The sequence below is a fragment of the Chiloscyllium punctatum genome, chromosome 14 (assembly GCF_047496795.1).
Source record: "Chiloscyllium punctatum isolate Juve2018m chromosome 14, sChiPun1.3, whole genome shotgun sequence".
Lineage (NCBI taxonomy): Eukaryota > Metazoa > Chordata > Chondrichthyes > Orectolobiformes > Hemiscylliidae > Chiloscyllium > Chiloscyllium punctatum.
In genome coordinates this window covers 66,965,764-67,109,942 of record NC_092752.1, presented here as the reverse complement: position 1 = coordinate 67,109,942, position 144,179 = coordinate 66,965,764, and the positions used below count along the sequence as shown (strand labels likewise).

Below are 144,179 nucleotides of genomic sequence, written 5' to 3'. Positions count from 1 at the left end.
TACAGATAAAACACTAATTGCCTCCACACTCTTCTCATGGTACTATCACTGCGGGGATTACTCTGGTAAAACTCCTTTACTCTGTCTCTCTGTAGCAAGGAAATCATTCATTATAAAGGAGAGAAAATCTGTTCACAGTGTCCCACATACTCTACAAATGCAAGAAGGTGGCTTCACTCTTACACTTTAATAATTTTGCAATGAACTTACTGTCAGTGAGTCATGACCAAGGACATTCAGCTCATTTTCCCCAGTAGCACTTCCCAATATCTCACCTTCTCATAAATACAAAGTGAAAAATGATGGTATGTTTTGCCAAATCATTTCTTTGCCTTATGAAGCAAAGCCGCTCCAACAGCATCATCAATATTGACATTGGAGATGGTTGGAGATGCTGAAGAGGCAATAGCCTCGCTGTATGATCTCTGGAATATTAATTCAGCGACCCAGGTAATGAACCAGACCCCGGATTGGAATTCTACCTCAGCAAATATTGGAACTTGAATTCAATAAAATATCAGGAATAAAGAATCAAATAAAACAAAGAAACCATTGTCGATTGCCCTACCTGGCACCCCCATGCCCTTCAGGGAATGAAATCCAACATCTTCACCTGATCGAGCTTACGTGTGACACCAGACCCACATTAATGTGGTTAACGCTCAGTTGCTGTTTGAAATAGCCAAGCCAACCATTCAGTTATATCAGTCACTATAAAGTCTCAAAGAAATGAAACCGGAAAGAATTAAGCACTGACTACCTACTGCCCACGGACTGCACTGGTCAGCAAGGCAGCTCACAAACACCTTCGCAAAGACAATGGAGAAAGGGAATTAAATATTGGCTCATCATCCCATTAATGAATAAAACAATATGTTTACACGCAGGGAAGAGAGACAAAGCGACATACCTCACTTTAAACAGTGGGTTGATGCATACCTTACATAGTCACAGTTTTCAGTAATATGGTAACAGGAGAAAAATAAATAAGGTTAATCTCGTTTGTTTTCCATCCCAACTAATCATCAAAAATCCATTTGTTTGCTTCTTTCCCTCTATCTTTCCCTTTCTCTATCTATTCTACTCAGTCCTCCCCTTTACAACAGACGTTCTTGTCATCAACATCAATCACACTATTTCCCAGCGACGTTCAGTTCTGATGTCTAGTCATTGGACTCAAAATGCCAATTCTTTTTTTTCTCTCGATCTGAAGCTGCCAACTCTGCTCAGTTTCTCTGGCACTTTTTCTTCTTTTTTGATTCTGATCTCTTGCATCATTCTTTGATTTATTTAACCTTTACTGTTGTTATTATATGGGATGCCTGCATCGCTGACAGGGGCAGTATTTGTTGACCCTTTACTGTGAGCTCATTCCCGAAGGTAGTACAGAGCCAAGCACATTACTGTGCGTCTGATGTCAGTCGTAAGACAGATCAGGTAATAATGGTAGATTTATTTTCCAAATGACATCAGTGAAATAGATAAACATATAGACTAAATGCTGGTGATGCCATAGTTATAATTATTGAAACTTAATTTTATTTCCAATTCCTGTCATTTGAATTTATGTTCTGACATAATTTGCGGTAGGATGTGAAACAGTGCCTTTATCTGTAATAACATGTGCCTCTGAATTACATTTCTTGCAACAGTATTACACTGACACAGCGTCCCTATCATAAGATTACTTTAGAGACCAGAACAAGGTAGTGATCGAAATATTTGCATCTGAAATCATGCTTCAATGAGACATGTAACAATAAAGGCATGAATAATGGTTTATTAAGCGTCAGCATTGATGCCAAGATGGTGACTAGGAATATTATCGAGCTGATCGTGGATAGGTTTGATGATGGACAGAATACCGAGACATAAATGAATTCCGGGTAAAAATGTTCTTCGGGATTGTGAACAAACTTGCTCTCAGGTGTTTGTGAGGGCGCAAGTGTGGACGGTTCTGAAATTTGTGGGTAATGAATGGAATTTGCATTTGAAACTGAAGCCATTTGCCATCTTTGCCAAATACCACTGTCGATTGTAACAGAAATAGCAAGGAAGTTCACCATGGTTTATGGGATTCGCAAATGGATAGAGATGGAGACACTTACCAGGAACACCAACAATAGCGAGCATGGGATAGTAACCTGTCTGAATAATAATCAGTACACCGTATATCCGATCTGATAATGTCGACCGATCCCAGGAAAGATAGGAAAGACCCACGGACAAACCCCTGTCCATTGTTTCAGCGTTCCAGTCTAATGTTAGCAGATTCTGAATCATTAATGGAAAATTCCAGACTGTTCTCAGATGTAGACCTCTCCTCTTCCTGTCTCTGTAGCTGCTAATCCCTGTTAGTGGCGGAGGTGATGGATCTGTTGATACAATGGCACAAGCATTGCAAGAAACCCCTTATTAATAGGAGAGGGAAACCGTCCAGTGACATCATTAAGATCCATGGAGACTGACATCAATCATAGTCACTGAACAAACAGGCGTTGTTCATTTGCAATACTGTTACCGCCTGAACCTCCACCACCACCCCTCTCAAAAACCACAATCCAGATGTTGTTACCGTGCTGGTCGCTCCTCGATTAGAACAGGCACTAGCCAATATATTTACAGTGGCAACATTGACACTCCTTTACTTAGGAAATGTGGATTTGACTGGGCATTTTTTTCATTGACCTAATGAGGCAATTTTGTATCTTCAGCACTCAATATGTTCCAGCACCTTTTTTTTAAAATAAACTCACAAACACCTTCACACACTTTATTGGCTTCAAAGCAGAAAGACTTAAAGTATTCAGTCCAAAACCAGATGTGGCAAATGTTGTCACAAAACCGGTCCTTCTACAAAGTTATATAATCCTTGAATTATCTTCTTCAGTGAGGTTCCAAATGACCCAAGAATCCAATATGTCTGAGTTTTGAAAGGTTCATTTGGGTCCTTTTGTTTATACCTAACTGGTGATGCCTCAGGCAGAACGTGTTCAAGGCTTTAAATAAAAACTTGTATAATCAAGAAGACGTGGCCAGCTCTCTAGCTGGGCAGATCGGTTCAGTTTGGGGGTTAGCTGAGTTTGGGTCACTGTTGAAATTGGACACTCTCCCCCTCCTTCTCTTCCGACCTCATCACCTGTAAGCTTTTTGTATCAGATTTACTTTTTGTGATAAAGCATTGTGATAAAGTCTCGTTTCTCGTGTGTGGATTTGGTGGGTAAACAGAGCTTCAGAAAATAGTAGCTCTTGCAGTCACAAAGGGTGTTTTGGAGATGGGAGAATCGACCTTGGGAGTTTTACAAAATGCACATAAATCCAAGCTGCGGGAATTAGTAGCTAAGCTGGAGTTGAAGCTACCTCCTAATGTGAGGAAAGATGAGATGATTGCAGCAGTAGCTCAGCATTCCAATTTGCTAGAAACTCCACTGGCGTCTGTAGAAGTAGCTAAACTTCAATCGCAAATAAAGCAGCTTGATAGCGAAGCAGAAATGAAGCAGTTTGTGTTACGACTAAAATTAAAAGAGAAACAAAGAAACTGAATTGGTTTTTTCCAGAAAAGAGAAAAAAAAAGAATGGTTTTAGCAGGAGAGAAACAAAAAGAGAGAGCGTTTGAGCTTCAGAGATGGGCACTGAGAGTGGAAAGTCAGCTGAAAATGATGGTGCTGAAGGCTGAAGGTCAGCTTAGTTTGCAACAGCGTGAGGATGAGCAAACCCATGGTAGTCAAAAGCCTGGTGAGATACTTTTTAAGTATATTCACACCTTGCCAAAATTTGGATGAGTAGGATATGGAAATCTTTTTCATTTCATTTGGAAAAGTGGCTAAACAATTGCAGTGGCCAGTGGCCATGTGGGTTTTGTTGATCCAAATGCAACTTGTAGGTAGAGCTAGTGAGGTATCTGCAACAATATCAGAGGAAGGATCTGGGGAGTATGAGGAGGTGAAGAAAGTGCATATGAGCTTGTGCCAGAAGCCGATAGACAACATTTTTGAAATCTTAGGAGTGACCCTGGTCAAACCTATATTGAGTTTGAAAGGGTCAAAGAAAGTAATTTTGATAAATGGGTAAGAACTTTAAAAATCGAACAAATCTATGATGCACTTAGAGAGATAATTATTTTGGAGGAATTCAAAGATTCATTACCTGAAGTAGTGCAAACTCTTGTGGAAGAGCAGAGAGTTAAAACAGCAAGGTTAACAGCTGAAGAGCATGATGATTATGAATTGTTTCATAAAACACATTTTTGGTTTCCAGAATCAATTTCAGTCCACGAGGGATAGGAATTGGGGAAAAGAGATATCCTCATGTGGAAAGGATATGTAGATCTCAGTGAAGATCAGAAGGATAACTTACCACAGGGTAAAAAGGAAACCCTTGAAGGGGACAAAGAAGCAAAACAGATCCGATGTTTTCGTTGCAATAAATTAGGTCACAGGAAATCACTGTGTTGGTGGGCTATGCAAAAAAACACAGATGTCGGAAAACAGAATAAGCCTGCGAGTTTTATTGGAGCGGTAACAGAAAGCACAGTGGAGGCTAGAAAGCTGCATCAGAGAGTACAAGCTAATCGGAGGTTGGTTAAGGAGGAAGTGCCGGATCTGCGTATAAAACATACCTGCAAAGGGAAAGTGTATTCACAAAGGTCAGGAGTAGCAGATAAACAGCAAGCAATATTAATGGACACAGGATGCTCAGTCTGTGATGCTGAAAGATGAGAAGGCGTGTACTCCTGAAGGACTATTTCCAGAAAAGATACTGCTGAAGTGAATTCATGTGAGACAAAAATCGCACAATTATGTAAAGCGGGAATGGAATGTCCTGTAAAGTGTGGATATGTTGTGGTAGGAGTATTGGACAAACTTTCAGCTCCAGGAATACAATTTGTCCTTGAAAAGTATGTAGCTGATTCACCGGTAGGAGTGCTGCCTGGTCTGGTTGAAAAGCCAGTGGAATCACAAGCAACTGAAGCAATGCAGGAGTCTTATCCTGGAATCTTTCCTGATTATGGGGCAACAAGGTCACAATGTCACAAACTGAAACAGGAGAGATCAAAAATGTAAAAATAAGGAAGCAGAAGTGGCATTGTCAGAGACATTGTTCCATCAGATAGTTGAGACAAAACAGGAGTAAATTGATGATAATGGAAATATGTTTAGTTCAGCTAATCTAATTGAGTTACAACATAAAAATGAACATTTAAAGCAGTTTGTTCCCATGGAATCCAGGGAAAGTTGTCTTGAAGGTAACAGATTATTTTCCAGACTTGAGTCCTGTGGCCAGTGATGCGCTGAAAGAATCAGTTTTGAGCTCGCTGCTTTTCATCATGCACAGTGAGGAAGATTACCTTAGAATACAAGAGCAACCATGAAAGCGAATATAATCACACATTTAAAATATATCTGGATAGGTACATTAAAAAGAATGGTTCAGAGGAATATTGGCAAAATGCTGGCAAATGAGACTAGATCAGATTAGGATGTCTGGTCAACGCAGATAATTTGGACAAAATTGTCTGTTTCCGTGCTGTTTCACCCTCTGATTCTATCAGAGGAATGAGGAAAAGTTCCAAAAGGCCTTTAGAGTGGAGATTCTCTTCCCCAAATGCTTGTGGTGCTTCTTTGTTTACATTTATTCAAAGATGTTAACTCGTTAAATATTTGACAGTGAAGTGAATGGGATAATGGGATAAGGACAGGACAGTGGGACTGAGACCCCAACCTGATCAGCCACAATTTTAGTGCATGGTGAATAAGGCTCACAGTATCCAATGACCCATTCCTGCTCCTCAGTCCCATGTTTCTGTGTTCCACTCAGCCTCTCAAACCTGATAGACAGTAGCATTTGGAGGCCACTTACTGCTATCACCTCGTGCAAAGAAACAGAGGAGACCATTCTGTCCTTCAATACTTTCCCACACGGTTTGGGTGATTTGCAAAATGTAATTGGAAAACCCAGGCTGGGTATGAAAGAAGCGGCCCGTCTCTCTTTCCAGAGCTTCCACATTTTGCAAAATATGTTCCACTTGTTGGTCACGTTATCGACAATTTTCACTGTGAACACAGCTCGGGTGCCTAACCCAGAGATGGCTCAGAAAACCCTCTGGACTCACTGACTATAACATTCAATATCAGAACTTCCAGGAAAATAACACCCACTAACTTTCCAATAATAGAATGTGAGAACATAGAAACAGAAGCAAGTCATTCACTCCCTACCCCCACCCCTCAAGATTGACTTTCCCTTCAGTAAGATCATGGCTGATCTTCTCTCGGTCTCAAGTCCTCTTTCATGCCTAATTCTTCTTAGTACTTCTTCCAATACAAACTAATCCCATCTGCTTGCATTTGGCCCAAACACCTCAAAACGGTTCCCATTGATTTGTTTGTCCAAATGTCTTTTAAATGTTGGAGCTGTACTTCAATCTGCCAGTCTTCCTCTGGCAGCTCATTCCATAAACACGTCACCCTGTGTGTAAACGAAGCTCCTTCTTGCTCCCTTTCAAATCTTCCCTCTTACACCATAAACCTATATTCTCTATGGTTTCATTTTCTTATCCTGTGGAAAAGACCTTGGCTTTTCACCCTATCCATGCCTCCCATGATTTTATAAATTTCTATAATGTCACCCTCAACCTCCTACATTCCGTCTGATGCTAACTTCAAGAACAAGCTTTTAAAAATAGGCACTACAAATTTGAAACAATATTAAAAGCGACTAATAAACAGCACTCAGCCCAAACTTCATACTGTCATTTGTTTTCTCCATGATACAAAACTAGGGCAGCATGAAAATCTTACTAGTGACAATAAAAGGTCAATCACCTGAATTCCTTTGTCTGACGGTGGTGATGATCTGTACAGTGAAAATGTATCTCTGGCCAGATCTGTATAATACCACATGGTCAACATTCTCCCTCCTGGCCTCCCTATGACCTTGTGTGGCTGTGTCTTCTTTATCTTCCACTCAATAGAGAGAACTTATTTCCCCCATTCACATCTTAACTTAAACTCATTTGTATCATCTTCTCATTCACCACTGCTAAAAGCCTGTTAATCTGTTGTCATGGCCTCTTTTCCCTATCACCTAACCTCCCCACCCTGCCAAGGACTAAAATGTCCACTTTCCAATCCATTTCAGTTCTCAAGAAGTGTCACACTGGACTTGAAACGCTAAGACTGTTTTTATATATCTTCAGATACTGCCAGACCTGCTGAGTTTCTACAGAAATAAATAGGCACAGAATAAATTTTCAATTAAACAAATAACTGGATACTGGAAATAAAAATGCAAGAATTGCTGGAGAAACTGGGAAGGGTCACTGCACCTGAAAGATTACCTTTACTTTCACGCCACAAAATGCAGCCAGACCTGCTTAGCTTCTTTAGCAATTTCTATTTTTGAACAAGTTCCAAAGAAGTGTGTCAAATCTGCTCAAACGCCCTGTCCAGCACATAGCGTGGGACATCGGGAAGGGAACAGTAACGCAAAGTGCACAAGATCACTGGCTCTGAAACAACATAAGGCTGGCATCGCTGACACGACAGAGGTCTTAATCATGGTCAGGGAGAAAAACAGAGGAAAAAACATTCACTTCAAACAAAGAAGATGGTATTTCGGGAAAGAAAATGATTCAGATTAATATGTTAAAGCATCAGAGTAATGTAACCTATTGGAGGCGTGACATCAGGGAGAGACCCTCAGCAGAATGAGAATATGAAACAGGAAGGTTAGGTCACTGAGTACGGGGTTGATGGATGAATCGGTCTCCATGTGAACTAGGGGAAAGTCAGTAGAATTGGTTTCTGGATTAATGATGCTGCAAGAGCACAGCAGTTCAGGCAGCATCCGAGGAGCAGTAAAATCGACGTTTCGGGCAAAAGCCCTTAATCAGGAATAAAGGCAGAGAGCCTGAAGCGTGGAGAGATAAGCAAGAGGAGGGTGGGGGTGGGGAGAAAGTAGCATAGAGTACAATAGGTGAGTGGGGGAGGGGATGAAGGTGATAGATCGGGGGCGGGGGGAGGGTTGAGTGGATAGGTGGAAAAGAAGATAGGCAGGTAAGACAAGTCAGGACAAGTCATGGGGACAGTGCTGAGCTGGAAGTTTGGGACTCGGGTGAGGGGTGTAAGGGGAAATGAGTAAACACCTTTGAAGTCCACATTGATGCCCTGGGGTTGAAGTATTGCGAGGCGGAAGAAGAGGCATTCTTCCTCCAGGCATCTGGTGGTGAGGGACTGGCGGTGAAGGAGGCCCAGGACCTCCATGTCCTCGGCAGATTGGAAGGGGGAGTTGAAATGTTGGGCCATGGGGCAGTGTGGTTGATTGGTGCGGGTGTCACGGAGATGTTCCCTAAAACGCTCTGCGTATGGTCTCCCCAATGTAGAGGCGACCGCATCAGGAGCAACAGATACAATAAATGATATTAGTGGATGTGCAGGTAAAACTTTGATGGATGTGGAAAGCTCCTTTAGGGCCTTGGATAGAGGTGAGGGAGGAGGTGTGGGCACAGGTTTTACAGTTCCTGCGGTGGCAGGGGAAAGTACTAGGATGGGAGGGTGGGTTGTAGGGGGGCGTGGACCTAACCAGGTAGTCACGGAGGGAACGGTCTTTGTGGAAGGCGGAAAGGGGTGGGGAAGGAAATATATCCCTGGTGGTGGGATCTTTTTGGAGGTGGCTGAAATGTCGGCGGATGATTTGGTTTATGCGAAGGTTGGTAGGGTGGAAGGTGCGCACCAGAGGCATGCTGTCCTTATTACGGTTGGAGGGGTGCGGTCTGAGTGCGGAGGTGTGGGTTTTAGATGAGATGCGTTGGAAGACATCTTTAACCACATGGGAAGGGAAATTGCAGTCTCTAAAGAAGGAGGCCATCTGGTATGTTCTGTGGTGGAACTGGTCCTCCTGGGAGTAGGTACGGCGGTGGCGGAGGAATTGGGAATAGGGGTTGGCATTTTTGCAAGAGGTAGGGTGGTGATGTAATCCAGGTAGCTGTGGGAGTCAGTGGGTTTGCAAAATATGTCAGTGTCAAGTCGGTCGTCATTAATGGAGATGGAGAGGTCCAGGAAGGGGAGGGAGGTGTCAGAGATGGTCCAGGTAAATTTAAGGTCACGGTGGAATGTGTTGGTGAAGTTGATGAATTGTTCAACCTCCTCGCGGGAGCACGACGTGGCCCCAATGCAGTCATCAATGTAGCAGAGGAAGAGGTGGGGAGTGGTACCTGTGTAATTACGGAAGATCGACTGTTCTACGTAACCAAGAAAGAGACAGGCGTAGCTGGGGCTCATACGTGTGCCCATGGCTACCCCTTTGGTTAGATTAGATTAGATTACTTACAGTGTGGAAACAGACGCTTCGGCACAACAAGTCCACACTGACCCGCCGAAGCGCAACCCACCCATACCCCTAACCTAACACTAAGGGCAATTTAGCATGGCCAATTCACCTGACCTGCACATCTTTGCACTGTGGTAGGAAACCGGAGCACCCGGAGGAAACCCACGCAGACAGGGGGAGAATATCTGGAGGAAGTGGGAGTATTCGTAGGAGAAATTGTTAAGAGTGAGGACCAGTTCGGTCAAACGAATGAGAGTGTCGGTGGAAGGGTACTGTTGGGGATATTGGGAGAAGAAATAAATGGAGGGCTTTTAGGCCCTAGTCATGGCGGATGGAGGTGTAGAGGGATTGGATATCCATGGTGCAGATGAGGCATTGGGGGCCAGGGAAACGGAAGTCTTGGAGGAGGTGGAGGGCGTGGGTGGTGTCTCGAACGTTTGTGGGACATTCCTGTACAATGGGGATAGGACAGTGTCGAGGTAGGTAGAGATGAGTTCTGTGGGGCAAGAGAATGCTGAGACAATGGGTCAGCCAGGGTGGTCAGAATTGTGGATCTTGGAAAGGAGGTAGAACCGGGCAGTGCAGGTTTCCCGGACTATGAGGTTGGAAGCTGTGGGTAGGAGATCTCCTGAGGTTATGAGGTTCTCTATGGTCTCGGAGATGATGGTTTGGTGATGGGAGTGGGGTAATGGTCGAGGTGGCGGTAGGAAGAGGTGTCCTCGAGTTGGCATTTGTCTTCAGCGGTGTAGAGATCAATGCGCCAGACTACCTCTGCGCCCCCTTTATCTGCTGGCTTGATGGTGAGGTTCGGATTGGAGAAGAGGGATTGGAGCGCTGCGCGTTGTGAGGGTGAGAGTTTGGAGTGGGGGAGGGGGGACGACAGGTTGAGGCAGTTAATGTCCCGGCGGCAGTTGGAAATGAAGAGGTCGAGGGCAGGTAATAGGCCAGCGCAGGGTGTCCAGGGGATGCAGTGTGTTGGAAGTGGATGAAGGGGTCCTCGGAATGTGGGCGAGAGTCCTGATAGTGAAAGTAAGCTCGGAGGCGGAGGTGGCAGAGGTTTGCAGATATTGCAGCTCACACTGAGCAATCATGTGATGCTGTAGATCTAAGCAGCAGTCGCAGTACAACTGCATTCAATCACAATCCATAACTTATCCCCAGGATAATCCATCAGTCTATCATTACCATCAAGCCGAGTGATTGTTCATTAACGAGTTTGGGTGAACATGTCAGCAGCAGAACCATGTGTCTCTAAACCTAATGGCAACCCATTAAAGCTACTGCAGTTGACTGGTTACATTCCAAACAGCAGAATTACCATCTGATGGAGAGGGCGAAATCAGCCCAAGACTAACAGATAAGATCGAAGCTCTGCATTCTACCCTCATTCAGTCATCAATGTCGATAGACTACTAAACAACTTACTGGAGGAGAGGACTCCACAAATATCCCCATCATAAATAACGGAACAGCCCTGAGCATCAAGTAAATGACAATGATGTGGTATCTGCACCATCCTCAGCCAGAAGTGTTGAGATGATAATCCACCTCAACTACGTCATGATGCCCACAGAATCACAGATGCCAGTCTTCAACCGATTCGATTCACTGCACGTGACATGAAGAAATAGCTGAACACAGCAGATACGACAAAGGCAATGGGCCCTGACGCCATTCCTGTAATGGGACTGAAGACTTGTGCTACACAACAAGCCGTGTCTCTGGGGAAGCTGTTTCATTCCAGCTCCAACTTTGACATCTCCCTGGCAATGTAGAAAATTACTCAACTATATCCATTGAGTCATAGAGTCATAGAGGCGTACAGCATGGAAACAGATGCTTCTGTCAAACCCGTTCATGCCGACCAGATAGCCCAACCCAATCTCGTCCCACCTGCCAGCACCTGGTCCATATCCCTCCAAATCCTTCCTATTCATAATCCCATCCAAATGCCTCTTAAACGTTGCAACTGTACCAGCCTCCACGACATCCTCTGGCAGCTCATTCCATACACCTACCATCCTCTGCTTGAAAAAAGTTGCCCCTTAGGTCTCTTTTATATCTTTGCCCTCTCACCCTAAACCAATGCCCTCTAATTCTGGACTCCCAGACCCTAGGGAAAGGACTTTGTCGATTTATCCTATCCATGCCCCTCATGAGTTTATAAACTTCTATAAGGTCATCCCTTAGCATCCGATGCTCCAGGGAAAACAGCCCCAGCCTGTTCAACCTCTCTCTATAGCTCAAATCCTCCAACCCTGGCAATATCCTTGTAAATCTTTTCTGAACCCTTTCAAGTTTGACAACATCTTTCCGATAGGAAGGAGACCAGAATTGCATGCAATATTTCAACAGTGGCCTTACCAATGTCCTGTACAGACACATACTCAGTCCCATAACAAGGGAATATCTACAGTCTGACCATTTACTACGCCTCAGTCTGATCGCGATAGTCACATTGGTGAGAGTTCTTTTTGACAGAGCTGTCAAGCAGCACAGAAATAACCAGCTCAGTGTGGTTTCAGATAGATCCCCATTTGGAGATAGTGTTGTGGAAATGTCACCGGATTACTAATCCAGACCAGGCTAATGCTCTGGCAGCTGGCGGAAGTTAATAACAATTAATGAAATATCAAGATGTAAAATCTGGCGTCAGTAACAGTGACCTTGAAGCCAATGTCGATTTTAAAGACCAATTTGCTTCCCCAATGTACTTTCAAGAAGTGAATCGCCTGTGCTTCCCTGGTCTGGACTAAAAGTGACTCCAGACACACAGACATGTGATAAACTCTTCAATGGTCTTGGAAACAGCCAATCAAGACCCTCTATTGTATCAAACTGCTCCGATGTCTTAAAGGATAAACCCGGACAGAACAACCAGCTTCAGTCTCGGCGTTGGAAAAGGGAATTGGAAACACAGTCCTACCACCCTGCAGAGATCTCCTTCCTAACATCTGACAGCTTGTGACTACATTTAAAGAGCTTTCCCACCTGCTGCACAGAAAGGTCGGGAAAGGAGAACGTCTTCCCACACATTGAGCCTTCTCCATTCTAGTTCGTGGAGAAAATCTTCTCAATGCAGTTTTCCCCACACAAGGTTCATATCCCTTAGTACGTTTAAATATCCGGACATATAAAATAAAAATGAGTGTAGTCTTTACGGCTTATCAATTTTACTCCTCCGTTCCATATACAGGCAGTTCTCCAATAAGGTGTGCTTATTAAACACGATTTGGCTGCAACACAATTCAAGAATTTTGCACCTTTCTTTATAATGCAAGCTCCCGTTCACTTGAACGTGATTCCACCCTGGCACCAACTGAACAGCCAAACCCAGCCTCAGGGTCCTCAGTTTGCAAAATGCACCCTCAATGTGTTCAGCTAAAACAGGAATGTTATCCACTCTGTTGAACATCTTGAAACTGAGCCTGAAACTTGGAAGTCTTAGCAAGGTTTGAGAAGATTTGTAGCTCAGGTTGAGGTTATAGATGGATGAACCTTCTAGCTCAGCGAGCAAACCTACATCCAGAACTGGGAATTGTAGTCGACATTAAGAAGGAACCTTATTTCAATCCAGGGTAAGAATCTTGGGGAGAAATCTTGGGAAGGCAGAGTGGCTCAGCGGTTAGGACCAGGGACCCGGGTTCAATTTCTGCATTGGGTTAATTTCTGTTTGCATCTTTGCCATGTGTCTGCATGAGTTTCCTCCAGTGCTCCAGTTTCCTCGCACAGTCCGAAGATGTGCTGGTCAGGTGAATTGGCCATGCTAAACTGGCCATAGTGTTAGGTGTGTTAGTCAGGGATAAATATAGGTTGGGGAATGGGTCTGGGTGGGTTACTTTTCGGAGGGTGGTGTGGAGTTGTTGGGTTGAAGGGCTTGTTTCCTTAATGTCGGGAATGTACTGTAACTGGAATCCCGCGGTAGCGTCATGTGGTCAGTCCGTTCGCGTGCTTCCTGGTGAACAGCTTGGTGAAAGGTACAGTGCTGTATTCAGTAACTGTAGTGTGAAAGTGGTACATTTACAGCACTATTACATTACAATATATGGTTTAAAGATTTACATAGACTGTGCTGTTGTTAGTATTAGGCTGACTAATTTTTATGTTTTGATTTTTGCTGACATTATTGGGTCTTCGCCCTTACCCTCTTTTTCCCTTAAGCTCCATTACTTATATTGCACCTCTTTCTGTAATACTGTTCCACAGGAACACAGCTACCGCGTTATCAGAGAACAACTTGTAATGAGTGCTGATTCTCTATCTCCACACCATATTCCTGCTCTCTTCCTATCCCCTTTGTGTCTTATAATCATTATTTATATTCAGTGCCTTGTCTTCCACAGCCTTTTGTGGGAGAGAATTCCGCAGGTTCACCGGTCTCTGAGTGCAGACATTTATTCTCATCTGAATGCAGAGTGGCCTGCCTGTACCTAGTACTGTGGGGAGAAAGTGAGGACTGCAGATGCTGGAGATCAGAGCTGAAAATGTGTTGCTGGACAAGCGCAGCAGGTCAGGCAGCATCCAAAGAGCAGGAGAATCGACGTTTCGGGCCTGAAGAAGGGCTTCATTCCTGAAGAAGGGCTCATGCCCGAAACGTCGATTCTCCTGCTCTTTGGATGCTGCCTGACCTGCTGCGCTTTTCCAGCAACACAATTTCAGCCCGAATACTGTGGGCCCTTGTTTTCGACGTCCCAGACTGGGGAATCATCATCCCTGCATCCATACTGTTTCCCCCGTCAGAGTTTTATATATTTCACTCGTTTTCCTACAGCTCATGGAATACATGTCCAGTCACCCCAAACTCTGCTCCCACAACATGCCTGTCAACCCAGAGATCAGTCTGGTCATCCTTCACTGCTCTCCCTCAATGTTAGATTTGTCCTTTATTAGGTAAGGACATTAACACTGCACACAATACTGCACAATGTTCAGGATGGGATCTCACCAAGGCCCTGCACAGCTGCAGTAATACACCCTTACTCCTGTACTCAAATCCCCCTGCAATGATGGTCAACGCACGACTTATCTTCTTAACTGCTTTCTACTGTCCATAACCAAACAATCACAGAAGCATATATTCTGTACTGTCAGAAAAGCAGTATGATCTACTTTGGTCCCAATTTCTTACATGAGATCTGTAGCCATAAATGTTATGATACTTCAACTACGTTTTAATGGTTGTGAGATTACCCATCACAACTCTCCTCTCAGGAAACTTAATCCTGACTCCAATGCCCTCTGGGTGAAAAACAATCCTTGTATCTTCTCTAAACCTCAACCCCTTCACTTTAAAAGTGTTATCCCTAGTTCTTGTCCCTTTGACTAAAAGGAGCAGCGGCTGCATAGCCACCCTGTCCATTCCCCTCGTAATCTTATCCTTCTGAATCAAGTCCCCCTCAACCTTCTCTGCTCCAGTGTAAACAATCCGAGCTTATTCAGCCTCTCTCCATAGCTGATATGCTCCATCTCAGGGAACATCATGTTGAATCTCCTCTGCAACCCCTTCAGTGAAATCACATCCTTCCATAGTGTGATTCCCAGAACTCCACACAGTATTCCATCTGTGGCCGAATCAAAATTTTGGATAACTCTTTGAATCTATGTGACAATGATTAAAGGCTATGCCGACAGTCGCATGTTACTTCTGAACTAACCTATTACCCTGCCTAGTGACATTCAGGGATGTGTGGAGAAACACCCTCTGAGATTCCTCAGTAGCTTTCATTCATTGAGTTTTCCCCTGTCTGGTTCCTTCTTCCAAATTGAATCACCTCATATTTATCAGGGTTACATTCCATCTGCCGTTGCTCTGCCCATCTGATCATTCCATCTGTATCTTCCTGTAACATAAAACCTTTCTCCTCACTGCCAACCACCCGGACAATCTTTGTGCTCTGGCAGGAGACAGAGAGTACTGGTAGAAATCTGTTTATGTGATTGGAAACCAGTATCCCCTGGCGTATCACAGGGACCAGTGCTGTGTCCCTTATCATTTGTGGTATTTAGAAATGATGTCGATGCGAATGTGGAGGGAGGGTGGGGTGGTGAGAATGTGCTACAGAAGCTGGAATCTGTACTGCAACCAACACATGCTGGACATCACAGTGATCACAGAGATCACAGTGACTCAGACATCATCCATGGAGAGAGCACAGAGCCCTTCATTGCCTATATTCTGATTCCTTTAAGTAAAGGCAAACGTAACTTTACCTTCCCTCATTTGCATATGTTCCTCCCAATACAATTTGCTTTATTGTTGTAGGGCTAACTTACCGTATGGATCCTTTAAAAATCCTCCTGATATCCAACTATCCAACTATACACTTGTTCTCCATTGTTTATATCGGCAAGGTGCATCTTCAAGCAAAAGGTTTGCAAGTGTTGCCTTCTCTTTCAGAAATATAGCATCATTCTCTAGACGTTTACTATACCTTTCCAAGTGTCCAATATCGCATTCTTTATAATAAATTACGACAGATTCCCCATTGAGAACAATAAGTTAACTGGTCTGTAGTTCACCATTCTCCCTCTTCTACACTTTGTAAATTTTTAGAATGCATTTATAACCTTCCAAATTGAATATGGAAAAATACAATGATTCCCTATGCAATTATAATGTCTATTTCTGCTTTCTCTGAAATTCTGGTATGAAGTACATTTGGTCTGTCAGAATTATCAATGCTCAATCCAGTTATGTTTTCAAATGTTACCTGGTCACTGATATGAATGACTTTAGTCTTTCGTTACCCAAGTCCCATGGTCGCTTGGTATTTCTGGGAGATTTTCTGGACCTTTTTCCGTGAAGACAGATATAAAGTAACTGTTTAATTTCTCTATCATTTTTCTGTTCTGCACAATAAATTATCCTGTCCATTCATTCACTCTTCCACCTTTGAACTTACTTTTATTTTCCATTCAAATATTAATAGAGGTTTGAGGTCAGTCCTTTTGTTTCTGCTTAGTTTGCATTGCTGTTCTCTTTTACAATTTACTTATCAGTTTATCAGTACCCTTTTGTTGCGTCCACAATTTCAATGAACCCACAATATATGACCCTTCTCTAACGCACTTTCTTCAATCGAATGCAATTCTTAACTTGTTTTGTTCACCATCGTTGATTCACCTTTCACTTTTGCGATTTATGCCGTGGAACAATATATGTATATTGTAGACCTTACAGTGTTTCTGTAAATAACAGACAATGCCTGTCTTTCATTAAGTCACCTTAATGTACTTTTCAAATACACTAAAGTCAAGATTATTCTCGTATCTTAATGGCTTGCACGACTCAGGTATATGCCCGTAATATAAAAGAAAACTGCTTGTATTCAGACGTTAAGAAAAATTCAATATATTAAGATCACTATTCCCCATAGCTCCTCTACAGCAAAGTCTTCAATTTGCTCTTCTGATCACACAACACCAATTCCAAAGTATCCTGATCAACAGCTCGGTGCTCAACATACTACTAAAGCAACCCGGCTCGTACACACTCAACATTAACATTCACTTGGGTAAACACTGGTTAGATGTAACTTGAAGCTGTCCATTATTATTGCAGTACTCACAAACCTGTATGTCTAATTTCCTATTTTATAACGTACCCAGCCTTTGTGTTGCAGCTTTCACTTTGATACACAACTCTCATGAATGTCTGCTTCTCTTTGCTGTTTCTAAGATTCACCTTACCAGATTCTGTGGACTCTGAGTGATGAGGACTCTGGCGACATTAATGGCAGATTCAGGCATGATGATTGGCGAGGCATATCTCAACATGGTTATTATTTCACCACATCTTCCCCGTTCTTCGCAAGCGTCATTGTGAGATTTTCTCCAAATCTCCCAATATGTTGGTGGAGTACAGAAGGACGATGAACTTACACCAATTCTGTGTATTCCCCAGACAGCTGAGACTGCTCTAACCTGGGTGGGAACCTTACAACAGACTGGTAAAGCATTGCTGCTGCTGTACAGCATTTTAGTAAGCTCACATCTGGAGTAGTGCACAGAGATTTAATCTCCTCACTGCGGAAATTATGTTGGAATGAACTCAAAGATTGTTCCTTCAGCTTAATTCTGCAATGAACGTGTTAATCATTTATCCCTGCAGTGTGGAAGCAGGCCTTTTGACCCATCGACTCCACAATGATCCTCCGAAGACCGTCCCATCTAATCCCAGCACCGACCCCACCCAATCTTTATAACCTTGCATTTTCCATGACTGATGCACCTGGCATCCACATCCCCGGATATTATGGGTAACTTAGCGTGTCCAATCCATCTAACATGCACATCTAGGGACAGTGGGAGGAAACTGGAGATTGAAATTGAACTAGGATCTCTGGTGCAGTGAGGCAGCAGTGCTAACCACTGAGCTACCCAGTATGAGCAACACCACTGCCAGCACAGTTCAGCTCTTGAAAAGTGACATTTCAGCAGGGAGATTCCATAAGTCCCCAAATCATTGAGATCTTGAGCGGCTTGGTCAGGAACAGGAGCAGGACATGCAAGTCCATTGAGACTACAGTGTAGGAATACCAGGAGGACATTCAGCCCAGCGAGGGTGTAAAACAGGAACAGAATGAGTCCAATCAGCCACTCATGCCTCTTACACGGCAATTGGAGCAGATCTTTTACAGCCTTGTGCCTGTTACATAGGAATTGTGAAAGGCAACATAGAGGTTATAGAAAGGGAAGGACTTTGAATGACCAGCTTCACTGGGGAATGAAAAGTAATGAGAAAAGTATTTGGACTGAAGACAATTATTAGAATCCGTTATGAAGGAATTAATAACAGGAGATTTCCACAGTCAAGCCACAATCCAGCACAGTCAACAAAGTTTTATGAATGATAAATCATATTTGAATAATTTGACTAACTTTCTTTAAATAAAATGTAACAAGCGAAGTGGATAATGGGGATCCTATAGATGTATTATATCTGCACTTCCAGACATCGTTGCATAGCGTGCATCACAAAAGATTAACATGCAAGACAAGAACACATGGGGTTAGGATATGGAGCCGCTGGTTTTGGACTGGGTTGGACAAGATCAAAAATCAAATGACACCAGGTTAGAGTCCAGTGGGGTTATTTGTAAACACAGAGTTTCATTGTGCTGCTCCTTCATCAGGTGTAAGAGTGAGGAAGACCTTAAACACAGAAGTTATAAGAAAAGATCAAAGGGTTGTACAATTTCTGCGCATGAATTTTACACACCTATGATGGTTCTTATATACTTAATCAGTTAGAATGGAGGTGCAAGTTTGATTGATTATTATGCAAATCGCAGAATTTATTTCAAGTCAGTACCTGGAGATACCTTCAGGTAAATGAAGTAACACTTGCGGTCAGACAATATATTCGAAGCGTGAGACCTTGTTCAGACGCTGTCTGTGTCTTCACCTGGAATCAGACTAGTTTTATTTACAAAGTAGGAGTTTGTAAAATATCACATTGACTGACTGTCTACAATTTGTTTGTATTTGGAACAAAATAAAATGCATCTGCAAATACAAATTGGCAATTGCAAATTCACCCCACAGATTTATATGTGCATACATGAGTGTGTACGTATGTTTATGCGTGAGAGAGGAGACAAGTCTGTGTGAAAGGGAGATACAGACACTGTGTATGTGAGAGAGAGTGAGGTGGAGTGTGTGTGTGAGAGCGGGAGGGAGAGGGAGATGCTCTGTGTGCATGCGTGCATGTGATAGAGTGGAGTGCGTGTGTGGAATGTGAGAGAGGGAGAGTGTGATTGTGTATATGGAGCAGATTGGGAGTGTGTGCCTTAGTGTATGCAACGGGGAGAGTGAGAGTATGTGCTTGTCCAGACGAAAACACAGATACAGCAGATCCCTTTCCCCACACACACTCCGTGGTTTCAGAGCTTCCTGTCTCTGCAGCCTCTGCTCCATTAGTTATCCATGCTACAGTCCCAGATGCAATGGAGTGCATGTGGGAAAATTAACAAATAGTGAAATTCACAACAAATCTTGGAGGAACTGTTTGGCGAAGTTCACAGCACAGAATCAGAATAGTTAGTTGTTGTTTTAAGTCTATCCAAGAGAAAGGCTGCAGTAGTGGGTACAGTGGATTCTTTCTTGATTGTATGTTTTTGGAGAAAAGTCTCTTCATTAAACTAAAAATATAAGTCATAGCTATTAATTTAACTTGGGGCAGTGTTTGTGGAGGAATAAGACAATGTTATTTTCTGGGTCTGTAAATTGGGAAGGAGCAAAAATGGCCTTTGCAGTGATATGTACTTCTTGTCAGATGTGGGAGTTTAAAGAGAGTTTAAGGTTTACTGCGGATTATATCTGCCATAAATGCTGTTGGATATGAGTCATATCAGATCGAGTGGATTGTTTGGAGAGACAGATAGAAGCGAAGAGGAATTTGCAACAGCAACAGTATGTAATGGATGACAATTATAGGAAGCGGGGGGGAAGTCTCAGATACAGTCACATACATGGGTTAACACCAGGAAGGGTGAGAGAGGTTGGAAGGGTGAGAGAGGTTGGTACCTAGGGCAGGAGTCTTTTCGAGATATAACTATTTCAAACAGGTATGCTGTTTTGGGAAATGTAGGGGGTGATAGATTCTCAGGGAAACGTAGCACGAACAGCCAATTTTCTGGTATTGAGACTGGCTCGAATGCAACGAGGGGAATATCGGCTTCTAAGAGATCAATTGTGTTAGGGGATTCTGTAGTCAGAGGTACAGACAGACGTTTCTGTGGCCAGCAGAGAAAAAGCAGAATGGTGTGTTGTTTCCCTGGTGCTAGGATCAAGGTTATCTCAGAGAGGGTGCAGAATGTTCTCACGGCGGAGATGGGCCAGCAGGAGGTCATTGTCCACATTGGAACCAACGACATTGGAAGGTAAAAGGTTGAGAATCTGAAGGGAGATTAAGAGAGTTAGGCAGAAATTTAAAAGGGTGTCCTCAAGGGTGGTAATATTTGGATTGCTCCCTGTGCTACGAGCTAGTGAGGGCAGGAAAAGGAGGACAGAGCAGATGAATGCATGGCTGAGGAGCTGGTGTATGGGAGAAGGGTTCACTTTTTTGGATCATTGGAGTGAAAGTGACCTGTACAAGAAGGACGGATTGCACCTAAATTGGAGGGGGACTAAGATATTGGCAGGAAAAATTGCTAGAACTGCTTTCGAGGATTGAAACTAGTAATGTGGTGGGGGGGGGGGGGGGGGGGGGAAGGGAGATAGTGAGGAAAGAGATCAATCTGAGACGGGCACAGCAGAGAATAGAAGTGCAACAAACAATAAGGGCAGGCAGGGACAATGTAGGACTAATAAATTAACCTGCATTTATTTCAATGCAGGGGCCTAACAGGGAAGGCAGAGCCTGGTTAGAAACATGGGACTGGAATATCATAGCAATTACGGACACATGGCTCAGGGATGGGCAGAACTGGCAGCTTAATGTTCCAGGATACAGATGCTACAGGAAGGATAGAAAGGGACGCAAGAGTGGCATTTTTGATAAGGGATACCATTTCAGCTGTGCTGAGGGATGATATTCCCGGAAATGCATCTAGGGAAGTTATTTGGATGGAACTTAAAAATAAGAAAGTGATGATCACTTTATTGGGATTGTATTCTATGCCCCCCAATAGTCATAGGGAAATTGAGAAATAAACTTGTAAGGAGATCTCAGCTACCTGTAAGAATAATAGGGTGGTTATGGTAGGGGATTTTAATGTTCCAAACATCGACTGGGACTACCATAGTGTTAAGGGTTTAGATGGAGAGGAATTTGTGAAATGTGTACAAGACAATTTTCTGATTCAGTATTTAATGTACCTAATGGGGAAGGTACAAAACTTGACCGACTCTTGGGAAATAAGGCAGGGCAGGAGACTGAGGTGTCAGTGGGGGAGTACTTTGGGGCCAGCAACCATAATTCTATTCGTTTTAAAGTAGTGATGGAAAAGGACAGACCAGATCTAAAAGTTGAAGTTGTAAATTGGAGAAAGGCCAATTTTAACTGTATTAGGTAAGAACTTTCGAAAGCTGATTAGGTAAAGGGACGGCTGGAAAATGGGAAGCCTTCAGAAATTAGATGACAAGAGTCCAGAGAAAGTATATTCCTGTCAGGGTGAAAGGGAAGGCTGGTAGGTATAGGGAATACAAGATGACTAAAGAAATTGAGGTTTGATTAAAAAAAGGAAGGAAGCATATGTCAAGTATAGACAGGATAGATCGAGTGAATCCTTAGAAATGTACAAAGAAAGTAGGAGTGTACTTAAGAGGGAAATCAGGAGGGCAAAACGGGAACATGAGATAGCTTTGTCAAATAGAATTAAGGAGAATCTAAAGGGTGTTTACTAATATATTAAGGACAAAAGGGTAACTAAGCAGAGAATATTGCTCCTCAAAGATCAGCAAGGCGGCCTTTGTGTGGAGCCACGGAAAATGGGGGAGATACTAAATGAATGTTTTGCATCAGTATTTACTGTGGAAAAGGATATGGAAGATACAGACTGTAGGGAAATCAATGGTAACATATTGCAAAATGCCCAGATTACAGAGGAGGAAGTGCTGGATGTCTTGAAACGGTTAATAGTGGATAAATCCCCAGGACCTAATCAGGTGTACCCGAGAACTCTGTGGGAAGCTAGAGAAGTGATTGCTGGGCCTCTTGCTGAGATATTTGTATAATTGATAGTCACAGGTGAGATGCCGGAAGACTGGAGGTTGGCAGACGTGGTGCCACTGTTTAAGAAGGGTGGTAAAGACATGCCAGGGAACTATAGACCGGTCAGCCTGACCTCGGAGGTGGGCAAGATTCTGGAGGGAATCCTGAGTGACAGGATGTGCAGGTATTTGGAAAGGCAAAGACTGACTTGGGATAGACAGTATGGCTTTGTGCGTGGGAAATCATGTCTCACAAACTTGACTGAGATTTTTGAAGACGTAACAAAGAAGATTGATGAGGGCAGAGCAGCAGAGGTGATCTATACGGACTTCAGTAAGGCGTTCGACAAAGTTCCCCATTGGAGACTGATTAGCAAGGTTAGGCCTCATGGAATACAGGGAGAACGAGCCATTTGGATACAGCACTGGCTCAAAGGTTGAAGACAGAGGGTGGTGGTGATGGATTGATTTTCAGACTGGAGGCCTTAGACCAGTGGAGTGCCACAAGGATCGGTGCCGAGTCCTCTACTTTTTCTTATTTACATAAATGATTTGGATGCGAGCATAAGAAGTGCAGTTAGTATGTTTGCATATGACACCAAAATTGGAGGTGTAGTGAACAGCGAAGAGGGTTACCTCAGATTACAAGATCTGGAACAAATGGGCCAATGGGCTGAGAAGTGGCAGATGGAGTTTAATTCAGATAAATGTGAGGTTATGCATTTTGGAAAAGCAAATCTTAGCAGGACTTATACACATAATGGTAAGGTCCTAGGGAGTGTTGCCGAACAAAGAAACCTTGTAGTGCAGATTCATGGCTCTTTGAAAGTGGAGTCGCAGATAGATAGGATAGTGAAGAAGGCGTTTTGTATGATTTCTTTTATTGGTCAGAGTATTGAGCACAGGAGTTGGAAGATCATGTTACGGCTGTACAGGACATTGGTTAGACCACTGTTGGAATATTGCATGCAATTCTGGCCTCCTTCCTATCGGAAAGATGTTGTGAAACGTGAAAGTGTTCAGAACCGATTTACAAGGATGTTGCCAGGATTGGAGGATTTGAGCTATAGAGAGAGGCTGAAGAGGCTGGGGCTGTTTTCCCTGGAGCATCGGAGGCTGAGGGGTTTAAAAAATTATGAGGGGCATGGATGGGATAAATAAGCAAAGTCTTTTCGCTGGGGTCGGGGAGTCGAGGACTAGAGGGCATAGGTTTAGGTTGAGAAGGGAATGATATAAAAGAGACTTAAGGGACAACCTTTTCACGCAGAGGGTGTGGAGCTGCCAGAGGATGTGGTGGAGACTGGTACAATTGCAACAGTTAAGAGGCATTTGGATTGGCTTATGAATAGGAAGGGTTTGGAGGGATATGGGCCAGGTGCTGGCAGGTGGGACTAGATTGCGTTGGGATATCTGGTCGGGTTGGACCGATGGGTCTGTTTCCATGCTGTACATCTCTATGACTCTATGACTCGATAACTACAGTCCCTATGCTCCATCCAGTGTTGGGTCATCAAATCCTCAGGTCTCCCTGAATGTCTGAGGCAGCTCACAGCACAACCTCCAGCGAACCATCTCCAGCAGTTCCACGAACCTTTCAATAACTGGAGTCAGTCAGAAACCCCTCAGCTACAAGTTAGATGCCTGGCCCTTCACAATTATACTCCAGGATTTTCCTCGTGTTACTGACCGCTCAATCAACTGAGAGAGACAAACAGAGGCGTTCCACGGGCAGGCGCATACCATGTTTCAACCACGTGAGTCAAAGCTCCTGGAACACCCCTGTCCATGGAGCACCACATGGGACATATCGGGAAGTGAACAATAGCCGGACACACACCATTTCATTGTTTCTGAGATTCACAATGCCTGCACTCGATGCACGAGGGAGTCAAAACCTAACGCCAGGGAAAGATACTGAAAAGAAAACAAATAATTTATTAATTGAAAATTTGCCGAAAATAAGAATAAGGAGATGGGGTAATTGGATAAGGGAGACAATAGTGGGTCCAATCCCAAGGAAGCAAACATTGAATAGAGACATTGCCAAGTCCGCTAGAATGGCCCATTGCCTCAAATTCTGAATCTGCTTCACAGAACCTGCCCAGACACCATAACGTGGGGTAAGGTAATGGCTAAGATGGAGAGCTGTGCTGGCCATGCTAGTGGACTACTCCATAAACTGGACTATCTGCACAACATGGGGAGCATTGCAAGCCTTTGCCAGGATATTGCAACCTCTACCACCACCCTCTGTCTCCGACCTTTGAGCCAGTTTTGTATTCAAATGGCTCTTTCTCCATGTATTTCATATGAACCAACCTTGTTAAACAGATGACCATGTACAATGTTGTTCAACACCTTACTGATGTACATATCGACAATGTACACCTCTCTACCTCAATTAATCTTCTTAGTTGCTTCTTCAAAAAGATCTCAGTCAAGTCTGTGATAAAGAATATTGCTTGCACAAAGCCATGTTGACTATCCCAAATCAGTTGTTACATTTCCAAATGCGTGAAAATCCTATGCCTCAAACTCCCTTCCAACACCTTACCCACCACTGACGTCAGGCTCACTAACTTTTCCTTATCACCCTTCTTAAATCCTTTAAGTTATGGCACCACGTTAGCCAATCGCCAGTCTTCCAGCACTTTACCTGTGGCTATTGATGAAAGCAAGGGGCCCAGCAATCACTTCCCTAGCTTCTCATAGAGTTTTAGCATACATCTAATAAAAGCCAGGACATTTTCCTTCCTTTGTATATTTTAAGACCTCCAGCAGCTCCTCTGTAATACAGAGACTTTCCAAGATGTCACTACCTACTTCCCAAGTTCTCGAGCTTCCATATCCTCCTGCACAGTAAATACTGATATAAAATATTCGTTCAGTACCTCTTTTGTCTGTGATGTATTCGTAGAATTCCTTTGGATTCTCCTTAACTCTATTTGCCAAAGTTATCACATGTCCCCTTTTTTGCTCCCAACTTCCCTCTTAAGTATACTCTTGTTGCCTTCAGAATTTTCTATTGATTCACTTTAAATCAGGAATTAAGAGGCTAATGATGACCATTCCGATTGTCAGAAAAATCCATCTGGTTCACTGACACCCTTTTCAGAAACAAACTGCCATTCTTACCTGGTCGAGCCTACATGTGACTCCAGACACACAGCAATGTGGTTGACTGTTAACTGCCCTCTGAGCAATTAGGGATGATGAATAGATACTTGCCTAGCCAGCGACAGCCGCATACCGTGAATGAATTAGGAAACAAATCCTCAATTCCTGCTGTCTATACCTGACATATCCTTCCCTCGCATCCGTGCACAGAACCTCAATTTTTCCAATCCTCCAGCATTCATTACATGTACCAGCCTTACCCTTTACCCCAAGAGGGACATAATTTATCTGTACTCTTGACGCCTCATTTTTGAAGGCTTCCCAGTTCTCAACTGACCCCCTTCATTGCGAATATCTGTCCCAATCGACTTTGGAAAAACTTTGATTAATATAATCAAAACTGGCTTTTCAACAATTTAGAACTTTAAGTTTTAGAACTAGTTCATCTTTTTCCATCTCTATTTTAAAACTAATAGAACTATAATGACTTGCCATAAAGTGCTCCCCCAGTGATAGCTTAACCATCCCCTCCCCACTACCTTATTTCCAAAGGGTAATGTGACGTTTAGCTCCTTCTCTGTGATGGAGAGCATTGGTCAAGCAGCTGCAGCGTTGTAACTGAGATTGGGGTCAACACAGTCTTCGACTCATTGGGTTGAATCGAACAATAATTTGTCTCAGTGTCATTTTCATTGAGTGTGACAGAGGGATTGTCTTCATGAGGCTGAGCTAGTTTCCTGGTGCTATCTTCGAGGAGAAGGTCCTGAAAAAGGGCTTCTGCCCGAAATGTCAATTCTCCTGTTCCTGGGATGCTGCCTGACCTGCTGCGCTTTTCCAGCAACACATTTTCAGCTCCTGGTGCTATCTTATCAAACTCACCTCATTAACTACCCCCCCACACCATGGTGTCCCTCTCATTCAATGCCAGCCCGATTCTCCCACCCATCATGGCTGAAGGTACACACCATCGCCCAGATGCCTCCGATACTCCAGGACCCCTGGCACTGGTGCCATCTTTAAAAGGCCAATGGGCACATGGTTGAGCTTTCTCATGTTGGAACTGCCCTGCACAGTTTACCCTGAGGATCGCAGATATGGGGCAATTACACCACAGTTTATCGAAAGGGACACGGACGTCCTGGTGGATGCGCTAGTACAGAGGGAGACCATTCTCTTCCCAGAGGGGCACACAACACCAGACAAACTGAGCATGGTCTGAGCTCCCCACCCATCACAGTGCAGTATCTGAGGTCTGAAGAAATGTCCAGCAATGCAGGACAAACATCAATAATCTTCCTCACTCTGTCAGGATAAGGGTCACTGTATTCTCTCTGCTCCCTCACACTCACTATATATCTGTTACAGCACTGACCCCCGAACAAGGCTCATGGTCCACTACTCTCACTGCTGCATGCAGCACCTTCTCTCTCTCTCTCTCTCTTTCCCCTACACTATATCTTCTTCACTAATAGCGCCTTATGGATACAACACTGTACCCTGATTCCCTCTGGACATGTCACCATTTCCCTCCCCTCACCTACACAGGCACTAACAGCAGGGTCACCCACTCCCACCCTCACTCAGAAACATCTTGGATTAGGACAGAAAGGGTCTAGCCATGTGGAGGAGTGTCAGATATCTGTGTTTCTGTATTTGACTCTGTGGAGGTGTGTGTGCAGGTCTGACAGTCTCTTTGGTGTTTAAAATGACACAATCTGTCGCTCAGCTGGCCTCCACACCCTACTGCAATGACAGTGGCAGAAAGGGATAACCTTCGAGGATTCAATCTGGGAGGGACAGAGGGCAGCATCTCACAGCTCCATCCACACTGACAGCACCATCAACACACACACTCCCCCCCAACACACACACACACACACACCCAACACACACACACACTCCCCCTCAACACACGCACACATACACAAACACACACACACACAAACGCCACCCCAACCCCCACACACATACACACACACCCACGCACACACATACACACACCCTAAAAAAACACACACACATACACACACACACCCACACATATACACACACACCCACACACACATACACACACACACATACACACACAGTCCCCCAACACACATACACACACACATACACAGACACACACACACATACACACACACCCACACACACACAGACACACACACACCCACACACACACACACTCTCCCTCAACACACACACGCAGACACGCAGACATGCACACACACACACACACACACACAGACTTCACACACACACACACACACAATGCTGATAAATGTAGGGTGGCAAATATACTTGGGTCTGTCAGAATGGAAATGCTCACCTCTGAGTGAACCATTTTGTCAGGAGATCAGATGAATTTATTTCTCATTCTGTGACTTGCAATGCTTAAAACTTTAGAGAGAAAGTATTGAAAAATCCAAAAAAAGGCCCAGTAGTGGTGGTAATGACGCAGGAACAACATCGTGAAGTATCAGACAAAACTGCTCTGTTCTTCCAAAGTTATTATTTGAAAGATTAAACGGCCATGCAATTTGAGAGATTCACAGTAAAGGATTTGTTATCTTCTGAGAGTAAAAAACTCTGCCAGTGTTGCAGTGGCGTGGAGAGTCCAGCAGACGGAGGTATTGCATGAATCTAATCAGAAAAATCAGAAGCTCCAACTGCTGCTTCACAGCGCCAGGCACCCAGGCTCGATTCCACGCTCGGGTGACTGTCTGTGTGGAGTTTGTACCTTCTCACGTGTCTGCGTGAGTTTCCACCGGGTGCTCCAGTTTCCACCCACAGTCCAATGATGTGGATATTAAGAGAATTGGTCATGCTAAATTGCCCATAGTGCCCAGGGACGTGTCGGTGAGGGGCGTTAATGTGGGGAAAACGTCGGATAGTCGGGAAATGGGTCTGGGTGGGTTACTCTTCGAAGGGTCAGTGTGGATGCGCTGGGCCAAATGGCCTGTTTCCACACTGTAGCGATTCTATGAACTCTATGAACAACAGGGACAGACAGAGAGAAGAGGAGGAGAGAGACTCTGATTCCAATTTCAATCTATTTACTTCAAAAACAACATTGCACAGCGATGCAGACAGAGGTACACACAAACTGTGATACTGACACTAACACACATAACACATGCCCACAGAGATACGCACGTAGATATGGACATTTACACAGAAACATATGAACATAATCCCACATTCAGGCACACGCTTTCTTTTAATACAGAGATATATACGTTTTTACTAAAAATGATATCAATGCTCAGTCGGAGAAGGCAGGAGAATGGGATTCAGAAATATTTTAGCCATGATCAAATGTCATGGCAGAAAAGATGGGCTGAATGGCCTAATTCTGCTCCAGGGTTCATTGCTCATATAATCTTTCCTGGAATTGTCTTTCCAGGCTGAATATGGTAAGTATTTCATTTAGGAGAGTATATGGGAATGTGGACAGGCCTGAGCGGCTGAATGGTCGGTATATGTTCCTAACTTTCGACACCTTGTATATCAAAAGTGTGGTGATTGGTTTGAGGGGAACACAGTTTGAGAATAAGGGCATTCCCATTTCTGCCTGAGACAGGGACATTCATTTCCCTTTTGGGCTGTGTGAACTGTGATGTTCCCATGCCGAAGTAGCAGAAAAGACAGGGTTACTGAAAGCACTCAAGGTTCAGTTCCATAGATCTTTTATGAACAAGATAATCCATGTTTATTGGGAACAGACAGGAAGGGGATGTTTAGTTACAATCACATCAACAATGCACATTCTGAATGGTGCAGTAGGCGTGAGGGGCTGAATGACCCAGTTGTTACTCCTAACCCAAGTGTTGTTCACTCAAGCACTCAGTAATGTTATAGAGATAAAGGAAGATCCTATTCAGCCAGTCAACATCGTTATAATGAGACAGGAGCAGACCATTCTGCCCTCTAAGGATTCGCATGAATAGATTGAAGTCATTCAATTGCTAAGTACATTACTCATTGTAGGATGAGGCCATCCAACCTTTCTAGCCTGCTTCCCAGTGACAGGGGAAACCCGGTCAACTTTCAGGGAATACACATTTGGGATATATGGTTATTTTCAGGTTGTAAAGTTGTAACTTGGAGGAGTGCCTCAGGGATCAGTGTGAGATTATCAACTACTTACAATCTATACCAATGATTTGGATGAGGGGATCGATTGGAGTGGAGATCAATTAGCTCATTTACCAAGATGGTCATTTAACTAGACATGGAGACTCTGCAGTGGGATACAGGCGGGGGAAATTAGTGAGCAAAACTTTGGCAGAAAACAGTATAATGTGGTTTAAGGAATGTCAGTGTTGTGTTGAACAGATAAAATAACAGTTACCTACTTAAAAGAAGAAACATTGATGAACTCATCGGTACAGAGGGATTTGTGTGTCCCCGTGCATGAGCCACATAAATCTAGTCAGCAGATTCAGCAAGTAATTGGGAAAAAGTATCAAATAATGCTGTTTTATGCAAAAGCTATCGGGTAAAGTAATCGGGATGTTTTACTTCATCTGTACATGACAATGCTGAGACTACATCGGGTGTATTGTGTATAGTAATGAACCCCTAAATTGAAAGAAAAAACATACAATTGTTTTAGAAGCTTTCACAGATGTTTCACTTTACTCTTTGTTAGAATGAAGGCCAGATGGAATCATAGTGTGATACAGCACGGAAACAGACCCTTCAGTCCAGCTTATCTGCACTGAACAGATATTCCAAAATGATGTAGTACCATTTGGCAACATTAGACCCATAACCATCTAAACCTTCTTATTCATAGACCGTCCATTGCCTCTTAAATGTTGTAATTCTACCAGCCTCCACCACTTTCACTGTCGTTTCACTGTCGTTTCATTCCATCCACGCACTACTTTTTGAGTAAAAAAGTTACCCTTCAGGTATCTTTTTAAACTTTCCCCTCTCACATTACATCACTACCCTCTTGAGGTATGGACTCCTCTCGCCTTGGAAAATAAGCTTGACTCTTCCTCGCATCCATGCCCCTCATGGCCTCTACAAGATCAGAACAATTCATGCCTGAGAATGAGAGACGTTCATATTGAACCATACAAGCCCATGAGGAGAGTTCTTTTGGGCGTAGCTAATGGATGAGAGAATAAAACAAAGCATTCAGTTTTAGAAGACGACATATTCATTTTAATACAGGTATTATGACGACATGAATTTATTGTACAAAAAATATGCAGACACATATAAACATACCTTCAAATTATAAATTACAAATCATTCCAAATAAACAGCAGATAACAGGGATGGAGTCATGCAGTCAAGGGAATGTTCAACCAGACCTGACATAGTCCAGGTTGGTGTTTGGTCACATTATGGCATGTTTCCGATCAGAGAAGGACAAAACGTAACCTGTGGTAGAAGCAAATGGCCATTGTTCCATCTCTACATGGACTTCTCTACAGCAAAATATGCAAGCTGAAAACCAATCAGCCATCTTCAGCACTCTTGAGGGTTCCTGTTGAGGATTCATTGGAATCTCTCCACTGCCTGCAGCAAAGGGATTTCAGCCAAAACCTCAGTGCTAGCAACTTCTGTGAGGCAGAATAACTTCAGAGGCAGAATAACAATGGAACATTTTCAATTTTGCTTTTGTCATGAAATCAACTGTTATTTAGACAAAGGTATTCTGAACTATTATTCTGTAGAGTTTCATTTTTTTCTATTTGCCTTCAGAAGTGTGGGTGGGTGGACGTGTGTGCGTGCACGCGCGTCTGCATTTTTGCATGCATGTTTCTGTGTCTCAGGTTAGTAAAAAATAAATGCTGGTGTACATATTGTTAATGTCCAAACTGTATATCATTTATGTATCCATCGTAATTCGAATAACTTGCCTTGGGTTTTAGATTAGTTATTTTCACAAATTTAAGAAACCTGTCTAACTAGTTCCCAACATTGAACCTGACCCAGTCTGAGACGGATATCATGTACCAAACCACACACTTAGTTACACTGATAATTTGTCGTGACCTCTGGAGGCGTGGGACTAGAAGAAGAAACAATGACTCTCTAATTTCGGTAGGAACAGGGATAAGGACAGAGAAGACCGCTCAGTCTCTGAATACAATCAAACATGATTTGGTGTAGATTGGAAAACGTTTTTGGGAAAAAGAGTGGGTGTTACTGTGAAACAGTCCCCTCCTCTCTCTTTACAGAAGTTCCCCCGGCTCCATTTATTCATGTTGTGACCTAGATTCACAGTAAATAATGCCCCCATACTATACCCAGATATTGCTCACAAAATCCTCGAGTCGCTCTGACTGTGACAATTCCTCATAGGACTTCTCGGAAAATAACAATAATGAAACTTAATAGAATGCAAGCACATAAAAAGCAGGATAGGTCATTCAGCTCCTACAGCCTGCCTTTCCATTCAATAAGATCATGACTGGCCTGCTCTAGGCCCTAATTCCTGGAGTGCCTGACATTCATCCCTGTCTTCCAACTATCTCAATGATCTAAGTCCCCTTCTCCAGTATAGAGATGTCCCGACAGTAATTATGCTCTGTGAGAAGGAAACACGCCGCACACATACCCCACGACTTATTGACATCAACAAAATATATAAACACCAGGTAAGAGTGCCTGGCCCTGATAACAAGCAGCATTTGACTGATGAAAGTATCAAAGAACCTGAAGAAAATGGAACTTGATGGAGATTAAGAGGAATCTCCCCATTGGTTGGAGTGATTCAGCACAAAAAAGATGACTGTGGTTCTTGGACATCACACCACCTCAGTCCCGGGACATCTCTGCGGAAGATCCACATGACAAGCATCTTCAGTTGCTTCTCAATATCTCTCACCCCCAACATAAGCTCAGAAGTGGGGAAGGTCAATGAAGACCATGAGATGTTCAGAACAATGTGTCCTCCCTCAGCACATGTAGCAGTCTGTGTTCGTGTGCAGCAAGACCAGGGCATCATTCAGGCTTGTGATGTTAGAGTGTCGGTCACATTCATGGAACAGTCCTGCTGGACACTGTGCATTACCACAGTAAAGGGAAGAGCTCATTCAGCACCTCAAGCTTACTTCAGAGGAATGTGAGAAGGTCATTCAACCCATTAACACTATTGGATAAGAATAGAGATAGCCCATTCATTCCCTCCTGCCTATTACACAGGAAGAGAAGCAGCTCAGTTAAACACATCAAGCTGTTAAACAGGAACGAGGAGTTGCCCAATCAGGCCCTTGAGCTTCTCCCATGCTGCCACTCAGCCCATCAATCCGCCTGTACAGAAATAGGAGCATGTTATCGACGCCCCAACATGACAAAGCAATGAGGCAGAGACTGCACGGATAGCCTGTTCCTTGTCATTCCTCCTGGTTCCATTGCTAATGGTACACAACTGATACATTAACGTGGTTTTTTGATGGTGAAGAGGGAAGACAAATGTTTCATGTGAAATCTCAAGGAGGCATCTTCCATCTCCGAGCAGGTAGACTGGTATTCTCTATGGAGGGCGGAAGCTAGTGGGAATGGCTAACTCTTTCAGAAGTAAGGCAATGTAGCTGCTGACAGGTTTGTGAACAATGTGATATTCAGTGCAAGGTCACACACCAACTGCTCATTGCGGCAGTGAGAGTTCATTCAGAGTCTCTCTCTCAACCAACACGGGAGCTCCACAGAGCTACATTAACTACCAAGAAGCACGTATCATGGGGAACATGCAATTTCTCATGCCACCAATGTCTTTCAATGGAAATAATGTGTGTTCATCCATGATCTTCAAGTTTCAGTGTAGTGAACTCTTATTCTCTCACCGTGCCACAAATTAAACATTCATTTCCTTCGCACTCTCCTCATGGTACCATCATCCCCGTGATTATTCTGATAAAATTTCTTTGCACTGTCTCTATGACAGGGAGATCATTGATTTATAAAGGAAAGAAAGTATGTCCACAACAGCCCAAATACTGCCTCAGCAACACTCCACAACTGCAGGAAGGTGTCTTTACTCCGACACATGATTCCTTTTGTAATGGACACTGGCATTTCATTTCCTGTCCTGGTTAATGGATGCCCTGCATGAATTCTGTTCGTGACTTGTGACCAAGGACATTCCGGTCCTTTTTGACAAAAGCACTTCCCAACCTCTCACCTCCTTACAAGTACAACATGAAAAGGACTGTATGTGTTGTTCACATTCAAATCACTTCTTTGTATTACAAATAGCGGTGTTCCAAGCACTGATACATGGGATACCCAATCAGTCGTGGCCTTCTGTCTATACGAGGACCCTAGTCTGTGTGTTCACCCCTTCATCCAATTCTCAATCCATGTAGGATATCCCCCCTTACCCAAGGACTGTAACTTTATTCACTCACCTGTATGCAACCGTGTCAACCTTCTTCTGAAAATTCAAATATACCGTTCCCACTAGTTCTCACTCCTCAATGTCACAACCAACATCCTCCATAAACTCCAGTACGTTTTTCAAAGATACTTTTCCTGTCCTGAATCTAGGTTGACTCTGCTCAATGATGTGATGTTCTCCAATGATCTATTCATGAGTAATTACAACAATTTCTCACAGTTTCCTCACAACTGACATGATGTTATACCCCAGTTGGTTTTCTGTATTCACTCTCCGTCCTGTTGTAAATATGTATGGTCATAATAGCTGCTTTCCAGTCTGCAAGGATCCATTACAGAACAGAAAGAGCTTTAACCACCCTCATATAATTAAGGAAAAGGCAGGAGAGAAGAAGGCCATTGACCCATCGTGTCTGAACCAGCTCCAAAAAGAGTTATCCGGCAATCTCAATTCTCCAACCCTATCTCTGTAGCCCTCTAAATTCATCACTCATCTGGTCCAGCAGCTTACCAACCTTCAACACAATGAGTTTTTTTCCAGTACTTCGACTTTACTAATTCTAAATTTCATAACTTCCTCACTTTTGCCATTCACTCTGTTTTTTTAATATTTCCAAAAAGAGTTTCTGTTGCTTCCTCTGTTTGGACAGAACCAATGTATTCACCTCACTGGACAGACATGGCCTCTGTCACCTCATGAATACGTGAGAGGATGGGATTCTGGCATAATGGATATGTCCCCCATTCCTGCCTGGCAAGTTCCAGAATCAAAATGGTTGATTGGGCAATTTTGAGTACAGTCCTCTCCCTGGTGTGAGACTGCACAGCTCATTGTTGAAATAAACTGGCTTCATTCTTTGCACCTGGGAAAGGTATACCATTGGGAAATATTTGTTGACATCCCAGTAAGGACAGTGCAGTGCCCTGCTCCTCCCTATGCATTCTCTGCAGACCCAGATACACTGTAAAATCTATCCCCATACCTTGCACAGAGTAGGGCCATCAGGCCGTCTGGTATCCCCGGATGAATGCAGCAGCTGACAACACAAATCCAAGGAAACCATCCACAGAACCTGCACTGACTTTCCAATGACAGGAGCAAGTCATGGCACATCCACTCAGTGCTAAAAATGCCTACCTCTCTTCCGTTTCTATTCCTGGCGAATAACGTGTTAGATTTCTGTGCAGTCACTGAAATATGAATAGTTCTGCTCTCCATGGAAATCATTGACAACTTAACTGCACAATTTCCTGTACCTCAGTCACAATAATAGCTATTGATGGTGGAGATGCTGGGGAGGCGATGGTCTAGAGGTGTTTTCTCCAGAGTATAAATTCTGAGATTTCCACAAATATTTCCCAACGGTATACCTTTTCCAGGTAATGTCCCAGACCCAGACATCAATCCGGCCACAGCAAATGGTGGAATTTGAATTCAATAAAATATTTGGAATTAACAATCTAATGAAATATTGATGGTTGTCAAAACTAAGAACATCTGGCTCACTAGTGTCCTTCAGGGAAGGAAACTTGTTATTGTCACTTGTCTGGCCTACATGTGATTCCAGACCGTCAGCAGTGATAGTCTCTCAAATATCTTTTTAAATGACCAAGCCAGACAGTCAGTTATAACACTACAAGGTCTCAAAGAAGTGAAACCAGTCAGATCTGAGCACTGCCAGCCTACAGCACATCGAAATGCAACGGTTCAGAGAGGCAGTTCCCCAGCTCCTTGTCAAAAACAACTCGGAAAGACAATTAAATGCTGGCCCAGCCAACAACACCCATGTCCCATTAATGAAGAAAAGAAGATGACTACACTTAGATGGGATAGAACTCACTTGAAACCAGGATTTGGATATATACCTACAAGAGCATGATATCCAGGAATATGGGAAAAGGTCAAAAACCAATGAAAATGATCTCACAATTTATTTCCTACCAGCTGATTATCCGCAGTTTCTTTGTTTATTTATTCTATGTCTCTATTTCTCCATATATTCAACTTAATCCACCAAAACACATTACACTATTTCCCAGCTGCTTTCACATATGATGCATGGTCAGTGGAATCAAAATGCTAACTATGTTTTAGTCTTGACAGAGGTTGCCAAACCTACTCCATTTCCCCAGCACTCTGTTTCCTTTTGGTTCAGAACCCCAGCATCTTTCTTTGTTTGATTTACACTTTATTTGTGTTATTTTATGGGAAATTGTCCCAACGAGTACACACAAACATCTGCAGAGCATTGCACCCAGACCCACCTCGTACACCATTTCTGCATTTCCCATGGTTAACCCGCCCCCTATCCTGTCCCTGTGTCTCCCATAGCTAACAAAACTAGCTGAAACTGACAAGTAATTTAGCATAGTCTATCTACTGAACCTGTGTGCAATGTGGGAAGTAACTGAACCTGACAGGGCTGTATAAGAGCATGAGAGGTAAGAGCAGAGTTAACAGTCAGCAGCTGTTCCCCTTCGTCAAAGGGTTAAAAACAAGGGGGAACACGTTTAAAATGAAAGACAAGACATTATGAGCGAATTTGTGATTTCATGTGGTAGCAGCCATGAATGCTCTGATGTATTTTGAAGCAGCAGTCAATGGGACTTGTTGGTTTGTTCCATCGAACTGTGCTCAGTAAGTGGTAAGATTACAAAGCAGCAACATCAAATGGAATATCAGCACTTACTCAGCCTAGGACAGCCCAGTCATCTCTGAAAACATCCAGCATAATCCACATGCTCAGTGCAAGAATCCTCCAACGACAGCACCAACATTATTCCAGCTGTTTGACGCCATTATTTTAAGGACACCAATAACATAGAAACAGACTTCCCTTCATTATTATATAAACTTCTCGTGTAAGTTGTTATTTTCTGAAGAATAATAAATACCTTCTCGTATATTCGCATTGACAGAGAGTCTCTTTACCTGCGAGCTGTTCATCACAGCATGTCAGCTTGTGTAACACTCCATCCACTATCAGCAATATTTACTCCCAGTTAAACCAACACACGAGATGCGCTGCTGGTACGCCATCCCAACAGCCACTTGGATGAACCAACACCGACTGGACTGGAACATCTCAAGGGCAATAAATGCTGGTCGAGCTTCATTAAAATCCCAAATGAACCAAAAAGAAAAATCGATTTTCTAATAATTATTAAACAATGAGGCCATTTGTTGATCTGATGAGTTTGTCGTTGTCATTGAAATTGTGTGATCTATTTCTGTGAAACCATTTTGTGCATATATTTGAAGAACAATAAAGCTCAGGTCACAGATACAAGGTAACGCAGCATTTAAACGCAAAATGCCAGGGAATAGTAGGGTATAGATCTTCAGGTAACTGGGAATAATGTAATTTGGTGTTTTCTGTCTGATGTAGTTGCATTGGGCTGAAGGGCCGGTTTGTATGCTGTATGACTCTGTCACTTTAATTGTTGGAAACAGAGAATGTGGTCTCACTATTTCCATAACTTGTGAGCATCAGGTAGTGAGGAATACAATCTCCAAGGGCACACAGGATTTGAAGCTATATCATTCTCCCTTCACTATCAAATTGTTAAAAAACCCACTTCTCTCTTTCTAACATTCCTGTTAGTGTTCCTGCACTGCAAGAAACTCAGGGGTCTGTCACCATATTCTGAATAGAAATTAAACACAGGCAACAGAATGCTGGCCTTGCCAATGAAACACACCTCACAAGAACAACTGACAGGGATCTGCAGTATTAAAGTTATCCATTCGACCCAATCTGATTTCTAAAGCAGTTCAAGCGAGACTTTCCCTTTGTCCTATGCTCCTGACTTCTCGACAACATCATGAACCTTTCCTGAGTGTTTTTCCAGTGCTGTTTAAAAGTCACATATAGAAAGCTGTGTCCAATAATCTGAAAGGAAAAGTCTTCATGTTCATGAGATCCGTATCATATTTTTTTCAGTGTCTAAAGACAACAGAAATGCAGTAGCTAGCATCAAGAGTAAGGAATCAAAACATCTCCATCATGTGATAAGATCGTGGATGATCTGATTGTGACCTCAATCACACATTCCTCCTTTGCCCTTATAACGTTAGTGCGTCATTCTTAGTCGAGAATCTGCCTGCCTTTGCCTTAGGAATAATCAATGTCTTATCCTCCATCGCCATCTGGGAAGAGAATTGCACAAAGACACAACACTTTGAGAGGATAACACCAAATCGCCAACTTAACATTTTTCAGTTTTACCGTCCATCCACTCATGGTAATCTCTCACACAAGCTGAAATATTGTTTTAGAATTCAACTTGAAAAGACTACTTGGAATATTCTGGTGTTAAACATTTGTTCGCCTAAACCCCAGCAGATCCAGGGCTAGTCATTTCAAGATTTCCTCCGGAAATAAACGCTCCTCACAAAAGACAGATGAGTGAATTTTCGTTGGATTGCATTTCATATCATTGTGGCCACCGTTCTCTCGATGTTGTTACACCACTACATTGTAAATCTGTAGAAAATCGTACCAACTTTTAAATGTGTTCTGTTTCAGAAAGTTTCAACATTTATCTTACCTCCCTAAAGATTTGATGTACACGTAAAGTTTTTTATTTTGTAATCCAAATGCCCGGTTCCTCTGTCCTAAAGCCAATCTCTCCACTGAAATGATACACTACGTTTCCATTCAACCCACCAATATCTTTTAGCACGGACACATTTTTCCTAATATGTTCCATACACCAATATTTGGCTGTTCACTTGACCCACCTTAATCTCCTTATAGACTCATGTCCTCTTTCTATATTCCTTCTCGAACAGTTTCAACAGTTTGCATTCTTCCATAATACAGACAGAATATTTGGGCAAAGAAATACACTATGGCCATATTGCAAACTAATTGACAATGAAATATTATTACTCCATGACTAACCTATAAATTTGAGACAATACTAAAGTGTTTTGCAGACGCATCACTCAGTTCCATTACTTAAAACAGAGTCAGATGGTGTGGAATGAATGTGTGTAGAATTGCGGGACATAAAGGTGAAAAACCGTAGTTGGAGTTATGAACAGGTCTACAAATCGTAGTAAGGAGCTGGGGCGCAAGATAGAACTGGAGATAGAAACGATATGTAGGAAAGGCAAAGTTACAGAGAGTGGGGGGATGTCAATTATGCAGATGGTCTGGGAAAGTCAGCGGTAGTGGTTTGCAAGGAAGAAATTTGTGGAATGTGCACAATATGTTTTTTGGAGCAGCTTATGGTGCAGACAACGAGGGAACGGGCAAAACTAGATTTAGAGTTTTGCAGTGAGGCAGACTTGATAAGGAAGCTTAAGGTGAAGGAACCCTTCGGAGACAGTGATTATAATATTATTGAACTACTCTTCAATTTGAGAGGGAGAAAGTAGAATCGGAGTTGATATTACACCTGAATAAAGGCACTTTCAAAGACACAAGGGAGGAGCTGGGTAGCATTGACTGGGAGAGGAGCCTAGCAGGAAAGACAGTGGAACAATAATGGCGGGATTTTCTCGGAGCAACTTAGGAGTCACAGCAGAGATTTATCCTGAGGAAAAAGATGCATTGTACAGCGAGGATGAGGCAGCCATGGATGACTGGGACAGTCATGGCTAGCGTAGAAGAAAAATAGAAAGCAGATAACATATCAAAGTGGGAAACCAGAAGATTTGGAGGCTTTCAAAGATGAACAGATGGCAACAAAATAAGAAATAAGAACGGAGAAGATTAAATATAAGGTTAAGCTGTCCAGCGATATAAAGGACAACTTTAAGAGTTTCTTTAGACATATAAAGGGCAAAAGAGAAGCAGAAGTGGATATTGGGGCACTGGAAAATGACGCTGGTGAGATAGTCGTGTGGAACAAATAATAGACGAGAATTTGAATAACTATTAAGAGAGTGGCAAAGAAGTGGTAGATGGAGTACAACTTTGGAAAGTGTGCGGTGATGCACATTAGTAGGAAGAATACAGGCATGGACTACTTTATAAGTGGAGAGAGAAATCAGAAGTCTGAAGTGCAAAGAGAGTTGCAAGTTCCAGTCCAGGATTGTCTCGAGATAAACTTGTAGGTTGAGTCAGCAATTAGGAAGGTGTTGTTTCTGGCACACAATGTGATTGAGGTGATTGAAATCTTATATTCAGCAAAAGAACTGAGTTAGCGCTTTCAAACAATATTTGTTTATTGAACACAATTAATATAGAACAATAAAACGTATTGTAACGCAATGATAAACACTACAAATATCTTATGCTTTAACTTCAATTTGCATGATCACAAACCACCCCACTAGAAGTTGATCTGACTCGACTTGGTGATGTCTTCTTGTTCTTCTGATGATCTTGGAGGTGTCTTCTCTTTTCGTGGTTATTCTCGAGTTACTGTACTGTGTGGGGTTTTGTGGTGATTCTTATGCTTCCAAGTCTTCACGCCCTTTTGGGCAGGTAAGGAGGATCTGTCAATGGAATGATCAGGTTCAGTTACCCTGATCAATCAGACTCAACCATGGGTTGGCTCAAGGGCAACATTCCATAGTCCCATTCAGGTCCAACTTCAGGTGAGTATTACAGGATCTGGAACTGACAGATTTGTTTGCAAACCATCTGTGGGTAGCTGCAGCCTGTCTGGATTCTGCAGCATGTGCATTAGCACAGACACTTTAGTCAAGGCTGGGATCCATTTCCGATAATGCATTTATCATTCTTCGTTGTTGTAACTCCACGGTTAATTTATTATTGCCCATTGTAGGTTATTCTTTCAGGTGGCCCGCCCAGTCAGAAAGGCAAATACGGTGATGGCATTTATTTTGAGAGGACTTGAATATTAAATCAAGGATGGATTTCTGAGGCTTGACAAGACTCTGGTCAGACCACAGTGGAGTAATGTGTACCGTTTTGTGGCCGTAACTAAGGGAGGATCTACCGTCCCTGGAGCGTGTTCAGAGGAGCTTCACAAGAATGGTCCGAGGAATGAAAAGCTTAACATATGAGGTCTGTGGGTCTATACTCGCTGGAGTTTATAAGGATGAAGGGGGATCTAATTGAAGCATACAGAAGACTGGCTGCCTGGTCAGACTAGATGTTGGGAAGATGCTTCCACTGTTAGGAGAGAAAGAACTCAAGGACATAGCCTGAGAGTCAAGAGAAGATCTTTTCGAATGGAGATAAGGAGAAATCCCTTCAGCCTGAGAGTGGTGAATCTATGGTAGAATGGCAGTTTCATTCCCTAAAGGACATTAGTGAACCAGGTGAGTTTTTCTTGGCAATCGATTCTTAATCACCATCCGCCCCTTAATTCCAGATTTGAAGTCACGCTTCGCCATTTGCTGTGGCAGAAATTGAACCCAGATCACCAGAACATTATCTGGGTTCATCACATAAGAATTCAGTGATAACACCACGAGGCCACAGATTTGCTCAATCCTCCACAGTGTGACTAACTTGTGCAGTATGATATGCCCTATAATTTGCCTTCATGTTATCTTTGACTTCATTATCAAGATATGAATGTTTTTTCTCCAATATGCAATTCCTCTTCGGTCTTTAGTATCACCTGAATTATTTGGCAAATTTCTTCAGATGTCCTGCCTTTGACTGTTCTTTTCTCCCCCAGTCCACCCAGGCCAAATCCTTCCTTAGGCCAGTATAATTATTATTGCCTAACACTAAAACTCTCATGTATGACTCAGTCTTCACTCTTTCAATCTGAATGTGAAATTCCAACATGTTGTGGTTCCTCTTTCCAAGGCAAAGGTCATCCACCAATCCTTCCTTGTTACATAATATCAAATCAAAATTAGCCCATTCTCTGGTTGGTTCCATGACGTCCTGCTCTCAGAAATAATCTCTCATGCGCTCCATGAATCTTTATTTGAAGATATCATTATCGAGATGATTAATTGAGTCAATTTGCTGATTGGCCCTTGTTACAAACCCTCACTCTTTTCAACCTCAGAAGTACTTTGGGGGGACAGTGGCTGAGAATTACTTTTCCCAAGAGGTTTCTTCATATGCTTTTTATTTGCACTGAGACAGATTTCAAGTTTGTCTTGGCACAAACACTTTGAACAGGTCTGAATACCCCCTCACACGAACAGGTGTTCATTTTCTTTTCTCATTTTAACAGTAAAGATCACGACATTAAGAGGGCTAAAAGTGGTCATGGGATATCTTTAGCAAACAGGGTTGAGGAAAATCCCAAAAACTTTGTTTTCATATATAAGGAGCAAGAGGGTAACTAGAGAACAATTTGGCCCACACAAGGACTAAGGGAAGGGAAAGTGAAAGCAACAGGGAGTATGGCATTAAATGGAAAGACAAGCAGCAGGATAGCATGTGTCCAGGCCGATTTAAAATTGAGGCAGACTGGGAATGCAGAAAAAAGCAAGGATAACTTAGGACATCATAAGACTTCCAATATCTCTTATAATAAGAAAGTTAGCATTAAGGTGCTTTACCTGAATGCGCGTGGCATTCATAACAAAGCAGATGAACTAATGGCACAGATCATAGTGAATGATTATGATGTGGGTAGGCATCACAGAGACTTGGTTACAGGGGGGTCAGGACTGGCAGTTAAACCTCCAAGGATTTTCAACTTATTGAAAAGACAGGGAGGTCGACAGAGAGGGTAGGGTCGCCTTGTTAGTGAAGAACAATATTAAATGTATGGCACTGAATGACATAGCGTCAGATGATGTGGAGTCTGTGTGGGTGGAATTGAGGAACCACAAAGGCAAAAAAACCATAATTGGAGTTGTGTACAGACCTCCTAACAGTGGTCAGGAGCAGGCATGCAACATGTACCGGGAAATAGAGAAGGCATGTCAGAAAGGCAAGGTCACAGTGATCATGGGAGACTTCAATATGCAGGTGGACTGGGTAAATAATGTTGCCAGTGGATCCAAAGAGAGGGAATTCATGGAAAGCTTACAGGATGGCTTTTTGGAACAGCTTGTCATGGAGCCCACAAGAGAGCAGGCTATTCTGGACCTAGTGCTTTGCAATGAACCAGACTTTATAAAAGATCTTAAAGTAAGGGAACCCTTAGGAAGCAGCGATCATAATATGGTAGAGTTCAGTATGCAGTTTGAAAGAGAGAAGGCAAAATCGGATGTAATGGTGTTACAGTTAATTAAAGGTAATTATGAGGGCATGAGAGAGGAACAAACAAAAATAGACTGGAAGCAGAGGCTTGCGGGGAAGACAGTAGAGCAAAAATAGCAGGGGTTTGCGGGTATAATTAAGGACACTGTACAGAGGTTCATCCCCAAGAAAATAAAATTATCCAGGGAGGGATTAGACAGCCATGGCTGACAAAGGAATTCAGGAAATGTATTAAAGAAAAAGAGAGATCCTATAAAGTGGCCAAGAGCAGTGGGAAATCAGAAGATTGGGAAGGCTACAAAAACAAACAGAGGATAACAAAGAGAGTAATAAGAAAGGAGAGGATCAAATATGAAGGTAGGCTAGCCAGTAATATTAGAAACGATAGTAAAAGTTTCTTTCAATGCATAAGAAACAAACGACAGGCAAAAGTAGACATTGGGCCACTCCAAACTGATGCTGGAAGCCTAGTGATGGGAGATAAGGAAATAGCAGGAGAACGTAACAAGTACTTTGCGTCAGTTTTCATAGTGGAAGACAGGAGTAATATCCCAACAATTAAAGGGAGTCAGGAGGCTGAGTTGAGTAGGGTTGTCATTACAAAAGAGATAGTGCTAGAAAAGCTAAAAAGTCTTAAAATTGATAAATCTCCTGGCCCCGATGGGATACATCCTAGAGTTCTGAGAGAGGTGGCTGAGGAAATAGCGGAGGCATTGGTTGATATCTTTCAAGAGTCACTGGAGTCACGGAAAGTCCCGGATGATTGGAAGATCGCGGTTGTAACCCCATTGTTCAAGAAAGGATCAAGACAAAAATGGAAAATTATAGGCCAATTAGCCTAAACCTCGGTTGTTGGTAAAATTCTAGAATCCATCATTAAGGATGAGGTTTCTAAATTCTTAGAAGAGCAGAGTCTGATTAGAACAAGTCAACATGGATTTAGTAAGGGGAGGTCATGCCTGACAAACCTGTTGGTATTCTTTGAAGAGGTGACAAGTAGGTTAGACCAGGGAAACCCAGTGGATGTGGTCTATCTAGACTTCCAAAAGGCCTTTGATATGGTGCCACACGGGAGGCTGCTGAGCAAGATGAGGGCCCATGGTGTTCGAGGTGAGCTACTGGGATGGATTGAGGATTGGCTGTCTGACAGAAGGCAGAGAGTTGGGATAAAAGGTTCTTTTTCAGAATGGCAGCCGGTGATGAGCGTTGTCCCGCAGGGTTCAGTGTTGGGGCCACAGCTGTTCGCATTATATATTAATGATCTGGATGAAGGGACTGGGGGCATTCTAGCGAAGTTTGCCAATGATACGAAGATAGGTGGACAGGCAGGTAGTACTGAGGAAGTGGGGAGGCTGCAGAAGAATCTAGACAGTTTGGGAGAGTGGTCCAGGAAATGGCTAATGGAATTCAACGTGAACAAATGCGAGGTCTTGCACTTTGGCAAAAAGAATAAAAGCACAGACTACTTTCTAAACGGTGAGAAAATTCGTAAAGCCAAAGTACAAAGGGATCTGGGAGTGCTAGTCGAGGATTCTCTAAAGGTCAACATGCAGGTTGAGTCTGTGATTAAGAAAGCGAATGCGATGTTGTCACTTATCTCAAGAGGGTTGGAATATAAAAACACCATTGTGCTACTGAGTCTTTATAAAGCTCTGGTTAGGCCCCATTTGGAGTAGTGTGTCCAGTTTTGGTCCCCACACCTCAGGAAGGACATACTGGCACTGGAACGTGTCCAGCAGAGATTCACACGGATGATTCCTGGAATGGTCGGCCTAACATATGAGGAACGGCTGAGGATCTTGGGATTGCATTCATTGGAGTTTAGAAGATTAAGGGGAGACTTAATAGAGACGTACAAGATAATACATTGCTTGGAAAGGGCGGATGCTAGGAAATTGTTTCCGTTAGGTGAGGAGACTAGGACCCGTGGACACAGCCTTAGAATTAGAGGGGGTAAATTCAGAACAGAAATGCGGAGACATGTCTTCAGCCAGAGAGTGGTGGGCCTGTGGAATTCATTGCCGCAGAGTGCAGTGGAGGCAGGGACGCTAAATGTCTTCAAGGCAGAGATTGATAGATTCTTGTTGTCTCGGGGAATTAAGGGCTACGGGGAGAATGCGGGTAAGTGGAGTTGAAGTGCCCAGCAGCCATGATCGAATGGCGGAGTGGACTCGATGGGCCGAATGGCCTTACTTCCACTCCTATGTCTTATGGTCTAAGGACAAAGGAAGAAAGTTATGCATGGAGTCAGAGAAAATGGGTGAGTTTTGTAGCGAGTCCTTTGCATCTGTATTCACCGAGGAGAGGGACATGATGGATGTTCAGGTTAAGGATAGATCTTTGAGTATTCTGGGTCAAGTCAACATAAAGGGGGAGGAGGTATTGGATATTTTAAAAGGTATTAATGTAGACAAGCCCCCAGGTCTGGGTGGGCTCTACCACATGTTACTAAGGGAATTGAGAGAGGAAAAAAATGGCGCTTTAACATATATCTTTGCAGGATCCTTGAACATTGGTGAGGTCCCGGAGGACTAGAGAATTGCTAATGTTGTCCCCTTGTATAAGGAGGGTAGCGGGGATAATCCAGGTAATTATAGACCAGCGAGCCTGACATCAGTGGTAGGGAAGCTGCTGAAGAAGATACCGAGGGACTTGAGTAGGGTGTTTTGTTAGGTTCCCCATAGTAGGCTGATCGAGAAGGTGAAGTCGCATGGGTTTCAGGGTGTTCTATCTAGATGGATAGAGAACTGGCTGGGCAACATGAGACAGAGAGTAGTAGCGGAAGGGGATTTCTCAAAATGGTGACCTATGACCAGTGGTATGCAACAGCGATCTGTACTGGGTCCACTGTTCTTTGTGATATATATATCAATGATTTGGAAGAAGGTATCGGTTGCCTGATTAGCAAGTTTGCAGATGACAGCAACATTGGTGGAGTAGCAGATAGTGAAGAGGACTGTCAGAGAATACAGCAGAATATATATAGATTGGAAAAATGGCTACAGATATGGCGGATGGAGTTCAATCTGTGCAAATGCGAGGTGACAAATTTTGGAGGATCCAATTCTAGAGCGAACTATGCATTAAACGGAAAATTCCTGGGGAAAATTGACGTACAGAGAGTCTAGGTGTTCAGGTTCATTGTTTCCTGAAGTTGGCAATGCAGGTCAGTAAAGGTGTCAATAAGGCATACAGCATGCTTTCCTTCATTGGATCAGGTGTTGAGTACAAGCGTTGGCAGGTCATGTTACAGTTGCATAGGACTTTGGTTTAGCCGCATTTGGAATACTGCATATAGTTCTGGTCACATTACCAAAAGGATGTGGATGCTTTGAACAGAGTGCAGAGTAGATTCACCAGGATGTTGCCTGGGATGGAGGGTGCCGGTTATGGAAAGAGGTTGGGTAGATTAGGATTATTTTAATTATAAAGACAAAGGTTGAGGGGGACCTGATTGAGGTCTACAAAATCAAGAGAGATATAGACAGGGTGGATACCAAGCTTTCCCGCTAGATTGTGAACTCATGACCCCTAGTAATTGAGTTCCAAAGTGAGAGGGGAAAGGTTTAGGGCCTGATGGATATATGTGGAAGGTTATTTACACATAGGGAGTTGGCAGCCTGGAACGTGTTGCCAGCGGGTGGTGGTAGGGCCAGGAACGATAGTGTCAACTAAGATGTATTTACCAGATACATGAATGGGCGGGGAGCCGAGGGATACAGGCCCTTAGAAAATAGGTGGCAGGTTTCGAAAATAGGGGATCTGGATCAGCACAGGCTTGGAGGGCCGAAGGGTCCGTTTCTGTGTTGGAATGTTCTTTGTTCTTTATCATTCATTCTAAAAATAGCAAGTTTTCAATTTATTATATGCTACAATTTTATAATATAAACCATTTTTTTTATTTGACAGTGCATGTCAAATTATTGTCATTGCTAAACTTCAGACACAGAGTCATAGAGATGTACAGCATGGAAACAGACCCTTCCGTCCAACTCGCCCATGATGACCAGATATCCCAACCCAAACTAGCCCCACCTGCCAGCACTCAGCCCATGTCCCTCTAAACACTTTCTATTCATATACTCATCCAGACACCATCTAAATGTTGCAATTGTACCAACCTTCACCACTTCCTCTTGCATTTCATTCCATACATGTACCACCCTGTGTGAAAGGTTTGCCCCTTACATCTCTTTTATATTTTTCCTTCCCAACCTAAACCTATGCCCTCGAGTTCTGGACTCCCCCACACCAGGGAAAATACCTTGTATATTTCCCTATTCATGCCTCTCATGATGTTATGAACCTCTATAAGGTCACCCCCTCAGCAGCCGACATTCCAGGGAAAATATCCCAAGCCTATTCACCCTCCACCTATAGCTCAAACACTCCAACCTTGGCAACACCGTTCTAAATCTTTTCAGTACCCTTTCAAGTTTCACAACATCCTACCAATAGGAAGGAGAACAGAATTGCTCACAATATTCCAAAAGTGACCTAACCAACTTCTTGTACAGCCGCAACACGACCTTCCAACCACTGTACTCAATGCTCTGACCAATTAAGAAAACCATACCAAATGCTTTCTTCACTGTCTTATCTATCTGTGACTCTACTTTCAAGGAACAATGACCTGCACTCCAGGTTCTCTTTGTTCAGCCACACTCCCTTGGACCTCACCATTAAGAGTATAAGTCCTGCTAACACTTGTTTTCCTAAAATGCAGCATCTCGCATTTACCTAAATTAAACTCCATCTACCATTCCTCAGCCCATTGGCCCAACTGATCAAAATCCCGTTGTAATCTGAAGTAATCTTCTTCGCTGTCCACTACACCTCCAATTTGGGTGTCATCAGCAAATGTACTAACTATACCTCTTATAATCACATGCAAATCATTTATATGAATAACTAAAAGTAGTGGACCCACCATCGATCCTTGTGACAGTCCACTGGTCACATGCTACCAATCTAAAAAAACAACTCTCCACCACCCTCTGTCTTCTACTTTTAGCCAGTTCAATATCCAAATGGCTAGTTCTCCCTGTATTCCATGAGATCTAACGTTGCTAACCAGTGTCCCATGGAGAACCTTATCAAATGCCTTACTGAAGTCCATATAGATCACGTTCACTGCTCTGCCCTCATCAATCCTGTTACTTCTGCAAAAAAACTCAATCAGGTTTGTGAGACATGATTTCCCCTGCACAAAGCCATTTTGACTCTCCCTAATCAGTCTTTGCCTTTCCAAAGACATGTACATCTTGTCCCTCAGGATTCCCTCCAATAACTTACCCACCACTGACGTCAGGCTTACTGGTCTATAGTTCGCTGGCTTGTCCTTACCACCTTTCTTAAACAGTGGCACCACTTTCACCAACCTCCAGTCTTCTGGCACCTCACCTGTGACTATTAATGGTACAAGTATCTCAGTAAGAGGCTCAGCAATCACTTTCCTAGCTTCCCACAGAGTTGTAGGGTAAACCTGATAAATCAGGTCCTGGGGATTTATCCACTTTTATGGGTTTCAAGACATCAGCACTTCCCCTTTGGAATAAGGACGTTTTTCAAGATGTAACTATCTATTTCTCTGAATATTGACATCTCGCATGCCTTTCTCCTGAGTAAACAGTGATACAAAATACTCGTTTAGTATCTCCCCCATCTCCTGGGGCTCCATATAAAGGCACCTTGCTGATCTTTGAGGGCTCTATTCTCTCCCTATTTACCCTTTTGTCCTCAATGTATTTGTAAAATCCTTTTGCATCTCCGTAACATTATTTGTCAAAGCTATCTCATGTCACCTTTTTGCCTTCCTAATTTCCCTCTTTAGTATACTCCAACTTCCTTTATACTCTTCTCAGGATACACTTGATCTATCCTGCCTGTACCTGACATATGTTTCCTTCTTTTTCTTAACTAGACCTTAAATTTCTTGAGTCATTCAGCACTCTCTATACCTACCAGCCTTTACTTTCACCCTAACAAGAATATACTGTCTCTGCACTCTCGTTATCTCATTTCTGTACGCTTTCCATTTTCCAGCCATCCTTTTCCCCGCAAACATCTGCCGCCATCAGCTTTTGAAAGTTTTTGCCTAATAACATCAAAATTGCCCTTTCTCCGATTTAGAACTTCAACTTTAAGTTCTGGTCTATCCTTTTCCATTGTTATTTTAAAACTAATAGAATTGTTGGCAAATAGCTGAAGCTCACACATTTCAGTGAGAAATTAAATCGATTGATTATATTTAAATGTGTAAGAACGATAAGTCGATTTGATTAATCAATCATTTGGTCACTCTGAATATGCAATCAGTCAGAGGTCAAGCACTTTGCAAATGATAGAGTGACAATGTATGCATTTGAATACTGAGATTCAATGTGTAATTGTGATCACCAAAATAGTCAATAGACAACATGTTCTTTTTCGATACTAAACAAAATGTGCATTTTTTACTTTTGCATCATAAAAGGTTGATTTGTGTTTATAATTTAATTCCATCAATGTAGAATTAACGTAATTGCTTTCAGAGATGGTGCAGTTATTGTGCAGTTGAATAATTATAGCTCATATCCGATTATTGCCCAATTCACAAATATGGCAAACTCCTGATTAATGCTCAGGTCAGTAAACCCATCACTTTACATCATGATCAAAATTAAAAATGAGGATTCCAAAAGGCCTGAATTCTGGTACAGTGCTACTGGAACTTACAGCTGCCTGTGGCATTGAGTGAGACACTGGCCTGCTCCTGAATCCGACCAGAGAGTTTCCAACATGAGTCAGGGCAGTCATTCAAACATTCCCTCACAGAGATCCATTCGGAATGCAATTTGGACAGGAGGAAACTAGCCAACAGGCTATCACTTCTCTCAGTGTAGGTGCAAATGCTTTCCAATTAGATACCATTGACTGACCAGGAACCAGATGTTACAAATTCGTCTTCATTCAGAGCCTGGCCCAGGGAGCAGATGTATGGACATGGTGTGTCAGAATCACACCACACAAATTACTTATGGTGATGACATCAGGCTTGTCCCCCAGAATACATCAATCTGCCCTCTGGACCAGATACTGGGTGAAAACATTCACAATTGACAGTCTTCTGCAGCATCTTGCGTCTCACAGTGGACCCTCTGAAACTGTACCCAATAAATTAGCCTTCACATTCACCAGTATAAAATAAAATTGGACATGTCTGTGGATGGTCAGATACTAATTCATAGGCCACCCAGCAGAATGTATCTGAAGAAACTAGGAGCAAACAGCAAGCCAAGAATCACTTTAATAACTGAACTTGGTGGATATTTTCTGGTCTAGGTAACCACACATATTGTGCAGACACTCAGGTGAATATAACAATGCACACCATAACTGGAAGTCTTGGTCTAACACCCCTCCCCAGCTTCCAGACTTCACACACCTCACTCCCGGTGCACCTCACTCCCTCGCACACCTCACTCCCTCAAACATTCACCAACTGATGAGAATCCACAAACTGAGTGAAAGTTGGCACATAAAACAGTACAGCACATTAGAGCCCTTCAGCCCTCCATGTTCTGCTGGCCTTTTTATCCTACTGTAAGATCAGACAATCCTACATAACCTTCAATGTAATAACTTCCATGTGCCAATCCAAGATTCTTCTTAACTATACCTAATGTATCTGACTCTACAACCATTGCTGGTGGTGCATTCCTGAATATTCTCGGAATAAAGAATCTACCTCTGACATCTCATCTAAACCTTCCTCCAGTCACCTTAAAGTTATGCCCCTTGGTGATAGCCATTTCTGCCATGGGAAAAGGCTCTGGCTATCCCTTCTGTCTAAATCTCTTAACATCTTGTACACCTCTGTCAAGTCACCTCTCATCTTTCTTCGCTCAAGTGAGAAAAACTCTCACTCCCTCAAATTTTCTTCCTAAGACATATCCTCCTGTCAAGGGCTTATGCTGAAACATTGTCTCTCCTCTACCTCAGATGTGGCCTGACCTGTTATGCTTTACCAGCACCACACATTGACGTACGTAAATTAATCGGCCACAAGAATATGTCAGGGGCAGATAATCCTGCAGAAATAACTCACTTCATGATCTCCGAAAGCCTGTTCCCCCATCGATAAGACACATGTTGAATATGGGTGTGATGAAATTACCCATTTCCCTGGGTGAGTGCAGCTTCACCCCTCCATCTATTGAAACGAAGTAGCAGCAATTCCTGCCATCTATACGGTGCTCTGCAGAAATTTCCCAAGGCTCCTTACAACGTACCTCTGGAGCCCGACCATCAAGAGGGACAAGGGAAGCAGATACATGGGACCCCCACCGTGTTCGCATTCTGTTCCAAGCCATCCACCACTATGATTGGGAAGTATATTGCTGTTCCTTCACTGTAGCTGTTTCAAGGTCTGTCCCGAATGGTATTGTATGACTAACTACAACACATGGACTCCAGTAGTTCAGTGCAGCAGCTCATCCTCACCTTCTCAAGGGGAACAAGGGACAGACAATAAATACTGGCCCAATCATAAACTATGAACAAATTAAAATGAAAAATATTGTCCAAACATGCCCAATGCTGGACATTATGCTTTAGGTTTTGTGAGCTCAGGCTGGTTGGGTTCAGTCCATAACTTGCTTGTTGTGAACAGCTGAAAGGATAATCTGTCAGTCTCTCAGAGGTATGGCTTGCATACCGAGCATCACACATTGACATTCACACACAACATTACTGAGCTGAGATAGACGAAAGCAATTCAAAATGTGCTCATATCTGACTGACATGTTTAAACGCAGAGTGATATTGTTACCACAAAAATGATTATGAGTGAATATTACCAGGGAGAAAGTGAGGACTGCATATGGTGAAGATCAAAGTAAAAAAATATGGTTCTGAGAAAGCACAACCGTTCAGGCAGCATCTGAGGAGCAGGAGAGTCGACTATTGGTTCACAACATTAATACAAAGGAAAATAATTGCATATTTTCAAAGTTATTGCACTTACTAATAATGTGGTCTTGGGTGTGGGAATGAGATTCATCATTCCAATGTTCCTTTCTGTGAGTTCGGCACTGTTTTCATCATATTGTTGTTATAACAGTGTACGGAATAAATGGGTGGATGTTATACATATTGGACAATCTAAAAGTTGGTATTATGAAAGGATGTCGGACCTTCAGTGAAGAGACTTTACTGTTAATGGTTAGAACAATGCTGCAAACATATAAACAGAAATTTCCAGCTCAAGTCATAAACAAGGACGTTGGGCTGGGATCATCCTGTGCATCGATGGAGCTGCACAATTCTGTTTGCATACTGACATTGTGGGACTAGCATACACTGGATATCGTTTATGAGGGATTCAATGTAAGATGCCATCACCTTTATAACACCTTCATGCAGGATCGAGTGTAAGGTGCAGAATTATAGAGATTAGGAGGCACAGAAGAGATATACTTGCAAGACATGGCTGTTTACAGGTCATTGTTACAAATGTTGAACTGCGTCTGGACCAGTGCCATGTGCTAGTCCATTGACCAGTCTGCTCCACACACATCTCCCTGTTGTTTAGGTGTATCTCTAACCAGTCTATTGTGAGGGATTGTGAGAGTAACTGCTCAGCTCCAGTTTGGATGCTCACTGGACAGACTTTGGAGATGGCCAGTGTTTTGGAAGTCGTGGTGAGGGCCAGTAACACTGTGTCTGAATTCATGCTTTTTCTCAAAGTCATTTTCAACAGTTTTCCTGCCTGCAGGATGGTGTGTTCACTGATCTGAGCATGAATCGGCTGTTTACTACAGTCACTGAACTGTAATAGTTAGGTGTGCGCTCTGGTAATTCAATTATTGCTCACTTCAATTGTTTTCAACTGAAAAATAATGATGTTTGGTTTATTTTAAAATATGTAAGAAATAAAGTGATATTAACTCTTCACTATACAAAACGTAAAATTGACCTTTTGTATATTTCCCACAGACTAATCAAGTAACAATCAGATATTGTCTGGAAAACAAGATTATGTGAACAGGACTATGACCCAGGCAAAATCACCATCCTTTCTGGTAGCTTCTGTCGCACTGAATTGACATAGCCAGGCAGAAGAGGGTAGCTCCTTGGCATATAGTCAGTATATGGCCGCATGGTGGCTCAGTGGTTAGCACTGCTGCCTCACATCACCAGGGATCCACGTTAGATTCTTGCCTTGGGCAAGTGCCTATGTAGAGTTTACACATTCCCCCCATGGCGGCTGGGGGACGGTTCCTTATACCGTCCAAAGATGTGCAGCTCAGGTGAATTGGCCATGATGGTAGATTGCTCTTTGGAGGGTTGGTGTGGACTGGTTGGCCTGAAAGGTCTGTTCCCACACTGTAGGGAATCTAGTATAATCATATCGCTCAGCATTGAATCTGGATTCTGTGGCAGTTAGACTGCTCTGTGGCAGGTTATGGGGAAAAGGGAAACATATAATTGATCACATCATTACCGATCTGCCTACTGCAGATACACCTCTCCATTTCATATATCGGTAACAATGTTCACTGCACAGTCATTATGGGGAGCAAGGGCTAACTTTACATTTTGCAGACCCTCCTCACCATGATATGCACTGAATGGAACAGACTTTAAACAGATTAAGCACCAATGACCATGAATCCATGCGTACAATGGCTCATCGACAGCAGCACAATCATATTCTGTACAACTCATACATTCTGCAAATTCCTGGACCAACATACCTCCCACTGTACCGTAACCATCACGACCCGACATACCTCCCACTGCACAGTAACCATCACGGACTAACATACCTCCCACTGTACAGTAACCATCACGACCCGACATACTTCCGACTGTACAGTAACCATCACGGCCCGACATACCTCCCACTGTACAGTAACCATCACGACCCGACATACTTCCGACTGTACAGTAACCATCACGGCCCTACATACCTCCCATTGTACAGTAACCATCACGGCCCGACATACCTCCCACTGTACAGTAACCATCACGGCCCGACATGCCTCCCACTGTACAGTAACCATCACACCCCGTCATACCTCCCACTGTACAGTAACCATCACGGCCCTACATACCTCCCATTGTACAGTAACCATCACACCCCGACATACCTCCCACTGTACAGTAACCATCACGGCCCGACATGCCTCCCACTGTACAGTAACCATCACGGCCCGACATACCTCCCACTGTACAGTAACCATCACACCCCGACATACCTCCCACTGTACAGTAACCATCACACCCCGTCATACCTCCCACTGTACAGTAACCATCACACCCCGTCATACCTCCCACTGTACAGTAACCATCACGGCCCTACATACCTCCCATTGTACAGTAACCATCACACCCCGACATACCTCCCACTGTACAGTAACCATCACGGCCCGACATGCCTCCCACTGTACAGTAACCATCACACCCCGACATACCTCCCACTGTACAGTAACCATCACAGCCCGACATACCTCCCACTGTACAGTAACCATCTTACCCCGTCATACCTCCCACTGTACAGTAACCATCACACCCCGTCATACCTCCCACTGTACAGTAACCATCACGGCCCGACATACCTCCCACTGTACAGTAACCATCACGGCCCGACATACCTCCCACTGTACAGTAACCATCACGGCCCGATATACCTCCCACTGTACAGTAACCATCACGGCCCGACATACCTCCCACTGTACAGTAACCATCACGGTCCGACATACCTCCCACTGTACAGTAACCATCACGGCCCAACATATCCCCCACTCTACAGTAACTGGGTCAGTGATGAGTGCAGAAGAACATGCTGGGAGCAGCACCAACCAGACCTAGAGATGAGGGAACAACCTGGAGAAACTCTTACTGCCTTCAGCTGCAAAATTTGACGACTTGTATTCCAACAGCACAAGCAGCAAGTGATGGACAGAGCTCAGTGTTCCCACTATCAATGGTTCAGAGCTATCCCTGCAGTCCTGCCACATGTAGTTGTAAAAGATAGTGGACAATGAAGGACCCCACTGGAGGAGGCTGCTGCTACTCTCCAACAATGAAATCCCCAATTATTGGTGAGCCCAGCACATCAGGAACAAAATAAAGCTGCTGCATTTGTAACAACTTTCAGCCAGATGGGCTGAGAGGATGATCCATTTCAGTCTCCTTCAGTAGGCGCCAGCATCACTGACCCCAATCTTCAGATAATTCGATTCACTCCACACAATGTCAAGAAATGGCTGGGACACTGTAAACTGTGATTTAACTGCAGAGATTGGCACATCTCTAGCCAAGCTGTTCCATTCCAGCAATAATACTGACACTTACAAACAATGTGATAAACTGACCGCGTGTGTCCTGTGATCAAAAAGCAGGGCCCTTGCATTGCAGCCAGTAACTGACCCATCTGTGTACGGTATACCATGGAAATGTGATAGAAAGTGTCAGCAATAATGGGATCAATCAGAAATAATCGGCTCAATGTCATTCAGTTCGTGACCCGTCAGGCACACTCACATCCTGATCCCACTGCAAGCTCAGTTTAAAAGAGTGGAACTCCAAATGGGCAGTGAGAGCAATTACTCTGAACACCGAGTCACCATTTAACAGGGTGTGACAATAGGAGCCCGAGTAAAGCTATAGTTAATCAAAATCTGGGGCAAGTCCTCTCCTGATGGGAATTATCCCCAGCAACAATAATGCCTGTTCTCTGTGTGAGTAACTGGAACTCCAGGAAAGTTCTGCGGCCATTCCTCAGGAAAGAGAATGTCCGAGGCTCAACCATTTCCAGCTGCTGCAATGACTCTCTCTCCATCATAAGGTCAGATGGGGGAATGGTCGCTGATTGTACCATTCCTGAAACAGGCCATGCTAGAATGCAACAAGACTGGAAAACATCTGGATTTTGTCTGACAAACAGCAAGTCATGTTCACGACACTCAAACATTAGACAAATATAACAATTAAGAATCAAACCATCATTCTTTGATTTTCAATAGCATTCCCATCACTGAGTTCCCATCACTGAGTCCCTAATACAGTATCTATCAGCATCCTGGGTGTTATCATTGACCAGGAGTTGCCCTGAACTAACCATATTAGTAACACTGCCTTTAAGAGTAGGTCAGAGGTTGGGAATTCACATACTAACTCCCCAAAACCTGTGATGGTTATTCTTGCAATGTAATCTAAGGTCAAATTCCAGCCAATTTAATAACTATCACATTCATTTATCTCCCACTGATGCGCAGCAATAGCAGTGTATACCATCTACAAGACTCACTGCTCCAAGGCTTATTGGACAGTAACTTCTAAACTCACTGCCATCTAGAAGAACCAAGGCAGTAGGGAGTTTGGAAAACCAGCTATCTGCAAGCTCACTCCTTCATACGATCAGATGTGATGAGGTTGGCTCATGAGTTTACAAGTCCCAACTCCTCAGATCACAAAGATCAGTCCAAATGCAGTGAGACGTGGACAGCAGCCAGGCTTCGGGGCTGACAAGTGACAAGTAACATCTGTGCCACAAATGTCAGACAATGACCATCGTAAACCATCTCATCATCGCCATTCAATATTCAAAGACAGTACCATTGCTGAATCCATTGGCACTAACATTCTCAGGTTAATCCAAGACAATTTCCCTGCTATGGTGAGAACACCAGATCAGAAGTTAGGAATCCTGCAGCCAGTAACTTTTCTTCTGCCTTGCCAAAGCCTGGCCAAAATCTCCAAGGTTCAAGTCAGGAATATGATCAAATCAACCTCACTTGTTTGATGAGTACAACTCCAGAAGTACTCAGACAGTTTGACATAATTAAAGTCCGAGCAGCCGAAATAAATTATCCCCATCCACAACAACTCCCTCCCTCCACCACCGACACTCAGCAGCAGGTATGAGTACCATGACATTTCCTCAGTTAGCACTATCTGCAGTCATTACCACTGCCAGCTGGAAAGAAAAGAACAATATTTAGGGATAAGTGATCATAATTCATTTGATTTTAAGTATTGTAAAGGACAAAGCTAGACTAAGACACTGTCTAACTTTACTTCTTCAAGTAAACAGAAACAAGTAACTGAAAGATAAATCAGAATTAGAGCAGTGGCAGGTAGCCTGGGAGGAGATTAAAGTGTTTCTAAGAAAATGTGTCCTCATAAAGTGAAAAGGTTCAGGCTGCTAAATCCAGAGCCCCCTTGAAATCTAGGAATACAAAGACAGAACAGGAAACCTTACATCACACAACGGGAACGTAATACTACCAAATGCCGAGAGGAGTGCGGAATGTGGACGAGTGAGATCCAAAACGCAATTAGAAAGCAAACAGTGTTTGTGAAATGATGCTGTCAAGAAATATCATGTCATCTTTAGAAATTTCTTTTCAGACCAGAGAAGGAAATGTAAAGTAAGGAATATAAAAGGCAAGCAATAGAAACTGTCGAAGGTTTGTATATGGTTCTGAGTTTCAATTAAAGACTAAAGGAACTCAACAATGTGGGCTATTGTGATGAATCTGTGAGAATTATCTGAGAAGCCCATCAGACCCTGCTCGATGTTACTATATTCAGGGATGTGAGATCTGGTCATGGAGACAGGGTGGTAAGGATGGCAAGGTTTGGGAAAGTTTAATGACAAGAGAAATTGTCAGTTCAGTCAAAAAGAAAAAGGAAGCACATCTAAGAGTTTGGGAACTGAGGACAATCAGAAGCCTCGAAAAACCCGATAAAAGACAGGAAAAATGTCCAGAAAGAGAGTTGGGAGGATGAAAACGCACAATGAAATATCTTTATAAAACAGGATTAAGGAAAATGCCAAAGCAGTTTATCAGGAGGCACAGAGTAGCCAAGAAAAGAGTACACCCGATCAAGGACAAAAGAGAGAATTAATTCGTGGAGCTGGAGGAAGGGGGTGAAGTCCTTAACAAATACTTTGCATTGGTATTCACAAAGGAGGAGGACATGGTGGGTGGTGAGTCAAGAGATGGATATGCTGATATCCGGTGTCATTTTGATATTAACAATGGAGGCTGCGTTGGGTGTTTTGAAAAATATTAAGGTCGACAAGTCTCCATGATATGATGGGATTAATCCTGGAATACGGACGGGATCGAGGGAGTAAATTGCTGAGACCTTGTGCACACCCTTTGTTTGCGCTTCAGTAACAGCAGAGGTTCCAGAGAACTGGAAAATAGTCAATGTTCCTTCTTGGTTGAAGAAAGGCAACACGGATAATCCCAGAAATTTCAGCTCAGTGAGCCTTACATCAGTGGTAAGGAAAATATTGGAGATTCTTAGTGATAGGACTGACTCACATTTGGAAAAATATGGACTTATTCATGATGGGCAATATGGCTTTGTGTGGGGAAAATTGTGTCTCACAAACATGATTGAATATTTTGAGAAAGTGGCAAAAGTGATTGATGAGGGCATGGAGCTGGATATTGGCTATCTGGACCACTGCAAGGCCTTTGATTTGGTTCCTTACAACAGGCTCATACAGAAGGTGATGTGAAATAGGATCAGCGGTCAGTCAGTAACATAGACAGAGAACTGCATGGTCATAGCAGTCAGTGGTTGGGTGGGGGGGGGGAGTGGGGGGGGGGGTTGGGGGGGGGGGGAAGGGTGTTTTTTTTCTTCTGTCTGGATATGCGTGAATAGATTGGGGGAGTTGCGGGTTTCAGGATGATTGACAGATGATGCAGCAGGATATACGTGGGCTGGAGATTTGGATGGAGAAAAAGCAGATGTAAATTGATACCTCTGAGAAAGTCTGCTGCAGGAGAGAAATATACAATAAATGAAATAACTCTATTTAGCTTCAACATTGAAGGGATCTGGGCATATTGGCCCATAGTTCCCTGAAAGTGGCAGCACAGGGAAACATTGTTACATGTTGCAGCTGGATAGGACTATATTTCAGCATCATTTAGAATATTGTGTGCAGGACTGATTACCAGATCAGCAAAAGGATGTCGAGGCATTGGAGAGGGTTTGAAAAACATTTACTAGGATGTTGTCTGGTTTGGAAGATATTAGACATAAGTAGAACCTGTTACAGGTTTACAAAATTATGAGAGGTATGGATAGAATAGACAGTTGGAGTCTCATTTTTCCTTAGAGTAGAAATATTAATTGCTAGGTGGCATAGGTTTTAGAGTTGAAAAGTGTGGTACTGGAAAAACACAGCAGGAATCATTCCTGAAGAAGGGCTCATGCCCGAAACGGCAATTCTCCTGCTCCTGCTTGGCCTGCAGTGTTTTTCCAGCACCACACTTTTCAACTCTGATCTCCAACATCTGCAGTCCTCACTTTCTCCTAGGCTTAAGTTTTAGGTAAATGGGGGAAAGTTTAAAGGATATATGAGAAGCAAGTTTTTGTTTTGCTCTGTTCCAGACAATATGTGAAAGTGCCCGGAATGCACTGATGGAGGAGGCTGTAGAAGAAGGTACAACAGCAATCGTGGTATCTTGACATGTACATGAGTGAGGAGGGAATATAATGATATACAACATTTTATAACTTCTAAAGGCATCGAGTATCAGTGCAACTTAGTGGGCTGACAGGCCTGTTCCTGTGCTGTACAGTTCAAGACAAGATTTCAGCAAGATAGTGACCAATTCTGATTAAATAACTCCTGATGATCAGCAGCCAACATTCATGCAGATTTCTCCTCTTTAATTTGCAGGTTCATGTCTTCCCTCCCGCTGTGGGGAAACTCAATATGGACAATTTGACATGAATGTTAGAGCTGGTATCTGGTGACACCATCATGACCCTCACTCCTGTGGCCTTCTGTCTTGGACACCAGCGTCTCAGGGGACACTGCACAGACCAAAGCTGCATGTACTACATATCCACCAATGCTGGCATCTGACACATGTCAGCCTCACCATGCCATCCCAGCAGATCTCTCACCCACTGACAGTATGCTTCTGTACTTCAATGCTGCAGTTCAGGGTGCACAGACAGCTCTTATTGCAATGCTGCTGCAAGGCCACTGTGCTCAGGGACACACACCCAGCTCATAGACTGTCCCTCTGGCAGGCTCACTCCGTGTTTGTACACATTCACTTTGAGCTGACTCGAATGCTCACAGAATTATTGCCTTACCTCACCCGCCTGCTGCATTGTGTTGGTGTTTAGTGCAAACACATACCCAGGAAGCTTGGTATCATTGTCCACAGTCAGTCACGGTGCCCAGCACAGTGAGTTAAAGGGAGTCTCAGATCCCAGTCCGGGAGCTTGGCCACGGTCAGTCAGTCTCTCGTGGTTGTTAGGGTCAGGATTCTTCCCCTGTAATGGGGGGGTTGGTGGTGAGGAGCTGAATGTTGGTAGACTTGGAGGAAGGTTCCTTGATTAGCAAGTTTGCATATGACAGTAAGATTGGTGGAGTAGCAGACAGTGAAGGGGAATGTCAGATAATACAGCAGAATATAGATAGATTGGAGAGGCGGGCAGAGAAATGGCAGATGGAGTTCAATCTGGGCAAATGAAGATCCAATTCAAAAGTGAATTATACAGTAAACGGGAAGGTCCTGGGGAAAATTAAGATCTGGGTATTCAGGTCCATTGTTCCTTGAAGGTGGTAACGCAGGTCAGTAAAGTGGTCAAGGTGGAATACGGCATGCTTTCCTTCATTGGACTATTGAGTACAAGAGTTGGCAGGTCATGTTACAGTTGTATAGGACTTTGGTTTAGAATATTACGTACAGTTCTGGTCTCCACATTACCGAAAGGATGTGCGTGCTTTGGAGAGGGTGCAGAGGTGGTTCACCAGGATGTTGCCTGGTATAGAGGGCGCTAGCAATAAGAAGAGATTGAATAGTTTTGGATTATTTTCATTAGAAAGACGAAGGTTGACTGGGGACCTGATTGAGGTCTACAAAATCATGGGATATATAGACAAGGTGGATAGCAAGAAGCATTTTCCCCCAGAGTGCGGAACTCAATTACATGGGGTCATGAGTTCACAGCGAGAGGGTAAAGGTTTAGGGCAGATACGCTGGAAAGATCTTTATGCAGAGGGGGATGGGGGCCTGGAACACTTTGCCAGCGGAGGTGCTACAGGCGGGAATTATAATGTCAGTTAAGATGTAGCCAGACAGATGCATGAATGGACAGGGAACAAAGGGATACAGATCGTCAGCAAATAGGCGACGGGTTAGACAGAGAATCTGGACCAGTGGAGACTTAGCAGGCTGAAGAACCTGTTCCTATGCTGTGATTTTCTTTGTTCTTTCAATGGTCTGCAGGTTAGATTGATCTTATAGTAGGATAAAGATTGACACAACATTGAGGACTGAAGGGTCTGTACTGTGTTGTACTGTTGCGTGTTCTAAATAGGGAGGGTTACAATTGCTGGAAGAGGTTTCAGGAGGCTGGAGAGGATGGGATCTGAATGAATAGATACATTAGGGAGGTTTACTAGGATTGTCAGAGGTAACAGAGACAGCAATGATCTGATCTGGAGAAGACGACCCAGACTGGGAGGGTTGTGGGGACTGGAGGTGGTTTCACAGGGAGCACATAGAGCCCCAGGATGTCACAGAAATGTGGAGAGCTGTACGGTCTACGTGTGATAATGAAGATGGAGATGTTGGGAGGGATGGAGCAGTCTACAGGGAGAAGGGTGTTAGTAGGATGGAGCGGTTTACACAAACAGGGAGGATTTTCGGTGAATGGAGCAGATGACAGAGACAAAGTGGGTTATATAAACTGGAGGACCAAACAGAGATATGGAGGGTAGTCGAGACTGAAGATGTTTACAGATATCGGTAGTTTTACTTCTGCAGATTATTCATATCTGAAGGGTGTGGAGTCTGACAGATTTTCCAGAAGGGCAGTAATTTTGGTTGGAGACAGTTTCACAGATAAGGAAGCAGAAGTAACCTCCTCCAGTTTGGTCAAAGTGGAAAGGGTTGTAGGGGAGGGTGACATTTACACAGGTAGGGGCGTAAATGCTGGAGAAGGTTATAGAGGTGAGTAAATGGATGGAGATACAGGAGGGGCTTACATTGAAAGGGTGGGTGTTAGCGATGGGATGATGTTACACAGAGAGTGAGTCTTGTCCGAACTGAATCGGGAGAATCACAAGCTTTCAGTGGGTTCTACAGATCGGGAGTGCTGCAGGGACCTGAGAGGGTTGTTGTGTCTCCACAGAGTGATCGTGTCTTTAGGACTGGAAGAGGTTACGTGATACGGAAACATTGAAGACAATGTGTGCCGCCTTCTTTTTCTTGAACAGAGCCTCAATATCCCCCATCAGCCAGGGATCCCTAAACCTGCCAGCTTTTCCCTTCACTCTAACAAGGACATATTGGATTCTTGAGATCACACTTTTAAAATCCTCCCATTTGCCAGTCATTCCATTTCCTTCAAACAGACTCACCCAGTGGATGGGTGCATGATGTGGAGGAGCTGGTGTTGGACTGGGATGGACAACGTTAAAAATCACACAACACCAGCTTATAGTCCAGCGGGTTTATTTGGAGGCACTGGGTTTCAAAGCGCTGCCCCTTCATCAGGTGGTTGTGGAGCACAATAAACAGGCCCAGAATTTATAGCAACAGGATTGCAGTGTCATGGAATGTAATACCAAACAAATTTAGTTTCAGTTTTCATCTTTAGAATGATCCCCTGGACTTTGAAAGCTGGTGTTTGAATTAAATCTGTTGGACTATAACCTGGTGTTGTGTGATTTTTAATTAATCCAATTGACCTCTGCTCGATCCTGCCAAATAGCCCCAAAATTGGCCCTTCTCCAGATTATGACCTTAATCTGTGGACCTGCCTGATCTTTTTCCATAACTATGTTAAAACGAGGACAGTTGTGATCATTGGACCCGAAGTGCTCACCGACGGACACTTCAGTCACTTGCCTGAACTCGTTTTCTTAGGGGAGGTCTCGTTTTCAGCTGCCTGAGTAGAATGGGGCCCTCTCTATTGATCTTGGAAACTTTCTTGGACACATTTGACAAATTCCACCCCATACAGGACTTTTACACTCCGGGTGGTCCAGTCAATCCAGGGGAAGGTAAAATCTCCAACCAATACTATTCTATTATTTCTATCGGTGCCTGCAAACTCTCTTCACATCTGCTCCTCTCATACCCGCTGGCTATTTGGGGGTCCAGAACACTATCCCAGCAGACTGACCATCCCCTTTTTATTTCTAACTTCTAACCATATGACCTCATTTGATCACCCCCGAAAGAGTATCCTCTCTAAGCACTGTTGTTATGTCCTCCTTTATCAAAAGGGTAGCTGCCCCTCCTCACTTACTTGTCCTTCTGTCACGCCTGCAGCTTCTGTGTCTTGGAACACTAAGCTGCCAGACCTGCCCTTTTCTCAGCGATGTTTCTGTTATGGCTATAATATCCCAGTCCCCCGAGCCAATCCATGCTCCAAGCTCATCTGCCTTAACTGACAGGCCTCGTGTGTTGAAATAAATGTCCTTTAAACCAGAAGTCATTTCCTTCCCTGTACTATGCCCCGGATATCCTAGATCGGAAACTTGCTCTTGATGGCTGATATATTTTCCCCTGACTGGTTGATAGTACCTCTCTTACTCAGAGTCCAAACCCCTGCCAAACTAGTTTAAACCCTCCAGGGTAAGACAAGCAAATCTCCACCCAGGGATACTGGTGCCCCTCTGCTTCAAGTCAAACCCATGCCCCCTTGTTCAGGTTACCTCTACCCCAGAAGAGATCCAAATGATCCAAGAACTGAAAACTCTACCCCTACACCAGCTCCTCAGCCACACCTCCATCTGGTCTATCTTTCTATTTCTATCCTCACTGGCACGTGGCACTGGGAGTAATCCGGTGATCACAACTCTTGAGGTCCTGCTTTTTAACTTCTTTCCTCACTCCCTGTACGTATTTCACAGGATCCCATCCCCTTGACTAAATATGTCATGTGGGCTGATGTGCACAATGACCTCTGGGTATTTACCCTGTCACTTCAGAATGTTCAGTCACCGCTCAGAGACACCATTGACCCTGGTACCCGGGAGGCAGCACACCATCCTGGGGTCTCTTGTCTGTCCCCATCACAACTGAGTCTCCTATAAGTATCTAAAGCATTAGAAAGGATCTGGCAAACCGAGACTGGGAGGACAATCTGCAGTTGGTTCTACATTTGGAAAATGAGAGTATGTTAAAGTGATACAGTGAGAATTCATGGCCAGTGTGGTCCTGACAAGGGAATAGTAAAGGCAGCAAGTCCAGCGAATACTGGTTAAACGATATCGTGAGTTTGATAAAGACAATAGAGTGCAATAAACTCAGGTGAAGCCATTCGAAAATATAGAATGTGCAAGGGGGCTCCTTAAACATGAAGGACAAACAATGACCACTAAACATCCTTGGTAGATAGTGTTAAGGAAAAGCCACAAGGTATTTTAGCTGTATAGTTAGAATAAGAGAGTTACTGGGGAAAGTGTGGGGCCTGTTCGAAACCAAAGGGACAAACTGCGCATGGAGCCAGAGGAAGTAGGTGAGGTCTTCAATGAGTACTTCCCATCTGTATTCATACAGGAGAAAAGCATTGCAGCCGGAGATTTCAGTTGGGATGGTGAGTTTCTCAAACATATTAAGATCTTTTAGGAGGAGGTATTAAATGCTTTCACAGGCTCAAAGGTGGAGAAATCCCCTGTGCCCAATGAAATGTATCCCAGGCTGCTATGGGAGATAAGGGAGGAGATTGCTGGGTCCCTGGTGGATATATTTAATACTTTGCTGGCCACAGGTAAAGTGCTGAATGACTGAAGGATCGCTAATGTGGTTCCTTTGTTCAAGAAGGGCAGCAGGGGTAGGCCAGGTAATTACAGAGCAGATAGTCTGACAGCAGGGAAATTATTGGGAACAATTCTGAGGAACAGAATGAATCAAAATTTGGAAAGGCAGAGATCAATTAGGGATACTCATAATAGATTTGGTAGAGTATGATCCTTTCCCAAATTCAGCTGAGATTTTTATTTGAAATTACGATCGAGGATATGGATGAGGGCCGTGTAGATGATATGGGTTACATGGAGTTCATTACATCGTTTGACAAGGTCCCACATAGAAGGCTAGACCAACAGACCAATGGGATCAAAGGCAATTTGGCAAACAGGATCCACAACTAGTGGAGGGCTGTTTTACGATTGAAATTCTTTCACCAACGGGTGTACCACAGGGATCTGTGCGGGAGCCATTGCTGTTTCTTATATACATTAATAACTCTGATGTGAAAGCAGAAGGTATCATTAGTAGGTTTGCAAATGACATGAAAGGTGAGGGCGTTGTCCATAGTGAGGTGGATGGTGCCCGGCTGCAGTCTGAAGGTAGAGACTGGGACAGAATTTCAGGACAGGAACTTAAGTAGAAACATCAGGAAAGAGCACAGCAGACATTGAGGGAAATCTGATTGATTAAAGTGCATTTATTTCAAAATTAAAGACCTAACAATTAAGGCAAATGAAGTCGGCGCATGGATGAGAACATGGTACTGGAATACCATAGATATGGCAGAAACACAGCTGAGAGTGGGACAGGACTGGGAGCTAAATGTTCCAGGGTACAGATTCCATACGGAGGATAGAACAGGAGGTGAGAGAGGAGGGGGTGGAGTTTTTGATCAGTGAAACATCACTGCAGCACTTAGAAAGGATATTCCTGTGGAACGCCCATTGAAGCTATAATAGTGCAATTGAGAAATGGGAATGGGTCATCAGTTTGATATGACTCTACTACAAGCCCCCAACAGTCAGTGAGATTTTGAGCAGCAAATATGTCGGGAGATCTCAGATATCTATAAGAATGATAGGGTTGGAATGGTCAGGGATTTTAACTTTGCAAACCTAGTCTGGGACTGCCAGAGTGCTCAGAGCTTGGGAGGGAGGAATTTGTTAGGCATGTACAAGAAAAATGTCTCAGTCAGAATGTAAATGGTCAGACTGCAGGAAGGGGTAAAACCTGACCTCCCCTTGGGAAACAAGGTAGGGAAAGGGACTGAGGCATTAGTGAGGCAACACTTTGGCAAAGTGAGCACAATTGTATTAGTTTGAAAATAGCGATGGAAAAGCACAAGCCTGGTCCACAAGTTAAAGATCAAAATTCGTCTTGCAGCAATCCAGAAGGTATTAGTGAAGAGCATTTGGCAATTGATTGTGGAGGCTATTTGCAGGTAAAGGGATGTCAGGTAGGTGGGAAGCTTTCAAAAGAGCGATAAAGTGAGAGTTCAGGGCCACCATATTTCTGTTAGTGTGAAGGACAATGCTGACACAAGTGGGATACACTGATGACTGGGGGCATTGAGGCTCTGGACAACAAAAAGGGGGCACGTGTCACATATTGCCAGCTGAATTAAAGGAACCAATTGAAGAAGATAGCGGGTGGAGTAATTCATGTAAGAGGGAAATCAGGAGGGCACAAAGGGGACCACAAAAGGCATTGACAGATCAGGCTGAGGAAAATCCAAAGAGATTCTTCAAATATATTCCTCAGGAGATTAACTAGGGGAAGAATATGGCTCCTTGACAACGAATGGGGCCATCCAAGTGTGAAAACACAGAAGATGGGTGAGATCCTGAACAAAAATTTCACGTTTGAACTTAACTTGGAGAAATATTGGGAAAGTCAGGGAATCAGGAACAGTGACGTCTTCAAAAGACTCCACTTAACAGAACAGGAGGTACTGAAGGTTCTAAAATGCATATAAGATGGACAAATCCTTGGGAACTTATCAAGTATATCCCAGGATATTGCTGGAAGCTCAGGAAGAAATTGTGGGGTCCCATAAAGAGATATTTCTATCACTGATAGCCATGGGTGATGAGCTGGAAGCCTGGAGGGTGACTAAGGGTGTGCCAGTACTTAGGAAAGGCTGCGAGGGAAAGTCAGGGACATCAACACCAATTAGTTTGATGTCAGCGATGCAGACGTTGTTGGAAGCGATTCTGCGGGACAGGAGTTACATGCATTTGCATTGACAAGAATTGATGAGGGATTATCGGCACAGCTTTGGAACGCTGCATAAAATTCTGATCATCCTGATCTGGGAAGCATTTTCTGAAAATGCAAATGGAGCAAAGATTGACGAAGATGTTACTGATAATGGAGGGTTTGACAGAAACGGAGAGGCTGGATAAGCTGGAAAAATACATGGGGGAATGAGATAGATTTGGCAGATAATTTTAAGTAGAATTTGAAGAATTTTCTACAGCACACAATTACAAAAAAGCAACTGGAGAGACACTAGGGCTCCTCAATGATCAGTGAGGCCATCCAAGTGTCAAACCACAGGAGATGGGAGAGAGCCTAAATGAGCGTTTCATGTCAGAACGTACTGTGGACAAAGACTAGGAAACAAAGGGAAAGAAACAGTGATAGCTTGTAACGAGTCCCCATTACAGAAGAGGTGGTGCTGGAGGTCTTAGAACACAAAGGTAGAGAAAGCCCTAGGTCCTGAACAAGTATATCCCAGAACATTGTGGCAAAGTAGGAGCAGGGACACGAGCAGAAATATTTATATCATTGTCCTTCACATTTCCACTGGGCGTAGGTGGCTGAGGGGTGATCGTATAAAGGTTTATAAAACCATTAGGGGTACAGGTTATCCAACGTCTTTACCCCAGGGTAGTGGAGTCCATAACTAGATGGGATTGAACTGCAGAAGGATAAGGTGTTAGCAATTCTGGTAAGTGAAAAAAAATGTCCCCTGGGCCAGATAGGATTTATTCTTGGCTTCTCTGGGAGGCCAGTAAGGAGATTGCTGAGCCTTTGGCTTTGATCTTTATGTCATCATTGCCTTCAGGAATAGTGACAGAAGGCTGAAGGACAGCAAACATTGCCCCCTTGACCAAGAACAGGAATAGAGACAACCCTGGGTAATTATAGAGCTGTGAGCCTCACTTCGATTCTGGGCAAAGTGTTGGAAAGGCTCGTAAAAGCTAGCATTTATAATCATCTGGAGATGAATACGTTGATGAGGGAGAGTCAGAACGGTTTTGTGAAGGGTAGGTCATTCCTCACAAACCTTGTTGACTTCTTTGAGGTGACCAAACAGGTGGATGTGGGTAAAGCAGAACTTGATAGTGCAGATGAGCAGAGAGATCACTGTGTCCATGAACATGGATTGCTGAAAGTTGCCACCCAGTTTGATAGGGTTGTTCAGAAGGCATTCAGCGTGTGAGTTTTTATTGGTACAGGGATTGAGTTTCGGAACCATGAGATAATTCTGTAGCTGTACAAAACTCTGGTGCGGCCGCATTTGGAGTGTTGCCTATGGTCCAGGTCACCGCATGAGAAGAAGGATGTTAAAATATTCGGAAAGGGTTCCGAGGAGTTTTACTAAGATGTTACCTGTTACAGAGGGAAGGTGTTATGAGGAAGGCTGAGGGACTTGAATCTGTTTTTGTTTGAGAGAAGAGATTAAGTCCAATTAATTGAGACATATAAGATAATCAGAGGGTGACATGGTTGGGACCACGAGAGCCTTTTCCCTCGGATGGCAATGCCTAACACGAGGGCAAATAGCTTTATATTGAGATAGTAATTAATATTAATATTAATTAATAGATATGGGACAGATGTCAGAGGTAGGTTCTTTACTCAGAATAGTAGTCTGGCACACTGACCTCTACACCGCTGAAGCCATACGCCAACTCGAGGACACCTCTTCCTATTGCCCCCTCGACCAAGACCTCACGCCCCATCACCAAACCATCATCTCCCAGACAATACAGAACCTCATCACCTCAGGAGATCTCCCACTCACAGCTTCCAACCTCACAGTCCAGGAACCCCGCACTGCCCCGTCCTACCTCCTTCCCAAGATCCACAAGCCTGACTACCCTGGCCGACCCATTGTCTCAGCATGCTCCTGCCCCACTGAACTCATCTCTACCTATCTCGACACTGTCCTATCCCCCTTATTCCAGGAATACCCCACATATGTTCGAGACGCCACCCATGCACTCCACCTCCTTCAAGACTTCCGTTTCTCCGGCCCCCAATGCCTCATCTTCACCATGGATATCCAATCCCTCTACACCTCCATCTTCCATGACTCGGGCCTCCAAGCCCTCTGTTTTTGCCTCTCCAGATGTCCCCAACAGTACCCTTCCACCGACACTCTCATTCGTTTGGCTGAACTGGTCCTCATCCTTAACAATTTCTCCTTCGAATCCTCCCACTTCCTCTAGACCAAAGGGGTAGCCATGGGCACACGTATGAGACCCAGCTATGCCTGTCTCTTTGTTGGCTACGTAGTTACGGTGTAACTTCCATAGTTACACCGGCACCACTCCCCACCTCTTCTGCCGCTACACTGATGACTGCATTGGTGCCACCTCATGCTCCCGCGAGGAGGTTGAGCAATTCATCAACTTCACCAACAAATTCCACCCTGACCTTAAATTTACCTGGACCATCTCTGACACCTCCCTCCCCTTCCTGGACCTCTCCATCTCCACTAATGACAACCGATTTGACACTGACATTTTTTACAAACCCACCGACTCCCTCAGCTACCTGGATTACACTTCTTCCCACCCTACCTCTTGCAAAAATGCCATCCCGTATTCCCAATTCCTCCGCCTCCACCATATCTGCTCCCAGGAGGACCAGTTCCACCACAGAACACACCAGATGGCCTCCTTCTTTAGAGACCACAATTTCCCTTCCCACATGGTTAAAGATGACCTCCGACGCATCTCGTCCACATCCCGCACCTCCACCCTCAGACACCACCCCTCCCCTGGTGCTCACTTTCCACCCTACCAACCTTCGCATAAACCAAATCATCCACCGACATTTCCGCCACCTCCAAAATGATCCCACCACCAGGAATATATTTCCCCCCCCCACCCCTTTCCTCCTCCGCAAAGACCGTTCCCTCCATGACTACCTGCGCTCACACCTCCTCCCTCACCTCTATCCAAGTCCATAAAGGAGCCTTCCACATCCAAGGTTTTACCAGCATATCCTCTAATATCATTTATTACATCTGTTGCTCCCAATGCAGTCTCCTCTATATTGGGGAGATTGAGCGCCTCCTAGCAGAGCGCTTTAGGGAACATCTCCAGCACTAATCAACCACACCGCCTCGTGGCCCAACATTTCAACTCCCCCTCCCACTCTGCCGAGGACATGGAGGTCCCGGGCCTCCTTCACCGCTGCATCTATCCTTTTATCCGTCCTCCATTCACCTTAAAATTACACCCCCTTGTAATAGCCATTAATGCCATAGGAGAAAAAGCCTCTGACTATTCACTCTCTCTGTGACTCTCATCATCTTGTTCACCTCTACCACATTGTCCTATCCCTTTCTTCACTCCAATGAGAAAAGCCTTAGCCCTCTCAACCTTTCTTCATAAGAAATGCCATCCTTTCCAGGCAGCATCCTGGTAGATCTCCTGTGTACGCTCTCTAAAACTTGCACATCCTTCCTGTAAAGACAGGACCAGAACTGAACACAATATTCCAAGTGTGGTCTCACCAGGACACGATAAAGATGCAGTAAAACCTCACTGTTCTTAAAATCAATCCCCTTGCTAAGGAAAGCCAACACAACATATGCATTTTTAGCAACCCTATCAACGTGCGTGGCAACTTTGCGGGTTCTATGGACATGGACCCCTTGATCTGTCTGATCCTCCACCCTGCCAATCATTCTGCCTTTCACCCTGTATTCTGTATTCAAATTCCATCTTCCAGAATAAATCACTTCACACTTTTCCAGCTTGAACTCCATTTGCCATTTCCAGCCCAGCTCTGCGCCCTGTCAATGTCCCATTGCAACCTACAACAGCCCTTGACATTACCCACCACTCCACCAGATTGGCAAACTTACTAACCCACTCTCCAACATCCACATCCAAGTCATTTATAAAAATCACAAAGAGCAGAGTCCCAGAGCCGATTGTTACAGAACACGACTGGTCACTGAGCTCCAGGCTCAATACTGTCCATCTGCTCCTATACTCTGTCTTCTCTGTGCCATCCAATCCTGTATCCAGACAGACAGATTTCCCTGTATCCCATGCCTCCTTATTTTCTGAATGAGCTTCAACATATTCTGCCATATCCTCAAAGAATTCAGTAAGATTTGTGACGCATGACCTGCCCCTGACAAACCCACGCTGACCTTCTAAAGTTTAACTATGGTTTACCAAGTAGTCATAAATCCTGTCTTTAGAGTTCTCTCCAATAATCTGCACTTCACAGACATTCGACCAAATCTGTAATTCCCAGGATTCTACCTCCGTAACATGGCGCGGACTCGACAAATCTTCCCTCCTCTGCCAGGTTCCCCAAAAGGGCACTGGGTGGTGGAGGTTACAGAGATAGGGAGGGATATCAAGACAGGAGGATTTTGCAGACATTAGGAGTGTTGCAGTACCAAAAGGAGGATACAGTAATTGTGAGGTTACATGGTAATGAAGGCATTTGAAGAGAGAGGGAGGGAGGATTGTAGGGAAATGAAAAGTTTCACAGTTTAGGTGTTTTGTTCGGACTGCAAGAGGTTACTGAGTTGAGGAAGGTTTAAGCACTGATGGATTTATCATAAACATGATTTTGATTGCAATTTCAGGAAGAGGATTCAGGAAGCTGGAGAGAATAGGGTCTGAACCAGGTTACACAAATGGGTAGAGTTGTCAGAGGTGGAGGTGTTTACAGAGATAGCAATGGTCTGATCTGGAGCAGAGGACCCAGATTGGGAGGGATGTGGGGACTGCAGGTGGTTTGACAAGGAGGGAGGACCATAGAGCCACAGGAAGTTACAGAAATGTGGAGAGCTGTAGGAGTTCATGGAGATGGGGAGGTTGGGAGGGATGGATCAGTTTACAGGGATAAGGATAGTGGTAGGACAGTGCTAGTTTATACTGACAGGGACTATTTAGGGGATGGAGCAGATTACAGCGATAATGTAGATTGTATAGGCTGGAAGAAAAAACACACATATGGAAGTTGTCAGGACTGAACAGGTTAAGAAATATCGAAATTCTTCAGTTCTGGTCTTATTTAGACATGGAGAATATGGAATCGGACAGATTTTCCTGGAGATAAGAACAGCAATTTTGATTGGAGACAGTTACACAGATAAAGGAGCATTAGTAATCTTCTCCAGTTTGGCCTAAGTGGGGAAGTGTTGTTGGGGAGGTTGTTGTTAACACAGATAGGGGTGTAAGGGCTGAAGAAGTTTATGTAGATGAGTAGATGGGTGGAAATACTGGAAGAGCTTACATTGACAGGGTGGGTGATTCTGATGAGAGCATGTTACACAGATCGTGGTTCCTTTTGGAACTGGATTGGCACAGTCACAGGGACTGGAGTGGGTTCTACAGGTCGGAGTGTGGCAGAGACCTGAGAAGATTATAGGGTCTTCACAGATTGATTGTGTCTTTCGGGTGGAAGAGGTTCGGTAGATATGGAACCCTTAAACCCAATGTATACCATCTTCATTTGCCAGACCAGAGCCTCAATATCCCTCATCAGCCAGGGATCCCTAACCTGCCATTTTCCCTTCACCCTAACAGGTACATACTGACCCTGTATTTTCAGTATCACACTTTTAAAAGCCTCCCATTTTCCAGTCGTTTCTTTTCCTTCAAACATACTCACCCACCCAAGCTCTGCTTGGCCCCAAGCTCTTCATGGCCCCAAAACTGGTTGTGTTCCAGCATAGCTTCTTAACCTGTGAACCTCTCCTATCATTTTCTGTAGTTGTGTTAAAACTAAGACAGTTGCGGTCACTGGACACAAAGTGCTCTCCGACTGACACTTCAGTCACTTCCTCATCTCGTTTACTCAGGGGAGATTCAATGTTGCGCCCACCTGAGTAGAGTAGGACCGTCTACATATTGGTCAAGGAAACTTTCTTGGACGCATTTGACAAATTGTTACCCATATGGGCCTTTTAGTCTCTGAGTGCACAAGTCAATCCAGGGGAAATTAAAACCTCCAATCAATACTGCTCCCTTATTCCAACACCTACCTACAATCTCTCTACACGTCTTCTCTTCTCATATCCGCTGGCTATTTGCGAGTCTGTAATATAGTCCCAACAAAGTGACCGCCCCCGTCTTCTTTCTAACTCCTAACCATATGGCCTCATTTGATGACTCTTTAGGAATATCCTCTCTGACCACTGTTGTTATGCTCTCCCTTATCAAAAGCCCACTCCCTCTCCTCATTTACTTATCTTTCTGTCACACTTGTACCTTCTGTATCCCAGAACACTGAGCTGCCAGTCCTGCCCTTCTCTCAGCCATGTTTCTATTATGGCTATAACATCCCAGTCCCCAGAGCCAATCCATGCTCTGAGCTCACCTGCCTTACCAGCCAGGCCTCATGAAACAAATGCCCTTTAAACCAGAAGTCGTTTCCGTCCCTTGACTGTGCCCCTGGATATCCTGAATAGGAAAGTTGCTCACAGTGGCTGGCGTATTTTCCTCTGACTGGCCGATGGTCTCTCTCTTTTTCAGAATCCTAATCGCCTGGCAAACCAGATTAAGCCCTCGCAGGTAACACTAGCAAATCTCCCTCTGGTTCAAGTCTAACCAGTTCTCCTTGTCCAGGTCACCTCTACTGCAGAAGAGATCCCAATGATCCAAGACGTAAAAACTCTTGCCCCTCCACCAGCTCCTCAGGCACTCATTCATCAGCTTATCTTTCTATTTCCGTAATCAATGACGAGCGGCACTGGGAGTAATCTGGAGCTCACTGCCCTTGTAGTCCTGTTTTTTTAACTTCTTACCTAACTCTCAATATTCACTTGACCAGAACCCACCTAACTGTATCTATGTCATGTGTACTGATGTACACAATTACCACTGATTGTTCACCTTCCCCCTGGAGAAAAGGGCAAAATCTGACCTCCCCTTGGGGAAAAAAGTAGGGAAAGGGACTGAGGTGTTAGTTGGGGAGCACTTTGAAAAAGTGACCACAACTATATTAGTTTGAAAACAGTTATGGAAAAGGAGAGGCCTGGTCCATAAGTGAAACATCAACATTGTCCTGCGCCAATCCAGAAGGTATTGGTCAAGGGCTTTTAACAGTTGATAGTGGAGACTATTTGCAGGTAAATGGACCTCAGGCAGGTGGAAGTTTTCAAAAGAGCGATAAAATGAGACTTCAGGGTGAGAGTATTTCTGTTATTGTGAAGGACAATGCTGATTACAAGTAGAACATTCTGGATGACTGGGGATATTGAGGTTCTGGTCAAGAAAAAGGCAGTCCACGTCATATATGGCCAGCTGGATTCCTCGAAGAACATTGTGGGTACAGTAATTCACTGAAGAGGGAGAGCAGTAGGGCCAGGAGGAGACCTGAGTAAACTTTGGCTGATAATGCTGAGGAAAATCCAAAGGGATTCTACATGAATACTAACGACAGAAGATTAACTCGGCACAGAATGTGTCCCCTTGAAGATCAATGGGATAATCCATGTGTGGAACAACAGGAGATGGGTGAGATCCTTAACGAAAATTTCACATCAGAACTTAAAGACTGGGGAAGTCAGGGAAATAAAGTCTTCAAAAGCCTCCGCATATCAGAACAGGAGTTGCCGGAGATTTCAAAATGCATAAAAAAAATAGACAAATCCCTGGAGCTAATCATGTATATCTGAGGACATTGGGGGAAACTCAGGAAGAAGTGCCCCTTAAAGAGGTATTTATATCAGTGACAGCCCCGGGTGATGAGCTGGAAGCCTGCACAAGTAGTGTCTCACAAACTTGACTGAGTTTGTTGAAGAAGAGGTGACTAAGAACAGGAGACTTTGTCTATACTGACCACAGCATGGCCTTGGACAGGGTTCAGCGTGGAACACTGGTTAATAAGGTTAGATCACATGGAAGCAGGGAGAGCTATCCAACTGGATACAAAATTGGCTAGACACTGGGAGACAGAGAGTGGTGGGAGAGGGTTGTTGTGCAGACTCCGGGCCTATCACCAGCAGTGTGCCATAAGGAACATTACTAGATCCACTGTTATGCATCATTTACAGACATTATTTCTGTAAGGGCATAGGAGTCATTGTTAGTAAGCTTGTTGTTGAAAGTCCGGATAGAACACGGCTTATAGTGCGCAGGGAATACAGTTATCGAAGGGGATCTCCAACAACTGAGCCAGTGGGCCAAGGAATGAAAGATGGAGTTGAATTCAGGTGATGGATGTTGTTGAAACAAACTAGGGAAGACTAACACAATTAATGGTCGGGCCCTAGGAAGTGTTGGCGAACAGAGAGAGAGACCAAGGAGTCCAGTTACATTGATCCTTGGATGTGGCATCACACATGGACAGGGTGGGGAAAGGGCATTTTGCAGACTTACTCTCATGGGTCACAGCATTGACTAACTGAGTTGGTACATCATGATATGGCTGTATAAGGCATTGCTGGGTGCCCAGTTGGAGTACTGCATAGAATTCTGATCTTCCTGCTTTAGGAAGCATTTCCTGAAAGTGTAAATGGAGCAAAGATTGACGAAAATGTTACTGATACTGGAGGGTTTGACAGAAACTGAGAGGCTGGATAAGGTGGAAAGCAGCATAGGGGGATGAGATAGATTTGGCATTTTAGGTCAATGAGAATGCAAGGAAATTCTACAGCGCACAAGTACAAAAAAGCAACTAGAGGGACACTAGGGCCCTGCAAAGATCAATACGGCCATCCATGAGTGATACCCTACATGAACATTTTATGTCAGAAATTACTGCAGACAAGTCAGTTAAAGAAATGGTGATGGCTTGAAAAGAGTTATCTTTCCAGAAGAGGTGGTGTTGGAGGTCTTAGAACACAAAGGTAGAGAAAGCACTAGGTCCTGAACAAGTGTATCCAAGAACATTGTGGCAAACTAGTGGCAGGGACCCGAGCAGAACTATTTGTATCATTGTCCTTCAATGATACAAATCGCAGGACGATGATTAAAACCACGAGGGATACAGATAAGGTTATTAGCCAACGTCTTTACCCCATGGCAATGGAGTTCATAACTAGATTGGATCGAAGTGCAGAAGGAGGAGATGTGTTCGCAATTCTGTAAAGTCTAAAAATAGATAAGTCCCCGGGGCTGGATTGGATTTATTCTCGGATTCTCTGGGAATCCAGGAAGGAGATTGCCAAGCCTTTGGCTTTGAGGTTTATGTCATCAATGTTTACTGCAATAGTGCCAGAAGGTTGGAGGAGAGCAAATGTTATCCCCTTAGATTAGATTACTTGCAGTGTGGAAACAGGCCCTTCAGCCAACATGTCCACACCGACCCTCTGATGAGCAACCCACCCAGACCCATTCCCTTAATTTATCCCTTCACCTAACACTATGGGCAACTTAGCTGCCAATTCACCTAACCTGCACAGTTTGGACTGTGGGAGGATACCGGAACACCCGGAGGAAACCCACACAGACACGGAGAGAATGTGGAAACCCCACACAGACAGTTGGCTGAGGCAGGAGTTGAAGCCGGTTCTCTGGTGCTGTGAGGCACTGTGCCACCGTGCCACCCCAAGCAGGGGAGTGGAGACAATCCTGGTAGTTATAGATGTGTGAGTCTTAATTTGATTCTGGGTAAAGTGTTGGAAAGGCTTGTAAGGGATAGGATTTATATTCATCTGGAGATGAGCAAGTTGATTAGGGATAGTCAACACGATTTTGTGATGGGTAAGTTGTACCTCACAAACCTTATTGAGATCTTTAAGAAGGAGAACAAAGACAGAGATGGATGAGGGTGAAGCAGTTGATGTGGTGTATATGTATTTCAGTAAGGCGTTTGTTAAGGTTCCCCATGGTAGGCTATTGCCGATAATACGGAGGCATGGGATTGTGGGTGATTAAGCATTTTGGATCAGAAATTGGCTCACTGAAAGAAGGCAGAGGGTAGTGGTTGATGAGAAAGACTGATCCTGGAGTTCAGTTACTAGTGGATACTGCCAGGATGTGTTTTGGGTCCACTGTTGCTGTCATTTATATAAATGACCTGAACAAGGGCATTGAAGGATGGGTTAGTAAATTTGCAGAAGACACTAAGGGTTGGTAGAGTTGTGGATAGTGACGAAGGATGTTATAGATTACAGAAAGGTTGCGATAAGCAGCACAGCAGGACTGAAAGTTCGCAAATGGAGTTTAACGTTGAAAGGTGTGAGGCGATTCACTCTGGAGGGAGTAACAGGAACACAGAGTACTGGGATAATGGTTAAGATTGTTGGTAGTGTAGATGAACAGAGATCTCTATGTCCATGTACATAGATCCTTGAAAGTTGCCTCCCAGGTTTAAGAAGCCATTCAGTGTGTGAGCTTGTATTGGTCGAGGGATTGAGTTTCGGAATCATTAGATCATGCTGCAGCTGTACAAAACTCTGGTGTGGCCACATTTGTTCAGGTCACTGCATTACAGGATGGATGTGTAAGCCTTGGACATGATTCAGAGGAGATTTACTCGGAAGTTACCTGGTATGGAGGGAAGGTCTTATGAGGAAAGGCTGAGGGACTTTAAGTTGTATTTGTTCAAGAGAATGTGTTTGAGGTCAATTAATTGAGATATATAAGATAATCAGCAGGTGAGATGGGTTGGACAGCGAGAGCCTTTTCTCTTGGATGGCGGTGTCTAGCACGAGGGGAGATAGCTTTAAATTGAGGTAGATATTAATATTAATAAATAGATATGGGATAGATGCCAGCGGTAGGTTCTTTACTCAGAATAGTCGGGGCCAACTTTAAAGGCATTTCAACAGTCTTTGGGGAGGCATATGGACAAGAATTGGAATAGTGTTGGTTCGATTAGCTTCAGATTGGGTCTACAGGTTGGCGCAAAATTGAAGGCAGAAGGGGTTGTATTGCGCTGTCATGTTCTGTGTTCCAGTGGGCATAAATATGAGATGGGAGAGGAAAGAAAAAAGATTTTAGGAGAAAATTTTCTACACAGAGGATGGTGCAGTTATGGAATGAGCTTCCAGGGGAAATGGTAGAGAAAAGTACAATTACAACATGGAAATGTTGTGCAGGTACATGGGGAGGCGAAGGTTTGAAGGTATACGGGTCAAATACTGGGAAACGTGACTTATCCATGGACTCTGGTCAGCATGGACTAGTTGGGTTGAAAGAACAGCTTCCGTGCTGCATGGCTCTGTCTCCAGTTATTGGAGGAGGAGACCACCGAGATAAGGAATGTTTTGGACAATGAAGCAAGTTACAGCGATAGGGATGGTAGTCCGGAATGCAGTACATTTCAAGTATGTGGAGGGACTATTGGGCTAGGAGGAGGTTACAGAAATAGGAACTGTTATAGGAGTTACAAATTATTGAAGACACTAGTGCACAAGACATGCCATAGATACACTGTTGCAGAGTAGTGAGTCTTAGTACAACAGAACTTACATTAGGAGTGGTGATTGAGCCTGGGGTGTATGTGTACTGTGCTCCCCCTCCAGAACTGTATCTATGTCATGTCTTGTTACCTGATGTTTGGAGCCATCTTGTTGCTCTCTGTTCTGTGCACTGTGAGTGATCTTACCTCACTGCAGGATATATTGAGGGCTCCAGATCTCCCTGCCCTTTGTCTCTCTGGCAGACCAAACATCTTCAATGTGGTGAAGGAAGAGACACCCAGCAGCTGGGAAGTTAATTGAGTCTGACCCTTCCTGAGTACCTACAGGAGAGAGAGGAATAGACAAAATGGGAAATTAGACTGATGTGGTCAGGATTAAAAATGGCACTGAGTACCACTATAGAGATCTGGAAAATCCCAGTCTCCATCCCTGGCCTGTGCTCCCTCATCTCTCTGGAGTGGAGAATTCTGTTGGCTCAGGATCTGGTGTAGCTGCATAGAGAGAGAAAAAGGAAGAGAGAGCGCGAAAACGAGAGCAAGAGCGAGAGACTAAGTGATATCACCAGAGTGCTGGAAGATATCAGGAACACATAATTGTTCAAAGTTTGGGAGAAGATTTGTAGCTCGGGTGCTCGTTGTTGTGGTTCTGTTCGCTGAGCTGGGAATTTGTCTTGCAAACGTTTCGTCCCCTGTCTAGGTGACATCCTCAGTGCTTGGGCGCCTCCTGTGAAGCTATCAACAAACACATCGACCTGGACCCAATATACCGGCCACTACAGCGGACAGCTCGAACTGACAACCGGAAGCGGCAGAGACAGGCCACTATAAATGCCAGAGGAAACAGCACAGAAGCGCTTCACAGGAGGCTCCCAAGCACTGAGGATGTCACCTCGATAGGGGACGAAACGTTTGCAAGACAAATTCCCAGCTCAGCGAACAAAACCACAACAACACATAATTGTGTTGGAAGAACAGGTTTTGCTTCATGATGCACTGATATAACCGGTCAAGAATGAGCAACCTGTGAGCAGGTGAAGTGATGGCCGAGTGGTATTATTGCTAGAGCATGTATCCCAAACCTCAGCTAATGTTCAAGGGATGCAGGCTGGAATCCCACCATCAAAAATGGTGGAATTTGAAATGAATAATTTTAATAATACTAATTAACAATCCGCAAATAAGTATGAGACCATTGCTGATGTACAACAAATCCAAACACTTGTCCTTTAGAGAAGAACATCTGCCCATCCTCACGTGGTCTGCACGACATACCCACAGCAAAGTGTTTGCCTTTCAATTACCCTCTGAAATGGCCGAGTAAGTTACTAAGCTCAAGGGCAGCTAGTGCTGGGCAAGAAAAGACTGGTCCGCCAGAGACACTTACATCCCATACCAAATTTTAAAAAATACTCTATTCGGATAGTCCCCTGGAAGTGTGCTGGGACCAGTGTCCTGACCAATCATGTCGGTAGGCTTATGGACAGAGAGGATGCTGGGACAGGGTCCAGGTGAAAGGAGCTTTCCAAATTCAAAGAGAAAAGGTGACGAATCGGAACAGCATGGGAATGTGGCTGAAGACAAGCAGGAAGGAAAAGGATGGGACCAAGTTTAACTAAAATTGTACGTCAGTGAACAGATTTATGACAAAAATTGTGGGAAAGAGTAAGTTATGTTTTATTTTGAATAGACAACGTCTCTGCAATAAGGTAGATGGATTTAAGACTCAGAGATAAATGAGATTTAGACACCAGGGAGACATGGATACAGGGTGAACAAAAATATTCAATGGTTCTCAATTTTGTGGAAACTCAGGCAAAATGGGTAACGCTAACAATAATGGATAACAAAGGCATTACACAGAACGCATTTGACTGCAGATCATGAAGTAGAGTCAGTCTGAATGTAAATTCTAGCTACGACTTGCCAAGGACACAAGCAGCAGAACAGTTTTAGTCACCGAACAGCATTTCATTGCTCATCACTGCATTACAAAGGAACTCATTGGAATCGTTAACAAAGGCTTGGGGATAATTCAGTGGAACTTCAATATTTGTATTATTTTGTCAATCACACTGACAACAGTGATATTGCAAGAGGGGTTGGGAGATTCTTCTTCAATGTTTCTTTGAATAACACACTGTGCAACTGGCTAGGGATGTAACCATGTCAGACTGACTGTTGTGTGATGGAATTTAGTGACTGAGTAATGTCACCTGGCGAGATCCTCTGGAAAATTGTGATAAAATGCAGTTTGAAGGAATTTAAACTTTTAAAGTGAATCACAGAAAGGACAAATTACAACTAGAAACAAAAATAGCCAGTTACATGAGGTTGAAAGGAGAACTGACCAAGATAAACAGGCTAAACAGACTGAAATATGTGTCTGTAAATGAACAGTGGAAAACATTTGAGGGAACAGTGTAAAACACTCAACAGAAGGACATTCCATTGAAACAGATAAAACCTCAGCAAGAAATTCCCACCCGTCCCTCACTCAGGACAAAATGGATCATATTAGATTATGAGGCTAAGCAGATCACCAAAAAGTACTTCAAATCCTGAAGTAAGATAATATTTGAGGAGTAAGTGTTAAAGGGATTGCAAAGGGTCAGCTAGCAGGAGGAGGGCAGTGGGAAGGGGGATCATGATCAGGGTTTAATGGTACAAAAGGAACAGGGAGAGGTGAAGGTGCTGGAGGTGGTGAGAGTGTTACAGAGAGTGGTTCTGGACTGAACGGTGTTACAAAGTCAGTACGGATTGTTGAAGATGGAGGGGTTTGCAGAGATAAGTAGGGACAGATGTATTTTAATTTATTCATTAATGCGATGTGGGTGTCACTGATTGGACCAGTATTCTTTGTCCCACTGTGAATTGCCCAGAGGGTAGCACAGAGTCAGCCATATTGCTGTGGGTCTGGAGTCACATGTTAGCCAGACCAGGTTAGAATGTCAGATGTCCTTCCCTAAAGGAGGTAAGGGAACCTGATGAGTTCTCCCGACATATCAGCAATGCTTTTACGGTGACCTCACCAGTGTCTTGTGCAGATACAACATGGTAAAAACAAGGGCAGCAGATGCTGGAAACCAGAGTCTAGATAGTCGTGGTACTGGAAAAGTACAGCAGGTCAAGCAACATCTTGACATCCCAACTCCTACTCTCAATGCTCTGCCCAATGAAGGTAACCACCCCAAACGCCTGTGTCACCAACCTGTCTACCTGTGACACCACTTTCAAAGAACTGTGTACCTGCATCCCTGGGTCTCTGACTGACAACACTACCCAGGGCCCGAACATTAACTGTACAAGTCCCACCCTGGTTTGTTTTAAGAAAATTGAACATTTTGCATTTATCTAAGTAAACCCCATCTGCTATTCTTCAGCCCACTATCCCAGCAGTAAAGTTCATCCTGTTGAACCACAGACAACCTTCTTCACTGTCCATTTTACCACCAATGTCAGTGTCACCCAAAAAAAACTTACCAGGAAACCAATACTCCCATCCAAACCATTTATCCAAATGACAAACAATAGGGGACCCACTCCACTGCTGGTCACATGTCTCCTGTCAGAAAAACATGTCTCCCATCACCCTCTGTCTCTGACCATCAAGCCCAATTTTGTATCCAGTTGACTAGCTCCTCATGAATGCCATATCCTTTTATATTGATCTGAACTTATTACCCAGTTTTCCAAACAGAACATTGAACACCGAACAAAACAGCAGAAGACCCTTCGGCCATGATGCCATTCCAACCTTTTGCCCGACTGTAAGATCAAATTAACCTACATAACCTTCATTTTACTATCATCCATGTGCCTAACCAAGAGTCTATTAAATCTCCAGTTACACCCACCCACCACTCTCTGTGGAAAGAACTTACATCTGAAATCTCCCCTTAGCCATCCTCCAATCACCTTAAAATTATGCCAACTTGTACCATGTATGCCATGGGATAAAGAAAACTCTCACTATTCACTCTATTTTTGCCTCAGACCATCTTGTTTACCTCTACCAAGTCGCCCCTCACCCTTCTTCACTCCAATGAGAACAGCCGAAGCTCCCTCAACCTTTCGTCATAAGACATGCTCTCCAGTCCTGGCAGTATCCTGGTAATCTCTTCTTTACGCTCTCTGAGGCTTTCACATCCTTCCTATAATGAGAGGGTCCAAACTCAACACTATATTCGAAGTGGGGTCTAAACAGGGATCTCGAGAGCTGCAGCATAACTTCATGGCTTTAAAACTCAATCCCCCAGCTAATGAAAACCAATACAACATAATCCTTCTTAACAACATTTTCAGCTTGGGTGACAAATTTGACAGATCTCTGGTCATGAAATCCAAGATCCAACTGTTCCTCCATACTATCCAGTATTCTGCCTTTACCCCTGTATTCTGAAAAATGAGTCACTTCACACTTTTCCCGATTTGACTTCATCTGCCACTTCTCAGCCCAGCTCTACATCCTGTCAATGTCCCGTTGCAACCTACAACAGCCGTCCACACTATTCACCACTCCACCAACCTTCGTCTCATTGGCAAAGTTATTAACCAACTCTTCCACTCACACATCCAAGTCGTTCATAAACTCACAATGAGCAGAGGTCCTGGAACCTCTCCATGCAGAAAACCACTGGTCACCGAGTTGCAGGCTGAATGATTTCCATCTGTCATCACCCTCTGTCTTCTATGGGCCAGGAATTCTGTATCCAGACTGGCAGGTTTCCCTGTATCCCATGCTCTGTACTTTCTCAATGAGCCATAAATGTGTTTTGTCACATTCTCAAAGGATTCAGTAAGATTTGTGAGGCATGACCTGTCCCTTACAAAGCCATGCTGACCCTCTGTAATCAAACTATGGTTTTCCAAGGAATCATAAATCCTGTCTCTCAGCATCCTCTCCAATAATCTGCACATCACAGACAGTAGACTGACAGGTCTGTAGTTCCCAGGATTATCTCTATTCCCTTTATTGAACAACACATGGCTGATTCACCAAACCTGCTCATCTTTGGACTGTGCATGGAAACTGGAGCACCTGTCGGAAACCCCCGCAGACATGGAGAGAATGTGCAAACTCGACACAGTCAGTCGCCTGGGGCTGGAATGGAAATTGCGTCCCTGGTGCTGTGAGGCAGCAGTGCTAACCACTGAGCCACTGTGCTGGCCCATGTAACTCTCTAGAGCCCTGCTTCTGATCCTTGGTTCCTCAACCTAAATTTAGCTTCCTTCTTCCTCTTGACTAGATGTTCTACATCGCTTGGAACCTTCGCAAGTGCTTTGCTGAAGTCCAAGTAGACAACGCTGACTGCTCTGAAATCATCTATCTCTTGGCCAACTCCTCAAAGAGTCAATCCGGTTTGTGAAATATGGTTTCCCACTCACAAAGCCATGCTGACTATCTCTAATTAGCCCTTGCCTTTCCAAATATATGTAGCTCCTTTCTCTCAGAATCTCCTCCAGCAACCTCCCCATCACTGGACTCACGCGGCTGTAATTTCCTGGCTGCTCCCCGTGGCCCTTAAGTGATGGAACAGCATTAGCCACCCTCCAGTCTTCCAACACCTCACTGTGTCTGTTGATAATATAAATATCTCTGTTAGGGACACCGCAATCTCTTCGCTAGCTTCCCATAATATTCAAGGATAGACCTAATGAGCTACTGAGGATTGATCTACCTTTATTTGTTGTAAGATTCCAGCACTTTCTCTTCTCTGGTGAGGATTCTTTCCATGACATCGCTATTTATTTCCCCAACTTCCTGGGCTTCCATCTCTTTCTCCACAGTAAATTCTGACATCACTATTTTGTCTAATATCTCACCCACCTCCTGACAGTTAAGGTGCCCTATTCTCTACCAAGTTACTCCTTAGTCCTTATTAAAACTTGTGTAAAGGTTTCTGAAAATTTAAATTAACTGTATCCTCGGTACAACCACTCCTACACCCGTATCTATCCTGCCATTTATATTCACACCAATAAAAATACAATCCAACAGGCTCAAAACCACATTCTCTTTTTATTAAATGTGTTTCTGAGGGTCCAGTTATTATTTATTGACATATCCTTTCAAACACATTCCAGCTCCCGACCTACTGTCAGCGTAACACTATATGGTTTCACACTGACAGCAGAAAGGGTTATGGGAGTTCTTGTTTCTCAATCTGAAAAAGGTAGCTTACAGGTTCAACAGGCTTTGGAAATAGGGACGGTCTTTAGATTAGATTACTTACCATGTGGAAACAGGCCCTTCGGCCCAACAAGTCCACACTGACCCGCAACCCACCCATACATTTACCCCTTTACCTAACACTATGGGCAATTTAGCATGGCCAATTCACCTGGCCTGCACGTGTTTGGACTGTGGGAGGAAACCGGAGCACCCGGAGGAAACCCACGCAGACACAGGGAGAATGTGCAAACTCCACACAGACAGTCGCCTGAGGCGGGAACTGAACCCAGGTCTCTGGCGCTGTGAGGCAGCAGTGCTAAACCCTGTGCTACCGTGTCATGGTGACTGAAGAACAATATGGATATGGGGAGTGATGTGGTGCTTGAAAGAGGCCAAAGAGATATGGAGGGCTGTTGGGATTTAAGGAGGTTACACAGATCAGGAGGATCATATTACTTAAAGTGTGGAAACAGGCCCTTCGGCCCAACAAGTCCACACCGACCCACCGAAGCGCACCCACCCAGACTCATTCCCTTACGTTTACCCCTGCACCTAACACTATGGGGAATTTAGCATGGCCAGTTCAACTAACCTGCACATTTTTGGACTGTGGGAGGAAACCGGAGCACTCGGAAGAAACACACGCAGACACGGGGAGAATGTGCAAACTCCATACAGTCAGTGGCTTGAGGCGGGAAATGAACCCGGGTCTCTGGCAATGTGAAGCAGCAGTGCTAACCACCGTGCCACCGTGCTGCCCACTAAGATTGAAGGAGGTTACTCTGAATGGGAGGGTCATCGGGTCTGGATGAGATTATGGAGATCAGGAGGGTCGTTGGGACTTTTGGAGGTTATGGATTTAGGGAGGTTTGTGGGGAATGATTCAGGTTACATGGATCGGAAGAGTCGTGGGGACTGAAGGAGTTTTTGGAGACAGGGAGTGCTGTGGGGACTGAAGGGGCTTACACACGTAGGGAGGATTGTGGGGACATGAAGGAGTTTATGGTGCTAGTAAGTTTATAGAGAAGCACAGGAAAGAAGAGCAGGTATCGGCCATTTGACTACAGAGTCAGTCCCACCATTCAATATGATCACGACTGATCATCTAACCCAGTACAGTATTCCTGCTTTCACACCTTATTCTGATATTATAGTGACTACTGGCATTTAGTGATACAGCGGGCTGCAGTAACTGGGACAGGGGTGTATCTTACAGAGAGAGGGAAGGTTGTGGAAGCTGGAACAGGTGACAGATACAGGGAAGGTTTTAGGAATGGGAGGACTTTACACGGATTTGGAGGAATGCAGGGATGGGACGTGGTAACAAACAAAGGGAGGATTTTGGGAGCTCGATCTGAGACGGGTACAGCTGAGAACAGAAGTGAGTCAAACAGTGAGGGCAGGCAGGGACAAGGTAGGAGTAATAAATTAAACTGCATTTATTTCAATGCAAGGGGCCTAACAGGGAAGGCACATGAATTCAGGGCATGGTTAGGAACATGGGACTGGGATCTCATAGCAATTACAGAAACATGACTCAGGGATGGGCAGGACTGGTAGCTTAATGTTCCAGGATACAAATGCTACAGGAAGGATAGAAAGGGAGGCAAGAGAGGAGGGGAAGTGGCATTTTTAATAAGGGATAGCATTACAGCTGTGCTGACGGAGGATATTCCCAGAAATACATCCAGGGAAGTTATTTGGGTGGAACTGAGATATAAGAAAGGGGTGATCACCTTGTTGGAATTGCATTATAGACCCCCAATAGTCAGAGGGAAATTGAGAAACAAACTTGTAAGGAGATCGCAGCTATCTGTAAGAATAATAGGGTAGTTATGGTAGGGGATTTTAACTTTCCAAACATCGACTCGGATTGCCATAGTGTGAAAGGTTTAGATGGAGATGAATTTCCTACGTGTGTACAAGACAGTTTTCTGATTCAGTATGTGGATGTACTTATGAGAGAAGGTACAAAACTTGACCGACTCTTGGGAAATAAGGCAGGGCAGGTGACTGAGGTGTCAGTGGGGGAGTACTTTGGGACCAACGACCATAATTCTATTCGTTTTAAAATAGTGATGGAAAAGGATAGACCAGATCTAAAAGTTGAAGTTCTAAATTGGAGAAAGGCCCATTTTGAAGGTATTAGGCAAGAAATTTCAAAAGTTGATTGGAGGCAGATGTTCAAAGGTAAAGGGACGGCTGGAAAATGGGAAGCCTTCAGAAATGAGATGACAAGAGTCCAGAGAAAATATATGCTGGTCAGGATGAAAGGGAAGTCTGGTAGGTATAGGGAATGCTGGATGATGACAGAAGTTGAGGTTTTGGTTAGGAAAAAGAAGGAAGCATATGTCAGGTATCGATAGGATTGATCGAGTGAATACTTAGAAGAGTATAAAGGAAATAGGAGTATACTAAAGAGGGAAATCAAGAGGGCAAAACGGGGACATGAGACAGCTCTGGCAAATAGAATTCAGGAGAATCCAAAGGGATTTTACAAATGTATTAAGGACTAAGGGAAAGTATGGAGAAAATAGGGCCCCTCAAAGGGCAGCAAGCTGGCCTTTGTGTGGAGCCCCAAGAAATGGGGGAGATACTAACTGAATATTTTGCATCAGTATTTACTGTGGAAAATGATATGGAAGATATAGACTGCAGGGAAATAGATGGTGACATCTTGCAAAATGTTCACATTACAGAGTAGGAAGTGCTGGATATCTTGAAATGTTTAAAGGTGGATCGAGGACCTGATCAGGTGTACCCGAGAACTCTGTGGGAGGCTACAGAAGTGATTGCTGTGCCTCTTGCTGAGATATTTGTATCATCGATAGTGACAGGTGAGGTGCCAGAAGACTGGAGGTTGGCAAATGTGTTGCCCATGTTTAAGAACGGCGGTAAAGACATGCCAGGGAACTATAGAACGATGAGCCTGACCTCAGCGGTGGGCAAGTTGTTGGAGGGAATCCTGAGGAAAAGGATGTACATGTATTTGGAAAGGCAGGGACTGATTCGGGAAAGTCAACATGGCTTTGTGCGTGGGAAATCATGTCTCACAAACTTGATTGAGTTTTTTGAAAAAGTAACAAAGAAGATTGATGAGGGCAGAGCAGTAGATGTGATCTATATGGACTTCAGGAAGGCGTTCGACAAGGTTCCCCATGGGAGACTGATTAGCAAGGTTAGATCTCATGAAATACAGGGAGAACTAGCCATGTGGATACAGAACTGGCTCAAAGGTAGAAGACAGAGGGTGGTGGAGGAGGGTTGTTTTTCAGACTGGAGACCTGTGACCAGTGGAGTACCACTGGGATCGGTGCTGGGTCCTCTACTGTTTGTCATTTCCATAAATGATTTGGATGCGAGCATAAGATGTACAGTTAGTAAGTTTACAGATGACACCAAATTTGCAGGTGTCTTGGACAGCGAAGAGTGTTAACTCAGATTACAACAGGATCTGGACCAGATGGGCTAATGGGCTGAGAAGTGGCAGATGGAGTTTAATTCAGATAAATGCGAGGTGATGCATTTTGGAAAAGCAAATCTTAGCAGGACTTCTACACTTAATGGTAAGATCCAAGTGAGTGTTGTTGAACAAAGAGACCTTGGAGAGCAAGTTCATAGCTCCTTGAAAATGTAGCCACAGGTAGATCGGATAGTGAAGAAGGCATTTGGTATGCTTTCCTTTATTGGCCAGAGTATTGAGTACAGGAGTTGGGAAGTCATGTTGCGGCTGTACAGGACAGTGGTTAGGCCACTGTTGGAATATTGCATGCAATTCTGGTCTCCTTCCTATGAGAAAGAGGTTGTGAAACTTGAAAGGGTTCAGAAAAGATTTACAAGGATGTTGCCAGGGTTGGAGGATCTGAGCTACAAGGAGAGGCTGACCAGGCTTGGGCAGTTTTCCCTGAAGTGTCGGAGGCTGAGGGGTGACCTTACAGAGGTTTACAAAATTATTAGGAGCTGGGTTAGGATAAATAGACAAAGCCTTTTCCTTTGGGTCGAGGAGTCCAGAACTAGAGGGCATAGGCTAAGGGTGAGAGGGGAAAGATATAACAGAGACCAAAGGGGAAACGTTTTCACACAGAGGGTTGTACGTGAATGGAATGCGATGCCAGAGAATGTGGTGGAGGCTGGTACAACTGCAACATTTAAGAGGCATGTGGATGTGTGTATGAATAGAAAGCATTTGGAGGGATACGGGCCGGGTGCTGGCAGGTGGGACTATATTGGGTTAGGATGTCTGGTCGGCATGGACAGGTTGGACCGCAGGGTCTGTTTCCATGCTGTATATCTCTATGACTCTATTACTCATGGAGGTTATAGAAATAAACTGTGTGGTCGCACCTGGAGGGTAAGGAGAAATGTGACAGAACCTGGGATTAAAAGCAAAGGCAGAGACATGGAGGCTTGTACTGGTAGGAAGAGCTTACATGGATAGGCAAGATTGTAGGGGCTGATAGAGATAGGGGAAGTGGTATCGATGAAACAGACAGTGGAGAAAATGACAGACATAGGGAGGTTCTGTGGAACAGATGAAATTACAGACAAGATGCTGATAATGAAGCATGAGACTTTTCTCATGTTCCTTGCCCAGCATTGTTCCTACATCATGCCCTCAGGGTTTGAATTAAAGTCCACTAACTCCTCCCTGTGCTGTTTACTGTGAGTGATCTTACGGGTTGCAGGAATTACTGAAGGCTCCAGATCTCCCTTTCCATCTCTCTCTGGCTGACCAACCGTCTTCAATGAGGTGATGGACGAGACAGGAGTTAGGAACATCCTGATTACCTGCATGAGACAGAAATAGACAGAATGGGAAATTAGACTGATGCAGTGGGGATAACTCATGCAGAGTGGCACTGAGTCCAGCAGAGATCTCGATAATCCCAGTCTCCATCCCTTGCCCGTGCTGCTGCATCTCTCTGGAGTGGACAATTCTGTTGACTCAGGATCTCAGACCATCTGTAAGAGGGAGGAATGCGGACAGAGGCAGCAAACAGACCAACACAGCGAGGGATACTACATGGAGAGATACTGAGTGATATCACATTATTAGACATTGCATTAACAGGGAATTGTTTGAATTTGTAACAAAGGCACTGGGATAATTGTGAGAGGATTCAACCTTCCTATCTCATCATCTCTTTGACGGTGGGTCACAGACGAGGCTGACTCTCTCCCACTCTCAGTGGGTGGGTGGAGGGGGGGGTGGGGGGGGGAGATGGAAGGTGTCTGGAGCTGGCTGTACAGACCGATGTGGCCTTCCACACACACTGTTACACTTGGGGCAGAAGGTGGACATGGAAAGGGGGTGGGTGGGGCGTTGATATGACAGCGCGCTCCTTGTGCTGTTTTCTCCTGGATTCCCATTTTCCCCACAGTAAGTCTCGAGGTGCTCGACACCTTCCCAATGCTCCTTCCCCACTTCAGACGGTCTTGGCCCAGGACTTAACAGATTTGATAAAGAAATGAAAAAAACCTATCAATTCTGAAGAAGCCAACGTTTAGAAACTTGGACACTTATGTTACAGAGATCGCTATGGATTGTCCGAGCAGGAGGAGTGCAGTAGAAAGAGGAAACATTGTCAGATGAGAGGAATAGGGACAATTGAAGGTGCTGGAGGTGGTGAGAGTGTTACAGAGAGGGGCAAAGGCATGAACAACATTACAAAGCCATTACGGATTGCTGCAGCTAGAGCTGTTTGCAAAGGTAGGGATGGACATATGTATTTTTCATTAACTCATTCACGGCCTAAGGATGTCACCGGATGGACCAGCATACATTACCCCACTGCTAATTACTAGAATCAGAGTCAAAATGGCTCAGAGTCAGCCATATTGCTGTGGGACTGGAGTCACATGTGAGCCAGACCAGGTAAGAATGCCAGATGCCCCTCCCTAAAAGGACATACGTGAACAAGTTGATTTTTACCAGATAATCACCAATGCTTATACGGTGGTCTCACTAATGTCCTGTACAGATACACCATGACATCCCAACTCCTACTCTCAATGCTCTACACAATGAAGGGTAACCATCCCAAACGCCTGCTTCACCAGCCTGTCTACCCGTGACACTACTTTCAAAAAACTGCGTACTTGCATCCCTGGGTCACTGATTGACAACAGTACCCAGGGCCCGAACATTAATTGTACAAGTCCAGCCTGGTCTGCTTTACCACAATACAACATCTTGCATTTCTCTACCTGTTATTCCTAACCTCACTGGTCCAGCAGTATTATTGATCCCATTGTACTCTTCGATAACCCTCTTCACTGTCCACATTATCACCAATTTCAGTCTCACTCACAAACTTGCTAACCATGACTCCTGTTTATCATTTATTATATAAATGATGCAAAACAGTGACCCAGCACTGAACCCATGGCACACTGTTGGTACAGGCCTGTAGTTTGAGCAGCAACCCTCTATGAACACGCTCTGTCTCCTACCGTCAATCCTGTTTTGTATCCAGTTGGTGAGTGCTCCCTGGTTATGTCTGATCTAAACTTACGATCCGGTCTGCCATGCAGAACCTTGTCAAAGGTCTTGATAAAGTTCATGTGGACATCATGAACTGCTCTGCTTTGACCTCTCACTTGTCTACCTCCACACTCAGGTTTGAGGCATGATTCCCCGTGCACAAAGCCATGCTGACGATCATTAATCTGTCCTTACCTTTCCAAATGCATGATGATCGTTTCTCTCAGAATCTCCTCCAACAACTTACCACCCTGCCATCAGTCTCACTGGTCCGTCGTAGCTGTTGATGATGCAAATATCTCTGGTCCTGTAATTTCCTCCCTCGCTTCTCACAAGGCGCTGGGATACATCTGACCATGTCCCAAGGTTTTATCTAACTTATTGCATTTTGAGACATCCAGCACCTCCTGTTCTCCAATGTGCACTCTTTTCAAGACATCCCTATGTATTTTCCCAAGTTCTCGAGCTTCCATGTCTTTCTCCACAGTAAACCCTAACACAAAATATTTGTTCAGTATCTCCCCCATCAGCAGTGATTCCACACAGACAGCCTCATTGACCTTTCAGGGGCCCTATTCTCTCACGAGCTAAGTTTTAGCCCTGGTTGAAACTTGTCTAAATGCTTCTAAAATTTCAAATATTCCTCTACCGCAATTAGCCTCCCCACCCTTATCTATTCTGCATTTATGATCACACCAAAATATAGAATCCAACAGATTTAAAAATATTCCCCTTTTATAAAATCATACATCTCCCATTGTTTCTAAGTATCCAGTTATCATTTATTGTCATATCCTTCATAACACATTCCAGCACATTCCCCACTTACTGTCAAGCTAACACCGTTTGGTTCAGACTGACTGCACAAAGGTTTTGGGAATCCTTGTGTATCAATCTGAAAAAGGTAGCTTACAGGATCAGCAGGTCATAGAGAAGGCAAAGGGAATGGAGTCTAAAAATAAGGAGGTCTTGCTAAAACGGTGTCAGACCACACCGAGATTATAATGAACAGTATGCATGCCCTAAGCAAAGACATTCTTGTGTTGGAGGCAGGCCAGGGAAGGTTCACTCAGCTGATCCTGGAGATGGCGGGATTTTCCAATGAGAAGAGGTGGAGTAGATTGCCCTTGAACCTATTGGGGTTTTGAAGAATGGGAGAGAAATTGAATGAAACATCCAGGATTTGGAGGGGCTTTGACAGGTTAGATGTCGTTAAGTTAGAAAATCGAACAGTACAGCAGAGTAATAGGCCCTTCGGCCCACCATGGCTGTGCTGACCATGATGCTATTCTAAACTAATCCCATCTGCCTGCACATCGGCGATATCCCTCTATTCTCTGCCTGTTCATGTTTCTGTCTAAATGCCAATTCAAAACTTTGCTCTCATTGCCACCTCTCCCACCTCCTGAGCAGCTTCTACCCTCTCAGTAAAGACAACTGGCCTCATTCATCTCACTTAAAACTTCTCACTCTCACCTTAAACCGATGCACCCTAGAATTTGATATTTCTACATTGGAAGGAGGATTCCAACTATCCACACTATTCACACCTCTCCTAATGCTATATACCTGTACCCGGTCACCCCTCAGTCTCCGATACTCACGCAAAACAATCCAACTGCATCCAACCTCCTTACAGTAAACACATTCTCATCCAGGCAACATTCTGCCAACCCTCTGTTACACCCTCCACATCCTTCCTGTAGTGTGGCAACGAGAATGACACGCAATCTTTCAAACATGGCTGACTGAAGTTTCATTCAGTCACAACATGACATGCAAACGTCTGTACTCAATACTGTGCCCAATAAAGGTAAGCATACCATACTCCCCCCTCGACCACCACATCCTACTGTGTTGTTATTTTGAGGGAGCTACGGACTTGCTTCCAATGTCTCTCTGTTTATCAATGTTTCCAACTAGTCAATTAGTGTACTTCTCTCTTCCATTTGGCTTCATAAATGCATCACTTCACACCTGTCCCGATGAAATTCAATTTGCCACATCTCTGCCCAGCGTTCCAGCTGATCTACATACTGCTGCAACCTTGAACACTCTTCCTCACTATCCACAATTCCCCGTACTATCCCTAATCATTACATGCCTTTCCGAATGTCGTCTGTAAAATTACCACTCAAACTGCTGACCTTTTCATCTGAATCACAGATATAAATTACACACAGACGTCACAGCACTGATCCTTGTCAAACAGCATTGGCCACAGATGTTCAATCAGAAATTCACCACTCCAAATGCCTCTGTCAACTATCACCAAGAAAATATTGTATCCAACTTACCAACGAGCATGGATTGTGATTTGATCTTCCAGATCCCCCTTGCTATTTGGAAGCTGTCCATTCAAAATGACTCTATATTTTGATTCCCAGATTAAATTGGCTGTCTCACTAATGCACTGACTGCGTCCTTTCTTCACAACAAAACGGGACCTTGTTTGGTTTTTTGCTGATCCTGCCTAAATCCCTACAACCCGTCAATAATCACATCCCAGCGATGGTCATGCTGCAGCCACACCTCCACAATAACAGTTCGATCATATCTGTTCTCTTCAGTTAATGCTGTCATTCCATCTGCCTTGTTGCAAATGCATGGCGTGTGTCACCGAGAGAGGGCCTTTGAGGGATGGTTAGAGGTCACAGAGTGGGAGAGATGTTTGGGGGCGCGACAATGTTGCAGGGTTAAACATAGTTACAGTTGCTACAGAATGTCCGCAGCAGAAAATATTTTATTGTTTGGAGGAAGTTAGAGAGATAAAGCGTCTTTGATTAGATTCCAGAGATAGGGATGTGTGTAGGGTTGTGGATCGTTACATGGATTATGTTGATCAGGGCGTAGAAACAGTCACAGGATTCCAGGATGTCGTACATTTAACAACAGTTGTGGGATCTGGAGAATATCACAGTGACAGGGAGGATGGTATGGACTGGAGAATATTACAGGGAAAGGGAGGGTGGTATGGACTGGAGAATATTACAGGGAAAGGGAGGGGAGTATGGACTGGAGAATATTACAGGGAAAGGGAGGGTGGTATGGACTGGAGAATATTGCATACACATGGAAGATGATATAATCTGGAGAATGCTGCAGCAATAGAGAGGAGTATATGGACGGGAGGATGTTGCAGGGAAAGGGATGAAGTTGTAGACTGGATACAGTTAGAAGGAGAGATGAATTTATGCACTGGAAGGTATGTCAGAGAGAGTGAGTGGTGTGCAAGCTGCAAGATACAAGAGGGATAGGGAAGCTTGGAGAGACTGGAAGAGAGAGTGATAGAGATCTTGTGAGAGACCAGGTTCACTTATGAGCATAGGATGTGCTACAATGAGCAGAGCCTTTTGCAGATATAAATGAGGATACAATGGCCACAAAGCAGTCACACCTATACATCGGTATATAGGAATTGAAGAGATTACACAGGCTAGGAGTGTTGTATGCAGTGGAGGAGATTAACCTGATAGGGAAGCTTTTAGAGACTCAACAATGTTAGGAAATAATGGGAGTTGCAATGGTGAGAGCAGGTTTCAACAATTCGGAGGATATAGACCTGAAGGAGCTTTGACAGATAGCGATGGTACAGTAAAGGGAATTGTAGTGGCTTCCCTTTCATAAGCAATCCATAAGCCCTTAAAACAGCCTGTTTAACATGTGCATTATCTCTCGACCATTCATCAGACAGCGCTGCAAATATTTCACTGGCTCTGCCTCCCAGTTCAGACTGAACTAGCATTACCCAGAAGACCTTGGGCCACTCTACCTGTCTATGCAATTTTTCAAATGAAATCCAGAGTTCCTTGACAGTAGAGTCACAGGTAGTTAGGATAGCGAAGAAGGTGCTTGGTATGCATTCCTTTATTGGTCAGAGTATTGAGTACAGGAGTTGGGAGGTCATGTTGCGGGTGTACAGGACAGTGGTTAGGCCACTTTTGGAATGCTGCATGCAACTCTGTTCTACTTCCAATCGGAAGGATTTTGTGAAAGTTGAAAGGGTCCAAGAAAAGATTTACAACAACGTTGCCAGGGATGAGCTATAGGGAGAGTTTGAACAGGTGGTGGTTGTTTTTCCTGGAGAGTCAGAGGCTGAGGGTGACCTTATAGAGGTTTATAAAATCAAGAGGGGCATGGACAGGGAAAATAGACAAAGGCTTTCTCCTGGGGTATGCGAGTCCAGAATTATAAGGCGAGGTTTAGGGTGAGAGTAGAAAGATATAAAAGATAAAATGAGGCAACTGTTTCACGCAGAGGATAGTACATATATGGAATGAGCTGCCAGAGGAAATGGTGGAGGCTAGTACAACTGCAACAGTTAAAAGGCATCTGGATGGGTATCTGAATAGGAAGGGTTTAGAGGGAGATGGGCCGGGTGCTAGCAGGTGGGACTACATTGGGTTGGGATATCTGATCTGCAGGATGGGACCAAGAATTGGGTTGTGGAAACTGGAGGGTATTATGATTTGAACCACAGGTAATGTTTGATTGGATCTTTCAGCCAATCTTACAGATGGTACAACTACAACATTTAAGAAGCATTTGGATGGATATATGAATAGAAAGGGTTTGGAGGGAGATAGGCCAGGTCCTGGCAGGTGGGACTAGATTGGGTTGGAATATCCTGTCGCCATGGCTGGGTTGGAATGAAGGGTCTGTTTCCATGCTGTACATCTCTATGACTATAAGATCGGCTGAATGGTCCAATCAAAAATTACCTGTGGTTCAAATCATAATATCCTCCAGGTTCCACAAGCCATCCCTTGTCCCATCCTGCAGGTTCAATGAATCCCAGAACACCTAACATTCTTCAAGACCCACGTCCCTTCCGACATTTGTACCATCCTCCAGGTTCTGCAGCCCTTCATACCTTGTAACATGGCCCAGACTCTCCAACTCCTCCTTCCTCTGGAATGTTCCCCAGAAGGGCACTGGAGGATGGTGGGGGTTACAGAGATATGGAGGGACATCAGGTTGGGAGGATTTTGCAGACATTAGGAATATATGGACTTGAGGAGGTTTCACAGTTTATGAGTGTTGAAGGGACTGGAGGAACTTACGTAGATAGGGATAGTTTTCGATTGGAGGATTCTGCAAAATTCTTTACGTGGTTAAAGGCAGGATTCTTAGCAGTGTGCAGGAACAAAGGGATCCTGTGTCCCTCAGGTTCCCACCCAAGTTGACAGGCTGTTAAGAAGGCGGATGGTGTGTTGGCTTTCATTAGCAGGGGGATTGAATTTAAGAGATGTGAGATTTTGCTGCAGCTCTACAGAACCCCAGTTAGACCACACTTCGAATATTGTGAACAGTTCTGTTCGCTTCATTATAGGAAGGATGTAGAAGCTTTAAAGACAGTGCAGAGGAGATTGAGCAGGATGCTGCCTGGACTGGAGGGCATGTCCATAGAAGGTAGGCTGTGGAAGCTAGGGCTTTTCTGATCACAGCGAAGGAGGAAGAATGGTGACTTGATAGAGGTGTACAAGGGAATGAGAGGCATAGATAGAGTGGATAACCAGAGACTACTTCCCTTGGCGAAATGGCTATCACAAGGGGACATACGTTTCAGGTAATTGGCAGAAGGTTTAGCTTAGATATCAGAGGGATATGGGCCAGGTGCTGGCAGGTAGGACTAGATTGGGTTGGGATATCCTGTCGGCATGGAAGGGAATGGTACGTTATTTACACAAAGTGTGGTGGGTGCGTGGAATGGACTGCCAGCCGTGGTAGTAGATTCAGACACATTACAGACATCTAAGCAAGTCTTGGATAGGTACATCAATGATAGTAAAATGTAAGGTATGTAGGTTTGTTTCATCTTCAGAGTAGGATAAAAGGTCAGCACAATATTGAGGGCAGAAGGGCTTGTACTGGAATGGGCTATTCCATGTTCTAAATAGCAAGAGTTATGATGGCAGCAAGAGGTTTCGGGAAGCGGGAGAGGATGCGATCTGAATGAAGTGACACAAATAGGGAGGGAGGCTTTCACAGGGAGGGAGGAGCATCGAGCCACAGGAGGTTACAGAAATGTGGAGAGCTGTCGGGCCTACAGGAGTTCATGGAGATGGAGAGGTTGGGAGGAATGGAGCAGTTTACAGGGATAAGGATGTTGGTAGGATGGGGTGTTTTACACAGACAGGAATGTTTCGGGTGAATGGAGCTGAGAACAGAGATAAAGTGGGTTGTACAGATTGGGAAAACAAATAGACGTATGGAGGGTAGTCGTGACTGAAGATGTTTATAGACACAGGAAGGCTTAGGTTCTGCAGGTTATTTCGATAAAGGGGGTGTGGAATCAGACAGATTCTCCAAGTGATAAAGACAGCAATTTTGGTTGGAGACAGCTTCACAGATAAGGGAGCATTAGTAACCTCCTCCAGTTTGGTCAGAGTGGGAAGGGTTGGAGGGGAGGGTGATGTTTACACATGGAAGAGCTGGAGAAGATTGTGGAAATGAGGAGATGGATGGAGACACTGGAGGAGCTTACATTGACAGGGTGGGTGCTGGCAATGAAAAGGTATCACATCGATAGTGGGTCTTGTAGGAACTGTATTGAAAGAGTCACAGGCATTGGAATGACTTCTGCAGATTGGGAGTGTTACAGGGACTGAGAGGATTGTAGGGTCTCCACAGATTGATCGTGTCTTTAAGAATATGCAGATACAGAAATCTTAAGCCCAATACATGCAGTCTTCATTTCAAGACCAGAGCCTTATTGTCCCTCATCAGCCAAGGATCCCTAACCCTGCCAGCTTTTCCCTTTACCCCAATGGGGCAGACTGGTCCTGGATTCTTGAGATCACACTTTGAAAAGCCTCCCATTTGCCAGTTGTTCCTTTTCCTTCAAACAGACTCACCCAATCGATTAGAATCATAATGTGGAGGTGCCGGTGTCGGACTGGGGATGTACTAAGTTAAAAATCAACCGACACTCGATTCCAGTCCAACCAGTTTATTTGAAAGCACTAGCTTTCAGAGCACTGCTTCTTCATCAGGTGATTGTGGAGCACAATCCTAAGGTACAGAATTTATAGCAAAGGATGGCAGTGTCATGGAATATAATATCAAACAAATTTAGTTTAAGCCTTTCATCTGTTACAGTGATCACCAGCGCTTCCAAAGCGAGTTGGATTATAGCTGGGCATTGTGCAATTTTAAATTCACGGCATTGACGCTGGCCAGATCCTGCAGAATGGCCCCAAACCTGGCCCTGTTCCAGTATTCCTCTTCAATCTGTGGAGCTGCTGATCTTTTTCCATAACTATGTTAAAACGAAGACAGTTGTGGGCACTGGACCCAAAGTGCTCTCTGAATGACAGTTCAGTCACTTGCCCGACCTCGTTTTCTGAGGGGAGGTCCAGTGTTGCACCTGCCTGAGTAGAGTAGGGCCCTCTGCATATTGATTTAGGAACCTTCCTTGGACACCTTTGAAAAATTGCTCTCCGTCCAGGTCTTTTTATACTCTAGGTGGCCCAGTCAATACAGGGAATATCAAAATCTCCAGCCTGCACTCCTCTATTATTCCTATAGTTATCTGCAATCTCTCTATACATCTGCTCCTTTGGTATCTGTTGGGTCTACAACAGTCTACAATACAGTCCCAACAAAGTGACCACCCCCCTTCTTCTTTCTAACTTCTAACCATGTGGAATTTTAAATGAATATATGTTTTAATAATTGGAATTAACAATCCATAAATAAGTATTGATAAAAATCCAAACACAGAGAAAGACAACAGTTCACTCTCATGTGGTCTGCAGGACATACTCACAGCAAAGTGTTTGCCTCTCAATGACCCTGTGAAATGGGCGAGCCAGCTGCTTCGCTCAAGGGCAGCAAGGGATGGGCAATAAAGGCTAGTCAGACAGAGACACCAACTTCCCATACCTGATTTTTTTAAAATTCCATTCAGATTGGTCCCAGCACAGTTCCAGTGGAACAATGTCCTGGCCAATCACGTTGGTAGATTTATGGACAGAGCTTTAAACTGACAGAGAGGATGCAGGGACAGGCTTCAGGTGAAAGGAGCTTTCCAAATCCAAAGAGAAAACGTGAAGCATCAGAGCAGCGTGGGAATGTGACCGAAGACAACAGAAAGGAACAGGATGGGACAAAGTTTAACTAAAACTGTAGATCAGCAAATCCATTTGTGACAGGAAATTGTGGGAACGAGTAAATTATGTTTTTTATTAATGGACAAAATCTCTGCAACAAGGTAGATGGGTTTGTGACACAGAGATAAAAGGGATTTAGACACCAGAGAGAATGTGGTTACAGGGTGAACAAAAGGTGGAACAGAAATATTCAATGGGTCACAACCTTGTGCAAATTCAGGCAAAATGGACAACGCTAACAATAATGGGTAAGAAAGGCATGACAGAGAAAGGATTTGGCATCAGATCATGAAGTAGAGTCAGTCTGAATGTTAATTCTGGCGACTACTTGCCAAGGACACAAGCAGCAGAACAGTTTTAGACCACCCACCGAACAGCATTTCATTGCTCATCACTGCAATAAATAGGAATTCATTGGAATGTTTAATACAGGCATGGTGAACATTTAGTGAAACGTCAATATTCACAAAGTCTGGGACAATCACACTGACAACAGTGATATTGGAAGAGGAGTTCAGAGAATTTTTTTCAGTGTTTCTTAGAATAACACATTGTGCAACTGACGAGGGATGTAACTGTCTCAGAGAGACTGTTGTGTGATAAAACTTAGTGAATGAGTAATGTCACCTGGAGAGATCCTCTGGGAAATTGTGATAAAGTGCAGTTTAAAGAAATGTAAAGTTTTAAAGTGAATCACAGAAAGGACAAGCTACAACTAGAAACAAAAATAGCCAATTACATGAGTTTGAGAGGAGAACTGACCAAGATAAACAGGCGAAACAGACTGAAATATGTGCCTGTCAATGAACAGTGGAAAACTTTTGAAGGAACAGTGTAAAATACTCAACAAAAGGACATTCCACTGAAACAGACAAAAACTCAGCAAGAAATCCCCTTTGATCCCTCACTCAGGACAAAATGGATCATATTAGATTATGAGGCTGAGAAGATCACCACAAAGTACTTAAAATCCTGAAGTGAGAGAGAGTTTTAGAGTAAGTTTTAAAGGGATTGCAATGGGTCTGCTCGCAGGAGGAGGGCAATGGGAAGGGGAATCGTTGTCAAGGTTTATTGACACGATGCGAACATGGAGAGGAGAAGGTGCTGGAGGTGGTGACAGTGTTACAGAGAGTGGTCAGGGCCTGAACGGTGTTACAAAGCCAGTACGGATTGCTGCAGCTGGAGGGGTTTGCAGAGGTAGGGAGGGATATATGTATTTTTATTTGTTCATTCATGGGATGTGGGTGTCACTGCCTGGACCAGCATTCTTTGACCCCATGCTAATTACCCAGAGATTGTTGGGGCCCTGGTGGATAAATATAATACTTTGCTGGCCACAGGTGAGGTGCTGAATGACTGGAGGATTTCTAATGTGGTTCCTTTATTCAGGAAGGGCAGCAGGGATAGGCCAGGTAATTACAGAGCAGATAGTCTGACAGCAGGGACTGGGAAATTATTTTGAACTACTGTGAGGATGAATCAACACTTGCAAAGGTAAGGATCAACTCGGTTTAGTCATCACGGATTTGGCAGAGGGAGATACTGTCTGAGGAATTCAGTTCAGTTTTTTTTTAAATGGTGCTTTAGTATATTGATGAAGGCAGTGCAGATGATGTGGTTTACATGGACTTGAATAAGTCCTTAAACAAGATCCAACATGGAAGGCTGGTCCAAAAGGACTGGGTTCCAAGGCAAGTTGGCAAATTGGATGCAAAATTGGTGGATAGAATACTTTCACCGGGTGTACCACAGAGATCTGTGCAGGAAACATTGAACATTAATAACTCGGATGTGAAAGCAGAAGGTATCATTAGTCGGTTTGCAGATGACATGAAAGGGGAGGGTGTTGTTCACAGGGAGGAGGATGGTCTCTGTCTGCTGTCTGATGTTGATCGGATGATAATCTAAGCAGAGTTTAGTTCTGATTGAAGTGAGGTAATACTCTGTGCGAGGTACGATAAGTGAAGAACAGACATAATGAACGGGAGGTCATTGCGGAGTACTGAGGAATACAGGGACCATGGTGGACAAGTCCATAGATCCCTGAAGGTGTCAGCACAGGGAGACAGGGTGGGAAAGGCACCTGAACTGGGAGGGGGAGAGGGACCCATATCCTGGTGGAGTGAATTGCTTGAGAGGATATAACCTTGTTCTGGCAGGGTGTTGGACCTTAAATAAACGTAAGGCCAGAAAGAAGATTGAGGCTGGTGCACGAGTTAAAGACAGCAATTTCAGCAGACAAGGCAGGCAAGAACATAGCAGGGAATGGGGGGAAACTGATGATTAAACTGCATTTATTTCAATGTAAGGGGTCAGAGAGCTAAGGAAGATGAACTCAAAAGCATGGATTGGAACATGGGACTGGGATATTATAGTTATTACAGAAACACAGCTGAGGGAGCAGCAAGACTGGCAGTTCATTGTTTCAAGGTAGAGATGCTACAGGAAGGGGAGGCAAGAGAGGACGTGTGGTGGTGGGGTTTTGATGGCATGATTCATCACAGCAGTACTTAGAGAGGATATTCCTGTGGGATCGTCCAGTGAAACTATGTTAGTGGAACAGAGAAATAAGAACGGGTCATCATTCTGAAACGATTGGACTGCTGACCCGAAAATCTGTGGCAGACTGTGGAACAAATATGTCGGAACATCTTAAATATCAACCATAATAATAGGGCTGTTATGGCACGGTTTTTGAACTTTCCAAACCTAGACTGGGACTGCCAGTGTTCAGTGTTTAAGGGAGGAATTTGGTAATTGTGTTCCAGAAAACTCCCAATCAATATGTAAATAGCCTGAAAAGAGAAAGGGGCAAAACCTGACCTCCCCTTGGGAATTAAGGTAGGGAGAGGGACTGAGATGTGAGTGGGAAAGCGTTTTGCCAAAGTGACCACAGTTCTAGTAGTTTGAAAACAGCTTTGGAAAAGGACAGGCCTGGTCCACAAGTGCAAGTTATAAAATGGAGCCTGACCAATCTTGATTGTATTAGTCAGGAACTTACAAAATGTGACTGGGGAAGGGAATTATTTACAGGGAAAGGGAAGTTTGGCAAGTGAGAATATTTTAAAAGTGAGATAAACTGATCGATCAGCGCCAGCATGTTCCTGTTTGTGTGCAGGTCAATGTTGACAGCATTCGGAAACACTGGCTGTCTACTGAGGGTCTGGTCAAGGAAAAGGGGGCAACATGTCAGGTATAGCCAGCTGGATCAAGGGAATCCCTGAGGATGTACAGGGGCTGCAGGAATGCACTTTGGGCAGAAATCAGGAATGGAGAAAGGCGAAATGAAATAGCCTCAGCAGAGAAGGAAAGGGGAATCCAAAAGTGATTGTATCAGTATATTAAGAGTGTATAAGTAACTCAGGACAAAATAGTGTCCATTAAAAATCAATGAGGCCATCGATGCGTGGAACTGCAGGATATTTGCTAAGATCCTAAACAATTTTTTCATTCCAGAACTTACTGTGGAGAAAGACTGGGGAACTCAGGGAACAGGAGTAATACATGAGACCACAATTGGAGTTCTCTGCAATTCCAGTCTCTCTGCTACAGGAAGGATGTTGTCAAACTTGAAAGGGCTCAGAAAAGATTAACAAGGTATTGCCCGGGTTGTTGGTGAATAATCTGGGGTTACTGTCACTGGAGAATCGGAGACTGAGGGGTGACCTTACAGAGGTTTAATAAACATGGATAGGGTAAGCATTCAAGGCCTTTTCCCAGAAGTTGGGGAGTCCAAAACTAGAGGGCATAAGTTTAAGGTTAGAGGTGAATGGTTTACAGAGGGACTGAAGGGACAGCTTCTTCACACACATGGTGATGGGTGTATGGAATGAGCTGAAAGAGAAAGTAATGGAGACTGACACAATTACAACATTTAAAAGGTATCTGGATGGGCATCTGAATTGTGAGGGTGTAGACGTCTATGGGCCAAATGCTGGAAAAGGGAATGGATTTATTCAGATCTTCTGGTAAGCCTGGACGAGTTGGGGACTGAAGGGTCTGTTTCTATGCTGTATATCTCTATGACTTGAAAAGAGTGCATGTTATAAAAGAGGTGGTGCTGGAGGTTTTAAAACACAAAGCTATGGCAAGTTCCAGAACCCGATTAAATGCATCACAAGGGTAGAGCTTATACAATTAATGTTAAGGCTTCGGTTAGTGTTTTAGTGCAGAGGGACCTCCGGGTTCAGGTAGATAATCCTTGAAGTTTGCATCACAGGATGGATAAGACAGTGCTTGGCATGCCTGACTATTGCTCAGTCCATTGAGTGGAGGATTTGGGATGTCATGTTGAGATTGCACAGACATTTGTGAGGCCTGTTCTGCAATACTCTGTCCAGCTCTGGTCGCCCCAGTTATAGGGAGGATATTATTAAGCTGCAGGGTGTTCAGAAGAGATGTCCCAGGATATTGCTGGGTCTGGAAGGCCTGAGTTCTGAAAAATGGCTCTATTGGCTGAGTCTTTTTTCACTGGAGCCTGGAGGTTGAGACATGATGCTATAAAGATTTATGGAAAAAAAAATGAGGTACATAGATCAATTTAATGGTAGTTGCCTTTTCCTCAGGATGGGGGAGTCTCAAGAGGAGGGGCCACATTTTTAAGTTTAGAGGGGAGAGGTGTTCAAAAAAACAGATATGGGGCAATTTGCTACACAGAAGGTGGTTTGAGTGTGGAATGAACTTCCTGAGAAAAGGGTTGATGTGGGCACAATTACAACATTTAAAAGATATTTGGATAAACAGGTGAATAGGGAAGGGTTGGGGTGATATGGGCCAGCAAAAGCAGCTGGGAAGAGTTTAGTTTTAGATTATGGTGAGTATCAACTGAAGGGTCAGTTTCCATGCTGTATGGCGTTATGACAAGAATATGGTTTGATTCCATTATTGAAGAAAGGATCAGGGCTGGGTCCACTGATGTGCATCATCGACATAAACAATTTGGTTGAAAATATAGGAGTGATTGTGCGAAAGTTTGTTGATGATCAATTGAATGGTGTCGTGGGCAGTAAATACGGTTATCAAAGGGGATACTGACCAACTGGGCTAGTGGACCAAGGAATGAAAGATGGAGTTTAATTCAGCTGTTGGATTTTGTTAAGACAAACCAGGGAGGACTAATACAGTTAATGGAAGGGCTCTGGCCAGAGTTGTTGACCAGAGAGAGAAAGAGAGAGAGAGAGAGAGAGAGAGAGAGAGAGAGAGAAAGACCAGGGGGTGCCAGTTACATTGTTCCTCGGAAATGGCATCACAGGTGGACAGGGTGGGGAAAGCGACATTTAGCACATTTGCCGACATTGGCCAGCACTTTGTTACATACGTTGGAGATATTTGTAACATTGTCCTAAATATTTCACTTGGGCAGAGGAGGCCAAGGGGTGACTCTAAGAATGGTGAATAACCAAGGGTAGGTGAGTCTAAAACTAGAGAGTATAAACAGGAGGTGAGAGAGCAAGGATTTAAAGAGGGAGCTGAGGGGGGAACATTATCCACAGAGGATGGTGCATAGACGGAACAGACTGCCTCAGGCACATGGGAGAAACAAGAACAATTACAGCATGGAAAAGACATTTGAGCAGGTACATGGAGAGGAGAAGGTTTGAAGAGCTAAGGGCCAAAGGCAGGCAAATGAGACTCATTCAGTTTAGGTAACATGGGCAGCATTGAGGAGTTGGACCACAGGTTCTGTTTCCGTGCTGTATCACTCTGTATCCAGTTAAAGAGGATTAGTGTACCATAATAAGGCATGTTGTAGACACTGAAGCAAGTTACAGCGATGGGGATGGTAGTCTGGAATGCAGTACATTTCAAATATGTGGAGGGACTATTGGGAAGGGAGGAGGTTACAGGGATAACTACTGTTATAGGAGTTAAAAATGACTGAAGACACTGGTGCACAAGCCATGCCACAGATACAGTGTTGCAGAGTAATGAGTCTTAGTTCAGTGTTGGAGGGAGAACGCAGAACAGAAAGATCCCAGGCAGCATTCACAAACTCTCGTCGGAGACCTACGCTCCCGTCTGTTGTACTGATGCTCACTCAGACAGCACAGGACTGAATTGATAACTATGAACTCCCGATGCTGTCTCAGTGCAACATAAGTTAAAGTAGACGTGGTGATTGAGCATGGGGTGTAACTGTACTGTACTGTGCTCCCCCTCCAGCACTGTATCTATGTCATGTCTTGTAAGTGATGTTTGGAGCCCTCTCATTGCTCTCTGCTCTGTGCACTATGAGTGATCTTACCTCACTGCAGGATTTATTGAAGGCTCCAGATCTCCCTTCCCTTTGTCTCTCTGGCTGACCAACCATCTTCAATGAGGTGATGGATGAGACACACAGCAGTTGGGAAGTCTATTGAGTCAGTAACTTCTTGAGTACCTACAGGAGACAGAGAGATAGACAGAATGGGAAATTAGACTGATGCAGTGAGGGTTACACAAGGAGAATGGAAATGAGCCCAAACAGATATCTGGAAAATCCCAAACTCCATCCCAGGCCGGTGCTGTTGCGTCTCTCTGGAGTGGAGAATTCTGTTAGCTCAGGATCTAGAATGAGAGACGCTGACAGAGGCAGCAATTAGACTCACACAGTGAGGGTTACCACATGGAGAGAGACTAAGTGATATAACTGGAGTGCTGGAAGACTTCAGGATCACACAATCATGTTGGAAGAATGGGTTTCGCTTCATGTGTCAGTGCTCAGGGATTAGCAACCAGTGAGCAGGTGAAGTGATGGCGTAATAACATTATTGTTAGGGTATTTGTCCAAAACCTCAGCTAATGTTCAGGAGAGGCAGGTTTGAATCCCACCATAAGATATGGTGGAATTTAAAATCAATAATTTTAAAAATAGAAATTTACAATCGATAAACAAATATGAAACCATTGCTGATGTACAAAAATCACAATCCCTTCGATTAGATTCCTTACAGTGTGGAAACAGGCCTTTCGACCCAAGAGTAGCCCACTCAGACCCATCTCCCTCGACCTAATACACCTAACATTATGGGCAATTTAGCATGGCCAATTCGCCTGACCTGCGCGTCCTTGGACTGTGAGAGGAAACCGGAGCATCCGGAGGCAATTCACGTAGACATGGGGAGAATGTGCAAACTCCACACAGTCGCCCGCGGCTGGACTCGAACCTGGGATCCTGGTGCTGTGAGGCAGGAGTGCTAATCACTGAGCCACCGTGCCACCCACTTGCCCTTTCAACAACGAGATCGGATCATCCTCACGCGGTCTGCACGACATACCCACAGCAAAGTGTTTGCCTCTCAATGGTCCTCTGAAATGGCCAAGCAAGCTACTCAGCTCAAGGGCAGCTTGGGATAGGCAATAAAGGCTAGTCAGCCAGAGACACCCACATCCCCTACCTGATTTATAAAAAAAATCCAATAGGATGGTCCCACTGGAACCGTGATGGGACCAGTGTCCTGGCCAATCATGACAGTAGGTTTATGGACAGGGCTTTAAACTGACAGAGAGGATGCAGGGGCAGGGTCCAGGTGAAAGGAGCTTTCCAAAATCAAAGAGAAAAGGTGAAGCATCGGAACAGTATGGGGATGTGACTGAAGGTAATCAAAAAGGAACACGATGGGACAGCGATTAACTAAAACTGTACTTCAGTGAATAGGTTTGTGACAGGAAATTGTGGGAGAGTAAATTATGTTTTTTTTTTCAATGGACGACGTCTTATCAATAAGGTAGATGGATTTGTGACACTGAGATAAAAGAGGTTTAGATAACAGAGAGACATGGTTACAGGGTGAACAACAGGTGGACATAAATATTCAATGGATCACAACCTTGCGGAAACTCAGGCAAAATGGGTAACACTAACAATAATGGATAACAAAGGCATCATAGAGAAAGCATTTGGTCTCAGATCATGAAGTAGAATCAGTCTGAATGCAAATTCTGGCTACTACTTGCCAAGGACACAAGCAGCAGGACAGTTTTAGCCACCAAAAAGCATTCCGTTGCTCATCACTGCATTACACAGGAACTCATTGGAATTTTTTAACAAACACATTGTGATAATTTTGGGAAACATCAATATTCAAAATGTGGGACAGTCACACTGGCAAGAGTGATATTGGAAGAGGAGTTCAGAGAATTAGTTTTCAGTGTTTCTTTGATTAACAAATTGTGCAACTGGCAAGGGACGTAACTATCTCAGAGCGACCATTGTGTGATGAAACTTCGTGAATGAGTAATGACACCTGGAGAAATCCTCTGGGAAATTGTGATAAAGTGCAGTTTAAAGAAATATAAAGTTTTAAAGTGAATCACAGAAAGGACAAGCTACAAGCAGAAACAAAAATAACCAATAACATGAGTTTGAGAGGAGAACTGACCAAGGTAAACAGGCTAAACAGACTGAAATATGTGTCTGTCAATGAACAGTGGAAAACATTTGAAGGAGCAGTGTAAAACACTCAACAAAAGGACATTCCATTGAAACAGACAAATCCTCACCAAGAAATCCCCATCGGTCCCTCACTCAAGTAAAAAGGATCATATCAGATTATCGGGCTTGGAGGATCACCAAAAAGTACTTAAAATACTGAAGTGAGAGAATGTTTTAGGAATAAGTTTTAAAGGGATTGCAAAGGGTCTGCTCGCAGGAGGAGGTCAGATGGAAGAGGGAATAATTGTCAAGGTTTTATGTCACAAAAGGAACTGGGAGAGCTGAAGGTGCTGGAGGTGGTGAGAGTGTTACAGAGAGGGGTCAGGGTCTGAATGGTGTTACAAAGCCAGTACGGATTGCTGCAGCTGGAGGGGTTTGCAGAGGTAGGGAGGGATATATGTATTTTTATTTATTCATTCATGGGACAAGGATGTCACTGTGGGACCAACATTCTTTGCCCCACTGCTAATTACCCAGAGTATAGCACAGAGTCAGCCATATTGCTGTGGGTCTGGTGTCACGTGCAGGCCAGACCAGGTTAGAATGTCAGATGTCCTTCCCTAAAGGACGTAAGTGAACCAGATGAGTACTTTCTACTGGTCAACAATGCTTTTATGGTGGCCTCACCAATGTCCTGTACAGCCACAACATGACATCCCAACTTCTACTCTCAATGCTCTACCCAAAGAAGATAACCACCCCAAACGCCTGCTTCACCAGCCTGTCTACCTGTGACACCACTTACAAAGAACTGTCGACCTGCATCCCTGGGTCTCTGACTGACAACACTACCCAGGGCCCGAACATTAACTGTACAGGTCCCACCCTGGTTTGTTTCACCAAAATGGAACACCTCACCTTTATCTAATTAAACTCCATCTGCTATTCTTCAGCCCACTATCCCAGTGTACTATTTGAACTGTTGTATCACAGATAACTTTCTTCACTGTCCACTTTACCAACAATTTCAGTGTCACTCAAAAAAGTTACTTCCCACAAAACCAATATTCCCATCCGAATCATTTATCCAAATGACAAACAACAGTGGACCCACTCCACCGCTGGTCACATGTCTCCAGTCAGAAAGGCAACATGTCTCCCATCACCCTCTGTCTCCTACCATCAAGCCCAATTTTGTATCCAGTTGACTAGCTCCTCCTGAATACCATATCCTTTTACATTGATCTGAGTTTATTACCCAGTTTACCATAGAGAACGTAGAACACAGAACAGTACAGCACAAGACGCTTCGGCCATGATGCCATGCCTATCTTTTACCCGACTGGAAGATCAAACTAACTTACATACCCTTCATTTTGCCGATCCAAGAGTCTGTTAAAGTGTCCCATTACACCCACCCACCACTCTCTGTGTAAAGAACCTACATCTGAAATCTCCCCTTACCCATCCTCCAATCACCTTACAATTCCGCCCCCTTGTACCATGTATGCCATGGGATAATGAGGTCTCTCACTGTTCACTCTATCTTTGGCTCACACCATCTTGTTCACCTCTACCAAGTCACACCACACTCTTCTTCACTCCAATGAGAAAAGCCTTAGCTCCCTCAACCTTTCTCCATAAGACATGCCCTCCAGTACAGGTAGCATCCTGGTAAATCTCCTCTTTACCCTCGAAAAGCTTCCACATCCTTCCTGTAATGAAGGGATCAAAACTGAATACAATATTCTAATTGGGATCTAAACAGGACTGTACAGAGCTGCAGCATAACCTCATTGCTTTAAAACTCAATCCCCCAGCTAATGAAAGCCAATACAACATATTCTTTCTTAACAACACTATAAGTTTGGTGGCAAATTTGATGGATCTCTGGTCATGAAATCCAAGATCCATCTGTTCCTCCACACTATCCAGTATTCTGCCTTTACCCCTGTATTCTGCATTCAAGTCTCACCTTCCAGAATGCATCACTTCACACTTTTCCAGATTTGACTTCATCTGCCACTTCTCAGCCCAGCTCTACATCCTGTCAATGTCCTGTTGCAACCTACAACAGACATCCACACTATTCACCACTCCACCAACCTTCATGTCATTGGCAAACCTACTTACCCACTCTTCCACTCACACATCCAAGTCATTCATAAAATCACAACGAGCAGAGATTTTTTGACCTCTCCCTGCAGAAAACCACTGGTCACGGAGCTCCAGGCTGAATGATTTCCATCTGTCATCGCCCTCTGTCTTCTAAGGACCAGGAATTCTGTATCCAGACAGGCAGGTTTCCCTGTATCCCATGCTCTGCACTTTCTCAATGAGCCATAAATGTGTTTTGTCACATTCTCAAAGGATTCAATAAGATTTGTGAGGCATGACCTGTCCCTTACAAAGTCATGATGACTTCCTCTAATCAAACTATGGTTTTCCAAGGAATCATAAATCCTGTCTCCCAGAGTCCTCTCCAATAATCTGCACATCACAGACAGAAGACTGACAGGTCTGTGATTCCCAGGATTATCTCTATTCCCTTTCTTGAACAACGCATGGCTGATTCACCTAACCTGCACATCTTTGGGTTGTGGGTGGAAACCGGAGCACCTGTCGGAACCCCACCAGACATGGAGAGAATGTGCAAACTCCACGCAGACAGTCGCCTGGGGCTGGAATTGAAATCGTGTCCCTGGTGCTGTGAGGCAGCAGTGCTAACCACTGAGCCACCGTGCTGCCCCATGTAACTCTCTAGAGCCCTGCTTCTGATCCTTGGTTCCTCAAACTTAAATTAGCTTCCTTCTTCCTCTTGACTAGATGTTCTCCATCCCCTGGAACCATGTCAAATACTTTGCTGTAGACAACGCTGACTGCTCTGCCTTCATTTATCGCTTGGTCAACTCCTCGAAGAGTCAATCCGGTTTGTGAAACACGGTTTCCCACTCACAAAGCCATGCTGACTATCTCTAATCAGCCCTGGCCTTTCCAAATATATGTAACTCCTTTCTCTCAGAATCTCCTCCAACAACTTACCGAGCACTGGGCTCACTGGGTTGTGATTTCCTGGCTACTCACTGCAGACCTTCAGTGATGGAACAGCATTAGCCACCCTCCAGTCTTCTGGTAGCTCATTGTGTGTATTGATAAAATAAATATATGTTAGGAACACTGCAATCTCTTCCCCAGATTCCCACAATATTCTAGGATCGACCTAATAAGCGACTGAGGATTGATCTACCTTTATTTGTTTTCAGATTCCAGCACTTTTTTTTTCCTTTGTTGAGGATTCTTTCCAAGACATCACTATTTATTTCCCCAACTTCCTGAGCTTCCATGTCTTTCTCCACAGTAAATTCTGACAACACTATTTTGTCTAATATCTCACCCACCTCCGGACATTTAAGGTGCCCTATTCTTTACCAAATTACTCTTTAGCCCTTATTGAAACTTGTGTAAAGTTTTCTGAAAATTCAAATAAATCGTATCTTCAGTCCAACCACTCCTACACCCGTATCTACTCTGCCATTTATATTCACAACAATAAAAATAAAATCCAACAGGCTCAAAAACACATCCTCTTTTTTATTAAAAGTGTTTCTAAGGGTCCAGTTGTTGTTCATTGACATATCCTTTCAAACATATTTCAGCTCCTGACCTACTATAGGCTAGCACTGTTTGGTTTCAGACTGGCAGCAGAAAGGGTTATGGGAGTTCATGTTTATCTGAAAAAGGTAGCTTACAGGTTCAACAGGTAATAGATGTTTTGGAAATAAGCAGGGTCGTGGGGACTGAAGGACATTATGGAGATAGGGAGTGATGTAGGGACTGTATGAGATTATGGACACAGAGAGTGCAGTGGTGACTGAAGAACATTATGGAGATAGGGAGTGATGTGGGGGCTGAAAGGGTCCAAAGAGATCTGCAGGGCTGTTGGGCCTAAAGGAGGTTGTACAGATCAAGAGGATCATGGGGATTGAAGGAGGTTACTCTGAACGGGAGGGTCATTGGGTCAGGATGAGATTATGGAGATAGGGAGGGTCGTGGGGCCTTTTGGAGGTTATGGAGTTAGGGAGGTTTGTGGGGAATGATTCAGGTTACATGGATAGGAAGAGTCGTGGGGACTGAAGGAGTTTATGGAGAGAGGGAGGGCTGTGGGGACTGAAGGAGGTTATATGGATAGTAAGTTTATAGAGAAGCACAGGAAAGAAGAGCAGGTATTGGCCATTTGACCACAGAGTCGGTCCCACCATTCAATATGATCACGACTGATCGTTTAACCCAGTACAGTATTCCTGCTTTCACACCTTACTCTGAAATTATAGTGACTACTGGCATTTAGTGATACAGTGGGCATTAGTAACTGGGACGGGGGTATGGGGGGTGGTGGTGTCGTACAGAGATAGGGAGGGTTGTGGAAGCTGGGACAGGTGACAGATACAGGGCGGGTTTTAGGAATGGGAGGACTTTACAGGGATTTGGAGGAATGCGGCGATGGGACGTGGTAACAATCACAGGGAGGATTTTGGCAGCTCGATCTGAGACGGGTCCAGCTGAGAACAGAAGTGAGTCAAACAGTCAGGGCAGGCAGGGACAAGGTAGGACTAATAAATTAAACTGCATTTATTTCAATGCAAGGGGCCTAACAGGGAAGGCAGATTAACTCAGGGCATGTTTAGGAACATGGGACTGGGATCTCATAGCAATTACAGAAACATGGCTCAGGGATGGGCAGGACTGGTAGCTTAATGTTCCAGGATACAAATGCTTCAGGAAGGATAGAAAGGGAGGTGAGAGAGGAGGGGGAGTGGCATTTTTGATAAGGGATAGCATTACGGCTGTGCTGAGGGAGGATATTCCCAGAAATACATCCAGGGAAGTTATTTGGTGGAACTGAGAAATAAGAAAGGGATGATCACCTTATTAGGATTGTATTACAGACCCCACAGTAGTCAAAGGGAAATTGCCAAACAAACTTGTAAGGAGATCTCAGTTATCTGTAAGAATAATAGGGTAGATATGGTAGGGGATTTCAACTTTCCAAACATTGACTGGGACTGCCATAGTGTAAAGGTTTAGATGGAGAGGAATTTGTTAAGTGTGTACAAGACAATTTTCTGATTCAGTATGTGGGTGTATCAACTAGAGAAGGTGCAAAACTTGACCTAAACTGAGGAAATAAGGCAGGGCAGGTGAGTGAGGTGTCAGTGGGGGAGCACTTTGGGACCAGCGACCATAATTCTATTCATTTTAAAATAGTGATGGAAAAGGATAGACCAGATCTAAAAGTTGAAGTTCTAAATTGGATAAAGGCCCATTTTGACGTATTAGGCAAGAACTTTTGAAAGCTGATTGGAGGCAGATGTTCGCAGGTAAAGGGACGGCTGGAAAATGGGAAGCCTTCAGAAGTGAGATAATGAGAATCCAGAGAAAGCATATTCCTGTCAGGGTGAAAGGGAATGCTGGTAGGTATAGGGAATTGAGGGTTTAGTTCAGAAAAAGAAGGAAGCACATGTCGGGTATAGACAGGATAGATCGAGTGAGTCCTTAGAGTATAAAGGAAGTTGGAGTATACTAAAGAGGTAAATCAGGAGGGCAAAAAGGGGACATGAGATAGCTTTGGCAAATAGAATTAAAGAGAATCCAAAGGGTTTTTACAAATATATTAAGGACAAAGGGTAACTAGGGAGAGAATAGGGCCCCTGAAAGATCAGCAAGGCGGCCTTTGAGTGGAGCCACAGAAAATGGGAGAGACACTAAATGAATATTTTGCATCAGTATTTACTGTGGAAAAGGATATGAAAGATATAGACTGTAGAGAAAGAGATGGTGACATCTTGCAGAGGAGGAAGTGCTGGATGTCTTGGAACGGTTAAAGGTGGATAACCCCCCCAGAACCTGATCAGGTGTACCCGAGAACTCTGTGGGAAGCTGGAGAAGTGATTTCTGGGCCTCTTGCTGAGATATTTGTATCATCAATAATCACAGGTGAGGTGCCGGAAGACTGGAGGTTGGCTAACGTGGTGCCACTGTTTAAGAAGGGCGGTAAAGAAAAGCCAGGGAACTATAGACCGGTGAGCCTGAACTCAGTGGTGGGCAGGTTGTTGGAGGGAATCCTGAGGGACAAGATGTACATGTAGTTGGAAAGGCAAGGACTGATTATGGATAGTCAACATGGCTTTGTGCGTGGGAAATCATGTCCCACACACTCGAGTGAGTTTTTTGAAGAAGTAGCAAAGAAGATTGATGAGGGCAGAGTGATAGATGTGATCTATATGGACTTCAGTAAGGCATTCGACAAGGTTCCCCATGGGAGACTGATTAGCAAGGTTAGATCTCATGGAATACAGGGAAAACTAGCCATTTGGATACAGAACTGGCTCAAAAGTAAAAGACAGAGGGTGGTGGTGGAGGGTTGTTTTTCAGGCTGGAGGCCTGTGACCAGTGGAGTGTCACAAGGATCAGTGCTGGGCCCTCTACTTTTTGTCATTTACATAAATCATTTGGATGAGAGCATAAGAGGTACAGTTTGCAGATGACACCAAAATTGGAGGTGTAGTGGACAGCGAAGAGGGTTACAACAGGATCTGGACCAGACGGGACAATGGGCTAACTGGCAGATGGAGTTTAATTCAGATAAATGCAAGGTGCTGCATTTTTGAAAAGCAAATCTTTGCAGGACTTATACACGTAATGGTAAGGTCCTAGGGAGTGTTGTTGAACAAAGAGACCTTGGAGTGCAGATTCATAGCTCCTTGAAAGTGGAGTCGCAGATAGATAAGAGTGAAGGCGGCGTTTGGTATGCATTCCTTTATTGGTCAGAGTATTGAGTCCAGGAGTTGGGAGGTCATGTTGCGGCTGTACAGCACATTGATTAGGCCACTGTTGGAATATTTTGTGCAATTCCGGTCTCCTTCCTATCAGAAAAATTTTGTGACACTTGAAAGGGTTCAGAAAAGATTTACAAGAATGTTGCCAAGGTTGGAGGATTTGAGCTACAGGGAGAGGCTGAACAGGCTGGGGCTGTGGCGTCGGAGGCTGAGGGTTGACCTTATAGAGGTTTACAAAATTATGAGGGACATGGATAGGATAAACAGACAAAGTCTTTTCCCTGGGCTCGGGGAGTCCAGAACTAGAAGATATAGGTTTAGGGTGAGAGGGGAAAGATAAAAGGGACAACTTTTTCAAGCAGAGGGTGGTACATGTATGGAACGAGCTGCCAGAGGATGTGGTGGAGGCTGATACAACTGCAATATTTAAGAGGCATTTGGATGGGTATAGGAATGGGAAGGGTGTGGAGGGATATGGGCCGGGTGCTGGCAGGTGGGACTAGATTGGGTTGGGATATCTGGTCGGCATTGACAGGTTGGACCGAAGGGTCTGTTTCCGTGCTGTACACCTCTATGACTCCATCATTCATGGCGGTTATAGAAATAAACTGTGTGGGCGCGTCTAGAGGAGATTAAAGGTAGAAAGGTTTGTAGTTATCGAAGGAAATTCCATCCATCGGGACCAGCAGAGTTTACAGAGACTGAGTGCGTTTTAGAGACAGGAAGAGTTCATCGTCATCATTAGAAATGCAGAAACTAATTTATGAGAGAAGCAGGGTCACTCTGCTTTGTGCCCAGAGACAAGGAGGAGTCTAACGGCTGGAGGAGGTTACTAAGGTACAGAGCTTTTTTGTTGTCGTGACGGGAAGGTTACAGAGATCATGAAGGTAGTCGGAGTTCAAAAAAGTCACAAAGACAGGGAGGTTTTTCAGGTCTGGAAAGGACTACACTGACAGGGATGGCTTAAGGAACTGAAGAGTTGTTTTTCTTCAGTTAAGGAGAGATGTGACAGAACCCGGCACTAAAGGCAAGGCAGAAACTTGGAGAGTTGTCGTGGTAGGAGGAGCTTACAGGGATAGGCAGGATTGTAGGGGCAGATAGAGAGCAGGGAAGTGGTATCAATGAAACAGACAATGGAGAAACTGACAGACATAGGGAGGGTTCTGTGGAACAGATGAATTTACAGACAAGATGGTGATAATGAAGCCTGAGAATTTTCTCATGTTCCTTGCCCAGCATTGTTCCTACATCATGCCCTCAGGGTCTGAATTAAAGTCCACTAACTCCTCCCTGTGCTGTTTACTGTGAGTGATCTTACCGGCTGCAGGATTTACTGAAGGCTCCAGATCTCTCTCTGCATCGCTCTCTGGCTGACCAATTGTCTTCAATGTGGTGATGTACGAGACAGGAATTGGGAATTCTGCTGAGTCAGGGACATCAGGAATACCTACAGGAGACAGAGAAATAAGAAAGAATGGAAAATTACACTGATGCAATGAATGTTACACATGGAGAATGGCATTGAATCCCACAGAGATCTGGAAATTCCTAATGTCCATTCCTGGCCTGTTCCGCTGCGTCCCTCTGGAGTGGAGAATGCTGTTGGCTCAGGATCTGGAGTAGCTGCAAGAGCGAGAGACACTGGCAGAGGCAGCAATTAGACCCAAAAGTAAGGGATATCACATGGAGAGACAGTGATATCAGCAGAGTGCAGGAATGTATCAGGATCACACAATGTTATCATCAGAAGTGGTTCTGACCAGTGAGCACTGCTACCAGTACTCAGGGAGGACTGAGCTATTTTATTGGGATAGGCTCCCCAGGTATCAGGATTATGCAGTGTGCTATAAATGGACACAGATGAGGAGGGGGACAGGTCTGAGGGGAATGGAAATTCCCAAGTCCAAAGAGAAAGGTTGAAATATTGGAACACCATGGAGATGTGAATGAAGACCAAAAGAAAGAAACAGTAAGGGACTGAGTTTAATTAAAATACTACATTGTCAAATAGATTTGTAACAGGAAATTATTGGTTAACATATGCCATTTCCGCCCCTCACAATTCCTCACACACCACAAATGACATCACTTCCGCCCTTCACATCGTCGCTGATGTCACACACTCAGTGACTTCCATGCCCCCCCCCCCCACTGCCGTGTTTGCCCCCACCAATGCCGCGCACTTGCATTCTGCTGACAACCCCCCCAGGTCCCACGTCACATCCCTGCCCCCCAGAACCCTGAGGGGAACCCCACCCCTGCTCATGACTCTATCCCCATTCCCCCTAACACCACACCCACTCCAGTTACAGGCTCCATCGCCTCCCCCAGCTCCACACCTACGCCTGGTCCCAGCTCCCAGTCCTGCCGAGTTTTCACCATCCCCCTGACCTCCCCTCACTGAGGACGAATGATCAGTCCTCAGCAAAGGCCTCCCCTTTATCCCCCTCCGTCCACACATCAATGAATTTAATACACGCCGTGACATCGAACACTTCTTCTACCGCCTCCGCCTCAGAGCTTACTTTTACAATGAAGACTCCCGCCTATTTTCTGAGGACCCCTTTGCCGGCCTCCAATACACTCCATCCACCTGGACACCCCGCACTGGCCTATTACCTGCCTTCGATTTCTTCATTTCCAACTTCCACCGAGACATTAACAGTCTCAACCTATCTACCCCTTCCCCCACTCCAACCTCTCACCCTCACAACGTACAGCCCTCCACTTCCTCTGCTCCAATACCGACCTCACCATCAAACCAGCAGATAAAGGGGGTGCAGTGGTAGTCTGGTGCACTGACCTCTACACCGCTGAAGCCATGATGCCAACTCGAAGACACCTCCTCCTACCACCCCCTCTACCATGACCCACCTCCCATCACCAAACCGTCATCTCCCAGAGCAGACAGAACCTCATCACCTCAGGAGGAGATCTCCCACCCACAGCTTCCACCCTCATTGTCCGGGATCCCCCACTGCCCGGTTCTACAAGTCTAACCACCCCAACTGCCCCATTGTCTCAGCATGCTCCTATCCCACCGAACTCATGTCTCCCTACCTCGACATTGTCCTGTCCCCCCTAGTCCAGGAACTACACACATTCGTTCGAGACACCACTCACACCCTACCCCTCCTCTAAGACTTCCATTTCCCTGGCCCACCAACGCCTCACCTTCACCATGAATATCCAATCCCTCTACACCTCCATCCACCATGACCAGGACCTCGAAGCCCTCTGTTTCTTCATCTCCCGACGTCCACAACAGTACCATTCCACCGAGACTCTCATTCGGTTGGCTGAACTTGTCCTCACACTTAACAATTTTTCCTTTGAATCCTCCCACTTCCTCCAGACCAAAGGGGTAGCCATTAGCACCCGTATGGGCCCCAGCTCTGCCTGTCTCTTTGTTGGCTACGGAGAACAGTCCATCTTCCGTAATTATACCGGCACCACTCCCCACCTCTTCCTCCGCTACAATGATGACTGCATTGGCGCCACCTCGTGCTCCCGCGAGGAGTTTGAGCAATTCATCAACTTCACCAACATATTCCACCCTGACCTTAAATTTACCTGGACCATCTCTGACACCTCCCTTCCCTTCCTGGACCTCTCCATCCCCATTAATGACAACCGACTTGACACTGACATTTTTTACAAACCCACTGACTCCCACAGCTACCTGGATTACACCTCTTCCCACCCTACCTCTTGCAAAAATGCCATCCCGTATTCCCAACTCCTCCCCCTTTGCCGTATCTGCTCCCAGGAGGATCAGTTCCACCACAGAACACACCAGATAGCCTCCTTCTTTAGAGACCGCAATTTCCCTTCCCACGTGGTTAAAGATGCCCTCCAACGCATCTCGTCCACATCCCGCACCTCCGCCCTCAGACCCCACCCCTCCAACCGTAACAAGGACAGAACGCCCCTGGTGCTCACCTTCCACCCTACCAACCTTCGCATAAACCAAATTATCTGCTGCCATTTCCGCCACCTCCAAACGGACCCCACCACCAGGGATATATTTCCCTCCCCACCCCTCTCCACTTTCCGCAAAGACCATTCCCTTCTTGACTACCTGGTCAGTTCCATGCCCCCCAGAAACCCACCCTCCCTTCCTGGCACCTTCTCCTGCCACTGCAGGAATTGCAAAACCTGCGCCCACACCTCTCCCCTCACCACCATCCAAGGCCCCAAAGGAGCCTTCCACATCCAAAGTTTTACCTGCACATCCACCAATATCATTTATTGTATCCGTTGCTCCCGATGCGGTCTCCTCTACATTGGGGAGACTGGACACCTCCTAGCAGAACACTTTAGGGAACATCTCTGGTACACCCGCACCAATCAACCCCACCGCCCTGTGACCCAACATTTCAACTCCCCCTCCCACTCTGCCGAGGACATGCAGGTCCTGGGCCTCCTTCACCGTCGCTCCCTCACCACCCGACGCCTGGAGGAAGAACGCCTCACCTTCCGCCTCGGAACACTTCAACCCCAGGGCATCAATGTGGACTTCACCAGTTTCCTCATTTCCCCTTCCCCCATCTCACCCAACCTCCAGCCTTCCAGCTCAGCACCGCCCTCATGACCTGTCCTAATGGCCTATCTCCCTTCCCACCTATCCATTCCACCCTCCTCTCTGACTGATCACCCCCATCCCCACCCCCATTCACCCATTGTACTCTTTGCTACCTTCCCCCATCCTCCACTCTGACCTATCACCTTCTTCCCCACCCCATTCACCTATTATACTCTATGCTACTTTCTCCCCATCCCCACCCCCCTCTCATTTATCTCCCCACTCTGCAGGCTCCCGGCCTCTGTTCCTGATGAAGGGCTTTTGCCCGAAATGTCGATTTTCCTGCTCCTCGGATGCTGCCTGACCTGCCGTGCTTTTCCAGCACCACTCTAATCTAGACTCTGGTTTCCAGCATCTGCAGTCCTTGTTTTTACCTTATTGGAGGAGGAGACTACCGAGATAAGGCATGTAGTAGACACTGAACCAAGTTACAGGGATAGGGATGGTAGTCTGGAATGCAGTACATTTCAAATATGTGGAGGGACTATCGGGAAGGGAGGAGGTTACAGCGATAGGATCTGTTATAGGAATTAAAAATTATTGAAGACACTGGACCACAAGACATGCCATAGATATACTGTTGTAGTGAGTTTTAATATAACAGAACTTACACTGGGGTGGTGATTGAGCCTGGGGTGTGTGTGTACTGTTCTCCCCCTCCAGCACTGTATCTATGTCATGTTGTGTTAACAGATGTTTGGAGCCCTCTCATTGTTCTTTGCTCTGTGCACTGTGGGTGACCTTACCTCACTACAGGATTTATTGAAGGCTCCAGATCTCCTTTCCCTTTGTCTCTCTCTGGCAGACCAATTGCATTCAATGTGATGATGCACGATCCACCCCGCAGCTGGGAAGGCTATTGAGTCAGGACTTTCCTGAGTATCTACAGGAGACAGAGAAATAGACAGAATGGGAAATTAAACAGATGCAGTGAGGGTTACACATGGAGAATGGCACTGAGTTCCACAGAGATCTGGAAAATGGAGCGATATTAAGTAATAGTCCCAGATTGCTGGAAGATGTCAGGATCACACAGTCATGTTGGAAGAATGGGTTTAGCTTCATGAGGCCCTGGTATCAGTGCTCAGGGATGAGCACCCAGTCAGCAGGTGAAGTGATGGCCTAGAGGTATTATTGTGAGAGAATGTATCCAAAACCTCAGCTCATGTTCAGGGGAGACAGGATTGAAACCCACCATCTGAAAAGAAGACATTTGAAATCAATAATTTTAAAAATAATAATTAACAATCCACAAAGAAGTATGAAACCATTACTGAAGTACAACAAATCCAAACCCTTGTCCTTTCGAGAAGGACATCTGCCCATCCTCACGTGGTCTGCACGACATCCCCACAGCAAAGGGTTTGCCTCTCAATGACCCTCTGAAATGGCCGAACAAGTCACTCAGCTCAAGGGCAGCTAGGACTGGGCAAGAAAGGCTGGTCAGCCAGAGACTCACACATCCCATAGCTGATTTTAAAAAAAATCTATTAGGATGGTCCCCCTGGAACTGTGCTGGGACCAGTGTCCTGGCCAATCATGTCGGTAGGTTTATGGACAGGACATTAAACTGACAGAGAGGATGCAGGTGAAAGGAGCTTTTCAAATCCAAAGGGAAAAGGTGAAGCAATGGAACAGCATGGGAATGTGGCTGAAAACAAGCAGAAAGGAACAGGATGGGACAGAGTTTAACTAAAATTGTACATCAGCAAAGAGATTTGTGACAGAAAATTGTGGAAGAGAGTATATTATGTTTTTGAATGGACAAAGTTGCTGCAATAAGGTCGATGGATTTGTGACACAGAGATAAAAGAGATTTAGACACCAGGGAGACATGGATACAGGGTGAACAAAAATATTCAGTGGTTCGTAATCATGTGCAAACTCAGGCAAAATGGGCAACGCTAACAATAATGGATAACAAAGGCATCACAGAGAAAGCATTTGGCCTCAGATCATGAAGTAGACTCAGTCTGAATGTAAATTCTGGTTACTACTTGCCAAGGACACAAGCAGCAGAATAGTTTTCGCCACCAAACAGCATTTCATTGCTCATCACTGCATTACACAGGAACTCATTGGAATTTTTTAACAAAGGCATTGTGATAATTTTGGAAAACGTCAATATTTGTATAATCTGGGACAATCACACTGTCAACATTGATATTGGAAGGAGTTCGGAATTTTTTTTTTCAGTGTTTCTTTGAAAAACACATTGTGCAACTGTTAAGGGACATAACTATCGCAGAGCGACCGTGTAATGAAACTTAGTGAATGAGTCATGTCACCAGGAGAGATCCTTCGGGAAATTGTGATAAAGTGCAGTTTAATTAAATATAAAGTTTTAAAGTGAATCACAGAAAGGACAAGCTACAACTAGAAACAAAAATAGCCAATAACATGAGTTGAGAGGAGAACTGACCAAGGTAAATAGGCTAAACAGACTGAAATATGTGTCTGTAAATGAACAGTGGAAAACATTTGAAGGGACAATGCAAAATATTCAACAAAAGGACGTTCGAATGAAACAGTAAAAACCTCAGCAAGAAATTCCCACTGATCCCTCACTCAGGACAAAAGGGATCATACCAGATTATGAGGCTGAGAAGATCACCAAAAAGTACTTAAAATCCTGAAGTGAGAGTGTGTTTTAGGAGTAAATGTAAATGGATTGCAATGGGTCTGCTCGCAGGAGGGGGGCTGGGGGAAGGGGAGTCACGGTCAGGGTTCATTGACACGATAGGAACAGGGAGAGGTGAAGGTGCTGGAGGAGGTGAGAGTGTTACAGAGAGTGCTCAGGGTGTTACAAAGCCAGGACGGATTGCTGCAGTTGGAGGGGTTTGCAGAGGTACAGAGGGACATAGGTATTTTTATATATTCATTCATGGGATGTGGGTGTCACTGCCTGGAACAACGTTCTTTGATCCCTCTGCTAATTACCCAGAGGGTAACTCAGAGTCAGCCATATTGTTGTGGGTCTGGAGTCACATGTCGGCCAGACCAGGTTAGAATATTTGATGTCCTTCCCTAAAGGAGGTTAGTGAACCAGATGAGTTCTTCCGACTGATCAACAATGTTTTAATGGTGGCCCCACCAATGTCTTTTACAGCCACAACATGACGTCCCAACTCTTACTCTTAATGCTCTCCCCAATGAAGGTAACCATCCCAAACGCCTGCTTCACCAGCCCGTCTACCTGTGACACCACATTCAAAGAACTGTGTACCTGGGTCACTGGGTCTCTGACTGATAACACTACCCAGGGCCCGAACAATAACTGTACAGGTCCCACCCTGGCTTGTTTCACCAAAATGGAAGACCTCACCTTTATCTAATTAAACTCCATCTGCTATTCTTCAGCCCACTATCCCAGCAGTACTGTTCATCCTGTTGGTATCATAGATAACCTTCTCCACTGTCCACTTTACCACCAATTTCATTGTCACCCAAAACAATTACTTACCAGGAAACCAATATTCCCATCCTCAAAGAATTCAATCAGGTTTGTGAGGCATGACCTGACCCCTCACAAACCCATACTGACTGTGGCTAATTTAACTATGGTTTTCCAAGTAGTCATAATCCTGTGATGCTGTGACTCTTGCACACACAGCGAGGGAGGGACTTGCTGAGACACACAGCGAGGGAGGAATATGCGCACATACAGCGAGGGAGGGACACACACACACACACACACACACACACGCAGAGCGAGTTGACACACACACACAGCGAGGGAGGGATATGCACATACACAGCAAGGGAGGGACACGCACACACACTGAGAATTAGGAACAAGCAGAAACACGGCGAGTGGGAGGGCATGTGCACAGAAATTGAGAGGGTGCACGCGCACACAGCGAGGATGGGACACACACACAGCAAGGAAGTGAAACGTACATACACACACACACACACACACGCACACACATACACAGCGAGGGAGGGAAGGACATGCACACACACAGAGCAAGTGAGGGACACACACACAGCAAGGGAAGGACACGCACGCACACAGTGAGGGGGACACACACACAGCAATGGATGGACACACACACACAGCGAGGGAGGAATCACACTTACACACAGCGAGGGAAGGATATGCACACACAGCGAGGGAGGGACACGCACACACAGCGAGGGAGGAATCACACACACACAGCGAGGGAGGGACACACACACATAGCGAGGGAGGAATCACACACACACAGCGAGGGAGGGACACACACAGCGAGGGAGGGACACGCACGCACACAGTGCAAGACACACGCACACAGCGAGGGAGGGACACGCACGCACACAGCGAGGGAGGGATACACACACACACAACGATGAGGGACACACACACACAGCGAGGGAGGGACACGCGCACACAGCGAGGAAGGAATCACACTCACGCACAGCGAGGGAAGTACACGCACACACAGCGAGGGAGGGACTCCCACAGCAAAGGAGGGACACACATACAAACAGCTAGGGAGGGACACACACGCACACAGCGAGGGAGGGACACGCGCACACAGCAAGGAAGGAATCACACACACAGCGAGGGAAGTACACGCACACACAGCGAGGGAGGGACTCCCACTGCGAGGGAGGGACACACATACAAACAGCCAGGGAGGGACACACACGCACACAGTGAGGGAGGGACACGCGCACACAGCGAGCGAAGGACACACGCACACAGCAAGGGAGGGATACGCTCACACACAGTGAGGGAGGAACACGCACACACTGTAGAGTGAGAGACATGCACTCCCACAGCGAGGGAGGGACATGCACACACACACAGAGCGAGGGAGGGACACTCACATACACAGCGAGGGACGGACAGGCACACACACACCGCAAGTGGGGAACACGCACGCACACGGTGAGGGGGACACGCACACAGCGAGGGAGGGACGCACACACACAGAGCGAGGGAGGGACACACACACACACACACACACACACCGCAAGTGGGGGACACGCATACACTGCAAGGGAGGGACACACACACACAGCGAGAGAGGGACACACACACAGCGAGGGAGGGACACACACGCACTGCGAGGGAGGGACACGCACGCATACAGTGAGGGAGGGACACGAACGCACACACTGAGGGAGGGACACACACACAGCGAGGGAGGGACGCGCACACACACAGCGAGGGAGGGACACGCACACACACACACACACACACACACAGAGCAAGGGAGGGACACACACACACACACACACACACACACACACACACACACACACACACAGCGAGGGAGGGACACGCACAACCACTGCAAGGGAAGGACACGCACACCCACAGCGAGGGAGGGACAAGCACACACACAGTGAGGAAGGAACACGCACACATACAGCGAGAGAGAGACACACACACACACACACACACAGCGAGGGAGGGAAACACACACAGCAAGGGAAGGACACGCTCACATACAGCGAGGGAGGGACACACATGCACACAGCGAGGGAGGGACACACACACACACACAGTGAGGGTGGGACACACACAGTGAGGGGGACACGAAAACAGCGAGGGAGGGACATACACACACAGCGAGGGAGGGACACACACACAGCGAGGGTGGGACACACACAGCGAGGGAGGGACACGCACGCACACAGTGCAAGACACACACACACAGCGAGGGAGGGACACGCACACAGCGAGGGAGGGACACACACACACAGCGAGGGAGGGACACACACACACAGCGAGGGAGGGACACACACACACACAGCGAGGGAGGGACACACACACAGCGAGGGAGGGACACACACACACACAGCGAGGGAGGGACACACACACACACAGCGAGGGAGGGACACACACACAGCGAGGGAGGGACACACACACAGCGAGGGAGGGACACACACACACACAGCGAGGGAGGGACACACACACAGCGAGGGAGGGACACACACACACACAGCGAGGGAGGGACACACACACAGCGAGGGAGGGACACACACACACACACACACACACACAGCGAGGGAGGGACACACGCACACACAGCGAGGGAGGGACACACACACACAGCGAGGGAGGGACACACACACACAGCGAGGGAGGGACACGCACACACACAGCGAGGGAGGGACACGCACACACACAGCGAGGGAGGGACACGCACACACACAGCGAGGGAGGGACACGCACACACAGCGAGGGAGGGACACGCACACACAGCGAGGGAGGGACACACACACACAGCGAGGGAGGGACACACACAAACACACGAGGAGGGACACACACAAACACACGAGGAGGGACACGCACACACAGTGAGGGAGGGACGCACACACACAGCGAGGGAGGAAAGCGCACACACAGCGAGGGAGGGACACGCACACGCACAGCGAGGGAGGGACACGCACACACACAGCGAGGGAGGGGCACACAGACAGCGAGGGACGGACACACACACAGACGAGGGAGGGACACACACACGAGGGAGGGAGGGACACACACACACAGAAGGGGAGGGGCACGTGCACACAGCGAGGGAGGGACACACACACACAGCGAGGGAGGAGGACACACACACACACCACAAGTGGGGGACACGCGCACACTGCGAGGGAGGGACACGCTCACACACAGCAAGGGAGGGACACACACATACAGTGATGGGGATACACCCACACAGCAAGGGAGTGAAACACACACACAGTGAGGGAGGGACATGCACGCACACCACGAGGGAGGGACACACACACACACACACACACACGCACACACACACACACACACACAGCGAGGGAGGGACGCGCGCGCACACACACACACATATTCACACACACACACACACACAGCGAGGGAGGTACACGCACACACAACCAGGGAGGGACACGCGCACACAGTGAGGGAGGGACACACACACACAGCGAGGGAGGGACACGCGCACACAAGGCGAGGGACGGACACGTGCACACAAGGCGAGGGACGGACACGCACACACACACACACACACACAGCGAGGGAGGTACACGCGCACACAGCGAGTGAGGAACATGCACACACAGCACGGGAGGGATACGCTCACACACAGTGAGGGAGGAACACGCACAGACAGTGAGGGAGGGACACGCACACACTGCAAGAGTGAGAGACATAGAGACATGCACTCACACAGCGAGGTAGGGACACGCATACTGCGAGGGAGGGAGGGATACCCACACAGCGAGGGAGGGGCACGCACACACAGCGAGGGAGGGACACACACACACACACACACACACACACACAGTGAGGGACATGCACACACAAAGAGGGAGGGACACGCACACACACAGCGAGGGAGGGACACACACACACACACAGTGAAGGGGACACACACACAGCAAGGGATGGACACACACACACACAGCAAGGGATGGGCACACACACACACAGCAAGGGAGGGATCACACTTACACACAGCGAGGGAAGGACATGCACACACACAGCGAGGGAGGGACACACACACACAGCAAGGGAGGGACACACACACACAGCAAGGGAGGAATCACACTCACACACAGCGAGGGAAGGACACACACAGCGAGGGAGGGACACACACAGCGAGGGAGGGACACGCACGCACACACACAGTCAGGGAGGGACACACACACAGCGAGGGAGGGATACACACACACAACGATGAGTGACACGCACACACAGCGAGGGAGGGACACGCGCACACAGCGAGGAAGGAATCACACTCACACACAGCGAGGGAAGTACACGCACACACAGTGAGGGAGGGACTCCCACAGCGAGGGAGGGACACACATACAAACAGCCAGGGAGGGACACACACACACACAGCGAGGGAGGGACACGCGCACACAGTGAGTGAAGGACACACGCACATAGCAAGGGAGGGATACGCTCACACACAGTGAGGGAGGAACACGCACACACTGTAGAGTGAGAGACATGCACTCCCACAGCGAGGGAGGGACACGCTCACAAACACAGAGCGATGGAGGGACACTCACATACACAGCGAGGGACGGACAGGCACACACACACCGAGGGGGACACGCACACAGCGAGGGAGGGACGCGCACACACAAAGCGAGGGATGGAGAGGCACACACACAGCGAGGGAGGGACACACACACACACACACACCGAGGGAGGGACACGCACAAACACCACAAGTGGGGGACACGCATACACTGCAAGGGAGGAAAACACACGCACTGAGAGGGAGGGACACACACACACAGCGAGGGAGGGACACGCACGCATACAGCGAGGGAGGGACACACACGCACTGCAAGGGAGGGACACGCACGCATACAATGAGGGAGGGACATGCACACACACAGCGAGGGAGGGACACACACACAGCGAGGGAGGGACGCGCACACACACAGCGAGGGAGGGACACGCAGACACAAACACATACACACACACACCCACAGTAAGGGAGGGACAAGCACACACACAGTGAGGAAGGAACACGCACACATACAGCGAGAGAGAGAGACACACACACACACAGCGAGAGGGGGACACACACAGTGAGGGGGACACACAAAGCGAGGGAGGGACACACACACAGCAAGGGAAGGACACGCTCATATACAGCGAGGGAGGGACACACATGCACACAGTGAGGGGGACATGCACACAGCGAGAGAGGGACACACACACACACAGTGAGGGAGGGACACACACAGTGAGGGGGACATGCACACAGCGAGGGAGGGACATACACACAGCGAGGGAGGGACACACACACAGCGAGGGAGGGACACACACACACACAGTGAGGGAGGGACACACACAGTGAGGGGGACATGCACACAGCGAGGGAGGGACATACACACAGCGAGGGAGGGACACACACACACAGCGAGGGAGGGACACACACACACAGCGAGGGAGGGACACACACACACAGCGAGGGAGGGACACACACACACAACGAGGGAGGGACACACACACAGCGAGGGAGGGACACACACACACAGCGAGGGAGGGACACACACACACAGCGAGGGAGGGACACACACACACAGCGAGGGAGGGACACGCACACACAGCGAGGGAGGGACACGCACACACAGTGAGGGAGGGACGCGCACACACAGCGAGGGAGGGACACGCACACAGCGAGCGAGGGACACGCACACACACAGCGAGGGAGGGACACGCGCACACACACAGCGAGGGAGGGACGCGCACACACAGTGAGGGAGGGACGCGCACACACAGCGAGGGAGGGACACGCACACAGCGAGCGAGGGACACGCACACACACAGCGAGGGAGGGGCACACAGACAGACGAGGGAGGGACACACACACACACACAGCGAGGGAGGGACACACACACTCACACAGCGAGGGAGGGGGACACACACACAGCGAGGCAGGGACACGTGCACACAGCGAGGGGGACACACACACAGCGAGGGAGGTACACACACACGTGGGAGGGAGGGACACGCACACACAGCGAGGGAGGGACACGCTCACACACAGCGAGGGAGCGACACGCTCACACACAGCGAGGGAGGGACACGCACACACAGCGAGCGAGGGATACGCTCACACACAGTGAGGGAGGAACACGCACAGACAGTGAGGGAGGGACACGCACACACTACAAGAGTGAGAGACATAGAGACATGCACTCACACAGCGAGGTAGGGACATGCACACTGCGAGGGAGGGAGGGATACCCACACAGCGAGGGAGGGACACACACACACAGCGAGGGAGGGACACACACACACACACACACACACTGCGAGGGAGAGACACACACACACACAAACAGCGAGGGAGGGGGACACACACACACAGCGATGGAGGGGGACACACACACACAGCGACGGAGGGACACACACACACACACACACCCTCGAGGGAGCGACTCGCACACACACACAGCGAGGGAGGGACACACACACACACACACACACACACACACACACACACACAGCGAGGGAGGGACACACACAGTGAGGGAGGGACACACACAGCGAGGGAGGGACACACGACACACACACACAGCGAAGGAGGGACACATACACACACAGCGAGGGAGGGACACATACACACACACACAGCGAGGGAGGGACACACACACACACAGACACAGCGAGGGAGGGACACACACACACACGAGGGAGGGACACACACACAGCGAGGGAAGGACACACACACACAGTGAGGGAGGGACACATACACACACAGCGAGGGAGGGACACATACACACACACAGCGAGGGAGGGACACACACACAGCGAGGGAGGGACACACACACACACAGACACAGCGAGGGAGGGACACACACACACACGAGGGAGGGACACACACACAGCGAGGGAAGGACACACACACACAGTGAGGGAGGGACACATACACACACAGTGAGGGGGACACGCACATACTGCAAGAGTGAGAGACATGCTCACACACAGCGAGGGACACACACACACACAGCGAGGGAGGGACACACACACACACACAGCGAGGGAGGGACACACACAGCGAGGGATGGACACACAGCGAAGGAGGGACACACGACACACACACACAGCGAAGGAGGGACACATACACACACACAGCGAGGGAGGGACACACACACACAGCGAGGGAGGGACACACACACACAGTGAGGGAGGGACACACACACACAGAGTGAGGGGGACACGCACATACTGCAAGAGTGAGAGACATGCTCACACACAGCGAGGGAGGGACGGACACACACACACACACACACACACACACACACAGCGAGGGAGGGACACACACAGCGAAGGAGGGACACACGACACACACACACAGCGAAGGAGGGACACACGACACACACACACAGCGAAGGAGGGACACACACACACACAGACACAGCGAGGGAGGGACACACACACACACGAGGGAGGGACACACACACACAGTGAGGGAGGGACACATACACACACACAGCGAGGGAGGGACACATACACACACACAGCCACAGCGAGGGAAGGACACACACACACAGTGAGGGAGGGACACACACACACAGTGAGGGAGGGACACATACACACACACAGCGAGGGAGGGACACACACACACACAGACACAGCGAGGGAGGGACACACACACACACGAGGGAGGGACACACACACACAGCGAGGGAAGGACACACACACAGTGAGGGAGGGACACACACGAGGGAGGGACACACACACAGCGAGGGAAGGACACACACACACAGCGAGGGAGGGACACACACCCACACAGCGAGGGAGGGACACACACACACAGCGAATGAGGGACAGACACACACACAGTGAGGGGGACACGCCCACAGCAAGGGAGGGACACGCACACACAGTGAGGGAGGGACACACACACACACACACACACACACACACACACACACACACACACAGCATGGAACAGGGACACACACACACAGAGCGAGGGAGGGACAGACACACACACACACAGCAAGTGGTGGACATGCACACACACTTACAGCGAGGGAGGGACACGGACATGCACACAGACACCGCGAGGGAGGGACACACACACACACACACACACACACAGTGAGGGAGGGACACACATACACACACACACACACACACACACAGTGATGGGGACACACACACAGCGAGGGAAGGACACGCACACACACAGCGAGGTAGGGACACACACACACACACAGCGAGGGAGGGACACGCACACACACAGTGAGGGAATTACACACACACACACACACACAGCGAGGGAGGGACACACACACAGTGAGAGAGGGGCACGCACACACACAGCGAGGTAGGGACACACACACACACACACACAGCGAGGGAGGGACACGCACACACACACACACACACACACACACACACACAGCGAGGGAGGGACACACACACAGTGAGAGAGGGGCACGCACACACACAGCGAGGGAGGGATACACACACAGAGTGAGGGGGACACGCACACACTGAAAGAGTGAGAGACATGCTCACACACAATGAGGGAGGGACGCACACACAGCGAGGGAGGGACACGCACACATACACACAGCGAGGGAGGGACACACACACATACCGAGAGAGGGAGACACACACATACACACAGCGAGGGAGGGACACACACATACGCACAGCGAGGGAGGGACACACACAGCGAGGGTGGGAGGGACACACACAACGAGGGAGGGACACGCAGACACAGCAGTGAGGGGCATGCACACACAGTGACAGAGGGGGACACACACACAGTGACGGAGGGACACACACGCACACAGTGAGGGGGACACGCCCACAGCGAGGGAGGGGCACACGCTGACAGTGAGGGAGCGACACGCTCACACACAGTGAGTGACGGACACGTTCATACACAGCGGGGGGACACGGACACAGCGAGGGAGGGACACACACACACTGTGAGGGAGGGACACACACACAGCGAGGGAGGGACACACACACAGCGAGGGAGGGACACACACACACACACATTGAGGGGGGCACTCACACAGTGAGGGAGGGACACACACACATACACAGCGAGGTAGGGACAGGCACACTGCGAGGGAGGGAGGGATACCCACACAGCGAGTGAGGGGCACGCACAAACAGCAAGGGAGGGGCACGCACACACAGCGAGGGAGGGACACACTCACACAGTGATGGGGACACACTCACACAGTGATGGGGACACATTCACACAGTGATGGGGACACACACACACAGCGAGGGAGGGACACACACACACAGCGAGGGAGGGACACACACACAGCGAGGGGGACACACACACACAGCGAGGGAGGGACACACTCACACAGCGAGGGAGGAACACACACGCAGACAGTGAGGGGGACACGCCCACAGCGAGGGAGGGACACACAGTGAGGGAGGGACACATACATACACACACACACACAGCGAGGGAGGGACACACATACACGAGGGAGGGACACACACACACAGCGAGGGAGGGACACACACACACGAGGGAGGGACACACACACACAACGAGGGAGGGACACACACACAGCGAGGGAGGGACACACACACACAGAGTGAGGGGGACACGCGCATACTGCAAGAGTGAGAGACATGCTCACACACAGCGAGGGGGACACACACACACACACAGCGAGGTAGGGACACACAATCAGCGAAGGAGGGACACACACACAACGAAGGAGGGACACACACACACAACGAAGGAGGGACACACACACATACACACAGCGAGGGAGGGACACACACACACACACACACACACTCACAGCGAGGGAGGGACACACACGCACACACAGTGAGGGACGGACACACACAAAACGAAGGAGGGACACACACACACAGTGAGGGACGGACACACACACATACACACAGCGAGGGAGGGACACACACACACACACTCACAGCGAGGGAGGGACACACACACACACACACAGCGAGGGAGGGGGACACACACACGAGGGAGGGACACACACACACAGTGAGGGAGGGACACATACATACAAAGCGAGGGAGGGACACACACACACAGAGTGAGGGAGGGACACATACGCAGCGAGGGAGGGACACACACACACACAGCGAGGGAGGGACACACACACAGCGAGGGAGGGACATACACACACACAGCGAGGGAGGGACACGCAGACACAGCGAGGGAGGGACACGCAGACACAGCGAGGGACGCACACACAGCGAGGGAGGGACACACACACAGCGAGGGAGGGACAGGCACACACAGCGAGGGAGGGACACACACACACAGAGTGAGGGAGGGACACATACGCAGCGAGGGAGGGACACACACACACACACACAGCGAGGGGGGGACACACACACAGCGAGGGAGGGACATACACACACACAGCGAGGGAGGGACACACACACACACACACACACACACACACAGTAAGGGGGACACACACACAGCGAAGGAGGGACAGGCACACACGCAGCGAGGGAGGGACACACACAGAGTGGGGGGGCACGCACACACTGAAAGAGTGAGAGACATGCTCACACACAGTGAGGGAGGGACACACACAGCGAGGGAGGGACACACACACAGCGAGGGAATGACACTCACAGTGAGGGAGGGACACACACACACACTCACAGCGAGGGAGGGACACACGCACACATACACACAGCGAAGGAGGGACACACGCACACATACACAGCGAGGGAGGGACACGCTCACACACAGTGAGTGACGGACACGTACATACACAGCGGGGGGGACACGCACACAGCGATGGAGGGACACACACACACACATACAGCGAGGGGGAGAAGCACACAGCGAGGGAGGGACACACACACACACACACACACACACACACACACACACAGAGCGAGGGAGGGACACACACACACAGCAAGTGGTGGACATGCACACACACACCACGAGGGAGGGACACACACACACACACACCACGAGGGAGGGACACACACACACACACCATGAGGGAGGGTCACACACACACACACCACGAGGGAGGGACACACACACATACAGCGAGGGAGGGACACACACACACACACACCACGAGGGAGGGACACACACACACACACACACACACACACACACACTCAGCGAGGGAGGGACACGCACACACACAGACAGTGATGGGGACACACACACAGCGAGGAGGGACACACACACACACAGCGAGGGAGGGACACACACACACACACACACACACACACTCAGCGAGGGAGGGACACGCACACACACACACAGTGAGGGGGACACACACACAGCGAGGGAGGGACACACACACATACAGCGAGGGAGGGACACACACACACAGCGAGGGAGGGACACACACAACGAGGGAGGGACACACACACACACACACACACACAGCGAGGGAGGGCCACACACACAGCGAGGGAGGGACACACACACATACAGCGAGGGAGACACACACATACACACTCAGCGAGGGAGGGACACACACACACACAAACACACACAGCGAGGGAGGGACACACACACACACACACACACACACACACACCGAGGGAGGGACACACACACACACAAACACACACAGCGAGGGAGGGACACACACACACACACACACACACACCGAGGGAGGGACACACACACACAGCGAGGGAGGGACACACACACACACACACACACACACACACAGCGAGGGAGGGCCACACACACAGTGAGGGAGGGACACACACACATACAGCGAGGGAGACACACACATACACACTCAGCGAGGGAGGGACACGCACACACACAGTGAGGGGAAACACACACAGCGAGGGTGGCAGACACACACACACACAGCGAGGGAGGGACACACACACACACAAACACACACAGCGAGGGAGGGACACACACACACAAAACGAGGGGAGACACGCACACACTGCGAGGGAGGGACATACACACACAGCAAGGGAGGGGCGCACACAGCGAGGGAGGGACAGACACACAGCGAGGGAGGGACAGACACACACACACACAAAACGAGGAGAGACACGCACACACAGCGAGGGAGGGCACGCACACACTGTGCGATGCACACACAGCGAGGGAGGGGCACACACACACTGCGAGGGAGGGAGGGATACCCACACAGCGAGTGAGGGGCACACACACACAGCAAGGGAGGGGCACGCACACACAGCAAGGGAGGGGCACACACACACAGCAAGGGAGGGACACACACACACACAGCGAGTAAAGGACACGTTCATACACAGTGAGGGTGGGACATGCACGCACACAGCGAGGGAGGGACACACTCACACAGTGATGGGGACACACACACACAGCGAGGGAGGGACACACACACACACAGTGATGGGGACACACACACACAGCGAGGGAGGGACACACACACACAGTGAGGGACACACACACACACAGCGAGGGAGGGACACACACACACAGCGAGGGAGGAACACACACACACACACAGTGATGGGGACACACACACACAGCGAGGGAGGGACACACACACACAGTGAGGGGGACACACATACACAGCGAGGGAGGGACACACACACACAAAGCGAGGGAGGGACACACACACACAGAGTGAGGGGGACACGTGCATACTGCAAGAGTGAGAGACATGCTCACACACAGCGAGTGGGACACACACACACACAGCGAGGTAGGGACACACAATCAGCGAGGGAGGGACACACACACACAGTGAGGGACGGACACGCACACATACACACAGCGAGGGAGGGACACACACACTCACAGCGAGGGAGGGACACACACGCACACACAGTGAGGGAGGGACACACATACACAGCGAGGGATGGACACGCACACATACACACAGCGAGGGAGGGACACACACGCACACACAGTGAGGGAGGGACACACACGCACACAGCGAGGGACGGACACGCACGGACACACACAGCGAGGTAGGGACACACAATCAGCGAAGGAGGGACACACACACACAGCGAGGGACGGACACGCACACATACACACAGCGAGGGAGGGACACACACGCACACACAGTGAGGGAGGGACACACACACACACAGCGAGGGACGGACACGCACACACACACACACACACACAGCGAGGGACGGACACACACAGCGAGGTAGGAACACACAATCAGCGAAGGAGGGACACACACACACAGCGAGGGACGGACACGCACACATACACACAGCGAGGGAGGGACACACACGCACACACAGTGAGGGAGGGACACACACACACAGCGAGGGACGGACACGCACACATACACACAGCGAGGGAGGGACACACACGCACACACAGTGAGGGAGGGACACACACACACACACAGCGAGGGAGACACACACACACACACACACACACACACACACACACAGCGAGGGAGGGACAAACACACACACACACACACACACACACACACACACACACAGCGAGGGAGGGACACACACACACAGCGAGGGAGGGACACACACACACACAAAACGAGGAGAGACACGCACACACAGCGAGGGAGGGACACTCACAGCGAGGGAGGGACACACACAGAGTGAGGGGGACACGCACACACTGCAAGAGTGAGAGACACGCTCACACACAGTGAGGGAGGGACACGCACACAGCAGGGGAGGGACAGACAGACAGACAGACACACACACACACACACAAACAGCGAGGGAGGGACACGCACACACACAGCGAGGGAGGGGCACACACAGTGAGAGAGGGACACGCACCCACGCAGCGAGGGAGGGACACACACAGAGTGGGGGGCACGCACACACTAAAAGAATGAGAGACATGCTCACACGCAGCGAGGGAGGGAGGGACACACACAGCGAGGGCGGGAGGGACACACAGCGAGGGAGGGACACGCACACACAGCGAGGGAGGGACATGCACACAGTGAGGGACACACACACAGCGAGGGAGGGACAGGCACACACACAGCGAGGGAGGGACACACACACAGCGAGGGAGGGACAGGCACACACAGCGAGGGAGGGACACACACACACACACACACAGTGAGGGAGGGACACATACGCAGCGAGGGAGGGACACACACACACACAGCGAGGGAGGGACACACACACAGCGAGGGAGGGACATACACACACACAGCGAGGGAGGGACACGCAGACACAGCGAGGGAGGGACATGCACACAGTGAGGGACGCACACACAGCGAGGGAGGGACACACACACAGCGAGGGAGGGACACACACACAGCGAGGGAGGGACAGGCACACACAGCGAGGGAGGGACACACACACACACAGTGAGGGAGGGACACACACACACACAGCGAGGGAGGGACACACACACAGCGAGGGAGGGACATACACACACACAGCGAGGGAGGGACACACACACACACAGTAAGGGGGACACACACACAGCGAGGGAGGGACAGGCACACACGCAGCGAGGGAGGGACACACACAGAGTGGGGGGGCACGCACACACTGAAAGAGTGAGAGACATGCTCACACACAGTGAGGGAGGGACACACACAGCGAGGGAGGGACACACACACAGCGAGGGAGGGACACACACACAGTGAGGGAGGGACACACACACACACTCACAGCGAGGGAGGGACACACGCACACATACACACAGCGAGGGAGGGACACACGCACACATACACAGCGAGGGAGGGACACGCTCACACACAGTGAGTGACGGACACGTACATACACAGCGGGGGGACACGCACACAGCAATGGAGGGACACACACACACACATACAGAGAGAGGGAGAAGCACACAGCGAGGGAGGGACACACACACACACACACACACACACACACACACACACACACAGCAAGTGGTGGACATGCACACACACACCACGAGGGAGGGACACACACACACACACACCATGAGGGAGGGACACACACACACACCACGAGGGAGGGACACACACACATACAGCGAGGGAGGGACACACACACACACACCACGAGGGAGGGACACACACACACACACACACACACACACACACACACACAGCGAGGGAGGGACACACACACACACACACACACACACACACACACACACACACACACTCAGCGAGGGAGGGACACGCACACACACACACAGTGAGGGGGACACACACACAGCGAGGGAGGGACACACACACATACAGCGAGGGAGGGACACACACACACAGCGAGGGAGGGACACACACACATACAGCGAGGGAGGGACACACACACACAGCGAGGGAGGGACACACACACACAGCGAGGGAGGGACACACACAGCGAGGGAGGGACACACACACACACACACACACACACACACATACATACACACACACACAGCGAGGGAGGGCCACACACACACAGCGAGGGAGGGACACACACAGCGAGGGAGGGACACACACACACACACCGAGGGAGGGACACACACACAGCGAGGGAGGGACACACACACACAGCGAGGGAGGGACACACACACACAAAACGAGGGGAGATACGCACACACTGCGAGGGAGGGACACACACACACAGCGAGGGAGGGACACACACACACAGTGAGGGGGACACACACACAGCGAGGGAGGGACACACACACATACAGCGAGGGAGGAACACACACACACAGCGAGGGAGGGACACACACAGCGAGGGAGGGACACACACACACACACACACACACACACACACACACACACATACATACACACACACACAGCGAGGGAGGGCCACACACACAGCGAGGGAGGGACACACACACACAGCGAGGGAGGGACACACACACACAGCGAGGGAGGGACACACACACAGCGAGGGAGGGACACACACACACAGCGAGGGAGGGACACACACACACACACAGCGAGGGAGGGACACACACACAGCGAGGGAGGGACACACACACACAGCGAGGGAGGGACACACACACACAAAACGAGGGGAGACACGCACACACTGCGAGGGAGGGACATACACACACAGCAAGGGAGGGGCACATACAGCGAGGGAGGGACACATACGCACACAGCGAGGGAGGGACAGACACACAGCGAGGGAGGGACAGACACACACACACACAAAACGAGGAGAGACATGCACACACAGCGAGGGAGGGCACGCACACACTGTGCGATGCACACACAGCGAGGGAGGGGCACACACGGTGAGGGAGGGACACACACACACACACACACACACACACACACACACACAGCGAGGGAGGGCCACACACACAGCGAGGGAGGGACACACACACACTCACAGCGAGGGAGGGACACACACACACTCACAGCGAGGGAGGGACACACACACATACACACAGCGAGGAAGGGACACACATGCACACACAGTGAGGGAGGGATACACACACACAGCGAGGGAGGGACACACACACACACAGCGAGGGAGGGACACGCACACACACAGCGAGGGAGGGCCACACACACAGCGAGGGAGGGACACACACACATACAGCGAGGGAGACACACACACACACACACACTCAGCGAGGGAGGGACACGCACACACACAGCGAGGGGAAACACACACACAGCGAGGGAGGGACACACACACACAGCGAGGGTGGCAGACACACACACAGCGAGGGTGGCAGACACACACACACACAAAACGAGGAGAGACACGCACACACAGCGAGGGAGGGCACGCACACACTGTGCGATGCACACACAGCGAGGGAGGGGCACACACACACTGCGAGGGAGGGAGGGATACCCACACAGCGAGTGAGGGGCACACACACACACAGCAAGGGAGGGGCACGCACACACAGCAAGGGAGGGACACACACACACACAGCGAGTAAAGGACACGTTCATACACAGTGAGGGTGGGACATGCACGCACACAGCGAGGGAGGGACACACTCACACAGTGATGGGGACACACACACACAGCGAGGGTGGGACACACACACACACACAGTGATGGGGGGACACACACACAGCGAGGGAGGGACACACACACACACAGCGAGGGACACACACACACAGCGAGGGAGGGACACACACACACACAGCGAGGGAGGAACACACACACACACACACAGTGATGGGGACACACACACACAGCGAGGGAGGGACACACACACACAGTGAGGGGGACACACATACACAGCGAGGGAGGGACACACACACACGAGGGAGGGACACACACGCACACACAGTGAGGGAGGGACACACACACACACACAGTGAGGGAGGGACACACACACACACAGCGAGGTAGGGACACACAATCAGCGAAGGAGGGACACACACACACAGCGAGGGCCGGACACGCACACATACACACAGCGAGGGAGGGACACACGCACACAGTGAGGGAGGGACACACACACACAGCGAGGGACGGACACGCACACACACAGCGAGGGACGGACACGCACACATACACACAGCGAGGGAGGGACACACACGCACACACAGTGAGGGAGGGACACACACACACACAGCGAGGGAGACACACACACACACACACACCCACACACACACACAGCGAGGGAGGGACAAACACACACACCGAGGGAGGGACACACACACACACACACACAGCGAGGGAGGGACACACACACACACACACACACACACACAGCGAGGGAGGGACACACACACACACACAGCGAGGGAGGGACACACACACACACAAAACGAGGAGAGACACGCACACACAGCGAGGGAGGGACACTCACAGCGAGGGAGGGACACACACAGAGTGAGGGGGACACGCACACACTGCAAGAGTGAGAGACACGCTCACACACAGTGAGGGAGGGACACGCACACAGCAGGGGAGGGACAGACAGACAGACACACACACACACACACACACACAAACAGCGAGGGAGGGACACGCACACACACAGCGAGGGAGGGGCACACACAGTGAGAGAGGGACATGCACACACGCAGCGAGGGAGGGACACACACAGAGTGGGGGGCACGCACACACTAAAAGAGTGAGAGACATGCTCACACGCAGCGAGGGAGGGAGGGACACACACAGCGAGGGCGGGAGGGACACACAGCGAGGGAGGGACACGCACACACAGCGAGGGAGGGACATGCACACAGTGAGGGACACACACACAGCGAGGGAGGGACAGGCACACACAGCGAGGGAGGGACACACACACACACACACAGTGAGGGAGGGACACATACGCAGTGAGGGAGGGACACACACACACACAGCGAGGGAGGGACATACACACACACAGCGAGGGAGGGACACGCAGACACAGCGAGGGAGGGACATGCACACAGTGAGGGACGCACACACAGCGAGGGAGGGACACACACACAGCGAGGGAGGGACAGGCACACACAGCAAGGGAGGGACACACACACACACAGTGAGGGAGGGACACATACGCAGCGAGGGAGGGACATACACACACACAGCGAGGGAGGCACACACACACACACACACACACACACACACAGTAAGGGGGACACACACACAGCGAGGGAGGGACAGGCACACACGCAGCGAGGGAGGGACACACACGCACACACAGTGAGGGAGGGACACACACACACACACAGCGAGGTAGGGACACACAATCAGCGAAGGAGGGACACACAAACACAGCGAGGGACGGACACGCACACATACACACAGCGAGGGAGGGACACACGCACACACAGTGAGGGAGGGACACACACACACAGCGAGGGACGGACACGCACACATACACACAGCGAGGGAGGGACACACACACACACAGCGAGGGAGACACACACACACACACACACACACACCCACACACACACACAGCGAGGGAGGGACAAACACACACACCGAGGGAGGGACACACACACACACACACACAGCGAGGGAGGGACACACACACACACACACACACACAGCGAGGGAGGGACAGGCACACACGCAGCGAGGGAGGGACACACACGCACACACAGTGAGGGAGGGACACACAGCGAGGTAGGGACACACAATCAGCGAAGGAGGGACACACACACACAGCGAGGGACGGACACGCACACATACACACAGCGAGGGAGGGACACACGCACACACAGTGAGGGAGGGACACACACACACAGCGAGGGACGGACACGCACACATACACACAGCGAGGGAGGGACACACACACACACAGCGAGGGAGACACACACACACACACACACACACACACAGCGAGGGAGGGACAAACACACACACCGAGGGAGGGACACACACACACACACACACACACAGCGAGGGAGGGACACACACACACACACACACACACAGCGAGGGAGGGACACACACACACACACACACAGCGAGGGAGGGACACACACACACACAAAACGAGGAGAGACACGCACACACAGCGAGGGAGGGACACACACACACACACACACACACACACACACACACACACACAGTAAGGGGGACACACACACAGCGAGGGAGGGACAGGCACACATGCAGCGAGGGAGGGACACACACAGAGTGGGGGGGCACGCACACACTGAAAGAGTGAGAGACATGCTCACACACAGTGAGGGAGGGACACACACAGCGAGGGAGGGACACACACACAGCGAGGGAGGGACAAACACAGTGAGGGAGGGACACACACACACACTCACAGCAAGGGAGGGACACACGCACACATACACACAGCGAGGGAGGGACACACGCACACATACACAGCGAGGGAGGGACACGCTCACACACAGTGAGTGACGGACACGTACATACACAGCGGGGGGACACGCACACAGCGATGGAGGGACACACACACACACATACAGCGAGGGGGAGAAGCACACAGCGAGGGAGGGACACACACACACACACACACACACACACACACACACAGAGCGAGGGAGGGACACACACACACAGCAAGTGGTGGACATGCACACACACACCACGAGGGAGGGACACACACACACACACACCACGAGGGAGGGACACACACACACACACCATGAGGGAGGGACACACACACACACACCACGAGGGAGGGACACACACACATACAGCGAGGGAGGGACACACACACACACACCACGAGGGAGGGGGACACACACATACAGCGAGGGAGGGACACACACACACACACCACGAGGGAGGGACACACACACACACACACACACACACACACACACACACTCAGCGAGGGAGGGACACGCACACACACAGTGATGGGGACACACACACAGCGAGGAGGGACACACACACACACAGCGAGGGAGGGACACACACACACACAGCGAGGGAGGGACACACACACACACTCAGCGAGGGAGGGACACGCACACACACACACAGTGAGGGGGACACACACACAGCGAGGGAGGGACACACACACATACAGCGAGGGAGGGACACACACACACAGCGAGGGAGGGACACACACACACAGCGAGGGAGGGACACACACAACGAGGGAGGGACACACACACACACACACACACACACACACCACACACACAGTGAGGGGGACACACACACAGCGAGGGAGGGACACACACACATACAGCGAGGGAGGGACACACACACACAGCGAGGGAGGGACACACACACACACACACACACATACACACACACACACACAGCGAGGGAGGGCCACACACACAGCGAGGGAGGGACACACACACACAGCGAGGGAGGGACACACACACATAGCGAGGGAGGGACACACACAGCGAGGGAGGGACACACACACACACACACACACACCGAGGGAGGGACACACACACAGCGAGGGAGGGACACACACACACAGCGAGGGAGGGACACACACACACAAAACGAGGGGAGACACGCACACACCGCGAGGGAGGGACATACACACACAGCAAGGGAGGGGCACACACAGCGAGGGAGGGACACATACGCACACAGCGAGGGAGGGACAGACACACAGCGAGGGAGGGACAGACACACACACACACAAAACGAGGAGAGACATGCACACACAGCGAGGGAGGGCACGCACACACTGTGCGATGCACACACAGCGAGGGAGGGGCACACACGGTGAGGGAGGGACACACACACACACACACACATACACACACACACAACGAGGGAGGGCCACACACACAGCGAGGGAGGGACACACACACACTCACAGCGAGGGAGGGACACACACACACTCACAGCGAGGGAGGGACACACACACATACACACAGCGAGGAAGGGACACACATGCACACACAGTGAGGGAGGGATACACACACAGCGAGGAAGGGACACAAGCACACACAGCGAGGGAGGGACACACACACACACACACACACACACACACACACACAGCGAGGGAGGGGCACACACAGTGAGAGATGGGCACGCACACACGCAGCGAGGGAGGGACACACACACACACACACACACACAAAGCGAGGGAGGGACACACACACACAGAGTGAGGGGGACACGCGCATACTGCAAGAGTGAGAGACATGCTCACACACAGCGAGGGGGACACACACACAGCAGGGGAGGGACACACACACACACAGCGAGGGACGGACACACACACACACAGCGAGGGACGGACACACACACACAGAGCGAGGGACGGACACACACATACAGAGCGAGGGAGGGACACACACACACACTTTCAGCGAGGGAGGGACACGCACACACACACCGCGAGGGAGGGACACACACACACACACACACACACACACACACACACACAGAGCGAGGGAGGGTCTCACACACACACAGCGAGGGAGGGACTCACACACACACATACACACACACACAGTGGGGAAGGGACACGCACACACATGGAGGAAGGGACACGCACATACAGCAAGTGGGGGACATGCGCACATACCGAGGGAGGGACTCGCACACATACAGCGAGGGAGGGACACGCACACACACAGCGAGGGAGGGACACACACACACAGCGAGGGAGGGACACACACACACAGCGAGGGAGGGACACACACACACAGCGAGGGAGGGGGACACACACACAGCGAGGGAGGGGGACACACACACAGCGAGGGAGGGACACGCACGCACACAGCGAGGGAGGGACACACACGCACACAGCGAGGGAGGGACACACACGCACACAGCGAGGGAGGGACACGCACGCACACAGCGAGGGAGGGACACGCACGCACACAGCGAGGGAGGGACACACACGCACACACAGCGAGGGAGGGCCACACACGGTGAGGGAGGGCCACACACACACACACACAGTGAGGGAGGGACACACACACACACACACAGCGAGGGAGGGACACACACACACACACACACACACACACCGAGGGAGGGACACACACACACA

At 46.7% G+C, this 144,179-nt stretch overlaps 1 long non-coding RNA gene across 1 annotated transcript; it reads right to left on the bottom strand.

Annotated features, from left to right (window-relative positions):
• Positions 1-39,762: 39,762 nt before the first annotated feature.
• On the bottom strand, positions 39,763-119,236 carry LOC140485495 (uncharacterized). Its single transcript, XR_011962358.1, has 6 exons — positions 119,184-119,236; positions 115,171-115,299; positions 104,908-105,042; positions 88,742-88,853; positions 78,080-78,214; positions 39,763-39,897 (listed from the first exon to the last, which is right to left on the bottom strand). It is a non-coding gene; the product is annotated as an uncharacterized lncRNA (long non-coding RNA).
• Positions 119,237-144,179: the final 24,943 nt, after the last annotated feature.